The following is a 144,179-nucleotide window of genomic DNA, read 5'->3' as shown; positions in this document are numbered from 1 at the left end:
TGGTGAATTAATCATTCAAAATATTAAAGAAAAGTGACGTTAGGTTAGAGGTTTGGCATTCTTTATAAATAAATATTTGCATTTTAAAAAAATCCTCGATAAATGAACAAAAAAAACGGCATACCCTTCAACGCCTCCGAAAATGTCTTGGGCCATTTTGCACAATGAACGAGTGGACGGCGTAGCGTTGAGTGGCGGACGACAAAAACGCAAAGGAGGCCGACGTCAAACTGAACTGGACAATTTCCGACCATGTGATCTCCGAGGCCAAGAGCAACACGGACACGTTCCCTACCAACGGGATAATCCTCCATGTGCGCAATCTGCCATGCGCAAGCCCAAATCCCCTCTGGTCTCGACCGGGAGAAAGGCAAGAATGTCGCTTTTACGAAATAGCTTGGGTTGTTAACTTTTTGCATTGTTGGGTCAGCGGGTTCGAGAGTCGGGACATCCTGAAATATGAGCATGAACCGACGGTAAACAGTCCATCGTCGAATGCTAAAGCCGGTCGGGTTGACACAGCAATCGATAATACACCGTGGCACGTGCCGTCTCGCTTCGCGCTTTTTTTTGCACCCAGACAACTTGTTTTAATTTTAGTGTTAAAGTGTTGAGAATCTTCTCTTACTTTTCATATTAAGATTGTTTAAACTTTTTTGTATATACATATGTATATATATGAAATAAATTTATGGTATATAATTATGTAATTACCCTTAGCTTATTACTTTAGGTAACACCAATTTCGAAAAACTAAATGGAAGATAAATTTACTTAGTAGTTCGGAGGAAGATGAGATGGGCTGTTTTAATCAGTTTGGTGGGGAGAGAAGATTCTACCCACAGTATATCTGAGTGCCTCAGGAAGTCCCTCGAGGTATCGTTAATCGTGGGGAGTCCTTTCCCGATATTTTTGCACAAAAGCTATGCATGTAAGTTTGCGAGTTTGTAGGAAGATGAGATGGGCTGTTTTAATCAGTTTGGTATGGAGAGATGATTCGACCCATAGGAAATTTGAGTGCTTCAGGAAGTCCCTCTTGGTATCGTTGATCGTCGGGAAGTCCGTACTCAATATTTTTGCTCGACAGCATTGAATGTAAATTGGTATGTAGGAAGATGACATAGGATGTTTCAATCTGTCTGGCGTGTAGATCTAAGAGCACGGTAGTGAGCTGGGCAAGTTTCAGCAAGCTTCCATGTGTATCTTTGCTCGGAGATTTTGAGGCTTTGAATGTACTGCTGTGGAATATTTTCATACTTCTCCAACAGCGCCATTCTTAATCACTACAAATTCTCTAGCATCACTCGGCGACCTTTGCCCTTCTGAAAACTTGTCCCGAAGGTGTTTGATAGAGTTAAGTAGTGACTATACGCTGGGCACTCCAAACATTGAAATGAAGCCCGTTTCAAGGAGTCACCAACGATGCCTAGCTGTGTGAGACCTTGCATTGTAATCCAAAAAAAAATAAAATAAAATAAAATAAAACCGTGCCAATTAGTGGCAAATAAGGAACAACTTCTGATAAGACGTGTTCAATGTACCTCACAGCTGTTAGGGAGCCCTCGATGAAGATCGAGTTTGTGCTGCCTTCCATTCCATAGCCCAAACCCTAACACCACCAGCTCCATAGCTTGTCCGGAGTGAAAATGTTGCGGGGAATATCGTTCTTCCATTCTTCTCCAAACCCTTTCTCGGCAGTCTGAAGACCCCAAACACAACAAGATTTTAGTACAATGTTGCTCAGATCGATACGATTTCTTGCAAAACTTAACCAAGCTGTTCTGTGCTTCTCTGTCAGAAGTTCCGCACCAATGGCAGTACATTCGAAACAATAGAATTCTGAGATGTATCACGATGGTGACCTGAACCATGCCTTCTTGAGTAACTTCGAGTACCTTCGTAGCGATGGAAGTCCATTCGGAAAGTTGTTCTGGGAACATTAAGCATCCTGGCTACTACGCTTGACTTCTTCCATCTTCCAACAATGCTATGATTCCAGGCGAATCTGTATCATTTAAAACCATCACTCAAACAAATTTGAATCTTAAACAGCTACAACTTACAAGATCAAACCACTTGAACGTTAGAAAGAAGCCTTACATAAAAACCAACAAAGAAGAGATGGACTATTCAAAGATATATTTACAAAATAGAATTGTAAACACAAGTAGGAGAGTTTATCTGTGTTTTATTTACCTCTAATCTTTTAAAACTAACCAAATATTGTCGTAAGATAATCAATGGAGGATTGTCTAAGCGATAATTACAGATATTAAAGATGGCCACATTTTTTGCCTCTCAGTGTATTTGGTACCAATGTAGGTCTTATATTGTAAGTAAAGGTAAGAATCTGAAAATTGCAATTTTCTCTTCTTACAACAGAAAATCTACGTATGCATAATCGCTCCTATGCCTGGAAAAAACCAAGACGACATTCACGCTGAAGCGAACAAAAAAGTATGATACCCCAGCAAAAACTAACCGTGAAAAAGGGTCAAGTTCCAGACCTCCACTAAAAAAATACGGTATCAATACAACGATATCTATACTGACGCCAAGTCCATTCTTTTCTGAGAGAACTCAAAAGTAAAGATAAAAGTTCCAGGCTCCCTCCCAAAAACGTCTTTATCTGTAGGCTCATTAAGTTCTTGGTTAATTCGATTTCTCTTAACTGAGTTTTCCGTGTACTTCGCGTGTTGCTCAAATGCTAAATTGGACATGTTTGAGTGACAGAAACAACAGCAGACAACACGGAAAATCTAACAAAATAATTAATTTATAATTAGAGAAATAGCAAGCAATATTTGTGGAGTTTTAAATATTAAAAGTGGTCAGACATGTTCATGACTTGTTAATCCATTATTTCCGAAATTAACAAGTCCCGAAATGTTAAGTGTTATAAATAATTTTTTTCAATTAATTAAGGTTTTTAGTTGAGATAAAAAATTCAATGGCACGAGCGGGATTCGAACCCACGATCTTCGGCTTGATACGCCGCTGCTCTACCACTTGCGCTATCGTGACCTCGTTCCACTCGGACACTAACTTCCCATCTCAACCCCACCTTATGAATTATCCCTCCTTTTTGCCATTTTTCTAATGTCGTGTAATCGGATTGGATTCTAGACGACAAATGAAATGGCCACGGAGAGCTTTAGTGAAGTACACTTCATTTTAAATCATTAAATTCACTAATTTCGTGGTCCGCTTGATCAATTAATATATTACAATTAATTAAGGTTTTTAGTTGAGATAAAGAAGGTTGAGATGGGAAGTTAGTGTCCGAGTGGATGGAGGTCACGATAGCTCAAGTGGTAGAGCAGCGGCGTATCTAGCCGAAGATCGTGGGTTCGAATCCCGCTCGTGCCATTAACTTTTTTTATCTCAACTAAAAACCTTAATTAATTGTAATATATTAATTGGTCAAGCGGACCACGAAATTAGTGAACTTATCAGAAGCAATTTTTTTTTTTTTTTTTGTAGATGAAAACTAGTCTTCAGCGAGCTAATACAGTTTAGATTTGAGGTCCGTGTGGTCTCGCTTCTCTTCTTGTTCGACCACGAGATCAGATTTCATTTATTCTTACAGTAAAGTTTTGGGTATTCAAGCCTGCTATTCTAAAAAATGTATACCCGTATAAATCTTGCAAGAATGAATTGTTTTTTGTAGATGAAAACTAGTCTTTAACGACCTGATACAGTTTAGACTTGAGGTCCGTGTGGTCTCGCTTCTCATCTTGTTCTACAACGAGAACAGATTTCATTTATTCTTACAGTAAAGTTTTGGGTATTCAAGCCTGCTATTCTAAAAAATGTATACCCATAGAAATCTTGGCAAGAAGGAATTATTATTATTATTATTATTATTTTTTTTTGTAGATGAAAACTAATCTTCAACCAGCTAATACAGTTAGGCTGGAGGCCCGTGTGGTCTCGCTTCTCTTCTTGTTCGACCACGAAATCAGATTTCATTTATTCTTACTAGTTTTGGGTATTCAAATCTATTATTCTAAAAAAATGTATACCCATATAAATCTTGCAAGAATGAATTGTTTTTTTGTAGATGAAAACTAATCTTTAACGAGCTGATACAGTTTAGACTTGAGGTCCGTGTGGTCTCGCTTCTCGTCTTGTTCTATAACGAGAACAGATTTCATTTATTCTTACAGTAAAGTTTTGGGTATTCAAGCCTGCTATTCTAAAAAATGTATACCCATAGAAATCTTGGCAAGAAGGAATTATTATTATTTTATTTTTTTGTAGATGAAAACTAATCTTCAACCAGCTAATACAGTTAGGCTTGAGGCCCGTGTGGTCTCGCTTCTCTTCTTGTTCGACCATGAGATCAGATTTCATTTATTCTTACTAGTTTTGGGTATTCAAATCTATTATTCTAAAAAAAATGTATACCCATATAAATCTTGCAAGAATGAATTTTTTTTTGTAGATGAAAACTAGTCTTTAACGAGCTGATACAGTTTAGACTTGAGGTTCGTGTGGTCTCGCTTCTCATCTTGTTCTACAACGAGATCAGATTTCATTTATTCTTACAGTCAAGTTTTGGGTATTCAAGCCTGCTATTCTAAAAAATGTATACCCATAGAAATCTTGGCAAGAAGGAATTATTTTCCTGTGGTATAAAACCAAAGGGCTGTAACAATATAAATACAGTTCAAAATTGAGGTACGTCTAGTCTGGCTTCTTTTCTCTTGTTCGACACGGTTTAAATCAATAGGCGATATGAGGTCGGACAGATTTCACTTACTTTTCCACTAAATTTTTCTCTGAAGTAATTATTTTATATGTAGGATGAACAAGAAAACAAGACTATAAAAAAAAACTGTTAGTTCAAACTTAAGGTCTCTTTCCTCGTTCGGCACCGTTTATTTCAAATGGCGAGGGCAGATTGAACTTATTTTCTCCAGGATACCTGAGAATCCGACGTTTAAGTTATTACATGTAAAATTCTGTTTACACTTGTAGCACTCTTGCTAAAAGTATATTTTAATTTTTTTTCATATAGATAAACAAGAAAAGTATACAGCAAACTGATATCATTTTTAAACTTGAGCATTATCAATACTGATAAGACTCGTGAAGAGCCCAGAGATTAATCACATTGCACAGAACACTCTGAGATAAATTTTCAATGTCAAAATATACAATTGGACAGTCGACTGTCTTTTTGTCCATTCAGGTAGGTCAAAATTGGCTCTTCTATCTGGATAAAGATACGCTTTGGTTGAACGCAAGACCGTTAAGACTCCCACTCAAGTTTGTGTTTTTTTAGATTAGTGGGCCAGATATGAACAATTATAATTTAAATGTTTACCTTATAAAATGAGAGTTAAACAAGCTTTTCTTTTTAATACGGACACTTTTTCTGGTTCGATAGAATGAAATTGGCCATTTTGTCCCCAGTCAAGTTCATGAAATGCAGGAAAACCTTTACAAGTGCAATAAAATATGTAGGTTTATTTGCCTTTCCTCGTTATCACTGACGTGTTGTTTAACAACACTCATCCTCTTACTTTTTAATTACGTACTAACGTTTTTGCAATAAAAAAAAGAGATAAAACTTTTACAAAATTCACTAGTTTTCTTGGTCCGCTTGACTAATTAATATCTTTCAATTAATTAAGGTTTTTAGTTGAGATAAAAAAGTCAATGTCACGAGCGGGATTCGAACCCACGACCTTCGGCTAGATACGCCGCTACTCTACCACCTCAGCTATCGTGACTTCGATCCACTCGGACACTAACTTCCCATCTCAACCCCACCTTTTGAATTTTTAAAGGTGGGGTTGAAATGGGAAGTTAGTGATCGAGTGGATCGGAGTCACGATAGCTGAGGTGGTAGAGTAACGGCGTATCTAGCCGAAGGTCGTGGGTTTGAATCCCGCTCGTGACATTGACTTTTTTATCTCAACTAAAAAATTTACAGAATTGTATTCAACTTTAAAGCTCGCCTTTTTATTCGATAACGATACCATTCTTTCTGTTTTAAATTAGAAAGTACTCACATGCTAAGTTAACATCTTAGTTTTTCTATGTACTATTGTTAATGAAAAAACTATCAGTAATGCAACGTTAGGTTATAAGCAGGTTGAGGCAGGGCGCTCATTCCTTCCTTCTCAGGTAAAATAATACCTAAATAATAAATAAAAGAATAAATAAAATATATTCGAACAAGAAAAGTCTAGACCAAAGTAAAATTAGCTTAAAGTTGAGGTCCGTGTGATCTCGCTTTTCCTCTCTTGCACGACGCGGTTTAAATAAAAGAAGACAAAATGTCGGATATTTTCACTATACTTACATTAAAATACCGTAAATTCCACAATTCTATTTTAAGAAAATTGTTTTATTTGTCAGAAATCTTGTCAGAAAAAATTAAATATTTTTATTCCTTTTATGTAGATAGAAAAAAGTGTCTTCAACGAGCTAAAATACAGTTTAGACTGAAGTCCGTGTGGTCTCGTTCGACATTTAGAAATTGTTCATATTTAATTTATTCGTACCATAAAAGCATTCTTAAAAATATATTTTGTACCCCTGGAAATCATCTAAGGCGAAATTATTTTCCTGAGATAGAAAACCAAATGGGACAATATAAATGCGGTTTAAACTTGAGGTACGTATAGTCTCGCTTCTCCTATCTCTTTCGACACAGTTCACTCAACAGAAGACTAGATGTCGGACAGATTTCACCCATTCTTGCAATAAAATATCGAAAATTTCACACTGCCATTAAAAAAGTAGTATATCTCCAGAAAATAATTATTTCAATATTAATAGACAACAGCTGAAATCAGTTAAAACGCGGTCCGTGTGATCTTGCTTCCTTTTTCTCATTTGGCACGTTTTACTCCAGATTGCAAGGGAAGATTTTTCAAGAAATCTTTGAATAATATGCCATTGTTTCATTCCGTCTAATTGAAGTGTATTTATTAATATTGTCAACTTTTGAGTAAAAGATGATCGGTTTTGCCAATGTGGATCAAGATGAAAGTCGTTTCTGAAGATGATCTCAATAAAGTTAGAAACGTTGGCACATAAAGATGTTTTTCTAAAACCTACGTCACACCAGACTCTCACAATCTCCATAAGCATAGCACAATGTTGCCGAATGAAAAATCAGGAGCATTTCTTTTAAAAATAAAGTATACCCGTGTCAAGGTCATTATATATATATTTTTTTTCCTATACCGACATCCTTCCCTACTCCTTCAACATCCAACGTATATAAACACAAAATAGCAAAATCTCACTGGCACTCTCGACACGACCCGCAAGAATGGCACAATTACACAGAAGACAAACACTTTGAGTGAGTAGAAATACTCTGATTGAATATAAAAAATATATTTTTTTGCATTGTATAAATTTACTTTTTTCCACATCCTACATGTATTTGTTAAATGTAAACAATGTTTGTAAATCCCAGGCCCTGAAGATGATCTCAATAAAGATCGAAACGTTGTCACGATAAAGAAAATGTTTTTCTGAAACCTACATCACACCAGACCACATCTCAAGATTTCCGAATAATCATCGACTAACGGTCACTAATCACCACACATTTCTTCTCATTGTTGGCGATGTCCTTCAGAGTACTCTTTGCTTGGTGCCCACATGTAGAAATCATAGAATCCCATGTTCTTCGTTCTCTCGTGTAGAAATGTGTGGTGTTCAGTGACCGTCAGATGGGTCAGACCGCACCTCACGATCTCCAAATAATCATTGGCTAACGGTCACTAAACACCACATAAACAGCAACTATGTTCATGAACATTAGTCACATTTTCTTTGGTTGATTATTTCTGTCTTCTTTTTATCTCGGCCTNGACTCTATGAAAATCACACGCCAATGGATTTTATAATTGAATGATAAACAATTTCAAAAAGATTTAGTGATGATGATCATCAATATCGTAATAAAAAGCTATGTGGGTTATTTTCATCATGCGTCATTTTTGATTAGCCCGTACAGTTTTTAATCCCAGGCGAGAGATAAACGTTGAGCTGACGACCCCATGGCCGATAATAGCCCGCGATAAAGCTGCACTATTCACGACTTTCAAGATTGGCCGGTTTATTTCAGCAGATGATTCGGCAATTAAAATTTTAGGGTTGATGCTGGGCGTTGGTCTGCGAGTCGGTGAACTCATGCTGAACCGGCATTGGGTCACTTATTGGGTCCGTCTTAACTCGCGGGTTTCTAATCGGTATAAAGTGACATAATCCGGTCCGGCATGAATTCACGACTCGCAGACCAACTCAAATAGTAAAGCTGTATTTTAGACTAATCTTACCCAAAAATTTCATCGTAACGTGGTCAATAATGTAATAGTAAATAACGATATTAAAAAAGATAATTGTGAGATTTTGTATGAGCGATCGGCGGGGTGATGCTCTGTTACCAATCGACCATCCTCTCTGTTATGGTCGGTAGAAGGCATTTCTAGAAACAGATCACTGAAGTTGGCGACGAAAATGAATTGTAAACGACAAAACTACCATACATGTAAGCAACACCTGGTCATTGCCCCCTAAGAAGGCACTAGATAGTATGGACAGAAGAAACACAGTGGACATACTGTCAAGAAGAAGAGGAAACAGCAGAAACATTTTTATGTTTTGTGAGTGTGGAGATTCTTGTAACTAGGAGAGAATGATCCTACATTAAGGGCCGCTGGCCAGGCTATGAAAATTGATTAACAACCTGAAGCTAGCCAGTGATTTATAAAATTAGAAGAACATAACACAGGCCATGGTGCAGAAGATCTCGTGACCCCTTCTTTTATCCCTACCCTACGTGTAAGAAGTACTGGAGATTAACATCACGTTAATAAATCCAGACGTTAAAGATTGGATTAACTTCACACTTCTTTAGATGCGTTTCCTTGCGCAAAAATCTCTCGAGCAACTGTTTCGCGAAATTACGTTGTGGATACTTAATCCTCACTTCGAAACTTTTTGCGCTGGTTGCGCTAGGACGTTTCGAGGTGAGCAGATCGGCTGATGCTTTTTAGTGCCTCATCAGGGTGCTTCGCGTTGTTTGTTTCTCTCTCGGTGTAAACGAACAGGTGTCACGATGAACAACAACAACTGCTTACGACTTATGCAACTGCATCAGAATTATCGATCAATGACGTGCTTGTATCGCACAAACTGTTGGCTCACCTTGTTGGAGGTGGTTAACTGCCTCATGGAAATAGTTAACCCGAGACAGCGGAAAGTGATTCTCGCTTTTAGTGACTTTCGTGATATGGAAATACATTGACACGGCGAGTCAGGCTACGTTGCTTAAAAGGTGTGTACACAATGGTATGGTATGGTGAAAAAGGATACTTGGAAGCGGGGTTTGCACTCCCCAGGCACTGCAGCCTTCTAGCTTATTGTACCTTCCTAGTTCCTTAGTTCAGTGCAATAGACTCAATCCTTCTTCTTGGAAGTATCAGGTCATTGACTGTCGCTGCTGCAATTTGATTCCCTAAGGTTTTTCCGTACGTTAGGTTAAATCTCCATTGGCTGTTGCTTCGCATTCGAAGATGATATGAGTGGCTGTTTCCTCCTCCTCATTACATATCTGAAAATGGGATCATCGCTGTATATGCATATAGATGTTTTCTCAGATGCCAGTGACCGGTTAGTAGTCCTACCACTCCTCTGAGTTTAGCTCCAATTGCAGCAGTGCTTTTGCCAGTCTTGGTGAGGGTTGTTTCATCATAAGTTAACTATGTCTAGCACCGCTAGAGTTTATCCACTTCTCCTTTTGTTTCGTTTGGATCCATGCTGCGATGGATTCTATATTTGTTTTTATTATCACAAGAATAGGTTCGGGGCCTATGTATGGTCTTGCAGATCCTCCTCTGGCCAGTCTATCTGCTTTCTCGTTACCCAAAATTCCCCTGTGTCCTGGCACCCAAGATGTCATCAGGTTGTTGTGTTTCCCCAGGTTTTGGAGATTTTAGATGCATTCACTCACTAATTTTGATGTGATTTTTTTACATGCTAATGCTTTAATGGCTGCTTGGCTATCTGATCTTATGAGGATTTTTTTGTCAGTGTAACCTCTTTTAAGATTTTCCAGGGCACGAGCATTGATGGCATGTATTTCTGCTTGAAAGACCGAAGTGTACTTCCCTCATGAGTGTGTGTACACAAACTCGCGAGTGAAGACGGACCCAATAAGTGACTTAAAGGAACCTTCCGTTATGGTAGTCATGTGTGAAAAAAGTTATAAGATCGTCTCTATAGTTACAGTAAAATAATCATTTCTCATGTCAAGTTAAATAAAAATGACTCAACTTTGCTAGCTTATCAACAAGACACCGTTCTGAAACGGGACCAGAAGGCAATAGTCAAAGAAAAAAAAACCTTTAGATAATATAATTTTGTTTTAAAGTCTAAAAATCTTGTTTACTCGTTTCATTTTAGTATCCCATGACAAAATATTGATTAGCAATATTCAAATTAAAAAAATAAATCACTTTTTAACTTTCTCGATGTTGACCCTTTATCCACTGAACTCTTGAACATTTCTATCACAATCTCCTCCGATTATCCATGGCAAATGTTCTAAAAATTGTTTTTTAAATTTGTGAATCTATTTCTTATCATTTCATATTTAATATTCAAGCTTTTGTGCCAGAACTAAAATCTAATATCAAATTGCAGATATTCTTGAGAAGCCCAGCTTCTCACCAGTTGAGGCAGGTTATTTGCACAAAAAGTTACCAGGTTGAAAAAAACAAGAACTTTGAAATTTTTATAATTACACCGCTTTGATCTAAACTTGTGATTAGAGATAAAAATGTGTCATTTCTGAATTATAGGTTCAATAAACAATAATCAGCTAAGTTATAATAATATGGAATTAAAGACATTTTTAACAATTTCTACTTCGGATAAATAACAGGGTTCAACAATTCAGTTGTTTTGTTCCTCTCTACAAAGATAAGAAAATAAAATAAATCTCTTCTTGTTGGATTTATGACCTTTGGTGTTTATCGTTTGAATTTAGGGGTTTTTGCTTGTTTATTAAAATCAACATGCTGATGGTTTTAGTTTAATAACTTGTTTAAAAAATATAAAACAGGTTCATTTTTGTGATTGTTTGGAATTTTGTTACAATATCTTTCGCTAAATAACGAAAATGAGAAAAGATGTTCTATAAAGCCAACCGACTAAAAAGTGGTTAGGTTTCTGTCCAAAAATAACCAATAATCCGAAAATTCAAATTTGCATTGAAACTTAGGGATTTGTACATATATTTATCTGGAGGCTAGTAGTAGTAGCTAGTAGGCTCATTAAGTTCTTGGTTAATTCGATTTCTCTTAACTGAGCTTTCTGTGTACTTCGCGTGTTGCTCAAATGCTAAATTGGACATGTTTGAGTGACAGACACAACAGCAGACAACACGGAAAATCTAACAAAATAATTAATTTATAATTAGAGAAATAGCAAGCAATATTTGTGGATTTTTTAAAAATTAAAAGTGATCAGAAATGTTCATGACTTGTTAATCCATTATTTCCGAAATTAACAAGTCCCGAAATGTTAAGTGTTATAAATAATTTTTTTCAATTAATTAAGGTTTTTAGTTGAGATAAAAAAAAGTCAGTGTCACGAGCGGGATTCGAACCCACGATCTTCGGCTAGATACGTCGCTGCTCTACCACTTGAGCTATCGTGACTTCGATCCACTCGGACCTAACATCTCAACTAACTCCTCCATCTTTTGAATTTTCCCTCCTTTTTGCCATTTTTCAAACGTCGTGTACTCTATTTGATTCTCGCTATGCTTTAGTGGCCAAAAGGAGGGAAAATTCAAAAGGTGGGGTGAGATGGGAAGTTGGTCCGAATGGATCGAGGTCACGGTAGTTCAAGTGGTAGAGCAACGGCGTATCTAGCCGAAGGTCGTGGGTTCGAATCCCGCTCGGGACACTGACTTTTTTTATCTCAACTAAAAACCTTAATTAATTGAAAGACATTAATTAGTTAAGCGGACCACAAAAACTGTTGAGTTTCGATGTAAGTTGCATAAAAATAGAAAAATATTTGACCGAACAAGCAAGGATAGACAGGCAGACAAAAACGGTAACGACCAAATTTCAAGTTTATCCCCGCAGACATCATGTAGACATCTATCAATATAAAAAAATATGCCGACACAATATCAATCTAGTGTAAAACATATCTTTATATTCAATGATACAAAGATATATCTATTTGATCGCAAAAAGACATAAACATATAGCCTGGAATAAGAGATAGCTACCAGGAAAACTAATTTTAATTATTGAATGACCTTGTTCTAATAATAAAATAAATGACTTTTTTGACTGTTTTTAAAATTCAAGGTTAATTTTTAACGTCGTAAATCGGATGTTTTATTCAATCCGGAATTTACAATTAAAAATTATAAAAACTCCATAAACGCCGGTGGTATCCCATGTAGAAATTATTGATCGCCTTCAGTTCACTTTGTAATTAAAAATGAAGCGATACAATCAATAATCTCATAAAAAATTGTACAAATAAAAATAAAATTAATCCATATCGATAATCTATCTGAACGTTATAAATTGACATTATTTATTACAATTACATATCATTGTCTGGGAAATTACGTAAATATGTAGTTCTTTTAAAATATATTTACTCGTTTATAATCGTACAAAGAACAGGGTCAAATATAATAAATATTAGAACTAGGTAGGTTTTAGCATAATTTTCGTGTCCAAAATTTGACATATTATCTTGTCACAATTTATACAAAAGGCCCGTTCATTCTTAGAACGTCGTATTTGCCAATTTGTGTCGGTGCCTGTGCTATGTCCCTGTATGTCGTCCGTTATAAATGCGGGCTTCGGTATGGATCAATAACGAACACAAAAATAAACACAGATCTAAATTTGTTAAATGATCTTTGACTTGAGTTTATTTTAAGCCTGGACGTAACATTTATTATCCCGTTATCTATTCATTATCTTATCTATTTCAAAGGTAATTGAACTACGTCGGTTTCCTTATAAATGTACAATCAGCCAAGTCACATGTAATATGGGTGTCCTAGAGGAAAAATTTCATTTGCGAAATAAATGAGGACGACGTGAAAGAGTGTTTTTCGTGCGGGATGAAACAAACCAGGGCAGATATTTGAAACTGTTATCTTTATGGGAATGGTGGGAGCTGGGAGGAGAGCAGTGTGCACAAATCTGACAAAACACAACTCTACTCTAGTGATGAATATGAGCAATAGCTCTTCACGTTATAATTGCTATGACTATAAATTAAAAAAAAAAAGAAGATTAAAACAGAATTTTTTATCAACCATTAAAAACTTTGTCGGTCCGCATTTCCACTTGTGCCATTCTTGGGCTCCACATTTTGAAATTATGTATGACTTATTTTGTAACAAATATGAACATCTATTCACAGTTTTCAAACTTACAGTTTCAAAAATAATTACTTAACTAACAACTAAAATAAATAATAACTAACGGAATGGTAGAATTTTTAAAAATTTCCTATTGAAATATTGAAGAGTTATAATTAATTATGTACATGTTTATTTTTTTCTTCATTGTATAATCAAATAACAATATATATGCTTATTCAGTGCTGACTTTCTGTAAATCAAAATTTTCGAAATGCCCAAACTTCAAAAACTCCATGGAGAAACTTCACAGTGGAAAATAAACCATTAATTAAAATTCAAAAATTTGTTCAAATTTAATAATTTTGTTTGGTTTATAATTTGTTAAAATACTAGAAACAATTAATAACAGCATTATTCATGATAATTCAAACCATGGCACAGCGAAGACTTCCCACCAACTCTCTACTTGACACTCACACAATCCTAAGTATTTTTTACACTAATGTATAAAATTTTAAATGTTTACCGTTATACTTTTTTGCCAAAAAATGTAATTTGTGCCAACTTATTTGGCGAAATGAAGCAGAAATGGAGTGCTATGCGTCCCGACCATTACTGTCTTGGGAATGGTGGTTCACGAGCAGACCGATAGATGGCGCCTGAATGTAGGCCCCTCATGCTATTACGTATTGTTTCATTAATTAATTTTTTTCACAAATTTTAAACCGTTTTGCCAATTTTGTAATTTGTTCTTTTAAAAGTTATACTATTTCATATATTAATGTTTTAAATATTAAAAAAATACCCCTGCCAGATTCATGACATGATCGTTTGTTTCCTTTCTCTTCTACAATTGGATTAATATAAATTAAATTGTACTATACATAATTATATTATACATACTTAATTATTAAATTATACATAATATGCCTTCGTATATTAATAAACGGAAAATATTTGTTTTTGGTTAACTATCATCCGTTTCATATTTAATCACTCTTTTCAGTGTCAAGTCTTCCCAAGTGATATCTTCTTGGATCGGTCCTTATTGTCTACTTACTTTTGTTCTTTGTATTCGTCAGGCCCTTATTATATTCGGTTTGAGCTGATTTTTACGGACTAATTTTGAATTAAACATTGTAAAAAAAATAATGGACAAAATTAATCTCATATTATTTGACTGGACGTGATCAACTTGTTCCGTTTAGTTTTACTAGCTTACTCGGAAGATTCAAGGGTATGAAACACACCGAATCAACAATTCTCGACCTGGACATCGCTCTTCCTCTAAAACATCTTAAACCATTCACCCTGAACGATGTGAAACAATCAATCCTCAACCTAAAATGAATGAAAGAACCCCCTTATTCTCTGCAACGCCTATAACCCACAAACACCTCGCTACTAGCTTTAGTTGAAACAGTTCTGTCAGAGTGTCTTCTAGGATATCTCTATATCATCAGGTACTGGGGCATATTGTGTAACTAAAGGTTATACCTTTTCCAACTATTACCTCGTCTCCCAATCCTACTAACCTAATCGTCACATAGCATCAAGTTCTTATGCATTTTCCATTTGCCCTTGATTTTTCTCAAGGAAGCATACTAACAATTTCCTGTTACAGCTTTTGCACTGATGGTACAGCTATCGTTTATCTCTACACCTATTCAGCCATAGATCTACCTACTTACACCAAGAACACTTCCATAGCTTCGCGCATGGAGAAACAAGGTTAATGGGAACAGATCCCACCGTGGGAACATATACATACCAAATCGTTTGACACTGTGAAGCAAGAAACATCAACCGGGCAGCCGTTCTAAACAAACATTCAAGACATTATACAGCACTAATTGCACCCATATGGACATGAGGTAGAACTTTAGACAATTGGTAAATCTACAAAGTCCTTCGCATCCAGCTTAGAATTTAAAATATCCTAAACTCACCCGCTTCTAAGTAAGAATAATAAATCCCGGTAAATTATTTCCGCACCTTAATCCATTTACCATTATTCATCCCGTAATCCATTCTATAACTCCCTTTTGCCAAACAGAAATGCAGTTATCAAAGAGACCATGAGGTTTTGCATTGTTTAACGATGGCATCAGTAGACAAGTCTTTCAAGGTGCTTCCAGATAGGTCTTAACAACGTCACCTCACCTCACACTTTTATTGTAACATCAAAGGAATGTTAAGCAGTGGCGTTGCTTATCTTCTTAGCATGTCGGGACGGATCTGCCTAACAGCTCTTTTATTTCAACCATGAACTGATTTTTTCAGTTTTATACTTTCTTTGAAACCTTCCACCATAGCCTTACAAATTTCTGGGGTTGTAACCAAATTGAACATGTAAATAGGAATTTGAGTAAAAACTAAATCTGGCACTTAGGCCCGATGAAGGGTGAAATTGATTTCGTTCGTTTATGAATTATTATTTTTACGATTATTCAACTCACCAGGTGTTTTCCATAATGTGCATAACGATAATACGCTTTAAGTAGTTTTCTGTCTTTTGAACGGTCACAGGTCAGCTTGGAAAGGTAGAAAATCAATTTCCTCGGCTATTATTCTGCTCTCCACAGCCGACCTCTGCATCCTCCCTTGACTTTTCACAAATTCACATACAGCCGTGTACAACAAAAGGCACACTTTACCTTTCAGGCGCGGCGGGGTGACAATGAGACCTATTTGTTGCTACCCGGCACCTGGCTTGTCAATTACGAAAAGCTTTATGAACTCCGCCGGTGCGACAAACGGGCCAGGCGACACCTTGGCCAGGCCCAGTTCGACTACTTCAAAAACCCATTTGCCCCGCCGGCTTCGTTTCACACCGTTTAACAAATTCGGACGTTGAGCGGTTTAACGAGGATAATTTAACAAATAAAGCAGACAAAAAAAGGACCTCTGTTGTATAAGGAGCAGGTTGAACCTTCTTCTGGCATGTATATGCAATAAATTATGAAATACTATAACTGAAAATAGTTGTAGCAGTTTACATGCGTAAACATAAGAAACGTCATAATGTGTAAGTATTGGAGAGAAATGTTGATAATAGAAATTATAGTGTATTAAATTTTTATTAATCAAATTTGAACTTTTTTCTTTATTACAACTAAGTTCACTAATTTCGTGGTCCGCTTGACCAATTAATATATTACAATTAATTAAGGTTTTTAGTTGAGATAAAAAAGTCAATGGCACGAGCGGGATTCGAACCCACGATCTTCGGCTTGATTCGCCGCTGCTCTACCACTTGAGCTATTGTGACCTCGATCCACTCGGACACCAACTTCCCATCTCAAAATTCAAAAGGCGCGGTTGAGATGGGAAGTTGGTGTCCGAGTGGATCGAGGTCACGATAGCTGTTGATATTAATTGGTCAAGCGGACCACGAAATTAGTGAATTTTTTCTTTATCAAAAGAGACTTTCATTTTAAGAAATTACGTTTTTTCCCCTAGATATTTGGCCAATTGCAAGCGCCATTTTTTTCTGTTTTTGCCGGCTAACTATTCTTTTCTAAGTCTTCTTATGCCCCAACTAAACGACTGTTGTCTTCCGATTCATCTAATTCACCTAATAGGAGATTCGTTATCTTGTTTGTCCTCTTACCCTCCCATACGTGATAAATTAAAATATATAGATATAATATTTATACACATTTTCATAATTCACGTTCATACTAATTTACTAACCTATACTACAACTAAATTGGAGGTCGGAAGGTTATCGTGATCTTGCAGCCTCCTTTCTTTCACAATAATAAATAAATTCAAACGGTATTTACAAATTCCACTCGTACACTAAACTATCCTAATCGATATTCCTGGACAGCCACTTCCTTTCACGCATCACCACTCGCGCTAATAAATACATTCATTCTGGACAGGCATATAAATAACATCTACAAATAAATATTCAAGTAAATAAAAATCAAGATTCCATAAATTAAATACTATTTAGATATACAATGCAGTTTGGGAAATATAAATAAATAAATAATTAAATAAATACATGAATAAATAAATACCATTAAATATGTAAATGTAACAGAATACAAAGGTTCCGATCAGCTCTTGCTTTTTCACCACTTTATACATAGCATCTTTTAAAGAACTAAATGTAGGTATACACACACATCTCTATTATTTTCCAGCAGCAGCAAGCTTTAATTAAATGGCCTCTTTATGTTTTTGGTACTTAATTTTCAGAAACTGCTGTCTTTGGTCGTCATACACATGACATTCGAGCAATAAGTGCTCCATACTCTCCTCAACATCACACGATGCGCAGTTTGGAGACGATTTGGATTTAATTTTGTATAGATATGCTCCACATATACCATGGCCAGTCCTAAGACGAAATTGCAAATAAACTTCACGATATAATTATGTACAGATTTTTAATGCTTCTTGATTAAAACTTGAGTTTGGTAGAATTCACAAAGAATGATATATTTAATCAAGTCATCTCTTTGTTCGTAGGAAATTAAAAATGACATATTTGTAATTGTAGCAACTATAATTAATCATAAAATGCCTAATAGCTGTTTTTTTTATATAAACCAAAAATCTAAAACTGTCAGTAAAATATGAGTTTGGGGGAAAGAAGATGCTTTTATCGCCTCTCTGATTTTATGAGTATTTTTTTATCAGGATAATCTCTTATTTGATTACTGAATCATTTAATCAACACTATATTTGATCATCTCTAGAATTATTAAGAATATTTTAATTTATTACTTTTCAACATTTTATAACAACAAAAATGTTTTTTGTATAAATTATTTCTTCCACACGCACACATACATACTTGTACACGTGTGTATATGTATATATTTTCATATTTTAACTTTCTTACTGTTTCAAATTAAATTTTTTTAATTGAATATCGTTCAAATACGTATAGACAAAAATATTCCTTTTCATAGAATAATGAACATGACCAATAAATTCCATCAACTGATTCTTTTTTCATTTAATAATTTTGTTAAAGATTTTCAACCCATTAATTATTTACTTCTATTCCTATTTTGTTAATTAGTTTGACTTTATTTTATACAAATTTATACATATAAATAACGTATTTACTTATGTTAATTATATTTTGTAATTATTATATAGTATTATTTACATAATATCTTAAATTAACTTATCGTAATTTTACCGTTTATATTCAGTCGTACATGTTATCTTTTTTATGTATATTCATATGAATCATTCTTTTTAGCTATTTTCCTTCTTAGCATATTTTTTAATTCTCGTGTAATTTTATTCTTCCCTTTCTTAGTTTCTCTTTATATCGTTATTATTTATATATTGTTACCTTTCTAAATTAACATGTTTGTTAATTGGATTTATTCCTCATAATAGAGTATAGATCAATTATTATTTTTTTTTTAACCAGGTTTCGCAACAGCAAAGGTCATATAAAGCCTCAGGGTTCCGGTGTTTTTGAAAAAAGCCCATTTGTAAATATGTCGGGTTCGAATGCTGGGCCGTTGGATTCGAACCCGGGACCTTTACCTTACAGTGATGAGCGCCGTGTCAACGCCTAAATCGTTGCAGCCACCAACGCCCCTTCTATAGATTATTATTATTTCTTCGATCATTTCAATTTGTTCAAACTTTGTAGGCTGTTGCTATGGATGTTTCTGGGGTTATACAGTCAGTCCTCATTTCCAAGAATAGGTGTCTGAATTTATTTATTAATGTAGTACTAGAAAGGTTTAATTCTCCATCCAACTTCTTTTGCTTCTAGAGTCGGTATGAGCTTTGCCTGGCTTCTCCTTGGATATCCATCAGACCTCGGCCTTATCCGTCTTGACGCAGAAGTTTGCCTCCTCGGATGTCAACAGCTAGGTCATTACAGCCCGCAATGTATGCATTTTTAAATCTTAATAATTGTTCATTACTCATGTAGGGTGATGGAGTAGTCGGTATTGATTCATTATACTTTAATGTAAGTTAGCCATCATTATATCGCATAATAGTAGTCGATCTTCTTGTTACTGTGGTATGCTTAAAATGTTTAGTTACCATCCAATATATATANAGCCACTATAAGAGATTCTTTTAAATTAATTTCCATTGCTACGCTTTTTAATTGCAAGGTAGAAACCAAGCGAGACTGGGCGGACCCATTATACAAACATTCATATTTCAATAAAATCCTTAAAAGTCGAACTCGAGTATTTGTTTTAAAATTTCATTTTTAAATCAAACAGCGTGCATTAAACATTTTGTACTGCATTGTTGGTTTTTTAATATGTAAATTTTAATTTAGTATTCTATACTATTGAGATTTGGCATATATTGGGTTTTTAGATGGTTAAATTGAATCGTTATTTTTACTTAAATTTGTCCCTAAGATATCTATCATTTCTCCCTTCACGCCATAAGAGGATGTATTTTGATAATAAAAATTGAACTATGCGGCAAGGAATGACCAAATACTTAGACCATTGCACTTTTTTAACTTTTTGAATATTTTTTCATGCAATCTTTTTTATATAGGTCTATGTTGTCTTTTCACGCGGAACACACCTCAAAAGGTTTGAAACATTATGAAAGGATAATTCCAAACAGAGATCCCTTTTAGAAATCCTCTTACATTTTCCCGGAAACACTCGAGTTCATCTTGTTTTGGGTGTTCTTTACAGCTCAAGCCCAGTTAGCTGACAAAGGCCGGCCTAATCACGGAATCCTTGGCAAAAGGGGCTTTAAACAGATCTTGTTAGGGCCGTTTAACCATAACTAGATTACGGCCGACGTCGGTAGCCGAGAAGGGTGGCTTTTCGACTCTTTTTCACCGGCTATTGAGCTGTCAGGAGTCAATGGGAGGCGCCTCCTCGACTACCTGGGGTCCCTATTCAACGACTTTACCATGAACTGAGAGGAAAATTATCCCTGGATGTTGTTCGAGGGGAGGACAGGGCCCGAGCGTGACTTTTATTGACTTGGTCTCCGATGTGCGAAATCATTTGTTGGAAAATGGCTAAGGGGAGCATATTTATGAGGTGAGTTGTCTTTTATAATATGAAAAGAACCTTTGAATGAAAAAAATTACATCGTAATAAAACAAAATGTAACATAACTCTTGGTCTATCATAAAAAGGTGACTTCCTACTTCACACACTGTTTACAGAATGTAATCTCCACAGTTAGACAGAAAAAATTATCAGCCCAGTAAACAGATATTTGAGTGAAATATTTTTTAATATATCCATTAGATTTCATGGTCCGTTTGACCAACTACATCTTTCAATTAATTAATCTTTATGTGAAGTATTGGTTGAGATAAAAAAGTCAGTGTCACGAACGGGATTCGAACCCACGACCTTCGGGTAAATACACCGCTGCTCCCCCACTTGAGCTATCGTGACTTCAATCCACTCGGACACCAACTTCCCATCTCAACCCAACCTTTCGAATTTTCCCTCCTTTTTGCGATTTTTCAAATATATATTTTATATTTTTTACATTTTATTATATATAAATAACTTTTAATAGTTAGTATTTTTTAGAAATGTGTGGTGATTAGTGACCGTTAATCGATAATTATTCAGAAATCGTGAGATGCGGCACTCTCAACACGACACGCAAGAATGGCACAATTACACACAAGTCAAACACTTTGAGCCCTGAAGATGATCTCAATAAAGATCGAAACGTTGGCACGATGAAGAAAATGTTTTTCTGAAACCTACATCACACCAGACCACATCTCACGATTTCTGAATAATTTTTCAGTAACATAAATCGTTTTAATTTATGTAACTAAATTAACAAAAACAGGTTTTTTTTTAATAAAACAGAAGAAAAAATTTACCTGAATAGTTCAATAATTTTTTACAGAAGTTAATATCATTTCCCCAATAGGATTCAAATAATTTAGGTTACATTTCGATGTAAGATGTGTGTAATTTATGTAAATGTTCCAGGTGTGTAATTTACTGCGCCCTTTAATTACTTATAGACACCGGTGAGTCTTAGTTCATCAAGGAGTTATTAGCCCGGTTTCAGTGGTTGAATTTTTTCTACGGTTACATTGTACATCCCAAAACACTTCCTCCTGAGGGAAAATGTGTAGTTTGTTAGTAGGTGTGTTGGTGTTTCCTCTGATTCTTGGCAGAATCTGCACGTGCCGTTCTTCAGTTGCTCATCTGATGTGTCCTATTAAGAATCCTGTTAGGATTCGAAATTTTTCTTCTACCTCTGATGCATTATGTTGTTTCTATCCTTACAAAGTTTGCTAGAAGGTTTTTGAATTGCTTATGCCCACTGAGTGAATTTCACTGTTTCTTAATTTTCATTTTGTATTTTTGTCTTAAGTACTCATTAATAATGTCACTCCTTAGGCCAAAGAAGGGCTCTGGACTATCAGCGATATAGCAGCCCCTTCCTTGCAAGGGCGTCCGCAGTCTCGTTTCACCTACATCTATATGTCATAAAGCACAGAAGAAAGTAACTTTACTTCAATGTATGAACATGGGGTCAAAAAAAATTAATAAAACGAATGTTTTTTTTTTTTAGAAAACTATATTTTTGTTCCTTACTATACTATAGTATATATATACAACCATCTATATTATTTTCTTTATTCTTTACTAGTCGAAGAACTGAAAGACAAAAACGGCTGTTATATGTGTAATATTATTGAAATACATGTACAAGAAAGGCACACATTGACATTCAGAAAGAATAATGTCGCCAAGGGAAATTGAGATAATTACACAGACAAGAAGATAGTAGGAACAGAATGAGAGGACAATGGACAAGAGAGAGAGAGAGGTAGAAAGAGAAACAAAGAAGGGAAAGAAAGAAAACTTTACTATGTCTTAGGAAAAGGTTCCCTTAAGGACAACAAAACAAAAAATACAAATTTATAAAATGAGAGACTCTCTGAGCGATAGAACTATAATTCGAAATAGTAAGTTCGAGATCAGGGATGCGGTAATCAAAAACAATTAAGTTTTGTAACTTATGCCAAGCTTTCAACCTTTGTTGAAGTCTTCATCAGGGCTCTACAAGTAATAACAACGTTAATAATTTTTAGACAACAACAGTAGGCCAGGAACATCTTTGTCTAGGCATCATCATCAAACTAATCATGAAATAAACTTTGATTATGTGGTTGTCGTTATTGGGAGATACATACATATATACACACATATAATTAATTATATATTCAATATACACCGTAAAACATATACAAGTGATAATACACACACACACACACACACACACACACACACACACACACACACACACACACACACACACACACACACACACACATATATATATAATGTGTTAATATTATAATAACAATGTAGTACCAAATAAAACAAACTAAAAAATGGAATAAAAACAATTGTTTTTTTTAATTTATTTATTATTTTTATTTGTTTATATTTTTGTGTTATTTTTTTACTCAATTTTTCACCAATTTTTTAAGAAGATAGAAGAAAGGGAAGATAGGGTAGTGAGAGAAGAGAGAGGGAGAGAGAGAAGAGAGAGGGGGGAGAGAGAGAACAAAGGCAGAAAAACTATTTTAAACAAATTACCTACAGCAAAGTATTAAACACAAAAAACGTAATTGAAATAGGTGATCCCACCAATGAATTTTAAGTTGAAAATTTTATCGGTGATCTCAGGTCGATAATATTAGGATCTTTGTTTATGCTATAACAATTACAAAAGTTTATTGAATTTTAAATACTTAAAATACATGAAAAATTGCTTTGAAATACATTATTAATACATTTTTCTTTTCGTTCGTTGCATCTGTTTGTTTTTATTGTTTTAACCTGCTTCTTACAAAATGATAATTATGGACACTGCATTAGGGGTAAATTAAAAGAAAAATAGAAAAATAATTTTTTACAATATTGAAATAATTTGTACAAATACAAAATTGAAATAATTCACGGTGGTTCCCAACATCAGAGGGATCATAATATCAAGTGCGGATGTTCCGGAATTTTGAAAAAAAAAAACATTTGTACTTATTGTGTGTACAAATTTAGGGCCACTGAGATTCGAACCCGGGTTCTTCACAGTGATGAATCGCCGTGATAATGGTCTAATCTTGCAGCCATTTACACCCTCTCAATTACAGCTAAAATAAAATATAAAAAAAATGTGGTTTGTGGCAGTGGCTACTTTCCAAAATACTAACAAGTGTGGCGATATGAAATGAACAATTTTTTTGCACTAGTTAAGTGTAGTTTAAACTCTTTCAATACCATGTTAATAATTAAACTAATTAACACTTCACTTTCGTTTAATTTGACACGTCGAATAGAACAATTTTCCATATTGGTAAGTATACTTTAATAAATGTTAACTAGAGTTTGTAGGGTGTTGATTTATTTACCTTATTATGAGTTTATGTTTCTTAATTTTTTCCCAGGTAATCGTTGGTACTCTTATTAAAGGCTCATTTGTTTTTAATATATAATGGCAGTGGTTTTTAACGATGTGAACGAAATGATTTACAAGAGTCACGCCACGTAGAACAATCGGGTGGAGGAGAGGATTTTTAAAAAATTCAACCTGGCAAGCCTTTCCCTTTTCATTTCCTGGATATTGAATTATATCCTCCCTCATTATTCCGTAATTAAATAAGACATATTTCAAAACACTATTTGACTTGTTAATCAAATAGAGCCAAAGGCCGGGCCCCCATTAAACGATAATAAATGCGTATTGTATAATGATTTACCGTCTTTCAAACACTTATTATCCCCGTTGATTAATATTCATCAACCCCAATTTATCGAATGGGGGGAGGGTGGTCGCGACGGATTTTAATGGCTTCATTAACTCTGTTTGCTCAACGGCCTTTCGCTACACTTTATAATTCAAGCCCGCTTTCTCACAATCTCAACATCACGGCGTCTTGCAAAACGGGTTGAAGACCATTTCGTTTTAATGGTACGATTTCTCTCAGAAGCATTGGAAACGTGTAACTACTTTTATTTTACATTTTCTCATAGCCGGCCGGTATTGCACTCAAACGATCACTTTCGAATGTCTTTTTTAGATTTAAGGTGACGATTTCTGTTTCAGAAACAGCCTTATGATTGCTGGAGATGGATAGGAATATTGATAATAGGATATTGTTCTCCTTGGAGTAATATTGCCTTACATAAAGTGTAATGTTATTATGTCTGATGTAATCTAGAGCATTTTATCACAAACAGTTGGCCAAAAGTTTATACCCTATTATTTCTCAGAACTTAAGAATATTGCAAAAATACAAAAACTGATTACGATTGTGATAACAAAATATATAAATAATGAAATTGCCGAGAACAGCTGGTTATGGAAGTTGGATCGATAGATGTACTGGTCCGCTTATCCTCGCTAGGTTACGTGTTGGCCATTTTAAGGCTACTAAATTGTGGGGCATTTTCCTAGAAAGGGACAATCACTGTCCGAAGATTTTTCCGTCTTGCTATTAATTACAAAAATCATCTAGCTTCTTTTCAACTTGTTCTACGACGGGCATAGTTTTAACTTAATAAAAAATCCTGTATTTAATTAGGCAAAATTCATTGAAAGAGCAAAACGTCTCCTCCTCCGTTTTCCAACTTTGTGTTCACTTATTAGGCCATTGTAATGGGATGTCTATCTTGAAAGTCCGTGCAGTATTCGACATAGATTCATACTTTAGGTAAACATGCATAATTTCAGGATGTTTTGATAAAGAGGGGGGTAGGGATCATAAGTTGAATCCTGAGTATGGTTAACCCATTTCCTCCAAAAGTTGAGTACACGCAACATCATTTTTTTTACTACAGGTTGTTTTTGGTACATTGTATTACGAAGTTGATGAACCTACAAAAGAAAAAAATAGTTAATAAATAAATGTCTTATAAGATAAGAATGAAATCTGAAGAGACCAGGTTTATCCATTATAAAACGATAATAAAACAAAGCAGAATTTGCCATGTTACTGAACTAATTTAAAAAAAATTAAACTAGTTACTTTCAATTAACAAAAGGGCATCTAGTTATGCAATAGTTTGATAAATATAAATATTGTTTTACAATGTATGGATAATGCATTGTGTCCTGCCTGAATCAATTAATTTCCTGAAAAAAATTTAAAAAGTCTAATTTTATGCATATAATTCCATTCAATTCACTAATTTCGTCGTCCGCTTGACCAATTAATATATTACAATTAATTAAGGTTTTTAGTTGAATTAAAAAAGTCAATGGCACGAGCTGGATTCGAACCCACGATCTTCGGCTTGATACGCCGCTGCTCTACCACTTGAGCTATCGTGACCTCGATCCACTCGGGCACTAACTTCCNCTTATATATATATTAATTAATCTTTATGTAAGGAATGAAAAAGGGAAAATTCGGAAGGTAGGTTGAGATAGGAAGATGGTGTCCGAGTGGATTGAAGTCACGATAGCTCAAGTGGTTAGAGCAGCGGCGTATTGAACCGAAGGTCGTGGGTTCGAATCCCGCTCGTTACACTAGCTTTTTCATTTCAACCAATACCTTACATACAGATTATTTAAATGAAAAGAATTTATTTGGTCAATCGGATCACGAAACCTATCGACTTGTGTGTTACTTTCACATCCAAAAACGTTATCTTCCACCTGAAGGGTCGAAATAAAAAACATCGCTAGTTCTTTATGTCATATTTCGACGAGCCTTAGCTGAATTTGATGTACGTTCAACCAATGTGTGTAGTGACTGTTTTTGGCTGAATCAAAGTTTATTTTCTGACGGACTTTTCGAGGGACTAGAATATGTCAGATTTTCCCGTTAAAGCATTCAGATCACTCAATATAAACTAAAACGTATGTTTAGTAACGTGGAACACCGAATATCCGAGTGTTAACAGAAAAGTTAACAACACAAGGAGGTTGAATGTTCAAACCAATCTGTTATGTTTTTTCTCATTTTCTCCAGAATATCCCCGAAAAAGTAATTTCATAAGTCCATTACAGGGACTCATATAAAAAGTAAATTGTAAAATAAAGCCATCCCACGCTCTGTATTTTCTATTAAATGCCCCGAGGGCGATATAATACTATTTGTTTATTCATCGATTGACGTCATTATTTTTCTTTTGTGTGTAAACAAAAAGGCAATTCTATCAAAACGCCACACCCAGGCGTTCAATAATAGAGTTACTCTGTCCACTCCCTCGGGTAGGCGTATTTTGATAATTACTACGAATTTATGTCCTTCAAAGGTCGCGCACTCCCTTCTCGAGCCCTTATTATTCAACCATCCGTCCATTCGACCACCCCCCGCTCTGTTGCTTTCGGGGCCAACAACCTCCAATTACCCAGAGCTGTCATCGTCCTCCTATAATTAAAGGGTTAACAGTAAATAAATATCCGGCCCGGATGGGCGTGCATAAAGATTGGGCGATTACATACGCTTAGACCCACCCGCCAATAAAAAGCCCGACTTCGACCCTTCCCTACAATCCTAAACAACCCCTTCTTAATCGATTAAAGCCGCCTTTCATCAGCCAGATCTCGGAATTGATTCGGCCAATTTATTGACTGGTCGTTTTTCAGACATATTTATTTATGCTTCGAAATAAAAATCTTAACATTAAATTTTAAAAAAACCTCGATGAAACGTCTTGTTTCATTGAAAACATCAACTCGGACAATCCATGTAAAACGCACAAACTGTTACCTATTTAAATTTTAAATGATAAAAAACAATGAATTAAGCGATATACATAAAATATGAAATCGTTTTATTAGCACATGCAAGACAAACTTCGCCCAAATGCTGGTTGTGCAGAATAAATTTTCTGAAGATTCTCTCCCAGATATGAAAGGAGAAATGGGAAAAAATTGGAATAAGAAATATTACGCTTGACTGGTTTTAGTCATTCGTCACCTCTGAAAACAAATGGTACAAACAAGGGCTAGCAAATAGAAGAAATGGCGCACAGGGTCCAATTTTATTCTTGCTGTATATCAATGATTTGGCTAATCTATCGCTGACAACAAAATGTATTTATTTCCAGATGGCCCCTTGATTTCCACTGCTGACTTCTGGCCGGATGTGATAATACAGCTAAGCAGAATATGACAAAAATATCGAACTGCCATAAAAATGGTTCATTCCCCATTTCCATTTGCCAAGAATCAACTACATCAGTGTGAGGACTTTTCTCACTAATATAGTCAACCAATTAAAAAAGTAGGTGAGGTTACGTGCCTTGGGATAGTCATAGAAAATCGCATGAAATGGAATAAGATTATATTATATTTTTTATTTACTTGATCTTTACATAAAGTATTGGTTGAAATAAAAAAGCCAATGTCACGAGCGGGATTCGAACCCACGACCTTCGGGTAAATACGCCGCTGCTCTTCCACTTGAACTATACTCTTCTCTCCTCTTTGAAGAGGGTTGGGACCAAATTCAGGGTCGTTCGATCCGATCCCACCCTTTCCATTGACGAGTGCCGTATCAATTTCTTTCAATTGCGGCCACCAGTCCCCTTAGGCGTCAGAAAAGTCCAGAGGCGGAGGTGGGGATCGAACCCACGACCGCGGGATTTACTAGGCGAGAGTCTGACGCCTTAACCACTCAGCTACCGTGGTCCCCTCACGGAGAGCTTTAGTGAAGATTATACTTAATTTTACTTATTAAATCCATTAGAGTTCGTGGTCCGATTGACCAAATAACTTTTTTCAATTAATTAATTTTTATGTAAAGTATAGGTTGCGATAAAGTCACGGTAGATCAAGTGGTAGAGCAGCGGCGTAGTTAGCTCAACCAATACTTTACATAAAGATTAATTAATTGTAAAAAGTTATTTGGTCAATCGGACCACGAACTCTAATGGATTTATTATTTACCTTGGCTTTTTTAAAATATTTATTGTATTTTTATATTTATAATCTGTGCTGTTTTTTAAGCTTTTCCAAGTGGTTTTTTTACAGGGTGAATACTGTGGAGTGGTATTGTGCCAGGAATTTAGCTTTCTCCTCTTCGGTTTTTATCCAAGTGCCGGCAGTGCGTTGAATTTGGAATTGGGAAGAGCATTTGTACTTAAATAATCTTTTAGTTGCGGTCCAGAAAGAGCTGTAAGTGTTTGAATGAAATATTGGTCATTGTAATATTTGTTTAGTTCATATGGAAGTTGTCTCGATAGTTGGTTGAATATTGTCTTGCGGAGGGGTACAAGGTGAGCTGCCAAAGTTTTCTAGCTTGACATTTCAGGTGATTAATTGTCTTATCTGTACAGGCAGGTCGTGATTTGCGGTGGTCTGTTGGTTGAAGTATGTTTTATGGCGTGCCATATGCTCTGTCCAATAGAGTCAGTTAAATAATGCACATTATCGTCAAGTTGTTCTGTAGTCGTTAGGGGTACATTAAAATTCAGTGCTCTTCAAGTATCTCTCTAAATAAATTCCAGAATTCAGGTCTATTTATAAGGGTCGGTCGACGAGTCACTTGTTTTGATTGTAGCCAAGGATTAAGATTACTGGGTTATTATTGGAGGAAAAATTGTTTTGGGTGAAACAGTCAGTGTTTAATGAGGATGTCTTGGAACAAACGAAGAAATCAAGCATGTAGTTTACTTGAGAAAGATTGTAAGTAGGTTGAATGAGAAGGATATATGTGGCAGTAATTAGTTTGCAAAAGGATGTTTTGAAGGAACCGCCTGCGAGGATTGGGCTACCCCATCTTGGGTGATTCGCGTAGAAATCCGCAAATGAATCTCGAATCAAGGGAAGAGAAGAATGTGAAGAATTGATCATGATGGATAGTATGATTGGTGGACAACATACATCTGCAAATGTATAGGAGAATGACTCCGACAATAGATAAATCGCTGGCTGAAGCCAGATAGCTGATTAATTAGTGGTTAAAAAAAGAGAAAGGTGCGAATAGATATAGCAGTTCCACCGTGGGCACTACCTTCCTGTTTGTCCTGCATATTGCATAGCCAATAATGTAAAATTGAGAATGTCAGTAAAGCGAGTTTCGGTAGTTTAATGTCGGTACGTTTATTGTATTCGTGTTTCAAGTTCGGGATTTTTTAGTCCATTAGCGTTCCAAAGGAGTAGTGAACGGAATGGTCAATGTGGACCATTATGGTGCGAATTTAGGGAGATGGGTGTTTACCACAGACATGAAAAAGTTTATCATAGGCGTGATCAATGATTTGGAATCTGTGAGAAAAGACGATAGGATGTTGATGATGTCACTTAAAGATGAGGATAAAGCTGCTGGAGTTAGTGATTTGCTGAGCGATGGCGCAGGTTGCCCCATGGCCATCTAAGTAAACCAATATGACTGTTATTAGCTTGATGACTCATCGACGGCTGGAGTAAAGGGAAATCGTTATTCCTTTTTTTTAAATTTAAATTGATTTAGATCTTTTGACAGTAAAGATGACACGAAAAAAGCGAATCTAGATGGACAGGGGTATTTTCAAACGACGTAAAGTCAGACGTATGAGGTGATTAGTGACCGTTAGTCGATGATTATTCAGAAATCGTTAGATGCGGTCTGGTATGATGTAGTTTCAGAAAAACATTTTCTTTATCGTGCCAACGTTTCGATTTTTATTGAGATCATCTTCAGGGCTCACAGTGTTTGTCTTCTGTGTAATTGTGCCATTCTTGCGTGTCGCGTTGAGAGTGCCTCTCGTATGTGTATTTATGTATTTGTTAAATTTGAACAATGTATGTAAATCCCAGGCCCTGAAGATGATCTCAATAAAGATCGAAACGTTGGCACGATAAAGAAAATGTTTTTCTGAAACCTACATCACACCAAACCGCATCTCACGATTTCCGAATAATAATTTTGACGACAATTAGTCGATGATTATTCAGAAATCGTGAGATGCGGTTTGGTGTGATGTAGGTTTCAGAAAAACATTTTCTTTATCGTGCCAACGTTTCGATCTTTATATCTCACTGGCACTCTCAACACGACAAGCAAGAATGGCACAATTACACAGAAAACAAACATTTTGAGTGAGTAGAAATACTTTGATTGAATAAAAAATTTTTTTGCATTGTATAAATTCACTTTTTTCCACATCCTAATGTATTTGTTAAATTTAAACGATGTTTGTAAATCCCAGGCCCTGAAGATGATCTCAATAAAGATCGAAACGTTGGCACGATAAAGAAAATGTTTTTCTGAAACCTATATCACACCAGACCGCATCTCACGATTTCTGAATAATCAGTAAAGCAGACATTTAGATTGATTTTCGTGAAATGCATGTTTGCTGCATTTTTAGATTTTTATAATATTGAGCTTTTAAATCGTAAAAAAATTTCCTGAAGCACCTACCGGAAAAATATGTTGGTTCGAACAAGATGTTGACGAAAAAAATGTTAGCATAGTTTCAGTTATGGCCCCCATAATCAAAAATCTTTTATACAAATCTTTTTCCCAGGACTACAAAACTTGGAGTGATTTTAAATTTGTTAATTTTCATATCAGAGATAATTATTGCCAGTATTGGAATAACACTTTCAATAAGACGTATTAAAAGGAGAAAACTTGGTTCTCACGACAAGTTTAAATGTATGAAAATATCAACAGCTATCTCTATAGATTACCCGTGGCATTTGAAGCGATGAAATCATAACACAAGGCCAACATATTTAACAACCCTAATAGAATCGTGATTTATGTACGAGTCGGCGATGATTGTATGTATTAGCGGAATGGCACCCGCTCGAGGCTTGAATTGTGAAAAAGGTCAATAGCGTAGATGTGACTGCGGTTGCGGCACAGCGTGCAACGCCGCTAATAGAAACGTGATTTTCTGTGTTGCTGAGTCGATAGTTGTCAAACCAATCAAATCCACAAACGTCTTAATGGTTTTTCCTCAGGATACTTACATTTTAGTCCTCACAATTTTCAACAACAAAAAAATATAATATGCCTGATCTCGTTTTTTTTTGCTTGAATATTGATACTAGCCTATTTGCTATTGGCCGATTTATTAATATCTTATGGCTAATAAATAAATATCGCAGTAACTCACGACGATTTTGATAACACAATATTTCTATGAATCATAACATAAAATGTGCTTTGTAATTAGAAATATTGTGTAATACTGTTCCGCCTGTCCTCGCTAACAGTCTGAGGATTAGTAATTATTCAGATTTTTAAATAAAAAAATTCGAGCTTTTAGAGTGGCAGTAATCTTTTTTTATTTACGGCAACAACCCTTAATTGAACCGTACTAATAACCGGTTGTCAACCGTTGAAATATGAAATTTTTTAGCTAAATAAGGTATTTTTTACTAAAGCTGAAATACGATTTTTTAATTTTGAATTCGCCTAATCTTTTAACAAACTGGACCAGAATTTAATTTGAAAAGTCCACTTTTTAAAATTTGTTAATCTTGTCCTTAATTAAAGACTTCAATGAACTGTAGAAAACTTTTTTGTATTTAGTGATTCTATCGGGGGGATAGATTTTTCTCATATCATCTCTCTCTCTCACTCTTTCTTTTTCTCGCTCACTCTCGTTCTTTCTCTTTCTCTCACTCTCTTTCGCTCATTCACCCTTTCTGTCCCCTTTCTGTCTCTCTTTCTATATACCTACCTCTCTCCCTTCCTCTTCTCTCTCTCTCTCTCTCTTCTCATTCTCTATTTCTCTCTTTTATGTATCTTTTTATTGTTGTCTATCTTTCTATATATCTATATGGTTATCTCTGCCTGCCTAATTAGCTGTTTTGTACCTTTATCAGTACTTTCTTCTTTACAATATTTATCATCCACCATTCATTGTTAAGTTTGTTGTTTGTCCTTATCAACTTAAATATTTATTCTCGTACGGACAATATCTGACGCATTTATCTATCTATTCATCAACAATTAAACTAATTAGCCATAAATTTAGCCATTTTTCATATGATAATGAATGACAAGTTTTTGCTACAGGTTTTAATGTTAACTTGGAAAATAATAATGGCAACATTAATTTCGTTTCTAGTTTCTTGAATTCTAATCAAAATGAAAAAAAAAGCAATTCCGAACTTAGGATTTCGCTGTTCATTTTAACCGAAGAATTATGTTACCAGAAAAGGGATTAATATTATTTCATTTTGTGTTAATAATCATAACTTCAATCTTTTCCTGTATTCCAATGTTGTAATAAATATTAACGTGAGATGCGGTCTGGTGTTGTTAATAAACTTCTAAATTTGTTAACTTAGTAAATAATTAATAATTGTTTTTAAGTACCGATGAAAAGGATATATTATTCGAAAATTGGAAGAATAATTTAAGTAAATATTTTCAATTGACCTTTTCGCAATATAAAATTATGTTTTTGCAGGCAGGTGTTAATTATTACAGAGATGATATAATTTACTTGTCACCGTCAGTCCATTCCCTAATTTCCCCAATTCTTCTTTCCCCCCAAATAAGTTGGCAGTTTTTCGTTTTGAAAATCGTTCGAAAATCGTTTTAAATACAAGTGAAAGTAGATTAAATAATTTCTTTATCTTGATTTTCTTGATTGTTTTTAATCCACCTTTTGAGAAGCCTTACTTTACCCTGATCCCGATCCTGCAATTGCCTCGGAAGAGCTCCAGACATAAGCTCAGTGAATAGCCGAATAGAACAAACTTGGAGGTTTAAAAGTAACAAAAAAACCATGCTATATTTAGCTTTCAATTAATTAAGGTTTTAGTTGAGATAAAAAAGTCAGTGTCACGAGCGGGATTCGAACCCACGACGTTCGTCTAGATACTGCTGTACCACTTGAGCTATCGTGACTTCGATCCACTCGAACACTAACTTCCCATCTCAACCCCACCTTTTGAATTTTCCCTCCTTTATATAGGCTATATTTAGCCTCAAGAGCAAACCCATCATACAATATTCATCAACAACATCCCTAAAACCGACTGCCAACGCATTTGATTCAATTTTGACACATGTTCAACCTTGAAGAGACATCCTGACGTCTCTATAAACTACTTGGGTGGAAATCTAACATCTAAAAACGAACTGACAGTCCACAGCCATTACTGAAACCGATTTGGACTAGAACTATGATGCCTCTAAACCTTCGAATTCATTACTTCCAATCAAAATCCTCATAATCCTTCCTACTATGTCTCCAAACCTTAACCTCAAAATTTCCTTTGTAAATAAATTAATTACACAAAATTTTCCAAGTTCCACGATGAACTGTCAACTTACCCCGATCCACTAACCCAATCCATGTCCAACATAATCCAACCCTACAATCAAGTCAGTCGATTAAAGCGGGAGAGCCGTGGGACCCCCCTCGCCAAGGACTTGTGACGTTTGTGAAAAGGTCAGAGCACAAATTTTCCTCATTAGTGTATTGTAAATATGTATGATATTCCTTAAAATAACGAAATGTATTATTTTATGCGTGATAAATATTTTATTAGAAAAGAAATTTCTCCATCTTCCCAGAAACTTTACGAATCGTTCTACTGGTGGACACGCTATACAATTTTTTTGTTATAGTTGTATAAATGAAATAAATTTGTTGAAGTCGTTAGGAGCGGTCAGGAATGCAGTATTTTCGAAAAATGCATTTTTAATTATTTTAGCGAGTTTCAACCTTTATTAGGGCCATCTTCAGGGCCTGGGTGAATTCCAAAGCATAATTATGTGGTAAAAAATACAATTTGTTTTGTGTGAAATTGTGAAACGTATAGTGTGTGGCTAATTCTGTGCCATTTTGAAAAATAACACAATTTTGATCTCGAGAAAATACAAATACTAAACACTGAAAAAAATACAAACGCCACTTTCTACAAATGGTTTACATTAACAGCGATACAAATTGTTTCACAACAATTTCACACGAAACAAATATGACACCAAAAGAATAGCACCGCACTTTATGGGAGTATGAAATACATGTTTCAAAATTTTTATTTACATATGCATTAGTTTGTTCAATCAACGTATGTTTTGAAGTCATCCAGGCGCTGAAGATGACCCGAATAAAGGTCGAAACGTCGGTAAAAAAACGAAAAGGTTGTTTTTTTCTCAAATATTGGGTTGGTAAAAATTAATGCAAATTTTGAAAATTTATTATAAATTATTTTGTCAGGTGCTTGTCATGTAAACAAAGCTAAATCCTCAATTCTAATTTACGGATTATAATAAATACTTTTAACTGTTATCTTTTATACAAAACATTTTAGTGAAATAAATATGTTCAAACTAGATTTTCGTCAAATTTATTTGTAAGAATTTAAACTTGGGCGAAGTGCGGACCAGACCGCGGGTAACATCAATACAGTTTTGGGGGGAGGGAAGCATTAGCGAATGCACACGGTGCAGCGATGGTTTCAGAGATTTTTTCTTGGAGATTTCGGTGTCGAAGACATGGAATGTTGCCGTAGGGTTTCCTTTGTGGACGACGAGCAACTCAAAACGTTGATTGAGGAAATGTCACGTGCTGAAGAGCAATACCGTGATTTCCATCGCTCTGGAGCAAAGTGATTATGTAATGAAGCTGGACAAGTGGGTACCGCAAGAACTAACCGACGACCAAAGAAATAGACGGTTTAAAATTTGCATGCCTCATCATGAGAAAAATGAATCCTGTACGCTAACTGGAGGCGTACAGGTCAGTGGTTGGACAAGGAAGGAGCGCCAAAACACTTTCCGTAACCAAATCTGCACCAATAAATTTTGCGGCTGTGCTGCTGGGTTGTTCACTATAATTTCCTCTTACTACAGAGAAATATTTCCAACAAATTGACAAAATACACGGGAAAGTGCAACGTCATTGTCCAGCATTGGTAAGCCGTAAGGGGCCGATTCTTCTTCACGATAACGCCAGGCCACATGTACTGCGGAAATGCCAAACCTGCGGAAACTTAAGGACTTAGGATATGAAACGTTACCGCACCCTCCATATTCACACGAACTCTCGCCTACAGGCTTCCACTTTTTTAGGCATTTTGATCAATTTTTGAGGGATACAAATTTTAGAGAACAAGGTGAAGCAGAAAACGAATTCCAAGTGCCTCTCAACACGACACGCAAGAATGGCACAATTACACAGAAGACAAACACTTTGAGCCCTGAAGATGTTCTCAATAAAGATCGAAACGTTGGCACGATAAAGAAAATGTTTTTCTGAAACCTACATCACACCAGACCGCATCTCACTATTTCTGAATAATTATCGATTAACGGTCAATCACCACACATTTCTACACGTTATTTTTAAAGTTTTGTAAGCTATTACAGAACAGATCTACCTCTACTGAATTCATGAGCTTCCATGCTCTGATGATAGGTGCTAAAAATAAATAGTATTACATAAAGGGATAGAAAATATATTTTTATGTTTAGTTTATTTCAAAGGAACATTTAAATAAACTCGTTGCAAAAGCTCAGGGTTTTTTATAATAAAATTTAACAATTAATATAAAAATATAACAACATAAATATCTTTTTTTTAAGGGGTATAATTTCCATCACAGCTCTTAATTCATCATAATTTATATAATCTAAGTTTAAGAGTAATTAATAGGCTAAGAATCTTAAAAACATATATAACAACATATATAAAAAACATATATAACAACATATATATAACAACATATATAAAAACAAAATATAACAACATAAATATCTTTTTTTTAAGGGGAATAATTTCCATCACAGCTCTTAATTCATCATAATCTATATAGTCTAAGTTTAAGAGTAATTAATAGGCTAAGAATCTTAAAAACATTTTTTGATCATTTTCAAGTTTATTGCTGTAATTGTGATAACTTCGAGACCAAACTGGACAATTGAACTCAAGACTAGAACGAATAATTGAAAAGTATAGTTTTTATAACATTTATATTGTTGAAATCCTTGGAGTTTTTTTCTAAAGAATCCAAGCAATTTTACGGCTTTATTTACAATTGCACCTATATGATCAGTAAAAGATAGAGTTGTGTCAAAGATGACTCCTAAATCTTTTATTGATTTTTGCTCATTTAAATTTATATCACAAATATTATAAGTAAATATAATTGGATTAAGATTTCTATAAAAACGTATAATTTGGCATTTGTTAATGTTCAGGTACAAGTTATTTTTATATCACACCAATTAATTAGGTTGTTCTTCTAATGACTTAATTACTCTATAGATCTTTAAATCATCTGTGAACAGTAAATTTGCACATTGAAAAACACTTGACATGTCGTTGATGAAAATGACGAAGAGAACAGTGAAACATGGCCACCCTGAGGTACCCCAGAGGTTACTCTAATGCCCCTCGACAGAATACCATTCAAAGATACCACCAGTATTCTGCCAGATAAATAGTCAATCAACCAATGTAAGAAATTGCCACCTACACCCAGCACTTCTAGTTTATGGAAAAGTATACCATGGTATACCTTATCAAAGGCCTTCGCGAAATCAGTACAGATTGCATCTACCTGGTTTTTATTTTGAAAAGCATCCAGTATATTCTGTTGATACGATAAGAGATTTGTTAGAGTTGATTTATTCTTGACAAAACCGTGTTGTTCCTTATCAATCTTTAAAAGATGGATTTATTTTTGTATAAATTTTATCTAACAACTTAGGGATAATTGATAATTTGTTTATAGGTCTATAATTAATTGTGTCGTTCCTATTGCCATTTTTAAATAAAAATAAATATTAAAATCGCACAAATGATTTAAATTTAAAATGATGTTCTTTCATACACCATGAAAAGTGGCACCTTCCAGACAAATTGTTTCGCAAACATCACAATCGTAAAATAATTAAAATAAATTATTTTTTTAATCTAAGGTCTTCATTGAGATGAAAAAGTTAGTGTCATGAGCGGAACTATTTTATCTCAATCAAGACCTTAGATAAAAAGAATAATTTATTGAAATAATTAATATGACTGCTAAACATATATGGATTAATTAAAAAAATAAAAATAAATAAAATTGTTTAAGTCCAATCAGAGTTTAAAAAACCCGTTTGAATGGTCAATTAGTGATAAGAATTCGTCATTTGGGAGTGGTTTTGAAGTTAACGATTAATAATAATAACAATAAAAGTCTTTAAAAGTTAAAGTTACGATTATGTTAGTATTAAAACATTATTATCATTGATATCGTTTATATCTTCCTTCTTTACTCATTTCTCTCCCTCTTTCTTTTCTCACTCGCACGCACATTTATAATTTTTGTAAAGGTGTAAGTGGCAGGAGGCAGTTGTCCTGTTAAAAATTAAGGGGAGAGTAGAAGGGTGTAAAGTCAATTTAGCCAGTCCATCGCTTAATAAAGCCTTTTGAGAATCATAACGGATATAATATTAATTTTGTAATGTAGACGGAATGGGTAGCGAGTGGAGGGAGGGCAGTCCTTTTGTAGGGAGCAGGTAAACACTTACGACAAAAGAATATGTGTAAAGGGATAATGTTGTGGAAGTAACGCGGAGTCTGGAGGGAGGCAGTAATAAAATTACACACGCCATTAAGTGCTCGCGAGCTCGGCATTAAATCCTGGATTGGTCGGAGTTTCTCCAATCCAGAGGAAGGTAGGCGGAGCTGTTACGTTAGCCCCTCTCTGGAGAAAGGGAACTAGCTGGAAAGGGGAGCGGCTCCGGCTGGAGAGGGAACTGGACGAACCATTCCGCATTTCAGTCGGTTCATGACAACGGAGTGATATGGACCAAGAGTGATTCGAAGACGGACGATGATGCCTCTCGCACCGACGCCTGTCATGGCGGTGCCGTCCAAACCCAAAATCGGATTTTCAATCGACTCGATCGTCGGAGGATCGCCCGAGAGGAGCGACGAGAGCGAAGACAGCCCGCAGTGTTCGCCGAAAAACGTGTCGGGCTCAAGCAGCCCCCTGGACCCGGGCCGGTCGCCGCCGCCGCTCATCAGGCCCAGTGCCGTTCCCCCGTTTCCAAAAGGACTCTATTTGCACGAGCCGGTCGTACCCAACCATCAGTTGGCACTCGCGGCAGCGGCTGCACAACAGTTCCACGCCGCGGGGATCGCAGCGGCGCTGGGCGGACCGCCGGGACCTGGTATGCCGCCGCACCACCACCAGCCTCCGAGAGACACCTACCCGCTCTACCCGTGGCTTCTCTCCAGACACGGAAGGATATTTCCTCACCGGTTTCCTGGAGGTAAGCCCTAACTAATAACACCTAATATTACTCATTCTTTCTAACTTTGAAAACATTAAACTTATATAAGATCGCGTTACCCCACGACGTAGATCTTTGTTAGTATGTCTTTTAAAAAAACAACACTAAACCATTGACCACCTTTTATTACATTTTACTAATTACTACAACCATTTTCACACTTGTAGTCGCAATCTGGAGGGCTTAAATTATCAAAATCTTGAAGTTATCAACAAATCAATAAAATTATATGAAATATGGTTAAATCTGACATATGTTTGTCTGGAATAGCCAAGGTCATTTCTTTCTTATCGTTTCTTTATTTGAAAATTGGTTGTTGTTTAACACCGTGTATAGTTTCTATAGTCATTTTTATCTGCGTTTATATCTTTTTGTTTAAGAAGGAATGTTCTTAAAAAATTCCGGTTTTACGCCTCAGGATGTTGTTGCCCAAGGCGTTGTATCTAGGAATCTCAACCTTAAAAACGTTATTTTTTAAATTTTTGTTATCTTTAACTTACAAACACGCTTAGATCTGAACTTTCCTGTAAAAACGCATCGGGCCGTCTTAAAAATAAAGATATACACGTAATCTCCTAACAGTGACAGGCTATCGGCCGGCATAGCTCAATTCTGACAAATTCTCACTGGGTCCGCCGACCGGTTTTTGAGACCTGCCCTGGATGAAAACTGGACCGAGTGCGAACTGGAATAATAAAACTTTTTCCCACTTAAAAATAATATAAATAAATAAATAAAATAATAATAAAAGAAAGTCTTTCCACGGTTTAAAACATTATAGTCGAAAAAATAAAATTGTTAAATATAAATTAGTAAATTAGACCGCTCAACATGGGTAAAATATAATCTTTCATAATATTATAATTTAACAATATAATACTTCCTGATGACAAATTTTGTAAACAGTAAACCCTGGGATCGTTGCGTGTGAAACAAAAACAAAAAAAAAGAAAGAAAGTAATTTAGCCACTCAGTTAATTAAATATTCCAGTTAAAGAAGTTTTTTTTATTATCTAAGTTTATTGTTATCTCGATATCTCATTCCTTGTTGTGATAAAACAAAAATAAAGCTTGTTTTTCAATGTCGAGGCGCAAGATGGCGACTATAGGATTCAAAATGTCTCCTTGTACTTTCTCTTATCATCCTTGATAAATGATACAAATTTTATTGAGACGGGGAAAATAAAAAAGAATAACTCCGGTAGATCAAAATTGAATATTTATATTTGTAAGGTTGGGGGAAAATATTCTACAAAACAAACCAACAGTTTCAATTTTTTATATATACTCTTTCGAGTATTTTTTTTTCTAATTAAAATAAAAAACTAAAATGACTTGATTTTTTTCATTGCTGTAATTAAAAATGTGATTTTTGTCGATTTTCAAAACCGTAGAAATTATTTTGTTTTCAAGTATACACAACCGAAAGTAGGGGTATATTTAACAAAAATTCGAAAAAAAATGTAAAGAAGTTTTTTAAGAACACCTCAGATTTGGTTTTGGATGAAGTATATTGTTGTTTATTTTGAAAAGTAATACACGTTTATTATTGAACTACAGCTTTATAACCATGAAATTCAGTAAACCTGCAAAACCGGTTATTTTCACGTAAAAACCTTCAACTTTTGCCCATAGATCTAGCCATTATATTGTGCCCACATTGCAATATATTTAAAACAAACATGGTACTAGGTGATTTTTTTCAATTGTATGTTGAACTAAATGGAAACGTGAAGTATACCAGTATATGTTGATTGGTTTTTGAAAGTTTACGGTCTTCTTTTAGCCTTCAAAATCTTTTAAAAAAACCACCCCTGCTCATTTCATAAAATTTGACGATCCCATGACGGGAGAAATCATCGAAAACATCTAACGATTATAAACTTCATGCTCTGTTCACAATGGAAAAAACAAGTCGTGACGTTTGGGCGGGCGAGCTGGAAGTTAATTAACACTGAACGATTTGGTCCTTTTCGATCTGGGTCTGCATGTTTTCGCTTTTTGAAAACTCGATAATCTCAATAAATAAACTCTATTTTTGGATTTGTGTTTTAAAAAAAGTATTTTTTATAATGGTAACAGTTCATCACAATATACTACTTACTAGTAATTTTTTAAAATCTCGTCCCCCCCCCAAATTTCCTGTAAATCGCTCGTCTTATGTGAAAATGCTGTCCAAGATCTTTAACATATCCTACCTGCACAAATTGGTGGGCCGACGAGGCGGAAATAAAAGCTTAAATACGATAATCTTCAGTAATTGCACCCTAGTCTCGAATCCACTGGCCAATTTGGTCTGATCCAGAGCAACTAAGTCAAAGTCAAAGTAAAAAAAAAAATTCTTACCACAAAACAGATTTCTTACAAAGAATATTTTTAATTTAAAGATATGCTAGCAATGGTCCCTATCTGAAGTGGTTGATCTCCGGCAATTATTATGCTAACACAACACATAAAATGTTAAGGAATGCGAGAATTAAGAAGAAATAAAAATGTAAACGAGTTGAATCTGGCCTTATGAGACATAAACTTGTACAACGTGATACGAAATAATATTTTCAAAATAACAACAATTCCGGGAAAACCTTTATTTCTTAAATGAAAATCTTTCTCATTTTATTTTCTTGTTGAATTTTATTTCCTGATTGTTTATGGCTGCTAACTTTCAGAAATATTGTCCGGTTGAATAAGACGAATCATGAAATTTGATGGTAAAACACAGCACGTGGAATTTAATAGTTATTCAAAATATTTTTGATTGACGTTTTTAACGTTGGTTTATTTGCACTGGTTGCTGATTAAATTTAAAAAATCCGAGATGCAAGGAATCTATGTTTTAATCTTCTAATCGTCTAGGGAAATTGAGGTAGTGCGTAATTTTTGTTAACACAAAATATATTATCATCGATAATAATTATTCTGCTTTAATTAAATACAATCCTTAATCATCCCATCAGTGGTGATTTAGGCTTAGTTTTCAAATTTCTAGATTTAGTATGCTAGTTTGATTATTTGACAATAGTTGACCGAACACAGAAAAAAACTCAGATTCAGTCCTGAGGTTGTAAACTTGTGAAAAACTGACAAGCCCACTATTTTCTTGTGTAAGCCGTGAAAATCAAAGTCTGAAATATTTCCAGCAAATTAAACTTAAAAAAGTCAAGGATTTGAGGAATGTTTTCGGATCCACTTACTTTCTATATTAATGCTAGCATCAAGGGAATAGACGTAAAATGTGGCTTATTTGTTACTTGACTCACTTGAACATTAACCTAAAAAACTTACAAATACATGGATATAAATAAATATTTTATTTATTACTAATGATAAAAATTAATCCAATAAAACATGAAATCACCCACTTAGTGAAAAATTAGGCTGTGAGATCTGATAGTTTGATTATCACCTGGTTTATTTTGACCAGTCGTCGACCGAACACAGAAAAAATCGAGAATCAATCATCAGGTTGATCAGCGGGTTATAAAACTGGCGGTTAATTTTTTGTAAATGTGTACTAATCAAAGTATGAAATATATTTTCTTAATTGACTGGGATTTTGGGAACTTTTGAATTACATTTTTTCCTATAATTATCTTAGTGTCCAGGGAAATCGACATACGGTGTGTTATTTGTTACTTGACCGCTTTGAACATTGACTTAAAAAACTTAAAATTACATGAATGTATACACAATTTTATTTATTACCATTGATCACAATTGATCGTTTTTTAATAAAGCATGGAATCATCTAGTCAGTGGTGATTTTGGCTTAGAGATCTGATAGTTTCCCATCAAATTTGTAGATTTACTCAGCTAATTGGTTCACCTGGATTATTCTGATCGCTGATCAATCTTACATGGGTTTTCAATATGTCATGTTATTTTACAAAAGTTAGACCAATAAATGGATTTTTGTTGTTGTGTGAATAAGATCCAATGTGAAATTAAATAAAAAACACGTCATGCTTTTTACCACAGTTCACCATTTTTGCTTGATCAACCTAAGCAAGTCCCTGTCCAAAAATACGTTGAAAATAGGCGGACCCACAACATTAGCAAAATTTTCTAGGAGATCCGGATTTCTCCTTCAGATCCAAATAGAAATATTTCTAGTATATCGAAATAAAAAAGTGTTATATAAAATTTGCTGTACTTTTGTGGATCCACCTCCATTGTAATTTTTGTAAATATAAATCTTAACATCCAGATAAATTGACATAAAATGTTTTCTTATTTGTTACTTAACCACCTTGATCATAGATTGACCAAAACATGTATATATTTTTATGAAGTAACTAGGCTTCTAAGTGAAAACGGCGACAATAAGCTGACCAGTTTCTGAGTGAACAATTAGAAAGTACCAAGTACGAACTTGTAAAACGGTTTCATTGTAGAACTTTCAAATTACAACGCTGACAGATAGATAAATAACGCTTAATTTATTATTGTCCGATCGACTGTGCCCCGTTGATCGGCTATTTATCAGCTGACGATATGCTTGGGCTTAAAACGGTCTTAATTGTTTGTAAGATTATAATTTGAATTTTTGTAGTCTGTCTTTTATTTGTAGTCAGTAATGATTATATTATTATAGTAAGTTTTATTGTATTAATTTATGTGTTGTTTATACGTAATCTCTATAAGTTGTGAATAGTGATAATAGCTTTTAAACAATTAATTTAAAAAATGACTAATAAAAAATTTAAATATGGTTAGTGAATTTTATTTACTAAATTCACTAGTTTTCGTGGTCCGATTGATCAATTAATGTCTTTCAATTAATTAAGGTTTTTAGTTGAGATAAAAAAGTTTATTTACTAAGATGTGTATTGTTTCTAGGTGATTGATCAAATTAAAGTTTTATCATCATTATTGCAATTCAACTGATATTATAATTTTCAATAATTATTCTTTTTATGTAAGGTCTTGGTTGAGATGAAAAAGTTAGTGTCTCGAGCGGGATTCGAACCAATGACCTTCGGCTAAATACGCCGCTGCTCTAACCACTTGAGATATCGTTAGAGCAGCAGTATATTGATCGGAAGGTCGTGGGTTCGAATCCCGCTCGTGACACTAACTTTTTCATCTTAACCAAGACCTTACATAATTTGGTCAATTAGAACACATTGATATTATAACGTTTTGATACGTACCCAGTTCAGATTTGATTAACTTCTGATTAGCCCAATTATTTTGATATGTATTTTCCTTATATATAAATATAACGAGATATTTGTTTAGGCGACCTAAGCGTTTAATAAGGGGCATAAACAGGACAAGGTGTTAACTGGATAAATCCTGTTTTATTTTTTGTGACCATATCTCTTTCCCCCTTTTTTTGTGTGCCCCTCATCCGTCGAGGGCCCCATCGGGAAGAGGCAGTCCGAATGCCAATTAGAGTCAGGTATATCCTGAGAAGAGGAGCTCGGCAATCCGACGGGTAAATAGATAATGATAGGCGGCCGGGGATAGCCATCGGCTCGATTCCTAAACGCCTCGTAATAGCCCGAACGGGAACGGCCATCTGCCCGACAATTAACAGGTGTCTGACTGACCTTTTCCAGAGGCAGATTAGCGGGCAGTAGAAGAGCTTACATGCTTCATTTCTAAGATGTCCTTTCTGAAGAAAACGGGCTGCAGAACGCGTAGCAATTTAGCCTGAGGATTTCGACCATAACGACTCAACCAAGGAAAGAACAGAACGAAATTTCTCAAAACATCCAGTTCCTTCGTGACCTATAAATAATATTTATTCCCATAACATTAAAATCAAAAATCAAAGTTTCAATCCTATTTTATTTTTTTTTCTCAGAAGGATATGTAAATTATACCTGAATACCCTGAAATAAGATCGTTTGGCACCTAACATTTTTTCACATAAGGAGATATTTAAATTATACCGGAATTAAATAAATCGTAAAACTCTTTGCTAAACTATTTTAAACAAATGTTAAGAAAAATTCTATTGATTGATTTTTTATTAGTACAAAAAATCATCATACCCTAGTTAAACATCATCGGGAAGATATTTTCTCCTATGACAGTAATGTTTTTATTTAAATATAAATTTATAGTTTAATATAAAATTAGCCCAATATATTTGAAAAGTATTTGTATGAAATAACTCAATACATACATAAGAAGAATCTTGAAAATAATACTGTCCTGTTTACGATTTATGAATAATTTAAATTCAAATGTATTGGTATATATAACCTACTCGTGTTATTACTTATATGACTTTTCAAGGCATAAAGAAGTCAAAAACAAATATAAAACATTCGGTTTATTTTAAACTTCAACTTTCAACTTCTTTATGTTAGCGGTTATGAATTTGAGACAACAGGCCTGGTTTTTCATTGCAAAATGCGTTTGAATTTATCGCACAGTATATATTTTTTGTCATTATATTAAAATTGATCTTAAATCATAATCTGCCTGAAAAAAAACTATCTTGATAGTTTTCAAGTTTTATCTAAGTATCTAAATAGCACGAATCATGGTATATATAAAGAACAAAACAATTATAACGCATCTAGAAGCCTAGCTGACCGAATAAGGAGAAAACAGGCTCAATTATAAAAAGGTCTTGAGAACGAGATAAACTGGAGAGAGGTACATTTATTAGACCAGGAATTCTAAAGGGCTACACATAATACATTATAATTTGACTTGCAAGGTCTCACCTTCAGTGGGAAATTCCTTTCGTATGTATTATATGTACATGTAATACATAGCCACGTGGTTTCTTCTTCGGGGAAAAGAAGGTGTAAAGAGCACAGGGCCGTTTCGAAATGAATGTCTCGGACGGAAGATGACCTTTTCCCAAGTGGAAAAATGCGGCGAACTGTCTTCAGCGGCAAAATGTGGCATCGGCCGTGCCTGACTTGTTATATATATCTCCATCGGCCGAAGGATTAATTGACCGGCGAGGCGATAACAAGCTGAAAAACGCAGAAGAAGAAATAATTCCGAGCCACGCAGAGAGGCGCGTTTCAAAACACCACGAAACCAAATTTATGTACAAAATCCAAGACCGCATCCTGATGAAACAACAATGAACACCCTCGTAGAAAATTGCGACGTACATAAATATACATAAAATTATAAAATTTTGCCGATTGTAGAAAGTATGAAGCCGCTACTTTATTATAGATAAAGTAATAAATAAACGTTTTATAGGTTTTATCTTAGACTCTTAATGAAGCTTGACTTCATTATCTAATGCATAGGAATAAATTACAACTCTTTGATAGGTTTTTTCTTTCGTTAATTTCACCCGGAAGCTAATTTTCCCATTGATTAATAAAGTCAATGAATTTATTCGTTTTAAGCCAACGTTTTTTAAAGATGGAATACCATCATGAACTTGAAGCATAAGATAGTGTGAAATCTGTTGGTACTTGCTTTTATAGGATTGAAAGTCGAAAAACTACGATCGATTTATTTCAGAACAATAAATCTTACAATACGATTGATAAAATCAATAAAAGACACACATGGGTCAAATACATCTGTTTCTGTTAAAGGGGAAACAGTTGATTGAAAAATTATAAAAAGTTACTTATCTGTCGAGGTAAATAAATGAATAGGAAGCATAAGATAATGATTTTTAAAAAAGTCGTACACCCATAAATAAATAAAAATGAAAAATTATAAGCAAACAATAATTGGCTCGTGTTTAATGTAAAATGTAAAAACAGTATGGTTTTTTCTTTAACCCGAAAGACTATGATTGATCGATTTCAGAAATATAAAGTCTTAGTTTATTATTGATATAGTCAATAAATTGTAACACACGTTTGGGAAAATAAGTGCATTACTTTTTAAAATGAACGATTCGTTTTACAAATTAGGATTGTTCCTTTATGATATGCAAAAAATTTGGTTTAGTCAATTTAGCTTTTTTATCGGACAAAGAACTATAACACGCAAGAAAAAATATTTTAACAGATGTCTGGTGATTAGTGGTCGTTAGTCGATGATTATTCAGAAATCGTGAGATGCGGTCGGGTATGATGTAGGTTTCAGAAAAAATTTTCTTTATCATGCCCACGTTTCGATCTTTATTGAGATCATCTTCAGGGCCTGGGATTTACAAACATTGTTTAAATTTAACAAATATATGCAGGGTATGGAAAAAAGTGAATTTATACAATGCAAAAAATGTATTTTTTGTATTCAATCAAAGTATTTCTACTCACTCAAAGTGTTTGTTTTCTGCGTAGGACAATGTTTAAACAATGTTTGTAAATCCCAGGCCCTGAAGATGATCTCAATAAAGATCGAAACGTTGGGACGATAAATAAAATGTTTTTCTAAAACCTACACCAACCAGACCGCATCTCACGATTTCCGAGTAATTTTCACCTCTGCGATAATTATGTCGTATTTCTTAGCCAAAATGGTCTTATTGTTAGGGGAAATTACTTTTATTTACATGTTGCAATAATATATTTTCCTGTGATAATGACATAAATTTCTGAGCCAAAAAGTTCTTGACAACCCAAGGTTTGGCATATTATCTTTGAAGAATAAAATAATATTCTGTCGTAAATTATTGATATAAAGTACACTATACAAGTGCTATACAAGTTTTTGTTAAGCCAAAGTTTTTCTAACATTAGAATCCTACATGTATTTGTAAAATTTAAACGATGTTTGTAAATCCCAGGCCCTGAAGATGATCTCAATAAAGATCGAAACGTTGGCACGATAAAGAAAATGTTTTTCTAAACCTACGTCACACCCGACCGCATCTCACGATTTCTGAATAATCATTTTAACAAATAATTGACTCGCTTTAAAACAATATCAGTTTTTTAAAGACCAGAATACCAAGATTGTAGGTTGAAAAATTATAAGGTGGATAGTTGAGGTCAATAAATTAACACAACTTTGGTCACGATGTATGTATTTTAAGACGGAATACCACGATTGATTAAAAAAATTAGTATGAAGCATTACATTATCGTTATTAAAAAAATCATACATACATAAATGATGTGAAGTGTCTTAAGACAATATGTATAGTTTACAAGGTTGGAAAATAAATGAAACATTACTTTATGGTTGACATTGCTAATTAATGTACTCCCATGAGCTTTTTTAAAAATAACGTTTGAACCGTACATCTATGATAACTACGGTCAATAAATTAACATATAATGTTCTCCGTTTAAGATGGAGAACAAAAATTGTGTCGTAAAAATCGGATGGCGAATTCTATAAAATTCAATAAGTCAGTTTTTCATCATAGAGTGAAGAAAAATGATTGATCCTGGAAAAAATATGATAGGTAAAATAATTGTAGGTAATCACAAAAATACTCTAGTTCGTTTGGTTTACCTTCACATTGATTAATTATTTTATATAACTCTAGGTGTAAAATCTTGCTTTCTTTTTGTTTTTAACAATTTGACTTTTACACTGATCTCCATGACTTTCAATATCAAAATAAAACTTTTTTTTAATGATTCACGAAGTATCGTTGATATGTTATTTATCTTGAATCAACTGATGAAGGAACACACAAAAATAAACAGAAATAGTATAAAAATAAATATATTAAATAGTCCATAAATTTTTAGGAATCATAATTGGCCATATTAATTATTTCAATTATTTATTCTTTTTATCTAAGTTCCTGGTTCAGACGAAGCTCAAGTAGTTAAGAGTAGGGGCTTATTTAGCCGAAGGTCGTGGGTTCGAATTCCGCTCATGGCACAAATTTTTTCGCCTAAACCAAGACCTTAGATAAAAAGAATAATTAATTGAAATAGTAAATGGTATTTACGATATAAAAAACAAATTATAATAATGACGTTCATTAAATCCTTCACTATAAAAATGTAAACACATGTTTGTCTGAAAGGAATAATCATAAATTTAAATGCTAATATTTGTTTTGTTGAAGTCATAAAAAATGATGTCATAACCAAAGGAAGCAATTGGAATATGAATTTCCACGTGAAAAAAATTAATCAATATTATGCGTTTATTTATTTCTTTTATTTATTATTTATTCATTTTGCAAATGGTTATATATTATTATAGATACAGCCATTATCTGGCATTTTATAAAGATTAATAAAAAAGAGGATAATTTTCTCATTGGAAGGAAGGAAATAAACCGGATGGGATTAATATCGCAGAGTAATTTTCAGAAGGGAAGAAAATAAGCGGTTAATAAATCTTAATGGTCGGTTGCGAGGACGTGAAGAATTAAAACGGCGTGACATACATCATACATTAATTAATGTAATTGCCACGACGGACCCAGGCACAATATACTAAGATAACAATCCCCCACCGACAATTAGTCTAACTGTAGTTATCGCAAGATTTGGTGAAATATAACTCTTTTTTCCCCTTTCCCAAACGAGAGAAATATACACCCAGGCATGGATTTCTTTTGACTTTTTTTTTGTTTATGCTTGAAACGCCAGTTTCAAAAGCAATAGAAATGATAGATGGCTTCCCTTTTTTACGAGTCGGAACGGTTTATAAATTTCCCGATTATGAGCCGGATACAGGCTGACAACAAATTAACGGCTTGATACTCCGGCACAATTAAGACTTTTTAAAAAAGAATCGTTAAAAGCTTACCCATGATTTGCAATTGTACGGTGAACAGTTATGGTACAGAGATGGTACCCAGTACCCAAAGACTGTTTCATTGTTGTATGTTACATTGTCATTTCATAGAAATTACAAGCATAGTAAATTATTACAAATCTGAAAATATATTAACGAATAATTTTTTAACTGGAACTTACATGTATAAAATATTGTTTCCTTTAATGATGAAGGGAAGCTACGCACGTAGGATCAACGATTTTAATGAAAATTTGTATATGAGGCGACTTTTCGCTTTTATGTGTAAATTACTGGGTGCTAAACCCTTGTAGAGTTTCCGGTGGATCAGTTGAATCGTTTCAAATTTATTACTATTTTTGTGTATATTATGTCAATTAAAAAAATATGTATTAGGGAGAAAAAAAATTTGAGGGAAAAAATATTCTTGATTTATCATAAATGTGCATTTGAGGGTTTAAAGGGTGAACGAGACGAAATCGACTAGGACATTTTTGAATATTCAAGCTATAAATTTGTTAAAAATTTCCCCAAACGAAAGAACGTTAACCATAAAATAGCATGAAGGATATATAAATTTTTTTTATTTAAAATTTTGCTGATAAATGGGGTTGCTTAAATCGGCTTCGAGGAATATCGAATTTCTGGGGTTAATATGTGACGGAAAGTAAAAGTAGTTATTAGCGAGAATGTAGTTCAAACCTGCCCCGATGAATATGAATATCGCGTACTGTAGAGGAGTGACTATGACCATACCTCTATGTTTGTATCAGATGTTGTGTTTATGCCAGTTTATTGATATGAATGTAATTTATTAGCGTGAAAAGCAGGGGGTCCCCACAGATGAATATCGAGTAGTTTGAGGAAGTGTATGTTACCATACTTCTGTTTGTATCAGGTGTTGTGTTTATGTGAATTTATTGTAATGAATGTAATTTATTAGCGTGAAAGAAGGGGTTGTTTAACACCCCGTCCCGAGGAACTTTAGCGGAGTGAATGTGACCAAACTTCTACGTTGATATTGGGTGGTGATATAAATATATATATGGCATACAACCTCAGATAGATACGAGAGGCTATCACTTTATGATATCGACGTAGTATACATTTAAAAGCAGAGAGTCAGGAACCAGATCGAGACGCTTCTATGACCTCAGCTATTTGTCGACTGTATTTACTGATTAATAAAACAGTGTAATATTTGTAGCGAATTTTGCTGAAAAAAATTAGCTTGATCATCTTCGACCCTGGTCTGTATATTCACGCTGTTTTTTTACTCATTTTTGGCAGTTGGTCTGCGTGTTGTTTTGTCAGTCTAACCCCTTTTATTTTTTGTTTTTTTACACAAACTGGATTGATCAAAGTATACCGTTATTGATGTTATTTATAAAATATGTATTATTAAATCCTAGAAATTAAATTTGAAAATATTGTATTCATACGACAACCTGGGAGTGGACGTTCTGTTTTTTTGTCTTGTATGAGCACATTGCTTTGTAATGTTTGCACTAATGTAATCAAAGCAGTCATTTTCTGACTTAGCTCTCACTCCTGTCAAAGCAGGAGCACGGATAGAAACATCCCAAGGATAAGAAGGACTTGTTTTCTTTTCTTCCTCTCTTTTCCCTACCGGTGAAGAACCGTGCCTCCATATAAGGCGAGCACCTCTTTTCAATTTCAAAAACAACCAGCCGACGACGTTTCAATTCCGATTTTATACAAAGCCCGTGCTCATGGCAAAATGGTGCGGGGGAGGAAAGGGCAAACACGGTTTAGCGTGATGTTTGCCTTTTTTTCACACTGTTTGCGCGTTGCCTTGCCGACTCTCCCTACGTGTATGCTCCGCAGGTGGCGGGGGCGGCGAACCATATCGGCTAGGCGCAATTAGCACTGGCAATCATGACCAAATGAACCATGATTACATATAAGCACGTAGGGAAAAAAAATCGCTAGAATTGATTTTTTTACGATGCATCCAGGTGTGAAACGCACATTTTGAATCACCGGCGAATGTTCGCACTGCTAAAGAACAATAGACATTGCTAAAACGAACATTTCCGCTTAGCGCTGGTCTCTTAAAAATTATTTAAAAACTTAGAATGTTTAACAATCCAAAGCGATAGATATCATACTATTAACTAGGTAAAGCGGATCAAATGTAATAAAAAATCAACAAATATTGTAAAACTTTGTTGACTTTTGAATACCAAATGTAGCATTTTAATAATTTCCGATTATTTCGGTCAGCCTGTCTATGGTGCTTGTGTCATGTCTAACATACTAAAAAGGTCTTACTTTTACAATTCCACAACAAATCTGAGAATAGAACCACCCTTTGCAAAAAGTGAACTTACCCCAAATTCATAATTTCTATTTAAAATATTGGAAAACATCAAATTACCGGATCATCACCCAGCAGACCGCTAAAGGAAAAATGAAAGAATGAAGGGAGGATCTGTTGTAAACGGTCCAATAAAATGAACTATGAAATAAAATGAAGCACGGAAGTATATTATTCCTTAAACAAAGATATACATATCTCACATCAAGGTTTAATGGAACATTTGGCTGTTTCATTTCAGAAGTTTGTGCTGGAAGAATGGAGAAATTTTCTGAAGATTCTGCCGTAAACGGTTGATTCCCAATACAACGAACTGATTGAGCCCTGGAGTACATTATTCATAATTTCCCCTGTTGTTCCAAAATGACTCTAACAGAAATGAGTTTAGTAAAACCTCTGGCTGTTTAATTCTAAGCTTGTCTTGGAAAAATGAAGGATTTGTAATGAAGATTCTGCCGTTTATCGTTGATTTTTAATACAAAGTATTGGTTTTGAAATATATTATTCCAGATATGCACCAAGTTGCTAATGACCTAAAGTGGGTTCAACAGTAGGCAAGCTTTGGCCGTTTCAATTCAGAATTTTGGCTTGGTAGATCTAAGGAAGTGGATTTTCAGCAGATCACCTCTAGTCAGCTTATGTTCGCTTTTTCTTTGGAAAACGATCGATTTTCAGTATAACTTATTAACCCCAAAAGTGTGTATTACTGATTTCCACCAAGTACAGTTTTAAGACAAATTGGTTTTGACAATAGTGATCATTGTCATCACCTGGCTATACTTTTTCGAAATTTTGCTTTGGCTGGGCTTATTATGCGAAACTGATCAATTCTGCTCTGTTTATCTTTATCCAAAAACCGTCGATTTTCAGTAGAAATAATTGTTTATGGTGCCTAGTTTTCTACTTGGTTTACTACTACTCGCTGTTTATTTCTAATATCATGTAAGGAAATTTTTTTTAAATATTACAAAAGCTCTAAAATAACTCTCCTTAGAATCACGTAATACACAAATTGGACAAGTAACCAGGTGGGTACAATCCAACAACTTTTAAGGAAGTCAAATTTCATTTGATCGCCTATCTTATGTTGGGTGATGGCTTATCTTCGCTTTTATCTTTCAAAATCGATTTTCAATATAAACCCCGATCGTACATGAAGAACACTTGGCACAACGTTAGTGTTAAACCAAAATGTATATAACATTAATGAACTTGGCAGAACATAAGAATGTTAAATTTTGTTTATAAAAAGTCAAATTTTCCATTTAACTTACTTTTTAAAGAAAATTGTTCTTACAATAGCTGAAGTAGGTTTGGAAGACTGTGTTCATGTGCATTTTTGAATGTTTTCTGTGCGAGTGTAGAAAAAGTGAAATCATCATCTCTGGATTACTTATGCCCAGTTCCAATGTCGACAACCATTGGTTGAAAATGGGTGTCATTCCTAATTTTGCCCTGTAGCAATTTGTAATTTTCATTTCTGCCTGGTAAGCCAATACTGGTACGGTTTCGGTACAAAAGCTGGCACTGGAATTAAAGATGTCAAATTTTAATGGATTCCAGATAGGTTCGCTCTCTTCTGAGGAAAACGGTTGATTTTTGCATAAAATATTCGTGCCCTGTTGTAATATATATTCCTGCCTTCTACTTGGTAAGTTAAAAAGCGACTATAATACCGAAGACTACCAGAACACCTGGCTGTTTAATTTTAAAGCTTGCCTTGGACTAAGGAAGTCAAATTGCAGTTGATCACCTCTAACTTATGCTGACTCTTCTTTCCATCATGGCGGATTTTCAGCATGAACCTAATGTATCTAATTTTAACGGATTTGGCAGATTACGAGAATGTTAGATTTTAGAATTCTTGCTTCTGTCCACTTATTTTGTTCGTAAAAACGCTGAATTTTAATGGAAATCACGGAAATTTGCGTTCTAATTGACATTTGGTTTCTGTTGAGTCATAGCATTAATGCTGGCTTCTGAGCTAAAATTGGTCTGAATAATGAGGTTTGGCTGTCAATTTTGAAATGTTTCTTTGTCCGAAAACGGATTTTTAATGGAAATCATTCGAAAGTGTGCCCTTTTTATTGGTATTGGTAGGAGCGAGGTTTAGCGGACCATCTGATTGTTTAATTTCTATTGGACTAAGGAAGTCAATTTTTTCTCTTTTTGCAAATGATGGTTCTATTTACAGAATTTGTTGTTTACATCTACATACTCATCCCACCTTTACTATTTCTATAAAGAAGTCAAATTTCAATTGGTCACCTCTGGTCCATTTATGTTCTCTATTGTTAAAAACTGAAAAGCACGGATCAAATGTATCTAAATTAAGCTTGTTTCCTTTTATATTTTTCGTACCTTCGTCAGTTTTAGTTAATAAAACCGCTGTTTTTTCTTAGATAGCTGCTAATTAACAGTTGCGTTAGTGTTCAGATATATAATGCGGGAAGTTTATGGGCTGACAAACAGCTGAGGTCATCGCCGGCCCTCTGCGTGTTTTCCTTCTTTTTCTCTCCTTTCGCGCGTATTTTGTTTTAAACTGCAGCCATTTGAGCGCCGCGATCTGATTGCTGACTCTCTGATTTCAAATATATACTACGTTGATACCCTAGAATGCTAGCCTCTCGTTTGTACCTCAGGTTGTCACATACAGAATAGAAACAAAACATACAATACGTATATACATCACCACAAACATAGATATCTGGTCACATTCACTCCCCCGAGTACTCGATATCCCTCGGGGCGGGGTTATAAGCAACCTATTCCTTTCACGCTAATAAATTACATTCATTACAATAAATTAACACAAACACAACACTCGATAGAAACATAGAAGTCTGGTCACATTCACTCCCCCAGAGTACCCGATTTTCCTCGGGGCGGGATTGAAACCACTCATCCCAGAGTACTCAATATTCCTCGGGGCGGGGTTAAATCACCCCTTCCTTTTCATTCTAATAAAATACATTCATTCCAATAAATTAACATAAAGTCAAAACAGACATAACACAATCACACATAAAAAATCTATATACATTTAAAAATCCCTATAGCCCTGAGGTACCGGAACAGCGATCTGTGCCCGCTGCTGTGCCCCAAGACTACGCACAGGTCCGATGATATAGTGTTCGGATGAAACGTGCACTGACATTAGCGAAGTTTGGCGGAAACACCACATGCATGTTCAATTTTGGAAATCTGATTTGAATTTGTTTCAAGGTGAGCATTGATCACCTAGGGAGTTTTGTCCTGTCGTCATTTTTGCTCAAACAGCTCAAAACCGCTGATTTTCTTTTGAATATCTACTTATTGAGTACTACAAAGGACATATTTTCGATTTCAGACTAGCCAAAAATCTTGGATTTTACTATTTTTATATATTAAAGTCAGAATCTTCCTCAAGTCCAGGGAACATCCTATTTAGATATTTACTACACTTGTCCAGGAATGTACATATCACGGGTTCAACGACCCGTACCAACCACCTAAGGTGTCTTTTTGCTTTTTAATCGCCGATTCACAACCCACTCGGCGTACTTTTCACATCAAACAATCGTTAAGACATAAAAGTCTGACTGGAATCGACAAAGGCATTAAATTATTACCATCAATCATGGTGGGAAAGTTTCCGTTTCCTCTGGGTTGCCCTTGTTTGATTTTTCCATTTAGAAATAGGGAAAAGTTTCAAATGATGTTAATGTTTCATTATGAATTTAAAAAGAAGCAGTTCATTTATGTGGATAAATCCGATGCATGTTTGCGCTACCAATATTACCATTGTTCATCTGTCATTTGTCCTACATTATTGTGACCTCAGACAATGTTGTTCGTTTTAAACTTTAATCGCTCGGTTTACATTTAATTGAATCACGATTACCTCTTAATTACATGCTGCTGTTTTTCAATCCGCTATTAAAATGATGTTTGTTTAGTCAAGGATTAAATGGTAATTTCCTGGAAATGAGTCAATGAAATACTCTTTAGAGCCTTTTTATTTCTGTCCATAGGTCATGGAATAGGAAGGTCGACTCCGCAATTAACCACTACTCGGGAGAAAAAAAAACTGCAAAATCCCACTCGGCCACTAGGACCTTTTCCTTTTTTTCCAATAATTATAAACTAAATACTGAATACGTTAACGATCGGGGTCTTGAACAATATTTTAAAAGGCAGGTTGTAATTAGGTTGGGAATGAGTTTGACATGATATAAAAATTACATGCCTCGTTACTTCAGGGGGTAAGGAGTGTTTGGAAATGACTGTCATTAATGACTCTTCTCACTCTTGTTTTTTTTTTCGTTGAGTTAAAATCTAGTTGACTGCCTATCAAATTAAATCGTAATTATATGATTAAAAGCTTTGAAAACACTCCTGTGAGACCCCTGTAAAAACCAAAATAAAAACAATATTTTACCGATCGAAGTAAAGATAGCTCAAGTGGTAGAGCAGCGGCGTATTTAGCCGAAGGTCGTGGGTTCGAATCCCGCTCGTGACACTGACATTTTTATCTCAACCTTATTTAACGATTAATTAATTGAAAACAATATCTTACTTTTATCTCGAAATAGGATTTGTAGAAATCAAGGAATAAGGTCTTTAACATAAGAATATGTTACAAGCATACTTTTATTATTATTAGCTGATTGACATAGAAAATAATGGGAAGATCTTTGAGCATTAAAACGAAAAATATGTTCACATTATTTTCCAAATTAACATATTATTCAGATTGATAGCGGCAACTTGCAATTATTTTTTGAAAAGAAACGGAATATACAAGATAAAAGAAACAATTAAGCTAACTCATTGAGAAATTAAAAGGAAGCTTAATCACTTTTTAAAAACTCTACTCCCCCTTGATTACTGCTCGACTTAATATACCGTTTTGCTAAGTATATTTTCTAAGCAATTAGGAGCAGGATGCTTCGGTTGTGCATCGGCCGTAAATATTTTTATTTTCGTACAGTTTATACCTTCATTCCTTGTTATGCAAATGTTTTGTAAAATTTTTATTACAACATTAAGGAGTTCCTGTGTATTATTTTATGGTTGAATTGGTTCGAAAACGCTAATATTAACGAATTTCCTTTGCTTTTTTCCGTTGAGCACACTAGATTTGCTGTTGAAAGCTTAAATATCGATTAATTCGTCAAGCAAAATTTTTAAAATATTTTATTAATAATGATGTTTCATCTGATTTATAATTCTGTATGAATTGTGAATAACTGCGTACGTCGAATTTCGTGTAAAATTGAATTAGTATGCTGAAATCAGCATTGTCGGCATCAGAAATTTCGGTCGTAAGGGCTTAACCCATAAAATCCACCGGGAAGATATTACGTTTCAAAGTATGTCTGAAATAGAAGTTGGATTTTACCGAAATCTGTCAGGTATGCAGGTTGCTGAGTCGCTTTATCCCACATCCATCCTCCTTAATCGGCTTATAATGTCTTAATTTTCGACTATCCTAGGGTGTCCGGTCAACCAACTACCCGTGACACCCCGCACATTGTGCAATTCCTCTTCGAAAAAGCGGGCATTGGTCAGACTTTGATGGGGGTCTGAATTCTCTTTTCCGATGTATAAAAGAAAAGAAGTAAGATGTAACAAGTTTACATAAACGATTCACAATAATGATAAATAAATCATGAGGTTTTATCTACGAGTTGCCGTCCTTGGTCATCCTGGTCCGACGAATCTCGTTTTATTCAGTAAGACAAGTTCTTTGCATTTTGCCACGAACACTGTTGTCGGGTTTTGCCCTTTGTTGAAAAGAAGACTTACAAAAGAGACTTTATCTTATAAAAGTCAATTAAATTTAATTTCTACATGTTGTATGCGGGGTGATGAACCCGAAATTTGGTGGTTACCTATCATTTTGGCCTGTTTATTCCTGCTGGGTCTGTCTGTCAGACGAGTTTCGGCATTTCGCCACAGTACAAATTTAATGGTATTCTGTTTTTGTTTTTTCCTAATCTGGTCAGTTGTTCATTTAGGATTTTTAGTATTGTTAGAGTTGTTTATTTAATTTCATGTTTTTCATGCTACCCAACCTAAAAGTACAGCGAATAAAATGTACTTTTATCTTATTCGTCTTATTAATTTTGTCCCTTCCGAAATAATTAAACTCCAGAATTGTGCTATTTTTATATTAAAAATGTACTCAAATTGACATTAAGTAAAATAGTTGGCTAAATGGTCACCAGCAAAAACCTTTCATTATATTATTTAAATTTTGGTTAATATTCACATATAAACTAGCAAAAACATCAAATTTTGCCATGTCTTGAAAAAAATTAGAAAATGGATTATGTTAATTTTCTTGGTTGAAGCATCCCGTGTGTTGGAAAAAGAAAAAAAGAGCGGGCCTCCAGTTCTTTTCAGCTGTCAGGGATTCGCAATTAAACTACTGTAATTACGAAACCAGATTGCTTCTAATGAGCCTAAAGTGGAAGATTCTTACACGATACCTTCTCGGCGGTTTTCTGTGAAACGGTGAAATGAAACGTTACGCGGTTGTTCGAAAATTTGCGCCATTTTGCCAAATCTCGCGATAATTTTCAGACGATTAATTTTTTCCCACCCCAAGGGGATTAAAATGCTCTCCCGGGGCGGGTGAATAAGGGCGGGTATCGATTACGTAGGACGTCATTACGCTTCTCAAAACCGGCCAACGGTGGAAGCAGTGGCAACGCCTTTTCAAGCCTTAAGAAATCCGTGAACATGCGCAAAAAAAGAAGGACGAATTAATTAATTATGAAACCATCGTGGGTGGCAGGCTGTCTAATTAAAACTTACACAATTTCAGAAGCTTATACTTAGGCTTGATTTTTAATTACCGGAATAAGAAAAAACATATGCTGAAAATATTTTACGCCTGCTCACCACTTTAGCTGCGAAATCGGCTAGCAGACGACAACTTGACGTCATTTTTGGGGAATAGAATTGGGAAGGCGACCACACCTTTCATTGTGACCTCACTGGTAAAAACACTTGAAAATGTCTTGCCTGTAAATGTATACACTATTTTTTTAACTTTATTCTCTTTTTTACCTAGCTACATTGACAAGATTTGACCACAGTTTACTGAACCCCGAACTCGATAATTATTGTGAGTAGTAGCCTATTATAAAATTTATTATTAAAACTTATATATATATTTCAAAAATTAGTCATAATTTGTTATGAATGTCGTTCAATGAATCTCATCTCTGCGTTTCTCAGCCAAAAATCTGTATTATATTGTTTAAATGAAAAAATAAAAAATCTAGCGAAAGACGATTATACTTTTATAGAAACTGATGTAATATAAACATTACAAACTTTACATTGAAATAAAATAATTAAAATATATAAAATAATTGAAGAATACTATTCTGATGTTTTTAGTCGCGCGTTTCTGTTATTTACAGGATTTAGTGGGCATCATCATCATCGGGTATCATTGATGGTCGAAAAATTGTAATAAATTTCGCTTCGCAATTATTATAATAATTATGTACAATCTGTTACTTAAGTGTTCACTTTATTTTTGAGGGAAATATTCCATAAAAGCCTGAAGGCGAAGCAGTAACGCTCATTATCCACGGCCATTATTGGTAGACGTTTAGCGAAAAGGTAAAAGAAGAAAATTATACAAATTATCGCCCTGATTCATCCACGGAACCTTCAATTTGCCCGAAACGTGTTTCAAGGCAGTAGAAAACAATATTAGAATAAACGAAATAATAATCGAATTTGGCCCCGGCGCTGGAGAGGTTCATGCTAATAGCCGGGCCGCTTGTTAAGTAAAATCCACCTAGTTAGAAAATTAAATCATTTTCTGATATTTATCTAGACACCTTATTATAATATTTTCTCCTCCCCTTCCCGCTTTTTCGGCCCGGCCCACAACAAGGCCCCGTCTGAAAAAAGAAAGAAGTTCCAACGAAATCGGGGGCAATTTATATTCATTAAAAGCCGTCAAATTACTCCGTATCAAAACCGGGGGGCGACCCAGGCAATCAAAATGGAAATGGAGCAGCGTCGGTCGGTTAAATTAGTGCTAAACATTTGTTGAAGCCATTGATAGACGGCACGGGGGTGGCTCCTTTTTCCTCCAAGGGTAACCATGACGGATTAATTAATATAAGCCTCTCTTCCTCTGTGACAAGTCACAAATTAAAATTGAAACTCATTTGAAAATAATAACATTTTTGAACCTCGTTACGAAGCATGTGATGTCTTAACTATTTCTTTTGATTAAAATATACTTACTGTATACTATATATTAATGCTTTTAAATATGATTGGCCTTAATAGTTTCTTAAAAAAAGGACAGATATATTGGCTGCCACTTCGAAAGTCTTTTTAAAAGTTTACTGATTACCAGAAACTCAGTTTATTGGGATGTTTACGATGTTTGTAAGATGTTAACTGGAATAGAGATATGTCCAGTAAGATCCTGAATTCCCCCTTCTTTTCTAAGCATGTTAAACGTTAATTTTTCCCCAGTGCTGCGCGTGGCGATTGGTATAACCAAACATAAAGCTATAACAGTCCGTGAAGGCTTGTTGTTGTTTGTTTTGGTTTTCTTTTGTGTTAAATTGTAAGATGCCAGAAGTTATTAAAAAAGGAAAATTAATCAACTCTTTCATTCAAAATGCTATCTATTCACACGAAAAGTACTAACAAATAACACACTTCAATTCGTGCCGACATACCTAACCTGTATCCTAACGTCTAACAGCCGACAACTTTAGGGGTAGGGGGTATCTATTATTAATGAGAAAATAAGGACAGGTCAGAAAATAACAAAAGAAATATATTGGTCTGATTTAATTAATGCGTATTTAAGAATAAAAATACGTGTAAACAAAAAACAGCTGTTAAATTCATGGCTGCCATGTTGGTTACTTACGCCCTAACGACTAGCAATGTAACTATATTTTCGATCTAACATCTAACATTGTCCCTGGCCTGTTAGATAAAGCAATGTTAACTAGCCGATTCTACAATCATTTTTCTCGATCTAACAGGACCTAACAGAGTTAACAGGGTTAACACAAAGACCCCTCATATTTGATTTATTTCTAAATTCTGCTAAACAATAGATTATAATTTTGACATTGTACGATTATAAAATTGTGTGATTTTTATTGTTTAGCCTGCCCTGTATAGGGAACATATGCTATATAAATTAAAAAAATACGTTATAATTAAAAACCTGTTAATAACACAATGAACTGCTTGACTAAATTTTTCAATACACCTGATTTTTTCTAGGTTAAATTTAAATAATTATTTTGAGCAGGTTAGTGGTAATGGAAGTGACAAAATACCTTTAATATTTGTAATTTCTTTTTAATCAATATATTATATATAGTTATGAAAATTACTATATCAAATCTAGATAAAGCTAACCGTTGACAATCTATGAATATGATTTTTTACCTTGGTTACATTATTACAATCATTTACGTTGAACAGAAATTGCTTGGCAACATTGTCATGCTTTAATGTTAGTTGTCACAGAGATTTTTGTGTTATAAACATGATAAACGTAATTTTTAGATTTATTAATTTTCAATGATTGTTGATGGTAATGGCTTAAAATTTTATACATTTGATTCTTTGAACAACATATCAGTACTATAACGTGAGGGATTATTTAATAATATTTTAATTGTGTCCTATGTGCTACATGTAATTGAGGTGATTAAATTGCTAGAGTTACCTCATACTATGATACCATAAGAAAGTAAGGATTGCCTTTGAGGGAAATAAACGCACCTTAGTGATTTGAAATCTAAGCATTTGCACTAGCTGACCAATTTTAAAGGATAATAATTTTAGTGAGGTACTCAAGCATATATTGCAAATTTTAATTTGGAATCTGTTAATATTCCTACATATCTACATTCCTTTACAAACCTAAGTTTATATGTTTAACATTATCATAGAATGTAGAATGAAAATCCCTTTGAGAAGGATTTTCAAAATCGTTTTTCCGTGTGAAAAGATTTAGGTTTTATTTATATTAATCAAAAAGAAATCGTCATTAAACCAATGCATTATGATATTCAAGCTATTTTTAACTTATTGAATTAATCGTTTATAGTTACTACAAGGGAAAAGAAAGTGTTATCTGCAATTAATGCAATAATTATTTTAACTGTAATATTTAGAAAATAAGTTATTAATATAAATCAGAAACAACAGTGGGCCTAAAACAGTTCCTTGGTACACCCATCAATTCATTATGCGACTGGTGCTAATAACATCATTCACTTTATCTTTTTGTTCTCTGTTTGTTATGTATGATTTCAGAAAAATAAAAACAACAAACAGAACAATAAAAATTTGCAAAAAAATAAATAGGTTATAACGTATATAACCAAAGCAACTCAATATTCTAAGTAATGACAAGCTGGGAGTATCCAGGTGAGCTCAAACAGAGCAAAGCTACTTTTGTTCACTTCCTTTGCTTATTTCAACAGTTAAATTTTCATTAATTTCCTTCGAAGTCCAAGACCATCTGCAAGGATTCATAATGATACAAAGAAGTTTCACTTTGAGCTTTTGAGCTTTTTTCTTACGTTTCGTCCTTCTATACAGCCCTGACAGTTAAAATGGAAACTGGTGTTTTCAAATTCTACATTGTGATTGCAGAGTCGATTCTTGTAGATGTAGTAGTATGTATGTGCTTTTTTTGGATAGCACTGTCAATGTTCTAAGTTCGATTCCACTGAGTGAAAGTTGTTAACCAGTTTAATGTAAGGAAACCAGCGTGCTTGTCTTGTCTTCAGACCACATTTATATAATTTGGTCAAAATTGCATTCGCTCATCCTTTTTTCATGTCTTTATGATGTCCATTATTTACGAATTTTTTGTGTTTTTCGTTTTCATAATGTCACTATCCATCTAAGCTGGAGGACTTGGCAATTTTTTTGGTTAGGGATGGTTAGGGATTGGAAATTATAAACGCGCTCTTCTTGTAATTGTGTGTTGGATCAAGGTTGGATCATGATTTTGACAATTATTGACTTTCCAGTTCTGATAAATTTAAATTATTCGGACACAACTATTTATTTCTCAATCTTGGTGTTACTGGCATAGCCAGATCTGTTTAATCCTTTGAAAACATTTAATTAAGCATCTCTAAATTAGCTGGAAGATTGATAGGCCATATGTTTTAGTGGGTGGTAATAGAATTGTTGGTTCTGGGTCTAGGGTAGGTCCTAAAGAGGCTCAAAGATGAACCAAATTGGGAGAAAACGAGATGATCTTCAGGTAATTTTCGAAGACTATAAAATGTTTTTTTTCTGAAACAAACGTTCATGGGTCCTGACCCGGAATTAATCTCCGTGTTCTGAGGTGGTAGATCAGGAATAGCGTGCCCGGGGCCAATCCGTCCCGGTATCGCTTGCCCATTAGCCCGAAGGGCTCTTAATAATGCCTGCTAAACGCTACCGAGCTATCTGATACCAAAGAGATATCACGGATTGAGCTGTCTTCAACAACCAGAGATTGAAAAATTACCCGCTATCTCCAGGCCGGGGGAGTAATTGAGCGGCATTGACCCTATCTGGATCCCAATCTTGGCGAACAAACGCGGCTCGGAAACGAACCAATTCCGACGGATTTACTGACAACCGCTGCGTTCCGGTTCCACTGCGAATTAAAAATTTAGAATGTTGTAATGTTAAATGTGGTTTTTTTTGGCGAAATCATTGGGTACAAAAAGCTGAGGAGAACTAAGTTTTAAAAGCTACTCGACTGCGAGTTTAGAATGTACTACAGCATAAGATGATAGGTAACCAATTGAGACATGTAATTTGGTCGTTACGTATCGTTTTGGTCTATCTATCCTCTCTAGTTTAGTTCATATTATTTCCATGTATGCAATAGATGAACATTTCTTTTTTGAAGCTGATATGTTAGATTTACCCTCACATTTAGGTTTGTATTTAGCTTGTCTCATTGAGCTTGAAGAATTGGTTAAACAAAAGGCCCATTTACAACCGGCTGGGCCTCGGACCCTTACTAATACTAATAACGGCCATTTATGGCAATACGGCCTAGCCGTCCTTTGTTCCCATTGTTTTGGTCAGAACAGCTTTCCCCTCGCTCGTTCCTGGGTTTTCTTCAAAACAGCCTATATCATCGATGAATATTTACGAATTGACATGGTCGCGATGATTGTTCGTTTGTCAAATATCAAATTAGTACTGACCAACCTACTGAAATCCAGATTTGATCCAATGCAATGTGTTGATCTAGAGAATAAATCCATTAGTGAATGAAATAAACAGGCACGTTACATCCATACAAATAAAGCAAAACCATGTATAAAGTACCAACTGGCTTTTCCTGAAGTAAAGCACCTTTCTGTGTAATAAATTGACTTTTATAAAAGATTCCCAAATTGGCCGAATAATTCTGTCAGTAGGTATTCTTTATTCACTGTTTTTTCTTGTTTACTTTACTCTCTTAATGTAAAAACAATTTAATATTTTAAAAAACGTCTTACATAAATGATTTTACTATGAAATTATGTCACACAATTCACATAGACGTCAAGCTAACAGCTCGAAATAAAATCCTAATAACCTGATTTTAATTTATTTATTTTAATATAGATTTGTGGTTTGATTCAGAATTTTGTCGTGTCAAAAATAATTCATTCCCAAGCGTTATTTCTGTTGGTTTGGAAGAACAAGAAGTTACATGTATACACTTTCTGGTTATTTTTAATTCCTTAACAAGAAGTTAGAAATATTCATTTTTGGAACGAGTATTTAGCTGATTTAATTGTTTACTGATTTATATAAGCTCATATAAGATGGGAGGCTACACATGTACATACATACACGCGTGTACAGAGTTGAATCTTTCACTACTCCGGTCCACCTATTGTGTAATTTACAATAATTTACCGGCAGGTCTCGACGATCACCCACCAGGATGTTGGCAGTGCTGGGGTCAGACCTCGGTCTTAATCATACCAGCCGGTGAGTTTGGGCTCCACGAGAGCTGCTGAAACAGCATGGTCATTGCAGCGCTCAACAAAACAGTTCTAAATCCAAACCCAACCACACTCTCACTCATTGTAAAATGCAATATTTCTTATTATTTACATACCATTCACTCAGGGTGGTAGAGAACTCGATAATCCTCCATCACTCTATGGATAGGGATAGGGATAAAAGAGGCGGCCACAAGGCCTACTGCACCTCGACCTGAATTGATCTATTGTGCTCCTCTATTTTTTATCGCTCACAGGCCAGCTTCCGGTTATTAACCAGCCTCCACAGCTTTGCCAGCGGCTCCTTGGTGTAGGATCTTGCTTGTGGTTTTTCTTGTCCTTGTTGCAAGAATCTGCACCTACATAGACCTTCACAAGAACATAAAGTATGTTCTGCGGTCTCCTCTTCCTGGCAGTATCTGCACAGTGTTTCTTCTGCCTGTACTCCTATCCGGTGCATGTGTCTTCTTAAGTGGCAGTGCCCTGTCAGAAGTCCACCCAGAATCCTGGCTCGGTTGCGTTTGCCTTCCAGTAATTCTTTTGTAAGTTTTGCGGATGGTCCGTCTATGAACCTCTTTGCGTGCCTCATACCTGTGGTATTGTTCCACTAGGTTTTTGGACTCATTAAGGATCCATTTTAAGATGTATCCTTTTGTGGTAGGCTGCTGGGCCACAGTTTGCTTCTGGGCCAAGGGATTCCATGTTGTCTCGCTTTTTGGCCAACATATCAATCTTTTTGTTGCCTCTATGCCCCTGAGTGACCAGAGACCCATGCCAGGGTCAGGTAATTAGTGTCATTGACTTCCGTCAGGGTGTCCATGCCTTCCAAACACTCTTTCACTTCGACTCGCATGAGGCTAGGGCCCTGAGTGCTGCCTGGCTGTTGAAGAAAATGGCTATCTCCCGGGAATGTATTCCTAGCATTTTTATTTCTCTGGTGCATTGTTCAATCGCTATGATTTCTGACTGGACAATTGTAGCATACTTACGTAGGTTTACCGTCAGTTCGGTCTTGAGATTCACCCCAAAGACTCCAGCTTGTCGGTTTTGGATCCGTCTCCATCACCCTTATTGTACAACTAACCTAGTTGAAATCACCCACCCAGAATGCTGGCGGTGGTGGTCGATGGGTGCTCAATATTCCGCCATCGGCTCTTTCACACAATACATTCACGGTAATGTGAACATTCACTAACAACACCAGGGGATCCTAGGACACAACCCTGTTTCCTCTAACAATTAGATGAGTGAACCCAGAAACTCGCTGCTTCGCTCAAGGTGATTCTCATGCGACATTCCTACCCGCTCTTTATATGGAGCCAAGGAATTACCAACGTGCTCTACATGTCAGACGCTGTGATTTAGAAAAAAAAAACCTGAGAACAAATAACGTTCCTGATCGTTTCAATAACCAGCAAAATGAACGGAAAAGGTCTATTAAGGACAGCATGCATTGTTTAATTGTCGGTCTCTCAAAGTGAAAAAAAAAAACATTTAACCACCCTTCGACATTTTCCACCTTCCCAGGCAGTCGTCCGTTTCCGTGACATGCCGGAATAGGATAAACCGTTTCATAAAATAATGATAAAGGGCCTCACGTGCTAGTGAAGAGGCGTCATTTGACGGGTGGCGTGTTACCGTTGAGCGGTTCGAGTGTTTCTACTCCATGTATTCGACCACATTTAGGATAAAGGGAGTTTATCGCAGGAATGGAACGGCCTGTGAGTACCATGCGGTACTTACTCATCTCAAATCTAGGCTGACACGACTTGCCTCGTCCCGACAGCCCTCATCGTGTATCAAGGGGAAACTACTTTTACAGTAACATGTGCCTAATTCACGATACCTTGATGCCAATTGAAAAATGAAGGATGCAATATCACACAATAATGATCTAATAATGGATAGAAATAGGCTCTGATAATGAAATACTTTCTAACCCCTCCTAAAAACTACTAAAATTTCAACAATCCTAAATTATTAAATGAAAGTTTAAATTATTAATTATTAATTAATCTTTCTAAGCCTATATTTCTCAGGTGTCTATACCCAGTTGTACTATAAATATATTACAGTTTATATCAGTTTATTATTAACTATGTGTTTTTTTAACCTTCTATTATGGAATCAAGTCTGTTTGAATCTTAGTCTGGTCATTAAGCCAATATGCGCTAAATGTTCGCGTGACAATAACGGGTAGGAATATAAATAAATTGAAAATTACAAGTAGTAAAAAATGTACACATTAACATACTGGTAATAATTGGTTAATCGGGCCAGATGCAAATCGCCCTGGCCGCTTTCGCCACGTATCTCGACACGGGATCAAGAATAAAAAGGAATTACAATTCCAAAATTCGTCGGCTCAGAATTGTTTTGGCCGTTTTCGGGCGTGATGCGAGCCAATTTTCTCCCGTTTATCTTTCCACGGTTGAATTATGGAAAATAGCTTAATTAACAAATTAAATGACATCTGTTCGACAAGATAATTTTCACAGGGTTAGTAGTATAACACCTCCAGGCATTATTAAACGCCTAGATAAAAATCCAACATGGACAACTTAGTCAATTCTTCATCCCGGCCGTAGCGTTTTACATATGCCATGCAAATTTTGCTCCTACCGTGCCTCTGTCGAATAAAGACCTCATTTAATAATATTTGCACACAACACCTTGAACCACAAATGAAAGAGTACAAATAAATCACAGAATAATATAAAAAGAAAGGATAGGTGTTTTTTTAAGTATAACTATTGATTGATCTTTGACCTCTGAGTCCACCGAGTCTCGCTGCTTGACCTTGGACAATACACGTTTCTTTTGTATTTGACTTCCTGTTGCCTGCATTAGTCCATATTCATATCCTATTAATATTGCTTATTATTTTTAAGTTTGTTATAATGGTTTTGACAGCTTGATCATTTTCCTTTTGTCTGCATAACATTACTGAATTAATGATAACTAATATTGCTTAACCTTTTTTATTTCTTCCATACTGACAGCTTAATTTGCCTGTTCGCCTCCGGGATGGATTTCACGGGCAGATGTATTTTTCGGGGTCTTAACATCAGCTACCAACCCGTTTTTTTATAATTGACGTCAATGCGTAATTAATGATAACATATTGGTTTATCAGTTAATATGGACATAATGAAACATTGTCCTGTTTGCCTTAGTTAAAAATTTCAAGGACGGAAAGACGTTTTGAGCTTATACTTCACACGTAATCAGATAATTTTCGTCATAGTTATATAGTAACTCAGTGGAGGTAACTTAATAAGCGATAAATAATGTAAATCGACGAAATAGGGCTTTGATCACTTTGCAGAGTAAGAGATCTCAAGATCGCCTAGTCTCAATTGAACCCAGAAAATAAAAAAAGCATTTCTTATTGGGCGAAAAATAATAGGCAAAGGTTACATGCCTTAGTTAATTATCTCTATTACTTCTTACACCTTAAAAGTGATTAAAGGTTAAAAGAGGTAGTCACAATGCCTTCTGCACCTTGACCTGAGTAGATCTTTTGTCCTCCTCTAATTTTATAAATCACTGGCTAGCTTCAGGTTGTTAATGAACTTCATTGGCCACGCCAACAGGTTCTGGTGTAGGATCGGCTTTTCCTCTCCTAGTTGCAAGAATCTACTCCTACGTAGGTCCTCACAAAAACATAAAACTGTACTGCACCCTCCACTTCTTCCTGGCAGTGTCTGTCCTGGCAATGCCCTGTCTGTCCAACCACTTCTTCCTCTTGAGGCGCTTGTGTACGATGATTGGTCGTTACAAATTTTGGTCGGCAACTTCAGTGATAAGCTTTCAGGACGATTCTGACTGACCGACGCAGCGAGAATAGGCGGACCAGATTGATCGGTAACGGATCATTACCCAGCCGATCGCTCAAAGATAGCAATCGTATATAATCATCTTTTTTAATGTCGTTATGAACTTTTATATTGTTGACTATAATACAAGGAATTTTTATGTTAAGATTGTCGGGTGTTGGTCTGAGTCAACTCATGCTGAACCGGCATTGGATTTATTGGGTCCGTATTCACTCGTGGGCTTGTGTAGTTCAACAAAGAAAACGGACCCAATAAATGTTCACTACGTTACTATTTATATTATTAAAAAATTTATTTAGAAGTCGTGAGATGCGGTCTGGTGTGATGTAGGTTTCAGAAAAACATTTTCTTTATCGTGCCAACGTTTCGATCTTTATTGAGATCATCTTCAGGACACAAAGTGTTTGTCTTCTGTGTAATTGTGCCATTCTTGCGTGCCGTGTCGAGAGTGCCCTACGGTCACTAATCACCACACATTATTAAAAATGACTAAATAGTGATTAATCATTAAATTTTATTTGCATTTTTGCAGATTTTTTAAAGTGTTGCCTATTTGTAAGCGTAATTGATTGCTAAACGGGTAATTGCATTTTGGCATTATTGAAGTAGTTAATTTCAGTTTGTTAATTTATTTTCTCAGTTTATAATATACAAATTGACAGTAGAATTTATTTTCATTAAGTGTTGATTTACAGTTTTGAGGTCGTTTTATTACTGGTTATACCACTTGTTTATTACAGTTAACACTACTGCATTATTAATGATATCGTTTATTTCTCTCGTCAAGATGGATTCTTATCGCGTTTATGGTTTTCTAAAATGCATACAAATGAAATTTAATGAAAACTTATATTATGGAAAGTGGATAGTTTATAACTTACTCGACACCGTTTACCTTCACAATCGCTAGTGTTTTCCATTTATGCTAAACAGTCTTGAACCCAAATTAATCAGGATAGTAAAATGCATCGTCCGGACGCTTACGAATTGCCGGTTTATATTTTCGAAAAAACACAGATTACGAGATAAGAAGCCGGCCTAGGGAACGGAGAGTAAATCATTTGACATTCACAAAGCTCGCTCGGCCGTCAGCTCAACAATTATGCTAATGCGGACCTTGATCGGACTTATACAAATGTAATTGTAAGCAATAGAGCTAACGATCCGAACCTATTAAGCGGACGAGAATTTATCCGAGCGTAATTGATACAAAGAAATAAAAAGTCGGAGGTGCGAATGGCTTTTTCGACCGGAGAAACCAATTAGCCAAGTTTTACAGGGACTTTTATTGATTTTTTGGCCGTAAAGATTCCGCCCCGAGGTGCCAGCGGACAAATGGGATCCGCTCGGCAAACGGAGAAATGGATATCCAGGGCCCGTAACGAATATATTAGGAGGTGATTGGCTCTATAGATCAACCTCCTAATATAGACATAGGGAGAAGAGCGTCATTAGAGCCATCCGACCTCATTAGGATCTCCCCCCGGACCTCTTTATTAGGCGTGGAACGAAAGCAACGAGCATTCGTCACTCATTCCATCATTCGGAACTTTTTACAGACGCGGTCGGACGTTTAGTTGGAACTTTTTAACCATCGATTGCGATCCTCAACACCTGTTTAAAGCATGACAAAGGAAGCAGGTTTGAAATCCAATACTGGACAGTGCTGACCTCCAGGGCAAATGCCAGGTTCAAAAGGATCGACTCTTCCGCACGCCTTCTACCTGAGAAATTATTTATATTTGCAAAGAAACCTTTCTAGCCAAGTCAAGGAAAACCATGGGTCAATTATTCATTTCTGCTGTACAATTGCCGTAATAATTCTATGATTGTAAAAAAAAGAAAAGAAAAGAAAAAGCATCACAAAACTATAGTCAAAGATTACTGTGCAGATAAGGACTTTTTTTACCAAATGTTGTCTAATTTTATTAGGACGAACTAGTCAAAAAGAAAAGTTTGTTGAAATGATTTTAGAGAAAGGTTGTTAAAATTTAATTCAGTTTTAGTTAATGAAGTAGTAATTCTTGTGAGTTTGATAGAAACACAGAACAAAAATAGAGATAGATAGATAAATAGATTAGATAGAAAGAAGATATACAGAAATAAAAAGAAATAGAAAGAGGTTGAAAGGTAGAGAAGAAGAAAGATATAGAAATAAAAAGATCGGGAAAGAGAGAAATAGAGAGAAAGGAAATAGAAAGAAGGAAAAATAGTGAAGAGAGAAAGGGGGAGAGATAGAAAGAGAAAGGAAGAGGGGAAAAGAGAGGGAGAGAGAGAGAGAGTGTGTGTGGATGAGAGGGAGTGACAGAGAGAGGAGAGAAACTGGATGAATGCGTGATTGATGTAATAAATTCTACATTGGTTCAGCATCCTTAAAATGTGCGCGTGTGTGTTTTTATACGAGAGTGAGTGAGGGAGATTGAGGGAAGAATGAATTACTGACTGACTGAATAAAAATGTGATTATTTAAAAATCTCTCAATATAAAAATCTCTCTATCTAAAAATCTAAAAACTTAGGTCAAGAACGACCTTTCTTACAATTAGCGAGATAAAGAAAGAGAGAGAGAGAGAGAGAGAGAGAGTGTGTGTGTGTGTGTGTGTGTGTGTGTGTGTGTGTGTGTGTGTGAGAGAGAGAGAGAGAGAGAGAGAGAGAGAGAGAGAGAGAATGAACGAATGACTGACTGAATAAAAATGGGATTTTTTACAAATCTATCTATCTAAAAATCTAAAAACGTAGATCAAGAACGGCCTCTCTTACAATTAGTGATATATAGAGAGGGCATGTGTGTGTATTTTGTGTGTGTGCGTGTGTGTGTGTGTGTGTGTGTGTGTGTGTGTGTGTGTGTGTGTGTGTGTGTGAGAGAGAGAGTGAGTGAGAGTGAGTGAGTGGAATGAGGGGGTTGTCTTTCTTCTTCAAGAATTCTGAATCACATCATTAAAAATTTTAGGTTTCTCGTATGAAGGAATACAATAGATCCATAGATATTCAATGATTTTCGAATTTAAACTATACAAATATCAGGCAAACATATTCAAATCTACGGAGTTACAAAAAAATGTTTAAAATAGGACTACCTGTTCAGTTTGTATTATTTAAAAAATAATTATTTTACGATATTTTAAAAATAAAAACGTTCTCCGTGTCCTCGACTATTCCGCTTTCTGTTCGTAACCTGTGCACTCTAAGCACATAGGCGAACCCGATGTATTCTGTCAAGATTAACCATGAAAGAAACGGCGAGACCAGACGGTGAGTAATCGTCAAAGAGCGGAAATAAGACAAATGACTTTCCGAGAGATCGTTTTATTGCCTTGTTTAATTGCTCGACCCATGGGACGGTTTCTGAAATAACCTGAAATGCATTTTTAGAAATACATATATACAATATAATTAAACGGTTTTTCTTAAATTAACATCGCCGAATAAGGAATAAGGGTTGTTTACACTAGGGATGAGCAGCGATAGTCGATGTTTAGAAAACTTCCATGATAGGCGACTGATGTTCCATGTTTTCAACATCAATGTTACTGTGTGTTTTGACGGTGTTTTTTGACCATCGATGGTGGGCTGTCGATGTTTTATAAACTATTTCAGTTTTTTCTAATTTCCACTTTTGTGAATAGGGAATGACCCGTATTCTTCTGATATGAAAGTGACCTATCCGAACCTGTCAGTTGTTCAATTTATTGGTACATCTTTCCCCCTGAACGATTATTTTCTAAAAAGTTGGACAGAGTATTTCGTAAACCAGAAATCGCTTAGAAGATAAATTGGCTTTAAAGCTACGTTGTTTTAATAGCGTTCCGGAGAAGATGTGGCAGTGTTTCATTGTGAAATTTGAATAAATTATTTCTAATAAATTAAGGATATGTTTGATTTTAGTTACGTACTTGTCAAACCTTTACCTTTTTTGAACAAGGGATAGGAATTGGGCCTGGGTGGATTATGGATGTTTTCCAAAGTATCGGAGAAAAACAGGGAGGTATTTTGAATAAAATTCACAGGCACAAAATACTTTAACAATAGACGTCTTTTATTTAAAAGGGACTGAGAGATCGATATGTAACTATAAATGAATCCAAAGGCAAAAATAATTCCTAATAAATGTTATTAAAATAATAAACATAATTTTTATTAATCAAGTTCCTAATAAAGGTTCAGAAATGGCAAAGTTTGAAAAATTAACTTATGTTTCTAAAGTGGCACATGAAAATAATATATGCATATGAAAATTATTTGTGGTTGAAGTAATGAGTACTCAAAAATACCATACAGTCGATGGTCGTACTAGCATGGATGGTGAGGTTCCGATGTTTTTTTATCTATGCTCATCCCTATTTTACACTAAAATTGTGCTGAAATTTGATTTGACTTTTACTCGATAAATATTATTTTATAAATTTTTAAATCATTGAAACAACTTGTTCAAAAAATTATAGAGGTCATTTTAGTGCGAAACAAAAGTTTTCGTGCGTTTTAATTAGGAATTTGTTTTTATTTTGGGGTCTTCTTGAAATTTAGGCAGTCAAAAATGGTCAGAAACGACCAAGGGCATTAAAAAATAATCAGAAAAGACTAAAAATTGTTTCTGTTTATCATATTTCTGACATTAAGTGTAGTGGGTTTTATAAAGTATTTTACGGCACTTTTCTTTCAGTTAAGCATAAATTTATGCTATCGAAAGTATAATGTGTGGTGTTTAGTGACCGTTAGTTAATGATTATTTGGAGATCGTGGGATGCGGTGTGGTGTGACGTTGGTTTAGAAAAACATTTTCTTTTGTCTTTTCGAAAATATAGCGAAATTTTTGTAAGCTGCTTTAGTTCTTATGGAGTCGAAGGGATTTTATTAGCTACATAAGTTTTACACGAACTGCGAATAATCAGGCGATGAAAGACACACGAGGCAGCTTATACCAGTGAGGAATTACTTCGGTTTGTAAAGTCTGACCTTAAAAGCTCGCGCCCCGTAAAATATAGTCCGCGCGGGTACCAAGTACCCCGGAGCCAAGCATATATCCTGCCAGCTGTGCCTCCCCTCGTTGAAATATATATCAATTTTAATTAGGAAGATCGGCCCTCGAGCCTTTTTGGAGGTTTGTCGATACCTATCTGGCCGGCCGGCAATTATTCAGGACCCGGCGGGAGGGGCCTTTGAAATTACGATACCCCATTTGGGCTTCACTGTCTTGTAATTAAATTACAAATGCATTCCTATTCCTCCAATTTGCATAGGGAAGTCGGTACGCCTCCTTCTTTATAATTCCATACTTCGGAATTGCAAAAAGGCCAAATGTGTACTGTTCGTCTGAGTGAGCGATGATCCCGACCAAAATTAAGTTGTGCTCGTATTCCCAAGCTTATTTGTAAACTTTATAACCTTGCTCTATTAATCAATCAGTTTTTCTCATACAACAATAATTTTTATGTATAGTGATTAGTGACCATTAGTCGAAATTATTCGGAAATCGTGAGATGCGGTCTGGTGTGATGTAGGTTTCAGAAAAACATTTTCTTTATCGTGCCAACGTTTCGATCTTTATTGAGATCATCTTCAGGGCCTGGGATTTATACAAACATTGTTTAAATTTAACAAATACACGGAGGATGTGGAAAAAAGTGAAATTATACAATGCAAAAAATATTTTTTATATTCAATCAAAGTATTTCTACTTCTCTACTTTTTCCAATGTTCGTAAATCCCAGGCTCTGAAGATGATCTCAATAAAGATCGAAACGTTGACAGATAAAGAAAATGTTTTCTGAAACCTACATCACACCAGACCGCATCTCACGATTTCCGAATAATAATTTTTATTTCATTAAATTTTAATGATTCTTTCCAACCTTGAAAAAATCAGCTAGTTTTGCCGTAGAAATCCATTTTTGGGTAATCCAATTTAAAAGACCAACACAGTACTAGGTAATGACTTAATTTCTGGCATGAGGTAATGAAAAAACAGGTTAACATGGTTTACTGAAAGACCCGACAGACATAATTTAAAAAAAAATTAATGGGACTGTCCATTCAAAAGTAATTACTAGGCCCAGAAAAGAGAATTGCGTGGATTTGGAAAGGTTATGGGCCAAGGGGTAAAAACTGCAATGAAGAAAAAACCCAGAGATAACAACAAGAATTTTAGATTGAAATCGTGAAGGATTAACTAATAAATTGTTCAATTAATTAAGGTTTTTAGTTGAGCTAAAAAAGTCAATGGCACGAGCGGGATTCGAACCCACGACCTTCGGCTAGATACGCCGCTGCTCTACCACTTGAGCTATCGTGACCTCGATCCACTCGGACACTAACTTCCTATCTCAACCCCACCTTTTGAATTTTCCCTCCTTTTTGCCATTTTTCGGTTCGAATTTGGTTTGGGTTCGAATCCCGCTCGTGCCATTGACTTTTTTATATCAACTAAAAACCTTAATATTGTAATACAATTAATTAAGGTTTTTAGTTGAGATAAAAAAGTCAATGGCACGAGTGGGATTCGAACCCATGATCTTCGGCTTGATAAGCCGCTGCTCTACCACTAGAGCTATCGTGATCTCAACCCCACCTTTGAATTTTCCCACCTTTTTGCCATTTTTCAAATGTCGTGTAATCTATTTGATTCTCGGCGAAAAATGAAATGGCCACGGAGAGCTTTAGTGAAGTATACTTCATTTTAACTTATTAAATTCACTAGTTTTCGGGGTCTGCTTGACCAATTAATATCTTACAATTAATTAAGATTTTTCGTCGAGATAAAAAGTATACCTTTACTAAAACTCTCCGTGGCCATGGCTTGCAACCATTCAGGAAAGGTGATGATCAATGAGGAAAGGGTGGAATGGAGAGGAATGATTTTTCATTTTGGAGAAAAAAATTCGACTACGGGTCGAAAGAAGGTGGAAGCAGTTTGAATTATGACATTGTGGTAAAACAGTTATCGAACACGTTGGAATTAGCTAAATTGACGTATCAAGCAATTGTTGCCTTCCGAGGCTGGACGGCCTTAATGTAAATCTACCGAATGACAGGGTATCACTTAAAACAACATTAGTGCCATACTCGTAATGCCTCTATAATTGGCGGTGTTGCTTCGGTTATCCTTAATAGAGTTTTAATTTATTTCGGCATAGATCGGCCCCGGTTGGAAAAGGGGAAGGTTTATGTACAAATATGGACTCGGGATAAAAAGCAGTATGAAGTATGAAGCCTGATTGTTACAACCACCTGGTTTTGTTCGTATGAGCTTTACGTAAGAAACCTCAAGGGGGATGCAAAACAAATCTTTAAGGTTTATTTAAAACGTCAAAGAAATGAAGATCAAGGCACAAAGGTTTTTGTAGAACGACCATACATAATTTTCTCTGCTTAATTTTGTCGCCTGTAAAAAAAAAAAAAAAATACATATTGGTACAATAGTATGCAAGCTGTTAAAACATAATGGATTTGAATTGTTTCGCTCTGTGGTCTTTAGGAACATTTTTTTATTTTGGATGTTTCCGATCATTTTTTTTGTACTAATGGTTTTGGCCTGTCAGACAGCTAATAGAAAACAGAAATCACATGGACCCCATGACCGAATATGGCGAGAAATGGAAACCAAAACAGTGAGGATTGGCTGATCAAAAATTGGAGCTTTTCTATGAATAAAAGATCACATTGAAAACCGTTACAAGCCAATAGGATTTTAATAAAAGCGCCTTAGGATTAAACTCCCGTCAACCGGTGTAATATCTACCAGAGGGGAAAAACACCCACCCCTAAATAATACATTTTTAATAGGCCTATCCCTCTATTTAAGGAGGGAGAAAAAAATATTTTTCCAGGCCGGTTGGCAGTGTTGCCCGTATCATCTCCGTTGCCCTTGTTAGCAGTGACATGTATAATAGACTTCGGGGATTATTTCGTCCAGGGCGTGAGTAGAGAAAGGACGTCAATCAAGGAGTCAGGAGCCGTGAAGAGCCGGGGGGACCAGGTAGCGACATGTGTAAGGGGGCCCCACTTCAAGTCGTTTCGACCACGGGATCTTGAATTTATTCGAGCAAAGTGAAACCCCGATTTCTTGACTTGACAGCAGCTGGGCGAGGAAAATGGGGAGAATGAGGCTAAATTGACTCGTCGAACGAACGTCAAAAGCTTTGACGATGTACATTTTCATGTCTAATATCTTCGAGCAAATAATAATTCATAAATTATTTTCAGCTGTGTTCTTTTCATTTTGTTTAAATTGACCAATTATTAGGAAAAACTTACGCCACTTTGTCCTATTAAAAGATTCTACACTAGAAATTACCTATGAAAAAACACCAGGAGTTGTTATAATTTTTTATTTTTAAAATTAATATTTAATTACAGCAGAGCACGATGGTTTTTCTATGAATTGCTTAATAATACAACAATTTTTTAACCTTAACTTAACTAAAACCCTTGCCTTGTAAAATCAAAATCAATCAAAATTTTTATTGGACACTAATATTAAAGAATATATTCCATTTGTTTCAAATTTAACACTTATCCAATGTTGACACTACATACCTTTTTATTGGTTACAAATATAACCTTAAACCATTGTTTGCAACCATATACCATTTTATTTATTTCAACCTTAACACTGAGCCATCGTTGAGAACAATAACCATTTTATTTGTTTCAAATATACCCCTAAACCATTGTTGACAACCACGTACCATTTTATTCATTTCAACCTTAACAATGAACCATGGTTGAGAACATTACACCATTTTATTTGTTTCAAATATACCCCTAAACCATTGCTGAACCATGCACCATTTTATTCATTTCAACCTTAACACTGAACCATCGTTGAGAACAATAACCATTTTATTTGTTTCAAATATACCCCTAAACCATTGCTGACAACCATGTACCATTTTATTGGTTTAAAATCTAACCCTAAACCTTTGTTGACAACCATATACCACTTTATTTATTTCAACCCTAATACTGAACCATCGTTGAGAACATTATATAATTTTGTTTGCTTCAACCAGAACAACAACCTTAAACCTTTTTATTAGAAATTAGGTTACGCCTATTAACTTCGCCATTTAAAAATCTTTCTTGAAATTTGCAATTTTTTTAATTATGTCAACCTGATGATGTTGGTATCTGTAGATTTTTCTTGGCTATTCAAGGTTTACTGCCACTTTTCAGCTCTATTTATCTATAAGGTTTCCATGTTTTGCATGTCCGAATTGACTGAAGTAACTGCTGTGATAAACCATTTCCGTCAAGTCATTAGTTCGTTCAGGTTGTTCAATCTCGTCAATTTAATTCAAAATTTCGAGATGGCCGCATCAGGAAATGTAGAAGAGATAGTTTACATAACTGCAAAATAAAGACATTTTTCTATGCCTTTTTTAAACTTACTTTAATTTGTAAGTTAAATTGTTCCTTACATTAAGACAAGAATACTGCAATTGCATGTATATTTGATTCAAAGCCGTTTTCTATTTACTCTGAGTCTTAATAATTGATGAGATATTATTTTACTTTAGGATATCCAGAAACTGCTTTTTAATTGTCGTTAAATCATGTTGAATAATTTCTTTGTCATGTCTTATTTCCAATACGGATCAACCGACTTTTTCTGCTGCGTGCACGGCTGCCATTTGTCGTGAAATCAATCTTCTCATGAATATTAAATGAATTTTAAAAAATCCTTGATTAGGGCATCCTAGTTTATTCCCTGGGGGCCTTATTACAAATCAGGAGTAAATCAAGATACTGCTGATTTAAATTTACCTCGACTAACCCTATCCGTTCAGTTAATCGGTCAAGAAAATCCAACCCTTTTAAAGCGATTCATCATATTTAACCTTATGTCGCCGGACCCAATGATGAAAAAAAACATTTTGACATTATTATAAATAAATTAATTTTGGATCTTTTTAACCGGCTAGAATTATTCAGTGGCCACGTGTCAAATCTGACATATCAAAAATCTACTTTTTTACAGAAAACTTATTAATTTAATTATTTTCCGTTTTTAGGCCCGGATATTCCTGGGTTCCTCCTCCAGCCGTTCAGGAAGCCCAAGAGGATCCGGACGGCGTTCTCGCCCTCCCAGCTGCTGAAGTTGGAGCACGCCTTCGAAAAAAACCACTACGTCGTGGGAGCCGAAAGGAAGCAACTAGCCCAATCCTTAAGCCTAACGGAAACCCAGGTGAGCTTAAAAAATTAAATAAAACTAAAGCTATAAATAATTTATGGACTGGGTACAGAGCATAACTTGATGCCGGTTAATTTACATAGGCTTCTAAGCGGACTGTTTCTAGTGCTAGTATGATTGTACTAAAATCGTCTACAATAATAAAACAAGAGACTTGATGGACCCAAAATTCCTACCCTTCATCCCCGAAACCGTCATACATTCACCCAACTATCATCCAACTATCAGTCGATCCCCTACTTTTCTCACTCACTCATTCACAAGACTGAGACGCCGCTGTCTTCAATAAGGTGAAAATTTAAGATTTAATTTGACAACGAACAGTTTGGATTAAATTTGTATTATCGTCTTTTCCTTTCATATTTTACAAAATTTCTTAATGGTGTTATGTTTCCTTGCTACCCAGATACATTATTTTATATTCCATTGAATTTGGTGAAATAAGATGTTCAAAGTTGATCATTGATATGTTACTTTTTATGTTTGACGTTTCAATCATTGGATTTCACTTTACCAAACGAGAAGAAAGGAACACCTAACGATCTTTCGTTTTCTGTTACATTCCACCTCATTTGGTGAAATAGGACGTTCAGATTAAAAAAAAAAAGGATCATTGATCTGTTATTTTTAATCTACAGGTCTCTTCCTTTCATTGGGTTTCGATTTACCAAACTAGAAAAAAACGAATGCATAAAGATCTTTCGTTTTCTCTTATATTCCACTTCATTTGGTGAAACAGGACGTTCTAATTTTCTAAGAAAGGATCATTGATCTGTTATTTTTATCTACAGGTCTCTTCCTTTCATTGGGTTTCAATTTACCAAACGAGAAAAAAAAGAATGCATAAAGATCTTCCGTTTTCTCTTATATTCCACTTCATTTGGAGAAACAGGACGTTCTAATTTTCTAAGAAAGGATCATTGATCTGTTATTTTTTATCTACAGGTCTTATCCTTCCATTGGATTTGAATTTACCAAACGAGAAAAAAAGGAACACCTAAAGATCTTTCGTTTTCTCTTATATTCCACCTAAATTGGTGAAACAGGCCACTCAAACTTTCAAAGAAAGGATCATTAGTATGTTATTTTTATCAATTGGTCTCATCTTTCTATTGGATTTCAATTTACCAAACGAGAAAAAAAATGCATAAAGATCTTTCGTTTTCTCTTATATTCCACCTCAATTTGTGAAGCAGGTTTTTTTTTTTTTTTCAAAGAATTGATCTGCTATTTTTTATCTACAAGTCTCATCCTTCCGTTGGATTTGAACCAATTTACCAAACGAGAAAAAAAGAATATCAAAAGACCTTTCATTAATGTCTCATGCGGGCTGCTTCTCTGATTGTTACCATAAGTTTTTTTTTCTTTAAAACGTTAGAAGTTCATAGTTTAATTTAGAGAAGTAACTATCGAAAGCAGTTACCATTTGACCTATAATGATGAGCTTTGTGGTTTTGTGGTGATTGACTATTGAACAAGTAGCCTCCTTTGTATAACGTCGATTCCTAGATGGATACGGCTCAATAACGATCACCCAAATGCCTTCTGTCATACACCTCATATGGTGAAACGGGCATTAGGACTTTATCTCCCCTCCATTGTTCATCCTGTCCGTATTAAAAGGAACAAATCGTTTCCCGACAATTCAAAAAGAGACCATTCCCGGCAATACATCTCTCCGGCTCGGAGGGCATCACTCTATATCAACTCTAATGACAAACCGAGTCGGCCATATGTAAACGTTTTGCTCCTCATTCATTACCCCTCATCACTGGCGTATTGTGCGTGAACGGCGCATCTGGAACTTCCAGGGGGTCGACTGAGCCAATCCGGCCGCGGCACCCCATGCGCTTCAGGGCGTAAGCACATGTCGCCCATTCTACGGGGGGTGAACGGGCGATGAACCTTCATTAAAAATGTATGAGATTTTCACCATTCTCCCCTTCGTGGTATTTATACAACCTCATGGCCGCTCGCTCCGTAATTGATCTTTTGTTATTTTTAACGTCTTTCCTGCTACATAGACCGTGAACGGTTTTGTCGAGGACTATGCCTATTGAAATCATAGTAACACGAAAAAAAAATTGTATCGGCAAAATTGCAACATTTATCTATTATACATGCACCTCTATTTGTACACAATTGATTACTATTTCAGTTGATCCTACACTTAATCCGCCGAGCAATATTTTCGTTCAAAATAAGATAACACAAGCAAAAAAATCGTAAAATATCTTTAATTAATATTTGGGTTATGTAACCAATACAAACTGAAAAATATTAATTAAATTTAGCAAAATCTATCTTAATAAAAGATTTTATTTTCTAATTAAACACAATAAGACTGCGAAAAAAATACCCCACAAACACATCTTAACATAAAAATAATACATCCAAGTCATCACGTAAGTTAGATCGTTTAAATCCTAACCACTCGACCAGTGTGACCCAACCTTATCGCATTTCTGAGTCTACCTTGTGCATAACGATTGTTAAAATTTACATTATAATTAACACAAAGCAAAATGGCGTCAAAAATAACATGTTTGGAATAGGTATTTTAATATATGATATTGTTAGCGGGAGGATTAGTATAATTAGAGACATGGCCGATAAGGACATGGTTAGCCTAACCCCACTCCTCATCATAATTATATGCAATGATGAACGTGTTTAATTGTGTGATATACACGGCAGTAATATTAAAAAAATGTTTCTTTCCTACTCACCCTCTCTTTTTTCTCTCTCTCTCCCTCCCTTACTCTCCCTCACTCTCTCTCTCTCTCCCTCTCCCTCTCCCTCTCCCACACCCGCTCACTCTCTCNCTCTCTCTCTCTCTCTCTCACTCACTCTCTCTCTCTCTCTCTCTCTCTCTCTCTCTCTCTTTCTCTCTGCAATTTCGGTTATTTTTTAAATATGTTTCTCTGCCTTTGTTGTGCATCTCTCTCTCTCTCTCTCTCTCTCTCTGTATTTTTTTCTCTATATATCGATCTCAGACTGCGTTTATCTCTGTCTTTGTATTACTCTCTCACTTTCTATATCTTTATCTTTGTGGGACTTTTTCTTTTTCTCCATCACTCTCTTTCTCTATCTTTCTAGCTCTTTTTATGTATCTAATATGTTACTCTATATTTAACCTTTTCTTTGTCTCCATCCGTATGTAAATCTTTCTTTTACTCAATTATTTCTCTTTCTTTTTAGTTCTATTTTTTTGTCTCAATCTCTTCTTCTGTTTATATATATCTCTATATGTAATTCTATATTTATCTCTGTTTATATATCGATAATACTTTTCTCTCTCCCTCTCTCTTTCTCTCTCACTCACTCACTCTCCCTCTATCTATGTATCTAAATGTTTATATCCTTATTTATTTCTCTCTATCTTTTTTCTCTCTTTCCCCTTTTTCTATTTTTATACGTTTTTTTGTCCTTCTTTTTTTTCTCTCTCTGTCTCTCTCTTTCTCTTTCTCTTTCTCTATCTGATATCGGTCTCTCCTTCTCAGCCTATCTATCTATTATCTATTTTCTCTACGTATCAATCTATGTAAATATTTATTTTTCTTTCCTTCCTATGCCTTCTCTCCCCCCTCTCACTCTCTCTTTCTCTCTCTCTCCTTCCATCTTCACTATTTCTTGGTATATATTTCTTTTGTTTCACTATTTGTTTATCTCGATCAATTTAATTGTTGACCTCTTTATCTCCCACTCTCTCCTCTGCCAAATATTCACAAGTCTTGCAATAATTCATTCATCAATATTATTTTGTTAACGTTAACACAAAAGGGCTTTAAGAATTAGGACGTATTATTATAAAAAAATGCAGACATAAGGAGGAACCATTGCTTTCATAAAACTAAATTTTAAGTCTCAACTCATGAATATATAATTTTATGTTTTATGCCAACCATTTGTGGGTTGCCTCGTTTATTGTGAAAATCTTTTTAAAATTTTAGCATAAGTAATTCATGTTATAATTGTTTGAAATGTTTATTTGCATAATAACTATAAATATGTTTGTAGACCATGCAATTTAAAACCAACATATCAAAACTATTTATTTACTATTTATTGTTGTAAAATAAATCGTTTAGAAATTAGACCTGGTTTTTTCCGTTAAACCACATTCACGTGAAGACTGGGAATTAAACAGGGAAAAAGTCCGTCGAGGCTTTCGAACCACCACCTTGGGAATTCTTTTATTGCGAGTCAATTTGGAATCCTTTGCCCCACTTGCAAAAAGGCCATCCACGAGGTTTTTCCCTAATTAAGATGAGCCTGTAAGTGACGAATCTATCTGGGCAAACAAGAGCGGAAGACCTTTTATAATCGATTCCTTCGCCTCTCATGTATTGCATTCTCTTTTTGCACTTTTCAAACTGTAAATCACAAGCGCAAATCTGCTATCGGGCGATGTTTCCATTAAAAAAGAAACAGTCCACAGGAGAATAATACAATTCTTAAGATTTAAAGGAACTACGATAAGGTTTTAATTCATCGAATTAAATTTAATGTCTAAAAAAATCCAAAAGTTTTCCACGTTGATCCTGGCTTGTCCATTTTCCGAGCTTGTTTTTCCCAACTGAAAATTTAATCGCTGTAGTCCAGCATGGTTAGGATTACATATAGAGAGTACAGTCGGATCCAGGGAGGTGACGGACAGGGGTCAAAAAGAGTTCATTCACCGACAGATCAAATCTGCTACGTTCCTTCTGCCCTTTAACTAGTAGGGACGTTCTTTATATTTTTGGGAAAAAAAATAGAATTTGAAGCATAGTTTTTTTTGTTTTTTTTTTAAGTTAGTTATTCATACACAATTATTTAAATGGGAAAGGATCACGCTGATGTTTTTATTCTGTCCTTTCTTGCAAAGTTCATCATTGGCATGGATTTTATTGGGTTGTCCGGAAAATAATGCAGGTTTTTCACGTATTCTTTCAATTACCCCTCTACATAATAAACTGTTTACTTATAGTGGATTAATGTTTTGTATAAATGTCAAAATTTCTTATTCCTCTCCAATGAAAAAAGTTTGTTTACCTCGCTAGCATTTCGTTACTTGAGAATAATTCAGTCTTTATTAAGATATCAACGCGTGATTTTCGCGCGATTTTCGAAACAGTGCTCGAACGGCCAGAAACATTATCGAAGTCTGGGATGATGGCACTGTAAGTGACAGGACCGTTCATTTAAAAAATTTCGACCACCTGAAGGCAATTGGAAAGGTGAAAAAGCTCGAAATTCGGTTTCCTAACGCATTAGACGACCTCCAGAAATATCATCGTTATCAATTTGCGCAACAATTCTTTTCTGAAACTTTCCTGGATAGAATAGTTACTTGTGGTGGAAAGTGGATTCTCTACGAAACAGCAGACGTTTTGGACAGTTGCTCGACAAAGGATAAGCAATACCACATTTTCCAAAGTCCCAACTCATAAAACGAAGGTGATGGTGTGACTCTTTGGTCGGCTTCATTTGGGCTGATTTACTACAACTTCTTCAACCTTGGCGAAACAATGAGTGCATTCTTCTTAAATTGAAGCAATTTTGCAGAAATTAGCATGACTGAAACCATCAACCGTCTATCGAAATAGGTCGTTTATGTTACACGACAACCCTCGGCCCCATGTCTCAGATGAGATCTTGGTTATGAGATTCTGCCTCACCATAATTCTCCAGACTTCTCCCCTATGGACTACCATTTTTTCAATCCCCTGGATAACATTTTACAACATAAAAAATTTATTGATCAAAAGTGGTTAGAACATTCGTTTAGAACAGAATTTGTTAATAAGAAAAATCAAAATTATATTCAGAGGGTTTAGAGAAGTTGCCATCACGTTGGGAGAAGTGTATTGAGAGTGATGGAGGTTATTTTAATTAATAAAATTGTTTAAAATCATTGATTTAATTGTTTTTATTTTATTACCAGAAAACAGCATTATTTTTCGGACAACCCAATAGTTCCTAGCAATCGCAAAACAGTAATATTTCAATATTTTACGAGAGATTTTCTCTGAAATGAAAATGAAAGGAACATTAAATCCAACGGTAATTAAGATGTATATATGGTGTCGTGACAAAATGAGAAACTTGTTCCAACGGAATGCTGGAAATCAAGGAAGGCAAAAAGACCCTGGCATGAACTCGATTGCCTTTCTGTTAATGTAAGCCGGGTTTGAATGAGCTTTGTTAACTAAGCATGATAGAGCGGGGGCTTTAATCGTGCATAAAAATCGACTCTTCCCCCCGAAGCAATTATGCCCGGCTTGCTTGCAATATGGCCCCGTGCTTATTCGGTTAGCCGGTTTGGACGGCCCATTGCCCCCGGAGGGATTCCATTGACGCCCCCCATGCTTTCGCCCCCTCTTCCTGTTTCGTTGGAACCGCGTTCGGAACTCGGCAGGACGGGTCCCGGTTATGAAACCATCTCTTTTCTCATCGTGAGAACAATGTCGTGGGTCGTGCGCTCGGTAGCTACAATGGAAAATCACCCTGCCATTTTACGAACTGGATTGGATACGATTAAGAAATACCCTTTGTCGTTCCATCTATTATTAACCTTTATACGTTCTTTGTTACCCAGCAAATATAACGGAAAGGGAGGGTATTAAGCTTGATGAATAACAGTAACCCGTTTATCTGTTAATTTGGAGTCAGATTCCTGAACTAGGGGAACTTTGGAGAAAGGGGCTGAACTGAAGCTGCGATGTTGATGCTACAACTATGCTTTATTGGACCCTAGTGATCATCTTTTATACCCCAAGGGTCTGAATGACTTGACGATTAATCTACAAAAAACAATTGATGGATTTGTTGGTGTACGAGTGTGTTCATCCATGTTGAACTGTGAGACTTCACCATGTTCTGCAAAGTGATGACCTGCAGTTTGGTCGTTACCAGTCAGTTTGATCTTTGAATTCGTTTCTACCAGCTGACCTAAAACTGAACATGGTTAAGTGGCGACACGCGTCTGACAGACCCAAAGACTCCAACATAATCAAACAATACCGTAGACCTTTAGTGGGTGCAGCATTCCAATGGCTATAACTGATCTTAACGGGGTAGTCTAGTCACTTTTTAACTTTAAAGACAGAGAGCTAACGGAATGTTGTATATGCCCAACAAGAATAGGTCATGATATCTCTTAATTGGATCTTAGTTATGAAACACTGATTAAGTTCCTCACAGAGTTGTCACGTACATATGAACTTTGTCCTTCTTCCATGAAAGCGAAAACTGACAGGCAAAAACCTCTTAACTCTCTCATTGCTCAATCCGCCACGGGCCTGCCAGACACCTGCGAAAATAGGATCCAGAAAAGTCAAACCTTTATCAAATTTTCATGCAGGAATACTTGAGTCTGGACCACATGTCTTTAGCGACTTTTCCGTCTCATTACATCACCTCACCATTGTGTCACTAAAGCCACTAACCACTAAAATACCGGTAGTTTTCAACGCATCCGGCCCGGAGGACCAACGTTTCGGTCTTTAGTTTGTGACCGTAAAAGTTTGGTTTTCAAGGAGGAAACAAGATGCTTAAAATGGAGTCTTACCTTTCTTTCCTTTCCTTTCCACGACGTCGTTCGCCACTCGCTCTGGCCTGAGGGTTTTCTTTGGTTGGCCCAGCTTATGAAAATATCTTGTCTCCTCGTGGTGATTTTAAGAGAAATAACAGAGTGAGTTCAATATTCGCTGGTACTTTACAAATTAAGGGTAACAAAATGGAACGTGCAATCGCAACGTACGTGTGAGACATGCAACTTACAGAAGCTTTTGAATGAACCATAACAGGACCTTCATGAACGGACCTTAACGGCTTTAATGGGATGACTGGCGTAAACAAATCTCATTTTTTATTCAACTCTAATAGCCTAGAACTTCGTAACGTGAAAGATAAATGCTAAACTATAATAACGTTTTACTAGAACACCAAACTAAGCTATTTCGAGTACTTTGGTACTTGACGATCGTAGGTCAAGCTTGATCATCGATCGACTAAGCACAATCTAGTCTATAACTTTAAAGATAAAGCCTAACCTATGAAATGATGGTGTAGATGACCAACGAGAATTGGTAATTCTACGTCTTAGATTGTGTCTTTGGTTAGCTCTCTTTCTAACTTTCAAGACTAGTTAATCATGTCTGGTACGCTAGATTCACTAAGAGTCTATTAAGATGAAGATTGAACTATCACTAGGCTAGACTAACGATAAGTCGAGCAACTTCAAGCTTGATCGTTCTTCGCACATCGTAAACAGAGTTCTAATGTTGCACAATAGAAGTCGAACGAGAAATATCCCTTTAGTTTTATCATCTCTATTATGCCTAGAAGACCTAGAATTAGCGAGGTAAACTAAAAAAACGAAGTAATATACTAACAAAAACTGCAAGCTTATTTTGTCCTACTTCATCTTTGGAACTGAACTTTAACATAACTAATTGACGATTAATAGTAGGTCAAGCTTGATCATTGACGTCTTGTGGTAGCCTTAGTAACTTAGCACAAATGGCCTAACCTATAAATGATGCAGAGCAGAAGGGCAACGATAATAGGCAACTTAAATATCTATTTCACCTAGAAGATGCCAAAGTCAGTAGGCAAGTATACTACCAAGTTGAGTTCGTCATCTCTAGTGTGCTTAGAATTTGTGCCATTTAGCTCAGTGGAGTAAGTTAGACCGACGAAAATAGTCGATTGGTCAGCACCACCTATAGTCAAAGTATAGTCAAAGCAACATAAAATATCTCTACTTCGTCTAATCTCAATAAACGAGTCTTGGGTGAATTATAGTAGGTAAGGTTTTCATCCCTTAGTTCCCTTGAATCTCTGGTACTTCCTGTCATTTTTAAAAACGAAACTTTAAGAAACCACAAGCTTTTCTTCAATCCATAAATTTAAAGGCATTAAATTAAAATTTGAGAAAATAAAGTCTTAGTTGGACTGTTATTTCCATCCAGCACGCCTCCCTATTCGTTTAGAGTCAGTGGCCTGAACAATGAGAACAATGTCGTGGGTCGTGAGATTGGTAGCCACAATTGAAAATCGCCTTGCCATTTTTGTAACAAGGATTGATTACGATTGAGAAATCCCCTTTGTTATATCTATTATTTCTTTCCTCGCTCTTTGTAATCCGGCTTGACAAATATAACGGATACTGTGGCAACTTTATGAACAACAAGGACATTAAATTAAATTTGGCCATTTGTTTGCTTTTTCAATCATTATCCTTGCATGGATTAGGCATGGCTAAGAAGGGTTTAAGGGTGATTCTAAAATTGGTAGTGGTTTTGTTTTTAAAGCCTCGACCTATAAATTAAGATGCTTTCGAAAAAGAGACCCTTTCAGTCAAGTCTGGTTTCGATAGTTTGAGTTTATTCTACTTTTGTCTTCAGAAGGAAGACCATGAAATAAAATATTGAAAATCTAGGGTCAAAATAATGTGAAACTTGTTCCCTTTCATTTTCACGATAAAAATCTCGAGACCAAGAGTACCCAAATCTGTAAAACGAGCACAAAACGGACAGAATGTTGTCGTGAAAATATCAAATTGATTATGGTTTGTTTGTTTTAAATGAACTTGATTTGTTATGGTGGTTGATGGTCTGCGTGTGGATTCGAACTGACCGACACTGTTGAATTCACTAAACGTTTATTCTCGTTGGTATATATCATGTACATATACGGTTCTTCATTGAAGATGGCGTGAAGCTGAAACGCAATGATTCCAAAGTAGACCAACAGAAAACATTAAGACACAGTAAAGTTTATTTGTGTTTTATTAAGGTTTACATCTATAAAACAATCACAACGGTGAAAATGCTATAGAAATAAAATTGACATGAAAAACATGTGAGGAGAAATGACCTGGTAGTGAGCCTCCTTTAGAAAAAAATAAATATGACTACTTTTTAATTTTCTTAGTCACATAGGGTATTAGGTGGCCATCGACGTTTCAGTCGACGAGAAGGATTACCTGGGACGATAGTGTAACTGAGCTGACGGCGGTCATTGGGATGGGTGGAAAGGGAGTGGTAGACGTTTTTGTAATAGCTTTACGCTACTTCTGGAACAAAGGGAAAGGGTGATACGTTATAAGGAGGGTTAAAATTTTTCTTAGGACTTTTGATTGGAATCTTTGGATGCATTGCTAGTTGGAATGCTTGGTTATCCCCCAGAATTCTATACCATATTTCCAGGTATATATTAATCTTTTGTAATTAAGTGGATCGTCCGTGGAGTAATGGTGATTACAGTTTGTAACGTCTGTTTAGTTCTGTTTCGTTTGGATTGTGCTGATTCCAAGTCGTTTGTACAGGTAGAGTCCCAAGTAACGTACGTGTTCGACAGGTGGTAGTGAAATCCCGTTAACGTAAAAAGGTGGTAGTATTATACGTCTGAATGGGAAGTTAATATATTGGCTCTTCGTTGCATTTATTTTCTCCACTTTTTGAACCAAACGTCGAGGAGCTACAAATGGTTTTGAAGGTTTCTGTTTGCTGTTACTGTTGGATGTTTATGCTGAGATAGGAACGTCAGCAAAAGTGGAGAGAATTGTTTCTGGAAAGATAGAAATGATAGCAGTATATATCGTGTAAAGGAGTGGTCCAAGAATGCTCCCCTGCGGGTCGCCTGTTTGGATCTAATAGATAATCGTTGTGTCATGACTAACTCTGAAGTAACGATCAGACATCGGTTTTAGGATGAGGTATTAGGTATGCGTAGGTGCACATCAGTTTCCACAGAAAGCTCGGGTGCCTGGTCCCTGTCAAAGGCTTGAGCAGTGGCAAGGAACACAACCAGACAACACTCCTTCTGCTCAAGGGGTAATGAAATGACTTCCTGAAGGCGATGACACTGATGGATAGTAGAGTGTAGGGATCTCTAATCTAAACTGGTTACTCGGAAAGTAAAGTGTACTTATTTTTTAAGTATCCTGAAATTTTTGGAATTTTTTCCTCTATTTTAAATTAAATTCAAAAATTTAACTCTTTTCCAAAGCGTATATTATACGACAGGGGTAACGATATTGAACGGAGTTTAGTCCGGGGACTGCACGATTTTCGTCGTGGGGACTCTCATCTTCAGTCGGAGGGAGGGCAAAACACAGGAAGCGGATTGAAAAATAATATTGACAATATCTCCGGGTTGGAAAGCCCGGGTCGAAGATTACGTTGGGACGGAAAAGAGCTCAGATTCCCGGCTAAGGTAAATATGGAAGGCCGGATCAACTCAGAGGGGGATCCAATAAAAACGGGTATCTTCTTGTATAGGACGCCGTACCCCCCTATATTTATATTATATCCAAAGCTATCGCCTTCCAGGGGTGCGACGGGATGCCTAAAATATTGGGGGGGATTTTATTTTCGCTTTACACAATTTTGTAAATTATTCGATGAAATGTTTCTACCGAGAGATAGACGTCTTGGATTTGCCGAAATCCTGGCAAAAAAGGTTGTCTATTTCTAATATGTTTCCTTATCAATCTTATTCTCGATTCAGCCCCGTTGCGTGTAAAACACTTGTTCAACGAAGGAATATTCCAAGTGGGGACAAAATTGAGAAGACAAACTTTTCATCTCTTTCTTTCCGTTCTGAACCAGCCTGGAGTCCATCGCGAGATGCTCAGACGATAGCCGACGTCCTAATTGTTCGCCTGGGACCGAAAACACGAACATCACCGACAAGAAAAACACTATCGAGCTAAAACGTACAAAAATTCAGTACTTTCAACCCCCCCCCGGGCATTTCAACTCAGAATCTCCGACAATTAAACTGTCTGGCATAAAAGTTAAGACTCCAATTAGATTCTATCTACCATCTTCTCACCAAGAGTCGCAATTAGCACTTAATTAATTAGTGAATGAACGAGTTCGCTAGCCCATTTCTGGCTTAATTTTCGGAAAAATACACCCAAAAACTAAGGGAAGAGGTAACTCAGTTGATTTTTGATAACAATATATTCCTTTGTTTTAAAGTCTATTGTCCGTGATACTCGTTAATCGTATCTCTTTAGTGTAACAAGCCTATTTGTTGTATTTACATGCTTTTTTAATGTTTCACAACTCAAATAGGAAATTTATCTCTCTACTTTTCAACGCAGTACACAATCCAAAGAAATTGAAGATTAGTTTGACGCAACTTTTCCTATTACATTTTGATCTTAACAATAATTAAATTGGATTGATTTTTGAAAATGTAATGATATTAAGATCTAGGATCTTCTTAAGACGACAGGAATGGATGCATACTTTTTATAAACTTTTTCAGCTTTGTGACACAACTTAAAAATTACGTGTTTTTTTAATGGGCAAATAGTTTGATCTAATGGGCGGAGCGTATGTAATAACTATTCCCGATGCTTTTCTTCTCTTATAATAAAAATTCTTAAGTAGTACAGTCTTCCGTAATAGTTAAGAAATATGTATAAAATTTATAAATAGCATAAAAAAGGCAAAGTTAAAATTAAATATGTGCATAACGCCGCAATATAATAATAAAAATATAAACTTAATAGAAAGAGCACAAATCATTTTTGCCACAAATGACTTTATTCAAATTTTTCTTGAAGACATCAAATTTCCAGCCCAGAAAGTCTAAGCTTCCAAAATTGTCATCAAAAGCCCACTAATAAAAAATATTTACCAACATTGTCCATAACGAGTTAGATGAAATTCACGATGAAAAATATTAGCATCTCTATTCCTTATACTAGGAACTATGAAATTTATTTTACACAATAACTCGGGAAAATGATAGATCCCATTCACCAATTTCCATAAAAAAACATATTTCAAGGACCAAACTACGATTTTCAAGCTTCCTGAGCCCAAACACCTTACTCCTTTTCCTAACAGCTGAGCATTTGATTGAAAAAGTCTGCAAATCCCAAGAAAACCAGGCAGAGGAGCTTTAGTCAAAATTACAGCTAACAATAGAAAATCTTTTAATGGTTTTCAAATTTGTAAAGTCTGAGGTGTTGCTTTTAATAAAGACGAGATTGAGGTATCCTTTAGAAACTACTTGCTCAATATGCTTCTTATATGTTAGTTCACAGTCAAATACCATGCGTTAATTTCAGAAACTTTGTCAACTTCAGCGCCACCCAAAAAATAGTTTGAAGGAAACCCCTTTCTACCATTATAAAAATAAACAGAAAAAGAGTTTTTAGTATTATGATCGTATTATTTAATAAGTAAATAATAACAAGTATGTCGGGTTCGAATGCAGGGCCGCTGGATTCGAACCCGGGAACTTTACCTTACAGTGATGAGTGCCGTATCAACGCCTAAACCACGGCCACCGAACCTCCGAACGTAATTCGGTTTAAAATTAACCATTAGAATTTTATTTTAATTTTTTTAAAATTATTGTGCTCTGCTTGGGAGTTGTTAGGGATGGTGAATATGGTTAGGGATGCCAGATCACCGCGGACAAGACATTTTTTTTCGTAATCTACGAGTTGGGCGACAACTTTTTTTGGGGTTCTATGTATATCTCAACGTTATATTATTTCGTTTAAAATTAACTTTTAGTACTTTATTTCAATTTATTCATAACCCGTCTGGTCATCATTGGGGTGGCTAGAAATGGCTAATATGGTTTAATGCAGGTCACCCAAGATAACAAAATGATTTTTATCATAATTTTACGTATGCCTGGCGAAATACTATTTCGTTCAAAATTAACCTTTAGGATTACATTTTGAACTATGCATGACCATTGTAGTCAGCTTGGGGTGGTTAGGGTTATTTTTTGTCGGTCTTGTACATGAGTTATCAATTATCATTTGGTCCAGGTGATCTAGCTCGGTTTTCACGGGTGAAAATTGATTTTTTTTAATACTCTTTCGCCCATCGTATAATGAAGGGTTGTCAAAAGCGTCTAATGGATTATACTGATGAAAGCCGAAAGCGAGACCAGGCGGATCTACGAAACGTTTGAACGAATTGTATTAAAATAAATGAATAAAAAACTGACACCTGCATAAATTTGGCATAAAAGTATAGTTTTGGCATTTTTATTTATTTCTATCAACATATTTGTGCATACTTAAATCTTCAATATTAACACATAAGTGTATAGTTTCCTTATCCCTGATTTTTTTTATATGTCGTTTATAAGACATTTTTAAATTAAAAGGTAAAATATATAATATGTTCCATTGTTATGGATTGTGCTTCAGCTCAGTAGCGAGTATATGGGTCCCCTGTACCGATTCTCGGAGAAAATGGGGTTCTTCTATTATATAGTAATAATAGTTATGAGTACCTAGTTTGTGTGGAGAGTTATGCACTTATTAGCGTGAAAGTGTAATGTGAGAAGGTCGAGGGCGGAATATCGCGTCCCCCATCACCCTAATTGAATGAATGGTATGTAAATAGGAGTGAATTTATTTAAGAAGGAACGTGGGTATGAATGGATTTGGAAGTGCATGCGTTGGGTGCTGAATTGATCTAGCTGTTGACAACACCATCCCCCTGAATCCGTCCTCGGTAGCTGGATGGATAAGACTGAGGTCTGCCCCCGTACTGCCAACACTCGGGATGGGTGATTCTCGAGTCTGTCGGCAATTTATTGTAAATACCAAAGGCTGGAATTGCCGGGGGACTAGGAGAAACTAATAAGATCAGCTAGGCACATGTTTGTATGTAGGTACGTGCATGTGCGGATTGGAGCCTATACCGAGTGTCCTTTTTCATATGGCTCGGCTGAGTTTCTCTTGAACCAATGACTCTACCAAAATAAGCGTTTAATATTTTTTGTCTAGTTTCAAATTTTTACCTTTTTTTGTAGAAAAATTATACAGGGTACGTCAGAACAAGTTCAACTTCCAAATTTCAAATACGACCCTATACATTCTCATACTTCATTTTAAGGGATTTTTTACGCTGAAAACAATGGTTCAATCCCACGTCGAACCAAAAATAAAGCTATAACGAGCCCTGTAGGCTTGTTGTTGTTTGTTATGGTTTTGTTTTGATTCAAACTGTAAGATGCCAGAAGTTAATGCAAAAGGAAATTAATTAACTTTTTCATTCAAAATGCTATCTGTGCACTCGAAAAGTACTAACAAATGACACACTTCAATTCGTGCCGACATACCTAACTTGTATCCTAACCTCTAACAGTCTACAACTTTATAGGATAGGGGATGTATCTGAGATAGTGATAGATAATGAGGTAGATGAATGAGTGTATAAGGACAGGTCAGAAATTAACAAAATAAATGTATTGGTCTGATTTAATTAATGCGTATTTAAGAATAAAAATGTATGTAAACAAAAAACAGCTGTTAAATTCATGGCTGCCATGTTAGTTACTTACGCCCTAACGGATAGCTAGGTGACTACATTTTCGACCAAACATCTAATCGTCTAACAGCCTACAACTTATAGGATATGGGATGTTTTATTATGAATGAGAGTATAAGGACAGGTCAGAAATTAACAAAAGAAATGTATTGGTCTGATTTAATTGTTGCTTATTCAAGAATAAAAATACGTGTAAACAAAAAACAGCTGTTACATTTTTGGCTGCCATGTTACCTCCGCCCTAACGGATAGCAATGTGACTACATTTTCGACCTAACATCTAACATTGGCCCTGGCCTGTTAGATCGAGCAATGTTAATTAGTCGATTCTTACAAGTCTACGTCATCATTTTTCTCGATCTAACAGGAACTAACAGATTAACAGTTTTAACACAAAGATTGTGACTGCCCCTATAGTTCGAATTAAAAATATGAGGCTCCAGTTCTTTTGTCTTCGACTGTACTCGACGTTACTCGACGAAAATCTGGACATTGGGTACCTTGGTTGTACCGCGTAGCGTAGGCAGGGTTGGAAAGCATCGGGCAGATGCGCACAAGGGTAATAATACAACAACCTTATGGAAAATTGGACATTGGATTTGCGTCGCGTTGCGTTGCATCAGGTTTTTCACGCTGTAGTTTGGTCCTGTCAAAGACGTTCGATTTCTGGGTCCATTAGGACAAGGTGCTACTCCCTGCAGAACACTAGAGGAAATATCTCAATTCAATGCATTCAGCATGATTGAGGATTTTTTATACAGTAAAATAAAAAAAAGTCCAAATTGGTATTATTAATTTTGGTAAAAATAAATGTAAAAGATTTTTCCATTATAAAGGATGTATAAAATAAACCGTTGGCCTTATTTTTCGTTTTTTTTTCTATCTGAGTGGTTAAAAAAAGGACCCTTCAGTGGTGAAAGGGGATTTTATTTAAGCTTAAACCACCCCTTTAGCAATTTGCTGCGCACGCATCGGAATGAGCGGGGAAGTCGAGTGGGGAAGCATTAACAAATGAAGTGGGAGGGGTCTGTTGCCAGGGGCAGCCCTATCGACCAATTGGTGGGGGACCAAGGAATTGCCAGGGCCCCACCAATTCCACCGTCCCAGGGTCCAATCACGAGGGAGGCAATCTATTTCTTAATTGGGAAAGACCCCCCGCCACTTTAAGCCAACCCCCTGTTGTTTGCCCCTTTAATGGAATCGTTATGAGACCCCCGGCTCCTGAATACTAAAGCCCGGGACACGAGCAAATTGAGATGAGACGGCCGAGGGCGGAGGGGGGAGCCAAAAAACCTCTTCAATTAACTATAATGGCCATTTTGATGGACCCAATTAAAAATAAATTTTAATCTCTACCCCTTGATTTTTTCCTGTCTAGCCACCCTTTCTTTTCTACCCTCCTTTCTCTACAGATAAAGAAAATCTTATAACAAGTTACTTTTCTTCAAAAGTTAAGCGGTTTAGAATATTTTAACAAACACATAAATTATAAATAATTAAAATATTATATTTTGAAATACATAATTTGTTTATTTACAAGAGGTTGCCACAACCGAAGAAGAAATGATGAGATTGATAGATGAGTGGAATCTTTCACTTCCGAAAAATTTAATTATCCCCCTTCTGTAGGGATGGCAGTCTTTAATCTATGTATCGATATGCACTGACAGACAAAAAATTCCACCCATTTGAAATGTAACTTGATTTGTATATAATTTTATATATTAAACAAAGTGTCACATTTTTTTAACGTTTAATAATTGAGTCTTTGTCTAAAAAAGTTTAAAAAAATGTAAATTTCTAAGAAAAATGAAAAAAAAGACAAACAGGTAACAATTGTTTTAGATTTTTAATTAACATTTCAATATTCAGTATTTCTTCCTTTTGCCTTAATTACATCTCGAAGACGCCTCGACATACTTTCTACCAGCTGGAAATGTCTTTTTGCTGGAGGTTAGCCCATTCTTCACGAAGGGTCCTTTCAAGATCGTGGAGTGTAACAGAAAGTGATGGACATGCTCTTATTCGTCTTTTGAGTTTATTGATAAATGTTCGATGGGGTTCAAGTCTAGAGAACGGGCTGACCAGGCTAAGACACTGATGCTATGCTGTTGAAGGTACGTTTGTACTATGCGAGCGTCATATGAACGGGGATTATCATGCATTAGAATAGGATTGCCATTGATTTCAGCGAGGAGAGACAACGATTGATTTTCCAAAATTGCATCCACATAGCGAATGGCCGTCAAAGACCATCCACGACCAACAACCAACTCTGTGCGACTCTCCATTGAAATTCCCACCCACGCCATCTCTGAGCTACGTTGAAAACGTTGGCTCTGTGATAAATTACATGCTTACCTTTCATTTCGGCTTCTCCACACTCTTTGACGCCCATCTGGAGACCGTAGAGCAAATCTACACTCATCTGTAAAAAGTACAGCATACCAATCGTCCAAAGAACCAAGTGTTCTCGAGCAAATGGGAGCCGTGCAACTCTCCACAAAACTCTGTGTGTTCCGGAGAATTTTGTTCCTCTTATGGGGCGAAAAGCCATCAGTCCATACTGACTTAATGTTCTCCGAGCAGTGCTTTCAGAAATTTGGACACCTCTAAGTTCCTGGAGCTGATGAATCGCTTGAACGATAGTAAGGTGCCGATTTGGCAAAATTCTCAAAGCCAAAAAACGGTCATCCTATGGTTCTGTTTCACTAGGGCGTCCAGTCCATTCTATGGTAGGACCCAGATTCCCTAACGGCGTCTCGCAGTGATTTGTATGGAACTAAAACGTCATTAGCCGCATACCTGATGGAACGTCCGTCTTCAGTAAGTGCCATACCGCGCGAAACATCCTCAGCACTAAATGGCATTTTGAAGTTTAAAAATTGAAATTAAGAAAACAAAGATGAAAACTAAGTAGTTGATCGCTTCAGAATTCAAATGATACTGAACAAACATTTTAAATTCCGTAAAAATTAAACATAGAAAAATCCTTTATTCTTTTTTGGATTAAGGATTAAGCGTGTTTACCTCTAATTGATATTTCAAGTTATCACACAAATAATTATTTATTGATAAAAACAATGAGACAAATTTAGAACAGAATTTTCTTTAATCGAGAAAATGAAAAAATCAAGTGGGTGGAATTGTTTGCCTGTCCGTGTATTTAATTTTAGGTACATTACGACTATTTTATGATATCCTATGCCTAGCCAAACTGGTATAAAAGAACGATATTAGGTTAAAACGGTAAAATTATACTCGTGGTCATGAATAATTTTATAATCCTTTTTAAGTAGTAGTAAAAAAGATATAAAATAAACTAGATAAACGTTATAGAAATTATGGTTTTTAGCCTTTCGAGCATGTTTTAAAGTTGCCACTTGATTTCCTTTTTCTGGTGCATTGAAATGTTTCCAAACAATACTTTTTTGAATTTGTCCCAGGGAAGGTGTCATCATAAAAACGTATATGAAAATTGTGCGCAGATACATATATACTGATGCGGATGCCGACGCAGAAAGCAGAATGATAAGTTAGGTTTTCCCACGTGCCACGTTTTAGGGACAATTAAACGACAGTCTTTACTCAAATTTGATGCACTGACAGCGATATTTTTAAAGATTATTTACCCAATAATAACTAAAAGAATAAGAAAAGTTTATAGTCAGGTTATTGTAAATTAATTTTTTTCGTAAATAGAAAAGGAATATATCGATACAACTCAACGAATATGTCGATATATTTTAAGTTATTTATACTAAAATATATCGATAAAAACACTCGATATATGTAGAAATATATCGAAATATATGATATATATCAATATCGTTGACATCTACCTTTGTGAGATTTGGGAAGAAATATTCTTTTAATAGGTTCCAGTTGTACTATGCTTGTCAAATTTGGGGTTCAAGTGGCAGACAAATCTCTGGAAGTTCTCGGCAATAATCTCTTTGGCTTCCTTTCCTCATTACCTTGTTATAGTATTTATATGTAGGGTGTCTTTTCTACTTATGGAATCTGACACCTTCTTCCTTTGGTAACCTATCCTTTTTATCTCTATGCACAGTTTGCTATTGAAATTGCTATGATTTCAGACTAAAACCGTAGTGTTTATAGTAAGCTCAGTCTTTGGAGTTTTTACCTTGGATTACAGCTCCTCTGCCGTCAGTATGCCTGAAAGAACTGGCCTTAATAATTAACTGCTTTGGGACAGTTTCTCTGTTGTTACTGTCATGGATTAAATGAGATCTTCGTCCGAAAACAAACACAGTTGTATTAACATAAAATTGCCAATTTAGATTTATCACTTCCCAATTCAGCTTCGAATTCATATTTTTTTTACAGAAGTTATGGTGTTTATAATTGGATTATTTTACAATTTTTTCAATTCCTTCCTACTATTGTGCAAAAGTCTATAAAACTCTTTTGTCTGTATTGTTTCTAAGCAAGGCAGAAATCTCATGAATTGGAATATAATTTGCTTGCATCTCTGGGGGAAAAAATAGAGACGATAATCAATATTTTTATACTCATTATTTTATTGAACTATATAATTTCGCTAATTTCCTTATTTACTGTACCAGTCGCTTCTATTTATTCTGACTTTTTAACCATTGTCCTTTATATTATTGTGCAGATTTTTTCACTCCTCCTCTTTCTTGCATCCCTTGTTGAGGATTTGTCCACTCGGGTAATATTTTATTTTATTAAATTTCCTTTTTCCTCCTTGGCTTTCCTATTTGGACATATTTTATTACTGGACTGAAAGTTATTGCTCGTAATGAAAATATGAGAAAGTGAAATTTAATTTAAAAAATTATCATATCTTGTTTAGATTGAGATCTCTTTGCAAAATTGTTGGTCGGAAAAAATATCCATTACACCACATCGATACGTTTCGTAGCTAATAGCCGGAAGTTGCGGGTATCGAAAAATCTTGCGAAGTTACCCCCGTCTGGCACGCCATCATCACTGGCGGGGGAGGGAGGCATCGGTTTCGATGCATTATTCATGCCCCGTCGGGAATGCATCTTGTTGAATACATGCATATTGTTAGGAAAAGGAGGCCCCCACGGCTATTAGCACTGCCTTCCAAATTGCCCTTTCCTGGCTGTTAAGACTCTGTGAGAAACCGGCCAATTTTCTGGCCCGTTTAGACGTGAGCCGCTTCGGTTTTCTCAGATTTTAGAGATTAACCTTATTTTTTTTCCCTCTCTCTCTTGTTTTTTTCCTCTTTTTTTTAAATCCAAGGTGTGTAACTCTATATATCCCAGTGGGCCTAATAAAACGACGTTTTGTATTCATGGCGTTGGGTTTCCGGCTCATTATGGCGAATGGCTTGGGTAAACGTCTGTAATTCCCGCTCGGGGTCCTCGATTTAGAAAATTTACAATAAACCAATGATAAAACTACTTTTTCCTCATGCTAATCTCAGAAATATAATTGGTGATGATGCAAGATATTGTCAAGATATTAAGATGACATCACGTAGTATGCTAATCATTGTAAAACCTAATTTCTATGCGACAATAAACATAATATTACTTCTTTCTTTGTATTCTTACATTGAATTATGTAAACAAAAGTTTATTAATATCTCAAATATTCCTCATGTCTTATTCAATGCCAAGTTGGGAAGCTGGTTTAAATGTTTTTGCCAAACAAGACAAGGAAAATATTCATTTCTCACTATATTGAAAGCCTAAAATTTAGAATTTTAATTTTTTTTTAATCGAAAATAAGATGTAAACAGTTTAAAATAGAGATCGAATAGGAGAAACACGAGTTTGTCAATCTAAAAAAATGTATAACATATCCTGGCAGCTAATTCATAATAAATTCATCAGCTTGCGCAATTTGCGCCGACGTTTTCACTTAAGAATAATTGTATAATTAAGCAGTCTTTTCACGAAGTGCAGAAGTGGTATTTTGAAAATTATCTCTTGTTCCTCCAAATGTTGTCTTATTTAACAACTGGTACGATGAGGGTGGTAGAGAACTCGATAATCCTCCATCACCCTAGGGATATGGATAGGGATAAAAGAGGCGGCCCCAAGGCCTTCCAGACCTCGACCTGAGTAGATATATTGTGCTCTTCTGTATTTTATAACTCGCTCGCCAGCTTCAGGTTGTTAATCAACCTCCATAGCCTTGCCAGCAGCTCCTTAGTGTAGGGTCTTGCTTCTGGGTTTTCCTGTCCCAGTTGCAAGAATCTGCACCTACATAGACCTTCACAAATACATAAAATATGTACTGCGGTCTCCTCATCTTCCTGGTAATATCTGCATAGTGTTGATTCTATCTCTACTCCTATCCGGTGCATGTGCTTACCTAGATGGCAGTGCTCTGCCAGGATAGTTAGGGATGGTTAGGGTCCCTCCCTCTTCACCCTCTGCTTTGGCAGAAGATTCCTGGGTTACTGAACCCGCATCCGTCAGGCAACGGTGCATCAGTAGGGAGTTCGTTTGACCTCCCGGGTGGGCGATCAGTCCCACCTTAAAAATAATACTGAACCACGGGAGTGGAGTATCCAAGCGGCTCCACTAATTGAGGTTGCTCGTGGTGGTCGTGGTTTGTAAACAAATTGTACCTTAGCTGGAGGGTACCGGCCAACCGGAGCTGGAGATAGAGTGCCTTCTCTATCTCTCCAGGGGTGGTGAAAGGCATGGCTAAAAGGCTGTGCTGGAAACCACAAAACTGCCTTTTTTAAGGCACATGTATGGATGTGCCCTTTTTAGGGCACTTCTGAACTTGGCTAGTATTGCACCACCGCTCTGGCCAAAGGATGTGACAAGTCCATGCATGTCAAATCTTCCTGGTGTTCTTTCGAGAACACTAGGGGTCTGAGAAGTCCCATTGGAGGATAAGTCCGGACGTTAAAGATCCTAATGGGTCTCAACGCCCATGAGTAAAGATGGGAACATCTACTCTGTCAGGAGTCCAACCAGAATCCTTGTTAGGTTGCCAGTAATTCCTTTGTAAGTTTGAGAATGGCCCTTCTATGAATCTCTTCGCGTACCTCTTGACTGTGGTATTGTTCCACCAGACTTTGGACTTATTACGAATCCATATTGAGATGTATCCTCTTTTGTGGCAAGATGCTAGGCCACAGTAGGTTTCAGGACCTAATGAGACCACGTTGGCTCCCTTTTTGGCCAACATGTCAACTTTTTCGTTGCCTTGCTTGTTATGATTATTTAAAAGAATATGTGAAAAGATGCGTTATAAAAAATAATTTTTCTGATGTTATTTATATTTTATACCTTTAGTTTGTTTGGTTGCAAAATAAGTTATGAATTTAATAAATAAGCAGCAATTACATCTAAGATTTTGAAGGATTTTGTAGAATACTCGAATTAATCGAAGTTTGTTTTGTTTTGTTTTAGGTTAAAGTCTGGTTCCAGAATAGGCGGACAAAGCATAAACGAATGCAGCAGGAGGAAGAGGCAAAGGCACAGCAGCAGCAGGCAGCTGCCAGCAACAAGAATTCCCACCATGTCAACAAGTGGAAACAGGAGACGTCACAGCCTGGCACTCCGCAGCAGTACCACATCCACAGGCACGAAGAGAGCAGCGGAGACGAAGCCTAAGTTCCTCAGGGCGGAAGAATATACAGAAAGAAAACCCAAACACTCATACAAAAAAATACAAAAAACAAGACTGGTTCGCGAAGTCACTGCCGTTGAACAGGTGTTCGGCTCACAATGGGAAGGAGCGTGTCATCAATCTACCTTCTTCCGAATTCGCGACACCTAACGGAGAATTCCAAGCACGGCCCGTGAAAAAGGGTAGATATACGGTACGAACAACTAAAACCATAATAATAATAAACAGCCCGTTCCGCCGAAAAAGGACGATGTAAATTTTGTATATAAGAATCCTCAAGAAAAATGTACTAGTCGAAAAAATAAATTCGTCGCCCCTTTTTAAAGACGAATAAATACCGAAAACAATGCGATTAGGCATTTGGATATACACTATTATTATATTTTTCAAAATTACAAATAATTTTCTATTATCATTTTTTTTATATAAAATTCATTGAAATGTCTTTGATAATTAATATATGATAATTATCCTTGCCATTTGCTTTAAGTTACTGTTACAATGACGTATTTTTGTTTTCATCATTTTTTACAATTGAAATATGATGTTTCTTACAATTAAAATCAATTTACGTCGGACTACCGACGTCCAAAAGCCTCGTCGCGTGTTTTGTATATCTATATGTATTAAGTTATATATATTTTTTTTACTGTAATATATGTGTATTTTCCAAGGTGTATGTTGTACATAGCTTACCCAGACTGTAAATTGCAGTGTGTAATTTTTGTATTATTTATTGTGATAGTTACTGCATAAGTTTATAAATTACCTGAATATATCCCGGCGGAGTTGATAAGCGAACGCTTAAAAAAAAAAAAGAATTTTAAAAATGAAAAAAAAATGTTTGTACATTCTGAGTTATGTTCCTGTAAATAATTAACGTTAAATAAGAGAAATTATTTAAAGGATAACCGTGCCAAATGAATATAAAAATCACTTTTGACGATTGTTCAAAAACGAATAAATAAACTTAAAAAAATGTGGAAGAAAAATAATTGTACATTATATCAGTTAGTGTTTCGTTTTTCTATGTGGTTAAACTTAATTAAGATTGCTGATTAATAAAATAAAAAATAAAAAACCAATAAAAGTTTAGTGTTGAACGTTCCCTACGTATTTATGTATTAAAAAAGAGAGAAATGAAAAAAATATATTTAATTGAAAAAGATAAATGAACAATAAAAAAGGAATTCTTAAAAAACGTTTTTACCTTTAAGCCTAAGCCTACATTCCCGTTGATTTCTAAAATCCTTTTGTCCTGATGATTATTAAACATTGCACATTCCCAATTTACCGTATTATTTAATAAGTAAATGACAACAAGTATGTCGGGTTCGAATGCAGGGCCGCTGGATTCGAACCCGGGACCTTTACCTTACAGTGATGAGCGCCGTGTCAACGACTAAACCTTGCGTCCACCGACGCCCCCTAACAACTTATGTTAATAAAGTTCAAAACTGAATTTTCAATCTTGTCTTCAATCTCTACGGTCTAAAACCTCCGAACCTGACCACAGCGGTCTGACTCTCTGTCGCTAATTTAATAAGAATATAATCGAAATGAAAGTGTCAGTGAGTCGGGTCGGCAAAAAAGCTCCCACTTATCAATAGTACGTCGATCGATGACCCTCGAAGATTATGAAAGGTAGAAGAGGGATGATCATCACCCGATTAAGAACAGGTCATGCGAGGTTGAAATATGGGCACTGAGTTTTAGGCCCGCTTATACGTAGGTCGACGTGTCCCGCTTAATGTTGGACGTTCTCACGTTGACACGTTGTCATTCTCTGGCTCTATATAGGGAGCGAGTAGGAATATGCCCGATATGAGAATTGTACTTAAACTCAGCGCTAGTATTTTGCCCCTCTTTACCGATCGTTGTAGAAAACAGGACCGTTTTGTTACATATATTACTTGATTTATTAGCACGATCTGTGAGAGGGCCGGTCGTAGAATCTCGAGTACCTCATCGGCCTCGATTAGATTAATAAAGAGGAGCAATATTGAGCACTCCACTTCAGTGAGTGGTATGTATGGCGGATGATTCTAGTTACAAGCCGTGAAGAAGTTCTTCACTGAGGAAGCACAAAGCTGAAACGTTTTTGAGTAACATCAACAACCCAGTGGCGATTCAAAGTTATATAAATCCATTAATTTTTAAGACACATGTGTTAGAAAAGTTGTTGATTATTGTTATTTCTACTTGAGTTTGCAAAACCATATTTTCCCAATAATTTCATATTTCATTTCCTTAAATATAATAAATTATTAATAAAAAAAGTCGATTTGACTTTATCATGCGTCCTCTTGGGGCAGTGCTGGATATAGTGTCGGTAAAAAAAATTAATCCAAACGGTGAAAGTCATTATCAAAAAAATAAAAAAGTTATTATAAAGGCAAAAACAAACAATACACTTAAATAAATTATACAATTGGTCCAAATAAACTGACTCACAATGGTATTACGATCAAGAAACTTTTTAAGTGACTGTTTTTGTATTATGAGGTGATTAGGAGTAATGCCAGTCGGCGTCCCACAAGGGAGCATTCTTGGTCCCATACTATCTACCATTTATACTGCTGACTTGCCTATACATCTCGACACCAGCATTACCACCGAGGCTGATGATTTTGCGTTCTAACCCTTTTCCAACCAACGACCAGCATCCAGGAGCATGTTGAGCTTCCCTTGCGCAAAAGGAGGAGGACAAAACGGAATGAGTAAAAATGTACTCCTTTTGAGAGATGGCCTAAAACGCCAAAATAAAGCTTACACAAAGTACATACAACAGGATACACAACTGGCTTCCTATTCACTGCACATCAACATGAAACTACAGACTCCAGCTTATTGACATGTAATCGCCAGGCGACCTTTAGAACCGAAATCTCTTTTGACCGTCGCAACTAAACTACCTCACCACATTTTGAGATTTTTTCTATGTTGTATGTGGGGGTGATGGACCTGAATTGGGTCTTTACCGATCATTCAGGTTTGCCCAACCACGCTTGTTGGTTTATCAGACGTGTTTCGGCATTTCGTCATCTTCAGTGTCGGGTCTGGTTGATTTCTGTGAAGTCAACTTTCTTTTATAAAGTCGTGAGGGGTGGCGTTCTTGTGCCGGGTTTATTTTATTTATCGGTTCCTTTGGTATATTAGTCTGGATTTTTTTTATTGTTCCGATCGATCTTTGTGATTTCGTTCCATTTTTTAAAAATTGGTTTCTTTTTTTTTGAGTGCAAATGATGTATACGAATTGTGTATAGCTTTCAATTATTTTTCGTACCTTTTGTACGTCGTTTAGCAGTTTCTTGTCTGTATTGTCGAGGGTTCGTGATGGTTTTGTGAGAGGTGAGTCGCGTAGTTGGATTTTCCGTCATCGTCCTTAACAATATTATATGCAACCGTATACCGACATTATTTATATCACTTTGGACATCATCCAGCGCATCCCATCCTTCCAGGCAAAAGTCGTAAGATAAATTATAATAGCTTCGTGCTACATCACTATCCACAAGGACCTCAACATTCCCTATGTCAACGAGCTGATCCTATCCGGCTTAATAGACCACACCAAGCTCTCGATCCATCGAACCCTACTCCCCAAGTCATGTATCTGGAGAACCCTCCACATCGCCTTAAACGACGATGGCCTGGACCTCCTTGCCCCCTTTATCACTCATGTTGCTGGTATTCAACGTTTCCTAGTTCCTCGCATTAGTGCAGTAACTCCTAGCTAATCTCGGTGAAGGTCTAGGTCATGAGGACGAGTGTACCATCTGTAAAAACAACAAAATAATCACCTTTCTTAGACCTTGCCTAAAAAATAATTTTTATGGTTTGTAACTTATAAGTTTATATCACCTTTGAACCCTGAGTTCTAGTAAGACTATTTTTTTTTGCATTTTATTATGGCAACAAATGTCAATTCTTAAGTCCATATCGATTGTTAATGATATTTCACGTAAGAAATTTAGATTGTGGCTCACTGAAAAGATCCTAAGTTAAATTTAATCTTTAACAAAAAGAATTTTAACCCAGTCGTCGTTCCAAATCTCTTCCCATGTGGTGGACAAATAAATCGTGAAATGGCGAATCGAACGTCAACTAGATTTTATCCTGCACTTGTCCTTGAGTCAGGACACGTCCATATCGCAATTCGCGATTAAAAGCGCGGCTAGACGTCCCAGAGATCGTTGACACATCTTTCCCAATAAAATTTTAATCTAATTATATTATTAGCAGTGGTCTCTAGTTAATTGAACAGGTTCGGCTTCCTCTAATCTATCATATTTTTGGTTTTTCGTTTTCAGTCCAATAATCAAAAGAATAATGGGTTTAATCTATTTTTCTATTTCAAACAGGAAACAATTTGTGTAAAATTTTTGTAAAAAATTATTTATTAAAAGCCGTTTGGACGACAGAGTTAAGTATATTGCTGATCCCATTACCCGCCAAGATTATTAATCACGCAGTCTAAAATAATTATGATTTAAATTAATTCTCGAAAAGTGTTCAAAGTTAGTAAAACCTAATTATTCAGAAATCGTGAGATGCGGTCTGGTGTGATGTAGGTTACAGAAAAACATTTTCTTTATCGTGCCAACGTTTCGATCTTTATTGAGATCATCTTCAGGGCCGGGGATTTACAAACATTGTGTACATTTAACAAATACATTTAGGATGTGGGAAAGTGAATTTATACAATGCAAAATATATTTTTTATATTCAATGAAAGTATTTCTTCTCACTCAAAGTGTTTGTCTTTTGTGTAATTGTGCCATTCTTGCGTGTCGTGTTGAGAGTGCCAGTGAGATACATTGATTGAATATAAAAAGTATATTTTTCTGCAGTGCATAAATTCACGTTTTTCTATATCCTACATGTATTTGTTAAATTTAAACAATGTTTGTAAATCACAGGCCCTGAAGATGATCTCAATAAAGATCGAAACGTTGGCACGATAAAGAAAATGTTTTTCCGAAACCTACATCACACCAGACCGCATCTCACGATTTCTCAATAATTATGGACTAACGGTCACTAATCATCACACATTTTTACACACGTTAGTAAAACCCTTTTTCCCAAACTTCCTTCATCAGAGGATAATTTTTCTCTTCGGAATGCATCAAATCGTTTCAAATCAAAAATTTGACCCTCTATTATTTTCTATTTTACCTATTGATTTTTATTATATAATCACTTGATATTTCATAAATTTAAAAGTCATTTTCCTATAAAGTTAGAAAATCTGATAGCTCAAGGTGGATCAGGTTGCCTTGGAATGGTTGTTTTTGCAGCATATCTTCCCGTTGAATCGCAATTACCCGAGAGTAAATTAATTACAGGTTTATTAAATTATTTCCCCTCCGTTTGAGAATGAAGGCTTCCTGAGAGGATTAGCATTAGAGTTGATTTTTATTAGGGAAAAATTGACGCCTTTACGGAGTCACTATCTAGAAGAGGGCTCGTCTCTCCGGGTGAAACGTGCTTATTAAGGCTAACTTGATAATTAATTTTGGACGAAATTGAAATTCTGGACTATCGAGTTGTTCCGTCCGCACGGTTTGTACGAACTCGGACGAAGCCCTGGAGTAGAAAAAGTTTTAGGCTTCTTAATAATTTTTTCCTGGATGTCTCGTCGTATCACACAAAATGCTATGAATATTTTGCCATATTACACTTCTTCAGGTCCAAATTGTCTAACTTAATCTTATATATATATAATTCAAAACTTATTTGCGTGAATGTACAGAGTGAATGTGTGAGAGTGCTTATGGAAAACTCTACCACCCTAACATAGTGAATGATAAGCAAATAGGAAATAATGTATTTAAGGGTGAATGCGAGCATGGATGGATTTTAAAAATGATCGCGTTGGTAGCTGAAGCTGAAATGACACTTAGCTCTTGATGTTGAGGAGTCCAAACCTCGGTAGCTATTCGGACAAGACCTGGGTTGTAGATGATTCTCGAAGCATGCAGGTAATTTATTGTAAATTACAAATGCCGAAATTGCCAGTAGACTACGAGACCTGATAGGCTCAACTCTGTACACGAGGGTATGTGTACGTGCATGTGCAGATTTGAGTTTGTATAAATCAATAACATGATTTACAATGTAAATTTACAAAGTGTTATAACATTGTCATGTTATTTAATTATGACTTTAATAATTTTGATTCCTACCTCTAGGTTTCTTAACTTTGTTGACGGTAGTTATTGAAAATCATTTACATTATGCATTAGTAAATTTTAATCTGTTATATTTTTTAATCTAAAGCCTCGGTTCAGATGAGAAAGCAAGTGTCGCGAGCGGGATGTCACGATAGCTCAATTGGTTAGAACAGCCTTCAGGTCGTGGGTTCGAATCCTGCCCTGGCACTTGCTTTTCATCTCAATCAAGACCTGAGATTAAAAGTATAATTAATTAAAATAATTAATACAGCCAATTATGACTACTAAATGCATATATGTATGATTAGTAGAATGTTCAATAAAAATCTATAAAAATATCTATGTACCAAACTGACGTTCCTGATAACTGTCGTTTTGTATATTCCCTTTCAATAATTTCTTTTGTATTTTTGTTATAAAAATTATCATTTTCTTTACCAATTTTGTTACTGTAAGCATATGTTATACTATACGTATATACTAGATTGTCCAAATAAATTGGTGATTCCAGCAGAAATGTCAAAACTAGATGGAGTACTGAAAAGTTCACAGTGAAGCAATTTAATTGTCCATTAAAGCCTGTCGAATGTTGATTAGTAACTTTCAATTAATTAAGGTTTTTAGTTGAGATAAAAAAGTCAGTGTCACGAGCGGGATTCGAATACACGATCTTCGGCTAGATACGCCGCTGTTCTACCACTTGAGCTATCTTAAATTATAATAAAATCCCGCTCGTGACACTGACTTTTTTATTTCAACTAAAAACCTTAATTAATTGAAAGACATTAATTGGTCAAGCTGACCAGGAAAATTACTGACTTTAATAAGTTAAAATGAGGTACACCTTTACTAAAGCTTTCTGTGGACATTTCATTTGTCGCCGAGAATCAAATAGATTACACGACATTTGAAAAATAGCAAAAAGGAGGGAAAATTCAAAAGGTGGGGCTGAGATGGGAAGTTAGTGTCCGAATTAGCTCAAGTGGTAGAGCAGCGGCGTATCTAGCCGAAGGTCGTGGGTTCCAATCCCGCTCGTAACACTGGCTTTTTTATCTCAACTAAAAGCCTTAATTAATTGAAAGTTATTGATTGGTGAAGCGGACCACGAAAACTAGTGAAGTTGATTAGAAAGTTAGCAATTTATAAATTGTTGTTATTATAAACTAATATAATAATTTTTTTACTGTTAGGGACAATACATTTTAACAACGAAAAGTTGTTTTATTACAAATTTAAATATTAACGAAATATGTTCATTGTCTACACTTATGTACGATAATCCACTACATCTAACATGACAGAAGAGAGGTTCAAACATATACGTGGGCTCATTTGTTTTATTTTTAGTCTCGTCCTTCTATTTGACTTGAAATCACAAATTAATTATATTATAACTCGGGATCACGCTCTCAATGGACCATTGCGTGATTCCCTCTAACGAGATGAATTTGAATGGAAAGGCTGTCATGATAAAAAATCTCAAGAACATGTTCTATTGTAAATTTTATATGCAAATATAAAATTAAACTCTTATTATTTTTTGTAGTAATTTGATCGTTACCAACCATTTCGATCTGCCATATCTTCAGTTGGTTGGTCTGTCGGACGCGTTCCACCGTCATCAGTTGTCTGCCATGGCAAATAGTTCAAAAGCTTTGAGATAATTATGAGAATATTGAGCAATAGGGATAATACCAATTTTTATAAATGAAAGCAGTTATCATTAGTCAGTATCTTTGATTTGTTAAATCATTATTTCGGAACTTAATAAGTCCTGAAAGTAATGTTCAGTTCACTTTTTTAACTCATTGACAATATTAGGGTATCGTCTGAAAATAATCCCAAATTTTTTAGCAAATTGCTCTGCTTTTTCGCTATTTTTTCTCTATTGGCCTTTGGTCGAAAAACCTCATCAAGAATATCAACCTAATCGCCATTATTACAAAACCATTATTCACTTGTAAGAATAAGAACGTGACTCAAGTGTCAAATTACATTCAGGCCTGACCTCTCCTTTCAAATCTCATAAATAATTTAAGAGGCTGTTAGTTTTTATTTATATTTTTTCCGTTACCGCCCTCCTTCATGAGCAATCTCACGTATTTTCCATCGACTTCTTCTTCACTCCTGTTAAAATCCCACTGGGGTTTATCAGTACAACCAGTTGTTGCAATTGTGTACCACCTCGTGGCTCTCAACATGGGCGGATAAGTTGATGTTGTCTGCTCGTTTTGCGGGTAAGCCGGCCCTGGAGTTTTGCATTTATGAGCCCAAATTACACCTTGGTCCGAGCGTTGATTAATTAAAACTTACCTCATGAATTATGGCACTTTGTAATTAATTATTTAATGACTCTGTAATTAATAACCGGTGAGATTTGTGCCATGTACTCTTATAAGTTTATCTGCTGTGAACAGGAAAGTGTTATTTATGTAAATTCGATCTGCTTTAAATGTTTCGGGAACGATGATTTGATGAGCAAACGTTAGCTGAAAAAGAAGATAGGAACGCCGGGTATGTAAATATATGTCTGAGCACGACTGAATCAAAATTAAAGTGTTTTTCTAAATAACTTACACACGAGCCGAACGTGCTAAAAGAGCACTGCAGAGTGCTCGAATAGGAGGATCTTTAATATGTTTTGAAGTTTTTGCTATCGATGATAGGAAAATGTCGAACGCATATTACCATTCAAGTTCAAGGAAATGGAAATAGGTAATTGCCGACATATAACCTATAGTTCAAGAAAATTAAAAGAGAGAAATGTCTAACCCACTTACCCAACAACTGCAAGAAAATGGAAATAAAGAAGTGACAGACTTACCCTAAAAGTTAAAAAATGGAAATAGAGAAATTTCTAATCTGCCTACCCTATAAGTTAAAAAAAATGACGTCGAACCCACTTTTCAACAAATTCAAGATAATGGAAAAAGAGAAATTTCGAACCCTCTAATCCAAGAAGTGCAGGAAAATAGAAATAGAGAAATGTTCAACTTACTTTATAAATTCATTAGTTTCGTGGTCCGCTTGACCAATTAATATATTTCAATTAATTAAGGTTTTTAGTTGAGATAAAAAATCAGTGTCACGAGCGGGATTTGAAAAATGGCAAAAAGGAGGGAAAATTCAAAAGGTGGGGTTGAGATGGGAAGTTAGTGTCCGAGTGGATCGAGGTCACGATAGCTCAAGTGGTAGAGTAGCGGCGTATCTAGCCGAAGATTGTGGGTTCGAATCTCGCTCGTGACACTGACTTTTTTGTTTCAACTAAAAACCTAAATTAATTGAAAGTTACTATACAAATTCAAAAAAATGGAAAAAGAGAAATTTCGAACCCACTTACCCTAAAAGTTCGAGAAAATGAAAATAGAGAAATGTCCAACCCACTTCTCAACAATTTCTTGAAAATGGAAAAAGAGATATAACGAACCCATTTACCCAACAGATGCAAGATAATAGACATAGAGAAATGTTTAACTTACTCTATGAATTCAAGAAAATGGAAAAAGAGAAATGTCGAACTTACCCTAAAATATTAATCCATTTACGTTTTCGTAATCAATAACCAAGTTACTTCTTTCAATTAGTTTAATTATTCTTTCTAAGGTCTTGGTAGAGAAAAAAGTCAGTGTCACGAGCGGGATTCGAACCCACGACCTTCGGCTAAATACGCCGCTACTCTACAACTTGAGCATCGATCCTCTCGGACACCAACTCTCCATCTCAACCTACAATCGTTCGAATTTTCCCTCTTTTTCCCATTTTCAAATGTCGTGTAATCGGATTGGATTCTCAGCGGCTTATGAAGTGGCCACGGGGATCTGTTTCGTGAACTGATACCTCTTTTACTTCTTAAATATTAATCCATTTACGTTTTCGTAGTCAATTGACCAAGTTACTTCTTTCGATCAATTAATTATTCTGTCTAAGGTCTTGGTTGAGACAAAAACCCAAATATTCAAAAAAATGGAAACAGAGGAATTTCGAACCCACTTACCCTGTCACCCCCTGAATGTCAAGAATATGGAAATAGAGGATTGTCGAAACCACTTACCCTTCAATTTCATGAAAATGGAAAGAATTGCTATTAAAATATATGTGTAAAAACAATTTCGTCATTTTTTAAATAAATTTTTTAAGATTTTCCCTCTCGCAGTCTTCTGAGGTTTAATACGAAAATTAAATTGCTCAGATTTTACTAAAACCAGAGCTTGATCGGCCAGGAATGATCAGGAAAATTAAACACTTTGGAGTAATCATTCAGAAATCGTGAGATGCGGTCTGGTGTGATGTAGATTTCAGAAAAACATTTTCTTTATCGTCCCGACGTTTCGATATTTATTGAGATCATCTTCAGGACCTGTGATTTACAAACATTGTTTAAATTTAACAAATACATGTAGGATGTGAAAAAACGTGAATTTATACAATGCAAAAAAATATACTTTTTATATTCAATCAATGTATCTCACTGGCACTTTCAACACGACACGCAAGAATGGCACATTTACGCAGAAAACAAACACTTTGAGTGAGTAGAAATACGTTGACTGAATATAAAAAATATTTTTTTTTGCATTGTATAAATTCACGTTTTTCCACATCCTACATGTATCTGTTAAATTTGAACAATGTTTGTAAATCCCAGGCCCTGAAGATGATCTCAATAAAGATCGAAACGTTGGCACGATAAAGAAAATGTTTTTCCGAAACCTACATCACACCAGACCGCATCTCACGATTTCTCAATAATTATGGACTAACGGTCACTAATCACCACACATTTATACTTTGGAGTAAATTTATTTCGCATTCAACATTGTCCTTGCCTTTTTTAGACTTATTTTCTCGAAAAGGATATTTCAGAGTATTGTCATACACTATTACATTATCATTAAGCTAAGTTCTGGTTTCATCGTTCACTTTGTTATTTCAAGTGATTGCACTGTTCCGCTGAAAAGTTGGGACCAACCTTAGTAATTAACCAACTTCAAGTGTATATGCCGTATAAAATACAATATGAATAAAATTGACTTTTGTATAATGAAATAAGACGTACGTTATAAAAAAAAATTATTCAATATTTTCTTGAAAATAAATAGGTTGTAATTATTACAAAACCAACTTTGTAAATAAAATAATTCTTACTACAAATTTTAAATTTACTAGCTTGGTCGTTACAATTTGTAGCAATGTTTATGAGTATTTTTTTCCAATTGCTAATTTTGAAGAAAAAAACGTGATTTCTAATCATCGTGAGATCCTTCGTTGCTCAGTTAAATTGATTCGTGGCCGGGATTCCGTGTTTTGCAAGTAGCCAATCTTGAACATGGCCGATCCGGAAAATTTGCATAAAGGCGTTATTACACTGTGGGCTCTCATCCGGCGACTAATGCCGCCCCAATAACCAGAGGGTTAATGGCAGGGCAGGTTACGTGGCACCTTGGATTTGCATGTTTATACCTTGTCAAAACAGGACCGGCTTCGTCAAACAAAACAGTTTCATTCCACATCTTAAAAAAGACTTAATGGGAAAACGACCCCCCTATTATTTCTCAAATGATTGACACTTTACAAAAATAAAATCGACAGATTTTTTTCTTCGTGGATACGATAAATTCTTGTCAAATCCACATTTACAAGCTGCGCCTTTATATAATTGGTATTTAAGCATGATAGGTTTATGATTTAAACCTGCAAGTCAGAAACAGTTCAAGAACTACGTATTGTACCTTATAAGGCAACAAGTACAAGTTTTCAAAGAAGTGAAAGGAATTGAAAATTTAACAACAATTATTAAATTCTTTCAAAATGTATTATTCTGTGATTTCACATGTTACAGTTTGAAAACTCTTTAACAGTTGATGAATGTACACCGCCGTAGCCAATGAGATGGAATTATATCCTCCTAATTTCAAACCAACTATTCTTTTATTTCAGAAGAAGTATCAAAATAATATAAAAAAAGATTTAAATATAAAATAATTACTGATTACTTACTACAATTAATTAAGGTGTTTAGTTGAGATAAAAAAGTCACTGGCACGAGCGGGATTCGAACCCACGAACTTCGGCTAGATACGCCGCAGCTCTACCACTTGAGCTATCGTGACTTCGATCCACTCGGACACCAACTTCCCATCTCAACCCCACCTTTTGAATTTTCCCTCCTTTTTCCAATTTTTCAAATGTCGTGTATTCGGATTGGATTCTCGACGACAAATGAAATGGCCACGGAGGGCTTTAGTGAAATATACTCCATTTTAAATAATTAAATTCACTAATTTCGTGCTCCGCTTGACCAATTAATATATTACAATAAATCGATCGAGGTCACGATAGCTCAAGTGGTAGAGCAGCGGCGTATCTAGCCGATGATCATGGGTTCGAATCCCGCTCGTGCCATTGACTTTTTTATCTCAACTAAAAACCTTAATTAATTGTAATATATTAATTGGTCAGGCGGACCACGAAATTAGTGAATTTAATACTGATTACATTGACGGTAAAACGTCATTTTTCTGGTTGTGTTGTGAACACTTGAATAATCATGTTAGGATAATAATAATGATAATAATAAAAATAATACTATAATAAAAAATCTTTATAAACCACAATATTACCAGATTGTACACTTTCTTTACGTTTATACGAGAGACATACTTACCCATAGCCTTCAGACCTGATGGATTGTCGATAAATAACTAACATAGACAAAATTACTTTGATACGAGTACATTAAAATACAGAAAAATGACTTTCAAATGTAAGAATATACTCCACAAATTTAATTACAATTACATATCATATATCATATAACACAAATATCATAAATAAGATAACATATATATACTTACAAATATGCAATTACAAACAGTTAAATAAAACAGACATTATAAGTTAATGACAGAGTTAGGATAATAAAGTACGTTATTTCGAAAAATGGAAAAGGCAATAATGCAAAAAATATTTCTAATAGACAAATATTGAACAAAATAAATACAATGAAAACCGAAGAGTAAAGGTCAATTTGGTAAGAGAAAAATACAACGAGATAGAAAAACGAAAAATTAAAAACAATAGATTACAACGAAGTTATACAAGGAGAGAGAGAGAGAGTGTGTGAGAGGGTGGGAGGGAGGGAGGGATAGATATATAGAGAGAGAGATATGGATGGAAGGATTGAGAAGCATTGGTAGGTAGATATATATAGAGAAGTGTGAATATGATAAAGAAAGGGGCAGAGGGAGGAAGAAAGAAAGAAAGAAAGAAAGAAAGAAAGAAAGAGAGAGAGAGAGAGAGAGAGAGAGAGAGAGAGAGAGAGAGAGAGAGAGATTAAATAAAAGAAAAATAGCAAGCAGGATAGGAATTTGTACGAACATAATTTTTCCAAAATAAAAGGTGAGTGATTCAATGAGTGTAAGAAAGAGACGGGGTTCAAAAAAGGATTAATTGATTAATTAAACGTTTTATTTATCCACGCAAAGTTAGGTCTCGGGAAACCTTCTTTTCCCTAACGTGAAAAAGAGAGGGAAGGGGAGAGAGAGAGAGAGAGAGAGAGAGAGAGAGAGAGAGAGAGAGAGAGAAGAAGAGTGAGTGAGAGGGTGGGAGGGATAGATATATATAGAGAGAGATATGGATGGAAGGATTGAGAAGCATTGGTAGGTAGGTATATATAGTGAAGTGTGAATATGATAAAGAAAGGGGCAGAGGGAGGAAGAAAGAAAGAAAGAGAGAGAGAGAGAGACAGTGAGAGAGAGGGTGAGAGAAAGAATGATAGAGATTAATCGATTGATTAATGTATTATGTTTCACGGCTCTAGTCGCAGTAATTTGGACAAATGTGGCTACTGTTACTCTCTAGAAAGTGAAAGTGAGGAAGAACAAAAGAGGTAAAAAAATTAAATTTATTTTGTTGGAGGTACTTACATATGAAAATAAAATTGATAGATAAATAAATAGACAGGAAGTGAGAGAGTACATAGGGAGAGATGGTGTGAGTAATGAAACACCAATGCGTCGAAGATTTTCATAACAAAACATAACTATTGCTTATTTTAAGTTATTTATTTGTCAATTCTTTATTAAATAAATTGTTTTGATTCTACTTGCTTTCACATTACTACGATAATTCGGTAAGCAATTTGATCATCCTGAACACACTATTTTCGTTGTTGCAGAAGTACATGATGGACTAGTAGGAGATTAATCATCATAGGTGATTAAGTTGCTGATGTTTAAAATTTTTATGTCATACGTATTATAACATCACTATATTATATTTTTTTATAGTGATTTATATAAAAAAATAAGTTAAAAAACACACACAGGGTTTGTTAAACTGAAATATCACATAGTGGTTCACGTTGAAAGGCGTTAATATTTGTCTATATTTAACCAAGTCCAATTTGTAAGAACGCGAGAAGTTTCCCAACAATAATATAAATTGTGGCTCATTATGTCGGTCAAAGCCGGGTGTTAAGAACCTAGAACGGTCCCAAGTTCAGTCGATATATTCCGGCTTAAGGCGGGATAATCTCGTCTGATTAATGAACTGTTTGTCCAACTTGAGATTACAGGACGGACCGGGCCACTTTTCTCACGGTCGGCTCGTTTTAAAACCGTTTCTAGAAATGACAAGGTCGGATTTAATAGACAAAATCTCTTGCCGAGTCGTGTTCCGAAAGCAGGAAACAAGTTGAAAAAATTAAACTTAATTGTTGCTAACGTTTTAGGTATGAAAGTACTCGATGGAGTTGATAGGTTGCTTTATTTTTCTCTTGGATGGGCAGAAAACAAAAATAATGATATGCACGGTGAGGAATATAAATAGTAAATTGTTCTGAGATTTCGGCGTTTGTCTTCAAAATTTGGTTTTTACCTTCACGGTTCAAATGTATTAACGTCAGCCGTGATAAATTAATGTATTTCACTGTAATAAATTGATTATTTTGTTCCTCTTTCCTCGCGTAACCTTTCCAGGGCCCTCCACTGTCTACACTTCTGCCGCGAATCACGCCCCTTGAAGATTTAGATTGGCTCAGGTGCTAATTATATGGATGTAGTAGAGACGATTTAAATAATTACAGTTTTCAAGACACTGTCTGATTTACGTAGGGATAAAACCTTTAATAGGCCGTTTAATTTTTCTTTACGCCAAGATTGTATTTATCAACATATCAAAAATGGTGTTAAGGAACGGCTTATCCAGTAGGCAAACTGGCTAAGGGTTTTTCTAACCTGCTTTTCTAAATGGTAACCCATTTGATATTAAACGTTTATTTAACGAGCTCAATAATATTTTTCTTAATTAAAGCCACACTTCTTGCTGCTTCTAAACGATCAAATGCGAAATGCTAATTTTTACGGCCCAGCCAGTTAATTAAATACTTTGGCCATGTCTGAACATTGTCTGATATGAAGTTTTTTCGGAGGATCTACAGAAGAGGTCAACACAGAGAAAACTTCCTTTCGGTTTTCGCCGAGCTTTCGACAGTTTTTATACTGTCATCTTCAGGGCCTGTTTTATTATCATATAAAAAAACAAACAATTAAACATGAAAAACAAATTGCACAAAAATTGAAATATCTTACTTAAACCTTAATGGAGAAATAAAAAAAAACTCCGAAAAAACTTCATGTTTCCAGCAGGTCGATAATCTAGCTCATCGTTACATTGTCTGATATTTTACAAATCTCATATTAAATCAATAATTAATTACATTGTCTAGGAAGAAGTTGCCGTTGAAAATACGATTGAATTGGTCCACAAAGTTGCAAAAAAATCAGGTTTTCTAAAGAATGGAAAATTACTTTAGTTCGTAAATATTTTTAATAACTAATCCTTGTTCATTGTTGTCTCGTAAATATTTATTATTTAGCATTAGCACGTGATATGAGAGATTGGAAGCAGTCGGTAAATGGCGAATGGAGATTTGAGTTAGCCCTGTTCCTTAGGCAATAAATATAAAACTAACTTTTTTCATTTTACCAGTTTTGGCCAAGTGACGGAATATTATCCTGTAAAAGATAAAAAAGTCACTGTCACACTGTACCTACCGACTATGTAGGTCCTAGATATACCTTTATGACCCCATTTGTACGTTATTCAATGAGGAGAAAGAAACACCTACCCATTTCTCTTTGAATGTGAAGCATCCATCCAATGGAGATATAACCAGGGATACAAAGAAAACCCAAGGAAAGGAATTGTAGCAATAACTAACAATCAATGAACTAGTAATCCTTAAAAGAAGGATCGAATTGAAGGAACCAGGAAAGTAAATAAGCCAGAAGGCTGCAGGGCTTAGGGAACATAAACCCCCACATACTAACTTCCATCATTATCATCAACTTAATTGTATAATCAAATCTTAAATTGATAATTTTTAAAGCCTTTTGAAACCTTGTTGGACCGTACAAAAATTTCTCCATTCCACTGATTTTCGTTTATTGTTTTTTTCGTAGCAAGTTTGTGAATGATATTTTTCCTTATATCTAATTTACAATTTTCTACAAACTGATTTCATATCAGAAAGTACCCAAAATCCTTTCGCAAAAAGTATTAATCGAATAACAAGAGTATTTTCCACATCGATGTATCTTTTCTTTAGCTTTAACAGTTGAAGTATATCTGAAAATTTTTGCTTTAAATCCCATCTTTTCTACAAATTTATTATAGTAGAATATAAACATCTAATCTCAGAAATCGTCAGATAAGGAGATTTTCGAAAAATATCCAACAACAGTTTGAAAATTAATTCTGTGTCAACTTCTGTTCGAAGTCATACGATGAAATATGAGTTGCTTCAGACGCAAACAAATATTTTAAAGTACTTATTTTGCATTAAATTGTTGATGCTGAGATCTTTCTATCTTGATGCAGTTAATAGAAAAAAGTATGCACTTTATTCTTTTTCTATGGCTTTCGGTATGTAAAATTTCATTTGGCAAATTAAGAGCCGATAAATTGGCTTGCTTACAGTTATGCTATTATGTAATTATAAATGTCCATGATTTCACAAATGTTCCTTGCGGTTTTGTGCTTTTAAGTCATGCTTTTTGGTTATAAAAGAGCCAATACTCTATTCAAACTATTGTTCAAATAAAACAGAAACATCATGTTAATTGCGATCTCGTGTCGGACTAATGTAAATATACGTTGTTCATAAAGCCTGCCTATGCTATTTCATATGACAGGCTCGGTGGAAAGCAGGTGAAGCATAAAGTCTTGTTCTCCATGCCCACATTACTTGGCCCGCATTCGCCGAATATGACTTAATGCGACGGGCTTTTCTGGAAGTTGTTCAAGCCGACAATTGTGCCTTTTCCCCTTCGCCGAAAGCTCGCTGAATTATGAATTCTCGGCAACTGCGTCCGGCCGTTTTAGCCGGTAATGGGAAATGTGCTTCAACATTCCGTGTCCGACTTCACAGACATTTTTATCAACCGGCCAGTTTTATATGACAAAACGGTTGGTTATATTTTTAAAAAAGAAATTTACATTGACTTATTAATTTAATCGTGTTTTTTAAACATTTAATTACAACGATTAAGCTGTTCAACTTTGATTCTTTCTGATCTGCACTTTTTGTATATAAATTGAATAATTACACAAGATGAGATGCCAGTGACTTAGCTATACGCTCTTTCTTTCTCAATCTTCTGTCATTATTTTATTCGTAACGTATTCATTTGCAAATGAACAGAAAGACAAAAAAACAGGACTTCAGAAACATTTTGTTGTTTATTTAAACCTATTTGAATTTTTATCGTTATATTAATTACAACATACTTATTTTAATGCAAGCGATATATTATGATTTTTAATAACAAATATATAATTATTGTTTATGTTAGGTATTGGTTGAAATGAAAAAGCTAGTGTCACGAGAGGGATTCGAACTCACAACCTTCGGCTAAATACGCCGCTGCTCTACCATTTGAACTATCGTGACTTCGATCCACTCGGACACTAACTTCCCATCTCAACCCCACCTATAGAATTTCCCTCCTTTTTGCCATTTTTCAAATGTCGTGAATCAGGATTCGATTCTAGGCGACAAATGAAATGGCCACGGAGAGCTTAGTGAAGATATTCTTCGTTTTTGCTTAGGGATTGCTTATTAAATCCATTATATTTCGTAAAGATTAATTAAATGAAAAAAGTTATTTGGTCAATTGGACCACGAAATATAATGGATATATAAGTATGATAGTTGGAAAGAAAATTCACTAAAACTCCTAAAAATCATTTCGTGATAGTTTCAAATTTAACAAATATTTGGTTACCTAGTTTTGCTCGAAATGCGTTATTATTTCTCTAAATGATTTTCGGACATTTTAGTCGTTTCGCTTATTTCAAACCATCATAATTATATATTTTTAATTAAAGCTCTCTCAAACTATAAAAACTCTCTCCCTTTCTCTTTCTCTTTATGTTTCTATCATTCTATCTAGTTGCTTATGTTATTCTCTCATTACCTTCTACCTCCCTTGCTATACTAGTGACACTCGCATATTATACGTTCGTTCTTACTCAGAAGTACTAACATCCCCTTCCTTCTTCCTAACCCTCTCTCCCTCTTCTATATCTCTCTTTTTTTATACATAGGAGATTTATTCATTGCTTCTAATATACGTATTTGCTAATACAGATTATGATCAATTCTTAGTAGTTTTCGATGTTTACGTTCCTTTTTGTCTGTCTATCGGTCTCTCTCACTCTCTGCTCACTCACTCTCACACACATACTCTCTCTCTCTCTCTCTCTCTTTATTTATCTATTATCAATCTATCTGTCCATCTTGCACCACATTATCTTCTACTTTCCTTGCCATATCATTGTCACTACCCCTTTTTCATTCCATACTGGTCTCTCTCACTTACTTTCTCTCTTTTTTCTCCCTTACTTTCTTTTTCTCTCTTTTTTCTCCCTTACTTTCTCTCTCTCTCTCTCTCTCTCTCTTCTGTATCATTCTGTTTTGCACATTAGGATATTTATTGATTACTTCTAACATAACTATTAGCTAATACATTTTATATTCAATGCTTTGTCATTTTTCATGTTTACGTTTCATTTTGTCGTCTGACTGTCTACCCCCCTCTCTCTCTTTATCTATTAACCTATCTGTTTATCTATCTGGTACCTCATTATCTTCCACCTTCCTAACCATCCCATTATCACATTTTTATCTTTACAGGCCTCTCTTTCACTCACTTTCTTTCTTTTTCTCTTTTGTTGTCAGTTTTCTCGCTGTGTGTGTCTCTCTCTCTCTTTATCTCTCGTTTTATATGTCTATCGATCTTTCTTTCTTATTTATAACTCCGTTTTTCTGTTTTTTAATTTCTTTTATTTCGATTTTATTTTATCTTTTTTTTAAATATATTTTTTTGACTTTTACTGTCTATCTATCTATGGTACATGTTTTTTTGCCAGGAGTTCAGAATAAACAGTTTTTTTTTTAATTTATTTTATTAATTATTATTTAGTCAGATTAACTTTTAGTTTCAGTATATCATTAAAATCATAACATCAACAAACACTTTTTTTCTGCAAAAAACAACTCGAAAGTCCAAGCTATGCTTATCTAGTGAACTTAAAGAATGCTAATGTTAGCAAAATCAAGTGGTAAATTCATGCCCTAAGCAAATGCTCAGTGTTATTCCATGTAGTAACAGAAAAAAGTGTTGTCTGACCTGAACCTATTTACATATAGACAGACGTAATATGGAAATTTCCTCGCTCTAGTCCAGCCTATACTGCAAATTAGTCGGCAAGTTTAAGACTTTTCACAAACCTATATCATCCGCTCTTCTAGAAGCGTTCAATTCAACTGGGACGGTAGCCCAGACTCGTATCTCTAATTACTTCTAATACTAGGCCCTGGACGCTTCCCAGACGTCGCCCTTAAATCTCCTGGAGTCGAAAATGGACAATACCTGTCAGCGCCATTGCAATTACCAGCTATAATGCTGCCCTCATCCAACAGCAAACAACGGCCAACAAACCGGTCATTAATCCTTTGAAATATTTCAGACCCTTTATGGGCGGAGGCGATAAAGAGTTCTTTATGATCTTAAACAGTATGTGCCGAAGGGGTTAAAAGCCTTTCGTTTCCATTTGTAGTGCTTTATCCAACAGAAGCAACTACGCAACGTTAATAACTAACCAAATCTATTGACGCGATACTCGCTTCTGTCTGCAGAGAAAATTCGGAAAATTATGAAAGTAATTTTTATATTAAAACAAAGATAACCGGACCGAAGAATAACTAGTCCAGCAATGAATTTATGCCATTCCCGTACGTCATGCCAATCAAAGTTCAAGATTAATACCACATACCATTTCAATCCTTCTAGCTTCCAGAGTTAAAATCGTACAAGGATCATCGTAGCGCGATTAACCGTTTATTAAACGTCATAGTGGTTGACACATGGTCATCTACTTTTGTTTGTTTTGCATGCAGTTAAAGTTTGCTCGATGTGTTCACTAAATTAAATAGTACCATTTCTTGGTTCCATATAGTAGCTAGTAGAAATGCGAGAAATGAAAATTGTGCTCAAGTGCAGTAGGGTTCACTCGTGTGCTAAAACCACAGAATGGGGGATACAATAGCTCTTTTTTTTTCTTTTTATTGTATATTACAACTACCTGCATTTTGGTATCTAGTAATAATGTATGAATAAATATTAAGAAAAACAAGAGTGGAGAAACTACCCACCGGTAGTACTCCTAACTATTCTTTATTCAATTGTCACCGGATAGAAGATCCCGTGGCCATCGTCTTTTTGGTAGGCGAAGAGGGTTGGAAGGAATTCGTCGGGATGAGAGGATTTGAATTTGAGGATTTTTAGTGGTTGGGAGGTTTGTGAAAAATTTTTGGTAACGGGAGTGGGTTACATCTTGGACAAAAGGAATATCTAGGTTTTTATGGGTAGTGTCGTTGGACACATAAAAGGGAGCATTAAGGATTTTTCTGAGGATGATGGATTGGGCTCTTTGGATGCGTAGGATATTGGAATGTTTGGCTGAACCCCACACTTCCAGTCCATAAGTCCATATTGGCTTCACTAGGGTGATATAAAGTAGTCTTTTGTTTAAGAGAGGTAGGTTAGAACGTCTGTCAAGAAGTCGTGAAAGTGCTCTGTAACGTTTCATAACTTCTTGCCGTTTCAGTCGTGTGTGGGGATTCCACGTCAGACGTTTGTCAATGTATAGTCCTAGGTAGCGCACCTTGTCCGCAATTGGGAGGGGTATTTGATTGAAGTAGACTGGAGGAGGGATCTTTTTGCGGAGGGTGAAAGTTATGTGGGTGGATTTTTCTGGGTTGAATTTGAGTCTTTTTTTTACACCATGATTCCAGTAGTGTGAGGTGTTCTTGAGATTGGAAATGACTGGATCAGAATTGCTTGAGAGGATCGCTGTATCGTCTGCAAAGGTTAGAGTGGTAGTTTGAGGATGGGATGGGAAGTCTGCCGCTCTTAGCTATAGCTATTAAAGGGCGCAGTATACAACTCACCCCTACTAACACATCTACATCTATTTCTTCGGCAGTGAATCTTTGGCCCCCTTGTTCCAATTTTTGGAAGGAACAGAAGGAGGAATTTTTGTATAAATGCACATATTAGGGGTATTCACGATCTTGGTGTTAACCCAGTTAACTCTGTTAGGACCTGCTAGATCGAGAAAAATGATGACGTATATTTGTAAGAATCGGCTAGTTAACATTGTTCCATCTAACAGGCCAGATCCAATGTTAGGTGTTAGGTCGAAAATGATGTCACTTTGCTATCCGTTTGGGCGAAGTTAACCAACTTGGCAGCAAAGAAGTTAACAGCTGTTATTTGTTCACACGTATTTTTATTCTTAAATATGCATTAATCTAATCGGATCAAAACATTGCTTTTGTTAATTTCTGATCTGCCCTTATACCCTCATTCATAGTAGATACATCCCCTATCCTATAGAGTTGTAGGCTGTTAGACGTAGGATACAGGTTAGGTATGTCGGCACGAATTGAAGCGTGTCTTTGTTAGTACTTTTCGAGTGTATACATAGAATTTTGAATGAAAGAGTTGATTAATTTTCCTTTTTTATTAACTTCTGGCATTTTACAATTTAACACCAAAGAAAACCAAAACAAACCACAACAAGCCTTCAAGGACTGTTATAGCTTTATTTTTGATACTACCAATCGCCACACGCAGCATTGCGGAAAAATTAACACGGTAAGAAAAGAAGTTCACGATCTTACTGGACATTTCTCTATTCGAGTTAACATCTCACAGACATCGTGAATACCCTTATTGTATTAGTTGGAACTTGGCTGTGCTACCACATCCACCGCATTCGCCTTACTTTTCCCCATTACAGATATTCACATATTCAAATCGGTGGAAAACTCTACGGGAAGCATTGTACTAGTGTAGCGAAGAAGATCATCGCTCAAAACCATAACAAGTCCTAAAAGGACGGAATTACAAAATTACATGAAAGTTGCATTGTGGTAACATGGATCAGTTTGGTTCATATATAATTCATTAAATTTGTTCTCAAGGGAATTTTTTTATCGAATTTCTCATGAAAAACACTACTGACTTATTTTACGAACATTTGACCCTAACTTGCTACCAAAAACAAACTAATTATTGACTCTCTTTTTATGAATGCGTTTTTATGTTATTGAACAGCTTGTCACTTCTTATTGAGTTGAAGCTTATGCGAAGCAGAAATAATAAGACGTTACTTTTCACCCAAATCATCATCGTTTAGAGGAATAGTAAATATAAGTTATGCTACAAAATAATTTGGTATAGGTTATGCTTATTTTGAAAATGAGATATCTTGTACGTTAATTCTTTTGTGAAGAACAATTAGAACCGCTTGACTCTTTTTATAAGATTTTACAAAATTCTACATAAAACATAATCCATTTACCATTTACGTTTTAGTGGTCAATTGACCAAGTTACTTCTTTCAATTAATTATTCTTTCTATGTAAGGTAATTCAAAGAAGGAACTTGGTCAATTGACCACCAAAACGTATGGATTAATATTTAATAAGTAAAAAAAGTATCACATCACTAAACAGATCCCCGTGGCCAGTTCATAAGTCGCTGAGAATCCAGACTTGATTACACGACATTTGAAAATGGCAAAAAGAGGGAAAATTCGAACGGTTGTGTGTTTAGATGGAGAGTTGGTGTCCGAGTGGATTGAAGTCACGATAGCTGAAGTGGTTGAGCAGCGGCGTATTTAGCCGAAAATCGTGGGTTCGAATCCCGCTCGTGACACTGACTTTTCATCTCAACCAAAACCTTACATAGAATGAACAATTAATTGATAAAACATAATTTAATGTGTGCTATTGTTTTGTTATTTATATTAAAAACTGACGTTGTTGTTACTATTACAACGATAATTTTTCAAAAAGTCAACTTGATTAAAATTATAAGTTATTTGTTATAAATAATATTACAAAACTATCTTTATATCCTTAACAAAATTTTATAATTCTAATCAATTTGACGTTTGAAAAAATAACTTTTTCATTGCAACAACGTTATCTATTTTTAATGCGTGATGATTAGTGATCGTTAATCGATAATTATTCAGATATCGTGAGATGCGGTCTGGTGTGATGTAGGTTTCAGAAAAACCTTTTATTTATCGTGCCAACGTTTCGATCTTTATTGGGATCATCTTCAGGGCTCAAAGTGTTTGTCTTCTGTGTAATTGTACCATTCTTGCGTGTCGTGAGGGTGCCCAATTACACAGAAGCAAACACTTTGAGCCCTGAAGATGATTCCAATATAGATCGAAACGTTGGCACGATAAAGAAAATATTTTTCTGAAACCTACATCACCCCAGACCGCATCTCACGATTTCTATTTTTAATGTAAATACAAAACAATAGACTCATTAAATTATGCTTCTTTCCTCCTGGTTATTGGTTGATTTGAATATGTTATAATGAGTTTTTCAGGAACATACAACATTTCGACATATCATTTTTTTGAAGCGATATCAATTTCAGACACACCAGCTACCCCTTTTCAGTCCACAGATTCAAAAGTATAGAGTTACTTATTAAGAACAATGTACAATAATTACTTATTATACAACAGGCCCTGAAGATGATCTCAATAAAGATCGAAACGTTGGCACGATAATGTTTTTCTGAAACCTACATAACACCAGACCGCATCGCACGATTTCCGGACAATCATTAAGAACAATTTTTATTAATATAATTTTTAGTAAAACGTAGTTAAGTAGGAAAATTGATGAAATAGTCTCTTACCTCGTTTCATTCATGGTTAAACTAGTAGTTTGTTTTGTATTTGAGATATGATATATACTTTATTCATTTCTAAGTGGAGTACTGTTAATAAACTTATTCTTTTAATTATATATATAAGTAGATAATTTTACATTTTTTAAACTTAATCCACACATGTAAAAATATTTTTAAACAATTACTTTACATTCCTAAGTTATTATTATTTTTGAAAATTATTTTATTACATTTACTTCTTTCCCTTACATTTTAAATTTTTGTGCGAATTTTTGTAAACTCCTTGTGTTATAATCTTTGAAGTAGGTAACAACCTACAATAAATATTTAAAATTTTGAAAATTATTTTGCAATTTAACTTTTTTAAACTTGGGCATACTAGCTGAAGTAGTAATTTAACTCTGAATTATAAAAGCTTTATCAATCACCGACGTCCTGTATTTCTTTTTCCGGCAACTCATTTTTCCCTCACGATTTTTTTCTCAAAATGAACAGAAATTAAATCCCTAAAACTGGCGTCATCGTGTTTGTCCGACCGATTGAGGAACGCAGGTCCGACGGTTATTAACCTGCTAAATATTCCGTTTAGTAGGCAGGAAGGCATAACTCATGGGTAATTTACGAATAAAACTTGTTCACACTGTAATTAATACCGTCGGCTCTAAATGAATCTTAATTAAAAACCTTTAGACCTCATCAAAATTCGTTTTACGCTCTCCAAATAAGCCGAAGGGTGAAAGAATAACACCGTTAAATGGGAATTTCAACAGGACAAAAATAAATCCAATTAAGACACTGTTATGAATAATAATGCGGGGATCGATGGTGAAATCGATTCCGCCGGAGGGAGGTGGGAAAAAAGGAATCTGGTATATCTCTCTTATTAATTGTAGGATTACAAGTTTGTACCGATGGTGGTATTTTGTTTGTATTCTTTATCTTAAAGATGGAAAAATATCGAGAAACAATCTCCCAAGTAAATGCCGTGACAGTAGCGAAGTGATTTTATATTTTTAATGTACGTAAGCCAAGCTTTTGATCGAGTTTGGCACCCGGGCTTGCTGTTCATGCTCTAGGGCATCTCATACTGCACAGTGACATCATTGACCGATTTTTCCAAGTCATTGAAGGCCATTTCCTTTCTGAATATTTCCCCATCTGTGCTGGTGTTCCTCAGGGTAGCGTTCTGGCCCCCATACTATACCAGATCACAACCGACATGCCATCACATCCCGAAATCGCCACATTCACATTTGCAGACACAACAATTCCCTCACACTACTAGAGTCTTCGTGTAAACAAAAAAGAATAAAATTTAACACAGACAATTCCACCCATATTACCTTCACTATCCGTAAAAAGATCTTTCCCCCGTTTTCTTAAATAATATTCCATCCGAACTGCGGACAACCTCGGACCTTGAGCTGTTTCTGTATAAGTTGCAAGTAGAAAAGGCATTTCATTTATTTTTCCGCTAATGTGAGAACAGTTACAGGCGATATTGTATGTATAAAATTGGCTTTTTTTCGATATTAGGTGAATCAAAAACCTCTCCGGTAGAAGCTTACGACGTAAATTTAGATTCTCTCCTTAACTCACCGGATTCTTTGATTTTAATGAAACATTTTTTGGCGAAACTTGGTCAAAATTATTAGAGTTTATGCTGGGTGTAGGTCTGGAAGTCGGGTTTGGGTGATCCAACATACCCGCGGGTGAAATCGGACTCAATAAGTGTCCTATGCCAGTTTAGAAAACAATATTAATCACGTTAACCCCCTGTAGAGTCCGGTTAATCGGTGGAGTCTTTTCAAAGTTATCACTATTTTTGTGATTAAAAAAAAAAAATCGAAGGCATTTATAAAAGAAATTTTTTTTCTATGCTAAGTCGCTCAGTCTCTAGGTCTAATGGTGGACGCAGGCTAGTATATTTATAAAATACAAACAAATTATTATAATTTTGAACCGACTTTACTGTTCTGCCGTAATTTTTACAGGGGTTGCGAATATTATAAACTACAGGTACTGGCAGACGTCACCTTCATGTCCTTATGAACTTCTAGAGCAAAATCTGTTCCTTAACCTTGTTAATAATACGATAATATCATTTATTCAAGAATGTATTTATATTTTAAAATAAATCCGTGTAACGTCTAAGAAATTAAACAACTTTCATTGAGACTCAAATAATTCGAAAAACATACTTCCTTAAAAATCATTTGTTTATTTTTTTAAATTGAATGAGTCAATCAAACAGTTTTGTAAAATACTTTTTTTATTTTTAAGGAGGTTTGCAACAGTAGCTGGCGATTTTGACAAAAAAATAGTACGTCGGGTTTGAACTTGGAGCCCGTGGATTCGAACCCGAGCCCTTTACCAGTGATGATCGCCAAGCCTTTCCCCATTACGTTTCGTCCACCGACGCCCCCATCAGTGTTCATCTGTGTTGAATGAATTTCTGAAATTATATCTAAGCTTAAAAAATACAGAAAAAATGTATATAATATATACACTGACAGGTAAAAATTCCACCCAACTGATTTTTTTTTCATTTTCTAGATAAAAGAAATTCTGTTCTTAATTTGTCTCATTGTTTCTTTTAATAAATATTTGTTTATGCTACATTTTAAATTGTCAATTGATTATAAAATATCAATTCGACGTAAACACACTTAAACCTTAATCCAAAACAAGGATAAAGGATTTTTAAATGTTAATTTTTACGGAATTTACAATGTTTATTCAATCTCATTTAAATTCTGAAGGAATAAACTGTTTCGTTTTCAGCTTGGTTTTCTTATTTTACATTTTAAAGTTAAAAATGCCACTTAGCGCTGAGGATGTTGCGCGTAGTGTGGCACTTATTGATGAAACACGTTCCATCAGGTATGCGACTCTAGCCATCGGAGTTCCCTACGAAAAACCGCGAGACGACGTTACACGTTTTGGAGCAACGGGGTCTTACCATAGAAGGCGGTTCTGGACGCCCAGGGTAACAGAACCACAGGATGACATTTTTTGAATTTGAGAATTCTGCGAAACCAGCACCTTTCTGTCGTTCAAGCGATTCATCATTTCCATGAAGTTCGAGGTGTCCAAATTTCTGAACGCACTGATTGAAGAACGTTAAGTCAGTATGGATTGATGGCTTTCGCCCCATAAGAGGAGGAAAATTGGCCAGAATATACAAAGTTGCACTCTCATTTGCTCGATAATACTTGGTTCTTTGGACGATTGGTCTGCTGTACTTTTTACAGTCGTCTGTAGATTTGCTCTAAGATCTTCAGAAGGGCGTGAAAGAGTGGGGAGAAGGCGAAATGAAAGAAGTCTGTAATTTTTCCCAGAGCCAACCTTTCAACTAGCACAGTGATGGTGTGGGCGGGAATTTCAACAGAGTTGGTTGTTGTTCGTGGATAGTCTTTGATGGCCACTGGCTATGTGGATGAAATTTTGGAACAGCATGCGTTGCCTATCCTCGATGAAATCATCGGCAATCCTATTCTAATGCACGATAATGCCTCAAAAAACGAATAAGAGCACGTCCATCACTTCCTGATCCACTCCATGATCTTGAAAGGACTCTTCGTGAAGAATGGGCTAACCTCCAGCAAAGAGACATATCCAGACTGGTAGAAAGTATGCCGAGCCGTCTGCTAGATGTAATTAAGCAAGAAAGGAAATACGCGATATTGAAATGTTAATTAAAAATCTAAAACAAATTTTATCTGTCCGTCTTTTTTTATTTTTCATTTTCTTACCAATTTCCATTTTTTTAATTTTTTAGTCAAAGATTCGATATTAAACGTTAAAAAACGTGAAACATGGACTAATATATAAAAATATATACAAATCAAGTTATATATATATATATAAAAACTCCCCTCTAGCATTGCAATCAAAATACGATTTTTCAACCGAGATCCCTGGATAAATTAGGACGAGATTTTTTTTAAGCCGCTCTACAAAGTATCGAACCCGATTATAATTACAGAGTAAAAAACAGCTTAAAGCGGAAATAATGCTTCTGTGAGATAAAGGGCCCATTAGTGTACCCAGGGTGTAGATCATGCGAGGTAAATGCTACACCCCTTGGGCGCAACCCCTTATTTACTTGATGAATAATCCGTTTAAGACCTGCGCTCCGTTAAATACCCACTACTTATCTGAATCATTGGCCCTTTGTTCTCATGGTTCAGGGCGTCGGTGGGCCGGGGATAAAAAAAAGTTTTGTGCATCATCAAGGGGTTAAAGTGATCTTAATTGGCCACTGGAGGGATAAAGCCCAATCCAATTTCGTGCGTCCGAACTTTTCCCATTAACGATACCGTTCTAATTTGTCACGGCCCCATCGATTTGTAATTAAATTACGTTATTTATTGCAGAATTTGGCTTCGTCAAAGCAATATATTTTTCTCAGTACTATTGTAACATCGATCAACATTTGCTCTTTTTGGTTCAAAGTTACCTACGAACAATCAAAGTTGTACGCTGCCAACAAAAGAAAACACAAATCGCCTTATATTTTTTCTTATTTATTTTATAACGATGAACTAGATTATCGACCTGCTGGAAACATGAAGTCTTTTCAGAGGATCTTCAGAAGAGGTCAAAACAAAGAAAACTTCCTAACGGTTTTCGCCGAGCTTTCGACAGTTTTATACTGTCATCTTCAGGGCCTGTTTTATTATCATATAAACAAACAATTAAAACATGAAAAAACAATAATTACACCAAAAATTGAATATCTGACTTTAAACCTTAATAGGGAATTAAACAACATGGTGTTTTGGGCACAGAAGTACATTATGTTTTTTGGGGCTCAGCATCTAAACATTAATTTAAATTGAATACATTAATAAATAAAAATTATAGCTAAAATTACAGTAAAAATAAAAATTAAAAACGTGATCGAGAAAGGTTACCTCATATAAGTCTAAAAAACCAATAAAATCCTCCTTTTTTAGTTTTTCAGGTACATGTGATCACAGTGCGTTTCTTAAATATATATATACATATACAATTAACTTATTTTAAAATTTAAACAACAATACAATAGGATCACAGATCAAATCAATAAAAACCGATAAAAACAAAGGCTACGGGATATACTCGTTTTTTTCTCTCCTAGTTAACAAAATCCGCCATTAGGGCGATGTTCTCATTTCCCTCCTTTGCTTAGAAATCCTGTATTCGTTTAGGAGGCCTGCAAAGACCGAAATGGATTACATTTTGGGTTACAAATTACATTTTGGATGTGGAAAAGTGAATTTATACAATGCAAAATATATAAAAAATATATTTTGCATTGTATAAATTCACTTTTCCACATCCAAAATGTAATGGTTATATGTAAATAATGTTTGTAAATCCCAGGCCCTGAAGATGTTTTCAATAAAGATCGAAACGTTGGCACGATAAAGAAAATGTTTTTCTGAAACCTACACCACACCAGACCGCGTCTCACGATTTCTAAATAAATATCGATTAATGGTCACTAATCACCACACATTATTTTTATATAAGACGGGCGTATTCGGATGTAGGAAAGTCATATTGCAGAGTTTTTTATAGTATCTGGATTGGAAAATTGATTGGGTATGTGGTCCTTGAATTAATACATGTATGTACAGATGCCAAGCTTTCGGCTCTATATTTGGCCTTCCATAAAGCACTACTTCAGTATAAAAACGAATTTTTTTTACAATTACATGTAACAATTGATCTGATTTTATAACATAGAAATAACACGTTCGTTTAAACTTACACGTTCGTACAATAGTTATCCAAAAAAATACAACGAAAGAAACATTAGCAGTCAAAAATTTAAATTTTTTATAAAACCCCTTTCTACACTTCAAATGTGAATTGCCAGGTTATTATATTATTTATCTATCAAGATAACTACCAACCTAAACCCCAAACAGCAGAAGAATCTCGAATTAAATCAAATCTAGTTAACATGATATGAATGTGTTTAAATCTATGCAATGTAATAATTATAAACAATAATAATAAATAAATACCATTACATTAACAATAACCTAAATCGGTGGCCGCAACCAAGTTTAGGCATTGACATGGCGCTCTCATCACTGTAAGATAAAGGTCCCGGGTTCGAATCTAGCAGCCCCGACATACTTAAAAATTTGGTTTTTTTTAAAACACCGGCTGCCCTAGGGTTGATATAACCACCGCTGTTGCAGCCCTCATAAAAAATAATATAAACAATTTTGATAACAATATATAAATTAGAGATTGAATATATAATGTTTTAACAATCACAAGAGACCTTAATTTTTTAATGCATTTTGTAAATTGTAGTTTACTGCAATCAGTCTTTAATGGCTAGACTTACAGTTCTTTTGCACAAACACAGACTTTTTCAAAACCTTCGATCACGTACACTTTCAATGTCCGTGATTTTAATCTCCGCCATATTTAAAACAAAATCATGTTTCATTTCACGGTTTGGGAAAACTGTGTCTGTTCTGGTTGCTGCTATCATATTTATTGGTCATAACCCTTTCCAGTAGGTACTGTTTGGTTTGGCCATAATATGCAACCGGACATTCATTACATTTGATACAATGTGTGGTGATTGGTGACCGTTAATCGATAATTATTCAGAAATTGTGAGATGCGGTCTGGTGTGATGTAGGTTTCAGAAAAACATTNAAGTATATATATATATATATATATATTACCTATATTGGATTTGAGTTTATTGGCGTACCTGCGACTGAGTTTATATGTATATGTTCTGTAGTTGATGCTGAGTTTATCTCTGTTGATGTAAACCATTTCTAAAAATTACGTTTATGTTTGTTTTCTTCTGTGTTTTAGGGTTAGATTAGCTTAGATTAGGTAGGGTAGTAAGCGTTACGATGGGTTTAGGCGTTGACACGTCGCTCATCACTGTAAGGTAAAGGTCCCGGGTTCGAATCCAGCGGCCCTGCATTCGAACCCGACATACTTACAAATGGGCTTTTTTCAAAAACACCGGCACCGCGAGGGTTGATGTAACCTCTGCTGTTGCGAACCCTCGAAAAAAAATTGAATCCTGTATGGATTTACTGAAAGTTATGAATACATATAAAAAAGTTACCTACGATTACAAGAGATGTTAAATGACTAACTTAATACTAAAAATACAATTTATGTTATCGCGTTTTGTTGATCACCTTTCCAATATCGACGTAGGTTCTGAAAACATTTAATATTCAATATTTACACAAATTCGTCATACGAATTATGTATTCAAGGTGTTTTTGTGTAGGTGGTATCGTAACGCTTAACCCTTACCTATACAAAATGGTTCTAGTTTGCAATGAATCCATTTGTACAATAAATTTTGTCGAATAGTCTCAGCTAGAGTTTTTAATGGCGCTATTAACTACACAAAAAAGTTGTATTTAACAATGACGTCAAATATACATAATAAAATGAGAGGAAGAATTCCATTCGCTCTATAGGGATATAAATGTACCAAGAAGACCCTGGGATAAGATTGCAGCAATAAGAATCAATGAGCTTCTCCTTCTAAAAAGAATGTCAAAACCTAAAAAGGCACTAGGAAAAGTTCTATAAATGACTAAGCTTCCCTGCTTAAGTTGCACCAAACCCCTCTTCCTAATACCTTCATCATAGTATTCTCTCCTTGTAGCTGTGGTTCATTTCTCGTGTTCGAAGTGTCAGCTGTGGAATTCATGCCAGTCTTTTATCAATGTGCTGTCCCAGCTTTTTTTGTGTAGAAAAGGAACTATTGAAATTCGGAAACCTCATCAGAAAGTTGCGAACGAAAGGGATGGATGTCAGTGTAGATGGTATGATTGGAAACGTAGAAGGAGGTATCAATAAGAATTTTTGATCGGAGAGACTACATACGGTTGGATTTGGAATGTTTAATTTTCAGTTGTTATCCAACCGTTCACTCCGTAGGTACATATCAGAAAAGTGAGGGTTTTGTAGAGTTTAAGTATGATTTCCGGGTTTAGGTTGGATCGCTGGTCAAGTACCAATACAAAATCACTCAACTTTACAATGATTAGGTTTTTCCCATGAGAAAGAAAACGCTGTCACTCATATTATCTTCGAATGTTAAGCAACTGCTTTATAGAGGAAACATGTACATCGGAGAACAAGAAGGCCAAAGGGAATAGGGAATACCAATCACCCACTGCCTGGTATCTTCACCATCCTTCCTTGTAGGGACGTGTCGTTGTTACAAACTTGTAGCTTTAGTTCAGTTTATGGATTCTATGTAAGTTTCTTATCAATGTATCTTGTTATACCAACAGTTGGTTGCAGTATGTCAGTCGTAATGGAGTACCCAGTGACTTTCCTAGCAAGTGTCTTGTTTTTTCTGATTTTCTTTCGTTCATTTTAATTCCGTTTGCGGTACAAGTTTTCTAGCAGAGTGAGGTGACTTTAAAGATGGGAGATACAGATTAATTAAAAGATTGCTGTCTAATTTTAAATTTGATTAGAAAAGCGGAAACAAATCTATACATCATGCTACGAATATTTTACAAAACCTTCACAAAACCTCCAAGGAACGTGCATTCAATAAAATGAGGAAATGATAGCTTTTGGTTATGAATTGATGACCTCATCTAAAGTCGATATGGCAGATTAGATAGATGTATGTTTAGAATATTCGTTAATCTGTACATCTGCATTTACGCCGTTGAGAAAATAGAAGACGGGCAGAAAAATACTATCATCATCTCGGGGAGAAAAATGCGCAGAGCGTTTCCTGATCCCGATTATAATCGGGAGCGGGCAGCTGCACGGCCGACAATCCCATTTTGTCATTGGACCGGTTCAAACCCAGAAACCAATTGGATGCGTGTTGAAAAAGCGGCGATAAATAAGAAAAAGGGGTTATTACCTCGAGTTAATTGAGGTGGAAAACAAGGGTGCCTAGAGCAAATGATGCTTGTCAGTTGGAGAAATAATTAGGTATTGTCGAGAAGTTATAGTCCGAGTGTCGTAGGTTAGGTAATTATAACCTGTGAGGAAGGGGCCTTCCATTTGTTAAGTGTTTAAAATATTGCTGTTTGCGTTGATGGTATCATTGTTAATTGCCGAGCTGACCCCCACCATCCCGTTCTCACTCTCCGATACTGCTGAGAGATTTATGAGTTCCACAATTAAGACTCAGCCTCCGGCCCTCAACAACAAACTGGTGGTTATTCAAATACCACGCCCACACCTCGGTAATTCTTTAATGGATATCAGAACTATTCAACAACGGATTTCTTAACGCGCTTATACCTTAGAGACAATCAGCACCCCGCGCCCGACCCCTCGCCTACCCGCTTATTGATATTACTTTAATCTACCAAATATTGTGTTTATTTAAATAAAGAAATTACGGGGTTATAATTAAATTACACCCATTTACATATTAATTCTCCAAATTTTTAATTGCTTTTGTTTACTATTTAATTTAAATATTGATGACTTAATACGTAAATGGCAGCGTCTATGTTTAAAAATAACTCCTTTATTTTAAGGCCAAGCCCATTTTTATGCATATTAATTGACACTGACTAATTAATTTTTTTGTTTCATTCAGAAAGGAAAATGATTTCACAACATCCGAAAAAGTAAAGCTGCCCAATCAACTTTCTGGATAATTGAATACCAAGACGGGCTGTCTTTGAACACAACTCTCTCTTATTATCGCAGATGATTAATTGTACATTGTATGTAGTTAAGGGGAAACGCTTCTGTCAACAGCCAAAAAGCCGAAGACAAACGGGTCAGTGTCCAATTTTAAGCCAACTGCCATTACCTGCGCTTCACGCTTCACTTTTATCCACGGTCGAAGCTGCACGTTATGTCTAATTATCTCAAATTTCGCTAATTATTAGAAAGAGAGAGAGAGAGAGAGAGAGAGAGAGAGAGAGAGAGAGAGAGAGAGAGATGTTTACAACAATATAAGAAAGCATGGACAAAGTCCGCCTGTTGGAGGTGGTTGCAAAAAGAAACAAGAATATATGTGCAATGGCGACTTAATACAAATTACTGCTTTTCAGTTTAATTATATGCTATAAAAAAGATACAGCCAAAACTAGTCAGTTTTTACTATTTTTTATCAACTTATTCCAAATTATATATTTGCTCAATTAATATAACTCAACTGGTCGATTAGCAAACAACACAATGATTCTCTTTTGGTTTGTTGTATGATTAGTTTTTACTCAATTAAGTATACACAATTTTTTTGAAATGAAAAATTTGTGTCACAGGCGGGATTCGAACCCAAGACTTTCGGCTAAATACGCCGCTGCTCTACCACTTGAAATCCTACCCCGTTTAGTAGCTAAAGTAGTACAATTGTTAAAAAATGTGTTTCTATATGAAGCTGCGATTTGCTTACAATTGGAATAAACGAGGAGTCGAAATTAGAAGTCTGTGGCATGGGCGGTCGAAGTCAGGTAGCACGAGTAGTGCAACAAACCAAAAGAGAATCATTATGTTGTGTGCTGATCGACCAGTTAAGGCAGGGGTGCTCAAACGGTCGATCGCGATCGACCAGTCGATCGCGAGTGCTTTTTGAGTAGATCTCGAGAAGAAAAAAATTTTTAATAAGTAGGTAGGTAACTAAACTACAAAAATGTATTACGTAATAAAATAACACTGCTTGCGGCAAAAGGTGGCTTTATCAAAGGAACGCGCGGCACTTGTCAAAGAAAAGCCGCGTTGTTTCTAGACTAGTAGACAGTACAGTCTAGTCTAGAAACAACGAGAGACAGTACAGTCTAGTTTCGGGCGGCGCGTTTGACGGGAACATTCGNTTAGTTAAGTTTAACACCATATGTAACTCTTTTGTTTTGTAACAACCAATAAACTCGCAATTTTGAATAACTATGAGTTTTTTCATTGATATTGTAGAGAAGAACCTAACTAAACCTAACCCAAACCTTGACTAAAATAATGTACCTATATTGTGCAGAAAGCTAATATCTATATATGCTACGGTACACCCTACCTAGGTAGGTAGGGTGTATCGTGTATGTACGACAACCCTGCATCACACACACTTGCAGCCTCTCAGAGTCGATCGTAAGTAGTCTAAAAATATTGAGGTAGATCGCCAGCAGTTCAAGTTTGAGCACCCCTGAGTTAAGGTATATAGTTGAACCTTAAGATCAGGTGTGTGGTCTAAGAGAAATCAAAATACAGCGACTTGCCAAGCTATCAGTTTATTATAAAACTTTATCAGGGCACAAACATTAAAAACAATACGTTAACATCTTTCAGTTTAATACTACAATTATTTTTATGATATTATTAACTAAAACTTACAGATACCTATGTTCTCATTTTATTATTAAGGGGTTCATTTTCTGTGGTATGACAAGCAGGTCAATCCAGTGTTGAATAATTTTACAATATTTTGTTTCAGTATTATTATTATATAAAATATTTATTTCATTTCAACCAATACCTTAAATAAAAAGATTGATTAATTGAAGGAAGTTATCTGGTCAATCGGACCACGAAATATAATGGATGTATAAGTAAAACAAAGTATATCTTCACTAACAGCTCTCCCTGGCCACTTCAAATGTCGCCGATCCTAATTACACACACACGACATTTGAAAAATGGCAAAAAGGAGGGAAAATTTGAAAGGTAGGTTGAGATGGGGAGTTGGTGTCCGAGTGGACCGAAGTCACGACAGTTCAGGTGGTTAGAGCAGCGGCGTATTGAGCCGAAGGTCGTGGGTTCGAATCCCGCTCGTGAGAGAATTTGCATCCCTGTACATGCAACATTTCCTTGAAAAAGGTCTCTTCTTTCTTACTCCCATATCACATATTTTAATAAGTTGTAAGTCGAAGTTTGTTGTCCAAGTAGTTCTTATAGATAATGCGGTGTCAGGTCGTGGTTGATCTTTACAATTTAATATGTGTTGGCCTATCATGTTTTTTATTCTTCGTTTGGAATGCTCAATGTATTTAATATCACATCCTAGATAACTATTCATTTATCATTCGAGTTATATGCTTACCTCTTTTCCACACTTACTAGGTTTTTTACACTGTGGTGAATCCGAGCCACCTTGTTTTTATATTTATAGGTTATTTGACTAATAGTTTCAAACTTGTTTAATTATTATTTGCTGCATCTCTGTGTAAATTTTTGCAATTTATTTTTATTTGAAGCTTTCTTACCATTAGAAATAACAGGAAGCAATTTCTTTATTATGTATCAGATTAGAGATGGTCTGGTTTGTTGTATTTACCATTATAATAACTATTAAAAGTCAATAATGTTTGTACCAGTAAACACAACCATAAAAAAATCTTTACTGCTTACTTCACACAAGCGTAAATAAGCCGATCTACAAGTCTAATTCCATTTGGAACAAATTTAACATAAAAATAATGATGGATCTGCCATCAGGTTTATAGATGGATTCAGTCGACGAAACTCCTTCTCCTTTTACCCCGCTCACACGATTTGATATTTCTTTCCACCATATTTCTTTTAGCCATTTAAAATTAATGATTATACAACATAAAATTTAGTATATGTTATAGTGTTTCTCTTCTAAGTTTTAATCATCGTCCACTTTACAAAACCACTCAAAAATAAACAGTTTAGTTCCGATTGTATAACGATTGGCCAACTGTTTTCGCCAATCTCGGAAATTTGATTTATATGACGTAAAGATATGTCTGCAAATCTTGTAATTAATTGCTTATTCGATAGTTTACAGTGATTGATTATTCTTTTAAAAGGGCACTTTAAAGGTAAAGTCATCAACACGCCCTAACCGATTTGTATCTCTAGCTTTCTCTCCGGCAATTCCACGATATCTCTGCGGAGAGTGAGGAGATTTCTGACTCCAAATTATCTTACAACTGATTTTTAAATTAACTTTTATCTTTTAAATAATTACGCAAGTTATGTGACGTTTCCATTAATATTTTCTTCTTTTGTAGATTTATGGAAGTCTATGAAGATAATTCTCTTAGGTATGGTCAAGGATGAGGTCAACGAAAGATTTTTCTATTTTAAATATTCGCCAAGCTTTGTGCATTTTATTGCACTTTCTTCTTGTAATTTTTGGCCAATTTAGTACAAAATATATAACAAGACACACATTTTTGTACTTAGTGATTTTTGGTCAAAAGAATATAAAAATACATTCTTTTCACTTTTTCTTTCATACCTTTTTTGGTTTTTCTTTTTCTTTCTCACCTTTTTACTAAATTACTAGATTAATTACAAATACCACAGATAGCGAAGCGAGTGCGTAAAAAAACAACGAGAACTTGTATCTCCTAACAAATTTTCCCTCTCCTTTTCTCTTACAGTTCATAACAAATTATGGCGTAATCACAACGCAAGCGTACCTGGGTTCGAATCCCGTCATAGCCCATGGATTTTTAACTGTGAATAATATGGAGAAAGTATTGTAAAGTGGTTTGACCTCACGTCCGCGACTCCCAATGTGTAGGTGGACGATAGCCGTCCTGTATGACAAGAATTATTTTACTTTCTTTTACTTTAATAAATTATTAGCTATAAACCTCTTTTAACACACTAGTTTAATTATCATTTTGTATTAGACAACATAAATTAGAAAAGCGTTAAAATTAATAATTAAAAGCAAAGCCTTAATTAATTGAATGTTATTAATTGGTCAAGAGGACCACGAAAAATAGTGAATTTAATAAATTATGAATAGTTAATAATTAATAACTATAATAATTTTTTTTACGAGGGTTCGCAACAGCAGAGGTCATATAAACCCGGTGTTTTTGAAAAAAGCCCATTTGTAAGTATGTCGGGTTCGAATGCAGGGCCGCTGGATTCGAACCCTGGACCTTTACCTTACAGTGATGAGCGCCGTGTCAATGCGTAAACCGTTGCGGCCACCGACGCCCCCCTGTCAGCGTGTATTGTTATCATTTAAAATCCCACTATGGATTGAGAGAGAGCATTCTTCTGACTGCAAAGAATTAAGCAGACCAGATAATGCATTGTTTAAACAAAGCCAGATGAAAAACACACATTCAACATTGAAAATGTTAAAGTCAAGGTAAAAAAACCTGACCTGAAACAGAGATTGATGAAAGAAATTGTTTATATCTTCATAGACGACAATGCTTGTAATTTGTAGTCGGACATAAATGGGTTAAATTTCAGTTAAGTTTTCTGATCAATCTCCAGGTTTAACTCCTCGATATTCCTAGCAGAACCCACGGAGAAATCTCACAATTTAATATTATTGAACTAGAAAAATATCCTTTCTAGAATTATTTTGGTAATTGATAATACTTTAATTTAACTTTAATACCTTTTACTATATTTTTTGTTGCAATCTACATAAAAAATTATATGTTCACATACTTGTTTGAACAAACAGAAAGGCGAAATAAAAATATTTAAAAATAGAAAATTTCAACTTTCAAAAAAAAAAAAAAATTGTGAAACCAGGGTTCAAGAACAAGAAGTGGCGTGAAAGTGTCCGATATTTTGGACAAAAAAAAAGTGGTCCAAATTCATGACTTACCAACCTGAACGTCCCCATGTTAGTATATATGTATACAATATTAAGATTATCTGCTAACATTAGAAATAAATATATATATATGNTATATATATATATATACATACAGGGTGAGTCATTTTTTGACGCACCATTGGAAAATCAAAGCGGGTGCGTTTAAATCTGACTCGAGGCTTATTTCCTTTGATTAATACGTTAATAAAAGAAAGTGAGTCAATTTTCGGTGCACCATTGGAAAATCAACGTTGGTGCGTTTAAATCTGACTCAAGGCCTATTTCTTTTGATTTTAACATTAAAAAAAGGAAGTGAGGCAATTTTCGGTGCACCATAGGAAAGTCAACAACGTTGGCGCATCTAATTTGACTCGGCACATTTTATTTTGTTAGTCTCGTACAAAAAAATAGGCGAGTCACTTTTCGTCGCACCATTCGTTTTAAAACTAATTTGTTTTAGTAGGTTGGAAGGAAAATAAACAAAACCAATATTATTAAAACATTATTCAAACACAATGTAAAAATTTTAAAAAAATTCTTCACAAATTAATTTGATTAAGGTATAAGAGTATTTTTTTCTGGTAAAGTAAAAAAATAAAATAAATATAACAATCTTCTTTTTTCTGGTAAAGTTAAAAAAAATAAATAAATAAATGTAACAATCTCCTTTGTTAGCAAATCAAAAATGTTCAAAATCATTATAATAATTGTTCGAACAGACCTCCATTTGCTGCTACACAGTAGCCTAGTCAATGAATCAAAGTCAAACGATGATCTGACGAAAAAAATACTCTTAAACATTAATCAGATTAATTTGTGAAGAATTTTTTTTCTAATTTTTACATTGTGTTTGAATAATGTTTTAATAATATTGGTTTTGTTTATTTTCCTACCAACCTACTAAAACTAATTTGTAACGAATGGTGCGTCGAAAAATGACGCCTGTTTTTTGGTACGAGACTAACAAAATAAAATGTGCCGAGTCATAATTAGACGCACCAACCTTGATTTTCCTATGGTGCATCGAAAATTGACTCACTTTCTTTTATCAACGTATTAATCAAAAGAAATAAGCCTCGAGTCAGATTTAAACGCACTCGCGTTGATTTTCCAATGGTGCGTCAAAAAATGACACCCTGTATATATACACACCCCAGTTTCCTTCAGGAATCGGAATAAAGAGCCAAAAGATTCGCAGATTGTACTATTTTACATATTTTCATTTGTGGTGAAAAGTGGGATTCGTTAATATCAAAAGCTATGAGATATCCTGAGAAAACAGGTCTGGTATGTTGTAAATTTATGCTAATCGACGCTTCTCTGCCCTTCTTTTGAACCTCTCCGCAGACCCAATAATTGAAAAAGCTGCAGATGACATTGTTATGAAGTACATAATATTCTAATATACGGATGGCACGGTCATCCTGACAGCAAGCATCAACAATCTCCATCCAAAACATAGAATTGAAATGTCAAAATCGCCCAGATCAAAGCTCGTCAGTCTTGAGGACATGATAACGCATCGAATTTACGATCTTATTTATTAATTAGCTATGACTTAAGAAATTTTTAAGCTGTTAAAACTGAGGTAAAACGACGGGGGATTATCCAGAGTATTAAGGAGAGAAAAGATCGGAGGGATTATCTGAAATGGTCGTATTTAACTTAGCGATTGGGTAACGACCCCGTCCAGGGTTATGTTTCAATTATGCCGGGAAGGACGAATGAGCGTTTGACGCTTACCGAACTAGGCGGCTATAACACGTCCGGTAACGTACTTTCTTGTAATTAATTATCCGTAGAAACAAACACGAGATCGTAACGAGATGGAAGAGGATAGCGGCTGGGCAAACAACCGACGGGCACCTCGGAAACGGCCGGGATCGGGATCGTGAGGGCCCCGGGGCTGTACAATTTGTACCTCCGGATAACAGTTGTAATTCGTGAGCCGATACCTATCGACTACTTAGCATCAATCCCAACTTCTCCGTGGATGTGACCCCTCGGGCCCATTCTATATACTTATGGTAATGTGTTTGATTACTCTCGGCTCCTCCGATCGTCTATGAGTCTCGGGTGCTCACCCTTCCCCGACTGCCTCATTGCTTTAACTCCCATATCGATCCCGGTCCTGTTTTTTGTCCTCTCACTTCGGATACGGATCATAATATGAATTATACCCGATAAGTAATTGGTAATCCTTTCGGCTACTCAATATTTGTTTTTTACCGACAGCTTCATACATAATTGTCCTCTTTCTAACTTGTACTAAAACACACTCTTTCTTCTTTTAATTTACATATGTATAACCTTAGAAGAGGAAGGGCGTAATGTATAAACTGGACAGTAAAATGTTAAGAAGCAAAATCCTGTTACACGACTGAGATACCGTTAGAACTAAGAGTAAATGCATAATCTAAACAGTTTTTATAGCAAGATTAGCAATACAAGATGTTCTTCATTCGAGACTGCTACAAATCATAAACAAAACGAGATGATGAAATTTTCACCAGCCTTTCAGATTGCTTTTATCTTCAATATTTAAGATATCCAAATGAGCAATATCCTGTCACACAACGAAGGTTCCCGTGATATTTTTGGATTAATTTAAGTGAATTTTCGATAGGATGTAAGTTTCTACAAACGGAAGAATGTTTTCACATGAGCACAACCAATTTTAATGCAATTGGTAATGATTTTCAGCAGAACAAAATGATGATGAAACTTCAAAATTTTTCCATTAATATCTCTTAACACAACGAAACGTGATGTCATTGTTCAACCAAATCTACGTTTTTACGACTGAAAATCTACATTTTACAGCTTAATGGCAACAATTTCTGTATAAATTCTATGTACTCCGTACTGCTTAAGAAATTGCCTAATTTCACCATATTCGAGAATTAAACTTGACGAATAACAATAACCGATTTATGTGTTGATTTAGCTCCAGATTTCTGAACTATATGCACTTTGAAGAAAAGGGGCTGAAGTGAATGTGACATGTTGAGGGACCAGCTACAACCACGCCTAATTGGACGCATGTTGATCATCTTTGGTTCGCCTGACTTGACAATTGAACTATAAAAAAAATTGGTTTCAACTGTGAGTGTGGAATTTCTCTATGTGATCTGAGGGGTGATGAATCTGGAGTTTGGTCGTTACCGATCGTTTTGGCCTTCCTCCTCACAGAAGAGGGCGAAATGCCAAAAACCATCGGTTAAGACCAAATTACTGTTTCATCGCCTCGCAGACTACATGGAGAAATCTCCCATCCAAAAGAGCAAAATGCTTTAACAAACGAAGGCACAGCTGAACTATGGTTTACAGCACTATCTTTTTGCTAGCTAGTGATTTCACTGGATATTTTTACAGACGGAAAAACAACTTTTTCTAGGATAATGATGCAACAATTTTTTATAATAATTTTTTTGTTTTCAAATACAAATATTTTACATATTGCGGATTATTTGGAAATCGTGAGATGCGGTCTGGTGTGATGTAGGTTTGGAAAAACATTTTCTTCCCTTTTTAAAAAGATAGTTCCTACTCACAGTAAGTTGTTTTGCAACGATTTTAGACCTAAAACTGTCCATAATAAACAACCTAATAGAAATAGACGTATATAGAAAACCCACAACTACAGACACTATGATACCAGCGGATTCTTCCCACCCATGGTCCCAAAAGGCTGCTGGTTTCATTTGGCTCATAGACCGGATG

General features: G+C 35.3%; 2 protein-coding genes across 3 annotated transcripts in view; one reads left to right on the top strand and one right to left on the bottom strand.

The window, feature by feature from the left end:
• Nucleotides 1-350, bottom strand: part of LOC106662354 (N-acetyl-D-glucosamine kinase) — an 8,397-nt gene extending 8,047 nt beyond the window's left edge. The window contains exon 1 of the mRNA XM_014386403.2: nt 125-350. Coding sequence (XP_014241889.1) covers nt 125-156 — 32 coding nt within the window. The 5' untranslated portion in view covers nt 157-350. The remainder of the gene's footprint in view (nt 1-124) is intronic.
• Nucleotides 351-38,021: 37,671 nt separating this feature from the next.
• On the top strand, nt 38,022-102,641 carry LOC106662366 (homeotic protein empty spiracles-like). Of its 2 annotated transcripts, XM_014386424.2 has the most exons (4): nt 38,022-38,534; nt 58,556-58,609; nt 78,354-78,526; nt 101,238-102,641. In XM_014386424.2, the coding sequence occupies exons 1-4, from the start codon at nt 38,093-38,095 to the stop codon at nt 101,439-101,441; spliced, it is 873 nt and encodes a 290-aa protein (XP_014241910.1). In that variant the 5' UTR covers nt 38,022-38,092; the 3' UTR covers nt 101,442-102,641. The 2 variants fall into 2 exon arrangements, with proteins under 2 accessions (XP_014241910.1, XP_014241911.1); XM_014386425.2 differs by lacking the exon at nt 58,556-58,609.
• Nucleotides 102,642-144,179: the final 41,538 nt, after the last annotated feature.

Source organism: Cimex lectularius, unplaced genomic scaffold, assembly GCF_000648675.2.
Source record: "Cimex lectularius strain Harlan isolate CLEC.00 unplaced genomic scaffold, Clec_2.1 scaffold51, whole genome shotgun sequence".
Classification (NCBI taxonomy): Eukaryota; Metazoa; Arthropoda; class Insecta; order Hemiptera; family Cimicidae; genus Cimex; species Cimex lectularius.
The sequence above is the reverse complement of the archived record's forward strand: the minus strand, read 5'-3'. Positions and strand labels throughout refer to the sequence as shown.

Excerpts from the sequence above, each read along its gene's own strand:
- LOC106662366 (XM_014386424.2), top strand. The coding sequence starts at position 38,093 with ATGATGCCTCTCGCACCGACGCCTGTCATGGCGGTGCCGTCCAAACCC. Across the intron at positions 58,610-78,353 it reads CCCCGAACTCGATAATTATT|GCCCGGATATTCCTGGGTTC; the intron begins GTGAGTAGTAGC and ends TTCCGTTTTTAG. Across the intron at positions 78,527-101,237 it reads TAAGCCTAACGGAAACCCAG|GTTAAAGTCTGGTTCCAGAA; the intron begins GTGAGCTTAAAA and ends GTTTTGTTTTAG.